Source organism: Amblyomma maculatum, chromosome 1, assembly GCF_055883805.1.
Source record: "Amblyomma maculatum isolate TAMU_Amacu chromosome 1, ASM5588380v1, whole genome shotgun sequence".
NCBI lineage: Eukaryota > Metazoa > Arthropoda > Arachnida > Ixodida > Ixodidae > Amblyomma > Amblyomma maculatum.
This window is the reverse complement of record NC_139344.1, coordinates 262,169,301-262,313,479: the sequence shown is the minus strand read 5'-3', so window position 1 is coordinate 262,313,479 and position 144,179 is coordinate 262,169,301. Positions and strand designations below refer to the sequence as shown.

Below are 144,179 nucleotides of genomic sequence, written 5' to 3'. Positions count from 1 at the left end.
CCTTCCATAATTCACACCACGCTTAATGTGACTATTGCGCCGCCTTCTCTTTATTAACGTTATCCAAGCAGCCCCGGACTAAAGTCAGCTTCCTCCTGAAGCAATAAATAACTTGATCATGCACATTTCAAGGTATTAATAAAAAAGTTTCTCTATGTACTCGAACCGCCGGTTCTTCTTTTAGTACCGGATATTAGGGGATGCTTGAAACTCAACTAATTAAGCAAACACACCAGCGATGCACGTATCAGCCCAATCACTAAAAAGCTCGCTTAAGGTCTGAGCTTACGTTCCTTCAGCCCCACTGCCTTTTCGTGCCTTGCGACGCACGTTCCTTATTAGTAAACATGACAAATACCTGCGTGAGCAAATAGCGTATACACTTTTGAAAAAGAAAATGAGTCAATACATTTTAACGCAGCGTTTTAGATTCTTTTGTTTATTTAAGACAATTGATACACGAATAAAATAAAAGAATCATGACTGGCAATAAAAGAAAGCCAGGCTACCCATACTCATATTACTGAGAACGCACTTTTGCGTTCTCTGTGGAGGCTTACGGTGTAAATTCTTTGGCTATACCACTAATCCGTAATGATAATTATGTGAACCAATTACACATCAAAGCTCAGAGCAAAAATAGTAATTCTTGCGTGTCCATGATTCCCTGATATCTTTTGAAATGGCGACCACGGTTTCCGAGTAACTGAAAAAGTGTTAGCGCGTGCTTCTCTCGGCTTCGGAACCTGCAGACGCTTTGCTATTGCCGGATACTCTCAAGAGATTAAAATCCCATCCGGCTAACAGCAATGTGTAAATATTGCAATTGAAGGTCGCGGATCGATTAGATAACCGCACGGCAAGAACGCATCGGCCGGCGTGCGCAAATATAGCGCCAATGCAAGCGCTTCATTCATTATACATATAACTTATCTGAAAAGATTGCGAGTGTGCCTACACGGGCGATGGTTCGTCTTTTTCGTAATATTTATTGTTCATTGCCCCGTGGGCCTAAAAGTGGCGAAACAGGCTCTCTACTGCCCTCATGTGCGGGTCTTTCCGAGGACGCCGAGCTATGTCGTGGAGCTGCGACACAAAGCATCATCGCCCGAATGCAGTAGCCGCAAGGAAAGCGTAACAGCTAGGACTTGTATCAAGACACCAGGCGCGCTTGTTCGTGGCGCTTGCTGTTCGCCTTGCTCATTTCAAAGCCCGCGTCTTGTCTCCGTCTGACGACATTTCCACATTCCCGTGCATGATGGTGCTGGTGGGTTCACACTTGCACAGCCTGACGTCGCCCACTCCGCCATCAGCCAGCTTGCGCCCACTGCAGGAGAAGGGCGCCAGCAGCGGCTAAGTCAGTTTTCTTGCCTAACCTTGTCTCCAATTCGTACCCTGTACATAACTGTGTCTTTGCTTTCTTTGCTGTTCACTAACACAATCCAAATTGTCACAATTTCATTTTACACCTTTCGCCCCATGATCCGGAGATGCCGGCACTATACTTGGCCCACATTGAGAGGCTCCCAAACGAATTTTCAATACCTCGCTGCGTTCTGTAAGCTGTTGCTCTATTCTCAATCTGCTGAAAATGACTTTGGTTTTGTATCAGTTTCAAAGTCTGCTGTTGTACCCTTACCTGTCGATGTCTCCAATCATGCGCTGCACTTCGTCCCCTGAATTATAAACTGGGTACGCATGCAATGACGCCTACACAGCGATACCTTTATTAGTTTTCGTCGTAAAATTCGCACACGCCATGACGCACCGCTCAGTCTGGACATGACTGTCACGCAGCGAGTAGCCAATGCCGACCTCCCCCCCCCCCCCCCCCCCTCTCTCTCTCTCTGTGCGTGTGTGTGTGTGCGCGCGCGCGTGCGTGCGTGCGTGCGTGTGTGTGTGTGTGCGAGAGAGAGAGAAGCGTGCGTTGCTGTTTAGTGTGTGTGTGTGTTTGTGTGTGTGTGTGCGCGCGCGCGCGTGCGAGAGAGAGAGAGAGAGAGAGAGAGAGAGAGAGAGAGAGAGAGAGAGAGAGAGAGAGAGAGAGAGAGAGAGAGAGAGAGAGAGAGCAGCGTGAGTTGTTGCTGCTTAGTGTGTTTGCGATGCACTTCGTCAGCTTCGCGAATGTTTACACTGTTGCGAGCCGTACATTTGCTGCACAGGTTTTGATGAGGGGGCATCTGGTCAGAGTGAGCGACGTGCGACTTTGATGACGAAAACAATGTTTTTGGTTGCTGCATTCATCTGATGAAAGCAGCTCAGTCGGCAAAGCGGTGGCTTTTGAATAGAAAGTTCAGCGGTTCGACTTCTGATGCCATTAAGATAAGCATGGAGTTTTTTGTTTGTTTTTTGCTTCCTTACCGGTAATGATCATCATCAGCCTGGCTACACTACAGGGCAAAAGCATTCTTCACATCACACCACTCAACCCGCCTGTACTATAGCTACGGCCACCGTAACTCCGCAAACTTCCCAGTTCTATTCGCCTGCCTATTTTTCCGCCGCACACTCTCTACGCTTGCCTTGCCTTGGAATCCAGACAGTTACCCTTAGCGAATATCGGTCATCCTTCTTTCACATCACATCCCGCGCGAATTTTTTTTTTTGATTTCGGCTTATTTGGCTCTTAATGTTGCACCTACTATTTTGATTTCCATAGCTTGCTGCTTCTACTCAATTCTGGTTGAACCATTTCTGTTAACCTGTTAAAATTTGCTCTACCCCATTCTTATCCTTCTAGTTATTTAATTCCCATGGTTTGATCTGCTGCATTACCTGTCCTGAGTAGACGTATTCGCTTACCGCTCCAGCTCCTCGTCGTAAACTGCTGCTCCTTTTCGAGGTTGTTGAAAATGAGTTTAACCTTCTGCCTATTAATTTTAAGGTTATCGTTGTGCCCTGCCTGTCTTGTTTATTAATCATTATTTGTAATTCGTGTCCTGAGTTGCTTAACACGGCAACGTCATCACCGAATCGCAGCTACCTAAGGTTTTCTCCATTAACTCAAAGCTGTATTTTTTCCCTAACCAGGTCTCTGAATATTTCCTGCGCTGAGTAGCAACGGACAGATTATGTCCCCCTGTTGAACACCCTTGCTAATTGGGATTTTATCGCTCTCTTTATGGAGGACTGTAGTTGCTGTGCAGCCACATCTTCCACTACTTTCACACATGGATCTGCCACACCTTCAGCACTCATGCAATGCCTCTGCATGAGTGCTGAGATTTTGACCGGGTCAAGTGCGTTCTGTGAAGGCTATAAAGAGAGGTTGTCAAGACGCTTTAGACACACACCCCAGTTAGCTGACGCCCGCTATGTGACGCTTTAACTGAACACGGATGCTCACTCTTTTGAGTAAGGCAAGGGGCATCAAAAAACGTTACATGCGCGCCTAAAAAATGCTCGCTCCGCTCACTATAGATCTGCGCTACGACGTTGCGATCGAAACGACAAACTTGCTCGCAGGTTGCCGGTAGAAAGCGCGCTCCTCGGAGAGTAATAGATTGAATGCTGCGTATTACTTGATTCAGAACGCGTAGGTGTTCTCCGAATGAATTCCAGTGCGAACGCGTACAAGAGAATTCGCGGGTGCACGGACAACTACGCGCAAGATATAGTCGCAGTTCAATCTGTGCAATCAAGCTCTTCTTACACAAAGCCGGCTTAGTCAGGATTTCTTAGATCAGACACCACTTGAGTACAGCTTTATCGAAGCAGCGTGACAAGTATGTAGACTAAGCGATTGTTTCATCATTTTCTCACAACACGCGTTGAAAGAATTTCGCCGAGAAGTTGTTTGAATTTTTACTTCTGGCGAAAACACGTTTTGCTTGGTTCCGGAAATGAAGAAGCGACCTTACCGGGGATTTTTTTTTTTTTTGTTCTGTTTATTCTTTAGAGGTTTGCATATGGAGGGATAACTCAGTGCGGTCTGTGCAGGTGGGTTGTACAGCAAGGTGGAGATTAGTACGTTATAGGGCCTAATTATTAGGCAGTTAACTAAATTGCGTTAACAACTTTTTATTCATATTAAAGAGCAATATTAAATTGTGGAATTAAAAAGCCCGTCAGCATCAAAGGTGAGTCTTCTTTCTAAATTTTTTAAAAAGTAAATGCCGCTCGAAATATCGAACGTCAAAAATAAGCATATGAAAGCTCGTTAGCTTGGATTTCACGTATTGCACAATTGTTTGTGTCGCTGCGCGTAGTATACTACATATATATCATCAAACACACAAACGGCGTCTGCATTTTATGCATAAAAACTGCATAAAAACTGCATAAAAACCAGCATGTCTTTGTCCGTCTCTGTCGTGTGACGTCGACGGCACGAAAAAATCGCAGCCTCTTGTGTAAATTATTCGGTTCTGAGATGAACACAGGTCTCTGTTGACAGTAATTGCTAAATTGTTTGAAATCTACACCTCATTGCATATTTCCTCTAAAATGCACTAGTTAACACAGTTGCTCCTGCCTTTCGTACATCAAACCTGCGTTGCTACCTGGCACAAATCGACCACCTGGTTGATGAAAAACGCTCTACAAACATAACGTCTTCGTCATTTCATAATTTGCCCTAACAGCCGAGTGTTTATGCCTGTGCAAGTTTCCAGCGCACGTACGCGCACAAAATGACAATGAAATCATTTCTGCGTTTATTTTCAATTTCGCTGACTAAGCTTCGTTCGCCACCGGTTATTTAAGAGGGAAAGTCCACACTGTAGTAGCAGCTTGTTAGTTCCAACAAATCGGCCCCTACCATTACGCCCTCACCAACCCTTTACCCCGCCGGGGTGGCGCAGTGGTTACGGTGCTCGACTACTGTTCCCAAGGACGCGGGATCGCATCCCGGCCTCGGCAGCAGCTTTTCGATGGAGGCGAAAATGTTTTGTTTTGTGAGGTTTAACGTCCCAAAACGACTCAGGCTATGAGAGACGCCGTAGTGGAGGACTCCGGAAATTTCGACCACCTGGGGTTCTTTAACGCGCACTGACATCGCACAGCATAAAGGCGCCTTGCTTTTCGCCTCCACCGAAAAGCGGCCGCCGAGGCCGGCATTCGCTCCCGCGTCCTTGGGAACTGTATTCGAGCGCCGTAACCACTGCGCCACCCCAGCGGGGTAATGGAGGCGAGAAAGCAGGGCGCCCGTGTGCTGTGCGATGTCAGTGCACGTTAAAGAACCCTGGTGGTCGAAATTTCTGGAGTCCTCCACTACGGCGTCTCTCATATCCCGAGTTGTTTTGGGACGTTAAACCCCACAAACCAAACCATACCAACCCACCAACCTTTCTGACTGCTCTTGACCGGCCGCAAAAAAAAAAAAAAAAAAAAAAAAAAAAAGCACCGATACGAGGCACACTTCGGACCCTAACAGCAATCTGATGCGCGTACAAGAAGAGAGTGACAAGTTTGGGCTTAAACTGAACATTAAAAAGACAAAGATCATGGCGTCTTGCCCTATCAAGTCCTGGAGCATCAAGGGACAAGAAGTGGAAGCTGTGACAGATTTTCTCTTCTTGGGCTCGAAGATTACCTCGGAAGGAGACTGCAGGCATGAAATTAGGAGACGCCTGCTTCTGGGAAAGAGAGCAATGGTTAGCCTTGACCGCCTAGTAAAGAGCAGAGACATTAGTCTGCCAACCAAGATCCGTATAACTCGTGCTATGGTCTTTCCAGTTGTGATGTATGGATGCGAGAGTTGGACTGTGAAAAAGGCTGACCGCCGAAGAATTGACGCGTTAGAATTGTGGTGCTGGCGAAGACTCTTGAGAGTTCCTTGGACTGCCAGAAGATCAAATCAGTCGATATTGTCGACCATAAACCCTGTATGCTCATTGGAGGGTCAAATTCTAAAGTTAAAGCTCTGCTACTTTGGTCATCTGATGAGAAGAGAGGAGTCGCTGGAGAAAGATTTGATGTTGGGAAAGGTTGAGGGTTGCCGGAGAAGGGGTAGGCAGCGAACGCGATGGTTAGATGGCATCCTCGAGGCACTGCAGATGAAGTTATGTGATGTTAGGAAGACAGTGAGAGACCGGAAAGCGTGGCGTGACATGGTCCATAGGGTCACGAAGAGTCGGACACGACTGAACGCCTGAACTGAACTGAATCTGTAAATGCACACGCTAAATAACATGCGCTTGCCAATGGGCGACTCCATTTCTATTTCTTTTTTTTTTTCTTTTTTTTTTTTTTCGTTTTATGCCGGGACGAAGAGTGTTGTAACCGCAGCGCTTCACGCTATCCAAGTGCGCGTCTTATGCAACGGAGCTCTCAAAGAAAGCTGTTGGTATCGGTGACAAAGAAGCCTGATATCTGTTACCTCACAATGGGAGCAGCAGCCCGAGTCAAAGCCATACCGAATGCACTTCGCTGCGGAGATAACGCGAGATGCTGTTGATGGAAGCATTGTGTGCACTACGAGTTACCGTGGGTCAGTCAGGAAGTGCCGATATGTCCTATTCCGTTTTTGTTCTACCGAATCGCCAAAGAAAGGGGTTGAGAGCTGCATCGACCCTTGAAGCGGATCCACGCGAACCCTCGTATTTTATCGCTGCGAGCACATGCCGTCCATGCACAGTTATCGCTGCACGCTTGAATATGCACCATGAGCAGCTCACGTGCGCACTCCATTTATTTCGAATCGTATAAACGACTACTATGTACAGGAACAGGTGCACTAGGAAGGCAGTCAGGATGCGGGCAGGTTTTCGTGCAGGTAAGTCATGGTGCCGGACTCTCCGAAGTCCTGTACCACGTTTCCGCTTCCCCTGAGCAGCCACTTGGTAGTCAGCAGTCCCTCCATGCCAACGGGCCCACGGGCGTGGATGCGGCCTGTGCTGATGCCCACCTCGGCACCTACCACGGGGAGAATGACACGCGTCAAGCACGTACGGCACACATACACACAAGTAGCATAAGAGGCAGTCTCATCTCAAACGGATCTTGAAAGTCTTTTAAACCTGCTGCAAAACTCAGTAGCTTTGGGATTGCGGGATCGAAGGCGAAATGCGAAAACATCCGTGCGCTGCTTCTGTGTACACTAAACAACTCCCCTCTAGTTTACAGGGTTCAATGTCCCAAAGCGACTGAGGATATATGAAGAACACCGTAGAGGAGGGCTCTGAATCATTTCGACTACCTGGGGTTCTTCAACGTGCACTGGCATCGCACAGCACACGTAAGCTCTATACAAAAACTCTAGAGGGGCAGCATTAATCGGAAGGAGCTCTTCAGCAGGAGAGAAGTAAATAAATAGGGAGAGACGGAGGAAGGTGCCTGGCGGCCTTCTTTGCACATATGGTTTAAAACTAACGGGAGAAATCATATGTAAAGGATTTTTTTTTTTTTGCTCCAATTTATGAAAAAAAAGAAAAACGATTCCCGCGCTCCGCTAGTATGCTCGACGCTATGTGACGTAAACAGTTCACAGTTAAAGCGTCTGTACCTATAACATATATATTAATTTTTCGTGAAACCACGATCTTTAGTACTCTTGACATCAATGACAAAGGTAGCCTTCTTAAACAGCCCTGATGAGCCGGTGCAACGGAGATTTTGTAAAGTAAATAAGCATGCATAAATATATTTCAAATCAATGTGCTTTAGATACGCTTTATAGAAGCAGCTAGTTATGTGTAGTTCAAATACACATTATAGAAGTAGCGCGAGTTTTAAATCGTAGAATAACCAACTGGGAAAAACAAGACCTTTGCCCCGAAAGTGAACGGAATGAAAATTAACAAAAAATATCAGTAAAACGAGGTTGGTCTGCTTGACAAGCGACGCGTGCAGCCTCCCAATAATATCGTCGGAACATACCGACAATTCGCTCTGTCTTGACACACGGTGCGAACCGGGGAAATCGGCGAGATTTGGCGCGTCTGCAGGCTACAGAGTTCCAGCATTTGCGTAGTGCAACCGACTTTTTATAATTTTCTTCGTATAGGGTATTAGGAAATCTGGATTCTTATTGAAAATATAGTCAATGATTTTACTAAAGCTAACAAATTTTCAAGCGGAGAATAAATAATGGTTACCTTCTTCATGAATGTATGTATGTATGTATGTATGTATGTATGTATGTATGTATGTATGTATGTATGTATGTATGTATGTATGTATGTATGTATGTATGTATGTATGTATGTATGTATGTATGTATGTATGTATGTATGTATGTATGTATGTAGTTGCATGTGCATTGCCTGTACTTTGTACCCGCTGCTGTTGCGCCCAGTGGGGCCAGGATCTCGTCAGGAGACTAATTACCTCCTTTTGTCCTGCCCCACGGGCAGTACCATGTATTGCCCACACAATCACTGAATAAAATAAAATAAAATATTCAGTCCCTATATGATTATGCATTCGAGCTCGGGGGGTCTCAGATCCCGACACTTCCCTGACTAAGCCTTGCGCGCATCTTCGGAGCATTACGTACAACTGCACATACCAGCCCGGATAAAGGACGGTAACATGTGACCGAGACGATGAATTTCTTAGTGCGGCCTCTTCCGCAACGTTCTATCCAAGACAGTAAATGGTTATGTCCGTTTATTCCACATGACGTGTAAACAGTACACGAACTGTGAAGCATACCATGCAAGCAGCTACGGTGCCCATCGCTTTATCTTGCCCTGTGTCAACGTGCCCGTTCAGCACTCTGCTTTCCAAGTGCTGTCCACAGCTGTTGAACAGTCATCTCTAAAGCGAATGCTCCTACGGCGCTTCTGCGATATAGTCACCCTTTCTGTAGACGTTTGAGACATTTTAGTGATTGGTGCAGGACGCAGAGATGAAAAACATGCTTAGTTTTCTTAAAACATTCATCAGGCATTATGCGCTGCCAACTAAGTTCGTTCTTCTAAACTGACACTGAGTTGAGCAGCTTGTCATGGTATACAATATTTGGCGCTTCCACACTCGCAGCCAGCGCTGCAAGAGACAACACAGAACTATGATATTTCCGCTGTCTGCATAGCCGGGTTCAATAAGAACTATAGTCCCAGGATTAAGGTCTTTGCCTGCTCGCAACAAACTGCAACGTCTCCAAGGACCAAAGGTAGTGAGTAACGTCCCAAACTTGTACCTAGGATATAGCTGAGATGTCGCAGACCGTAGCAGAAGGCTGCGAGATAATTTCAGCCAGCCTCAAATTTGACGTGCGGCGACATCGCACAGCCCAATGCCTTTTTTTTTTTGCATTTAATATTCATCGGCATGCGGCCACCGTAGCTGCGATGCGACCTAATGACCTTGGACTCGAGGACCGGACGCTAGAATCATGAGCAACCATGGCAGATAGGAATTTCGTGTCTTGGTTAGCTGCGCATTCATAGAGCAATTAACATTCCAGCTTGACAAGCACATGAATTCACTTAAGGTCATTTCTTTTCTTTTTACTTTTATTTGTCTAAGGCTGCTCTGATGTGATGCAGAGACAAATGAAGGCCAATGACAAGATCAGCCTGCTCTGTCCAGTGCAAAGGCATCACTTTCCTCTGAACGAGCAAAAATGCATACCACCGCTTGTAGCTCAGCCAAACTGTTGTTGCAAAACGCGAGCAAATTATGTTCGAAGCAGGAATAACCTAGAAATTCGATTTAAAAAGGTTAAAAACAAGCCTTACCGAGCCCGAATCGGTAGCCATCGGCAAAACGCGTGCTGCAGTTGTGGAACACGCAGGCGCTGTCCGCTCCCTGAAGAAACCGCTCCGCAGTGTCCTCTGAAAAACAAGCGAGCGTTGCTATGGGACTTTCTATTGAGTCATTTCAGAGTGCTTACTGTTCTCTGTCACGATGACATCTGTATGAGAACTGCCGTGGGTGTTGATGTGCTCGAGTGCCTCTTCGACCGAGTCGACCACTTCGACGGCGCACGCGGGCCCGCTGTACTCAATTCGCATGGAGTGCGCCGCCGGCGGTCCAAACGTGAGCAGCTGCGCCATCCTGGGCCCAGAGTACAGGCTGACGCCCTGCGCCTTGAGCGAGGAGCACAACTCGGAGAGGAAGCCGCCTTCCACGTGGTCATGGTGCACGAGCAAAGTCTCCATGGCGTTGCAGGCCGCCGGATAGTCGCACTTTGAGTCTACCACAATGCGCTTGGCCTTCTGCATGTCCGCTTCGCGGTCCACGTAGACGTGACAGATGCCATCGCTGTGACCCAACACAGGAATACCGCGGCTCTTGTGCTGTATTTCGCGCACCAGTTGGTTCGAACCCCTGGGTATGATTAGATCGATGTAGCCCTCGAGCTGAAGCAGTTCATCAACGTCCTCACGCGTGCTAACCAGAGCCAGAGCATCGGCAGCGCCGTACGGCTTGAGGCACTCCTGCAGCAGCTGCCAGAGACAGCGGTTTGTGTGAGCAGCCTCATGACCGCCCTTCAGTAAGAGTCCATTGGCTGTTGCTACAGCTAGCGCTGCCACCTGCGGCAGGCAGTCCGGGCGAGCCTCAAAAATGACGAGCAGCACGCCGATGGGCACTGTCACCTGGCTAAGTTCCATACCTTCGGCCACGCGGGTCTTTCGCAAGACGCGGCCAAGCACGCTTGGCGACGTGTTTGCGATGGTGCGCAGGCCGTTAGCCAGCGCAGACAGCTTGGCCGGCGTCAGTGCAAGACGCGCAAGCATGGGCGGGCTGAGCCCCTGCTCGCGGGCCGCGGCCAAGTCCCGTTTGTTGGCTTCCATGATGTCCGCCGTCCGCGTTTCCAGCACGTCAGCCATAGCCAGCACGGCGCCCGAGCGTTGCGCCGCGTCAAGGGACTCGAGTGTACGGCTCGCCTTCCGCGCATTGGCGGCTATTGACTCGAGGGAGATCATCTTGGTCCGGTGCTCGGTGAAGAAAGTGCCCACGCGCTTGCCTTGCACGATGCGTGTAATGGACATCTCTTCGAAGCCACTGCCAATGACGACGGACACACCATGCTCGAGTGCCCAGGATGCCGCCTTGATCTGCACACAGTCATCGATCTTCGATGCGTACTGGGCGAGCTGGTGCGTGTGAATGGCGGAAGCCAGTAAAAAAGACGTTACAGCACTGAAAGAAGTAGGAAGCATTGGCACTAATAACTGAACTTTTACACAAGTGAAATTTTGGTTTTTGGAGTTTAACGTCCCAAAGCGACTCGGGTTATGAGAGACACCGTAGAGGAGGGCTCAGGAAATTTCGGCTACCTGAAGTTCGTTAACGAGCACTGACATCGCACAGCACACGGGCGCCTCGCTTTTCGCCTGCATCGAAAAGCGGCCACCGCGGCCAGGGCACAAGTGGAAGTGGTATGTCTTAACGTCCCTAAGCAGCTCAACCTATCAGGCAACCGTAGTAGAGGGCTCCGGTTTAATTTGGACGACCTGAATACCTTTAACGTGCAATGACAGGCTGCGCACAGTACATGGGTACGGGTACATTTTCGTTCGCCTCCATCAAAACGTTGCCGCCGCAAACGGGTTCGAACGCGGATACTCCGGCTCAGTAACCGGGTGCTCAACCATTAATCCACCGCAGCGGTTGTTTGCACAAGTGAAGTTTTATTCAGTTGTTAGCGCTAGCCCAGTACGCATCTTTGTGTGTTGTAACGTCATTTTCACACGCTTCCACCATGAGCCTATAAGTAACACGTGCTACTTTATCGAACTGCACTGAACAAAGGCGTTCATTTATTGCTACACACGTTTCCATCAGCTTAACGCAACGTATAGAGTAACCACCTGGCATTTTCACTAAGTGAATGCTTTTTTTCCATGCGCTATGATAACGGCTTTTTTTTTTTTTTAGTTAGCTTTCTCGTGATAGAATGTAGGTCGCACCTGACGAATTTTTCATAATCTGCTAAAATTTCCATTTTCATAATGACGGACCGCATTTATTCTTCATCGCAACGAATTTACGCTTTCGGTTTACATGTATTTACAAGGTTTTTCTGGAGAAAGATTATCATTTTTTATTTTTTCTACATCGAGATTTCCCGACACACATTCTTTTTTTATGTATTCAAATATTTACTTACATCCAGACAATAACACCCTTCGGGCGAAATGCACGAGCTTGAATAAATGAAAAGCCTCAGAAATTAACGCAAAGCATTTTAGCTTATCGCTCACCTTGGACTCCATGCCTCCGAGGCCCCCCTTGGACTTGGATCCAAATTTGATGCTCCCGTTGAATGCGGGGTTGTAGGTGTGCAGGAGCTTGGCACCGTCCTGGTTCGGAGGATGCGTATATATGCCCTCCACGTCGGACATCATAAGCAAGAGGTCGGCGCCCGCTTGGACGGCCAAGTGGGCCGCAAGGCTGTCGTTGTCGGTGAGGCCCACTTCCGCGCTGTGCGCCTGTGCACACCGAAAAGCGGCGTTCACAGACCAGCTACCTCCTTTCGAAAAACAAAACTTTCTTTTTCCCCTCACCTGATCTTCCAGCTGCGGTGAGGAGACGGCATCGTTGGTGTTGATGATGGGTATAATGTTGAGCCGGATGAGCTCGAGCAGCGTCTGGCGCAGCCAGTGCCTGCTCTCCGGGTTGTAGAAGTCCGGCCGGGTGACCAGCACCTGGGCGATGTTGACTCCGTACTGGTTGAACATGGCGTCGTAGAGGGCCATCAGTCCGCTCTGGCCGACGGCGGCTGCGGCCCGCTTGTTGGGGTTGTGCGCCTCCTCGGCGGCCGGACGCGCTGTCCTCTCGCGCAGCGCCAGCGTCTCGCGCATAGACATGGACATGCGCATCTCGCGGTTCAGCCGCAGCTTCCCAAAGGCCACGGCGCCGCTCGTCACCACAAGCATCTCGCGGCCCTCGTTGTGCAGCTGCGACACCTGCTCCACGATGGAGGCGAGCCGACCCAATGCCAGGCCGCACTCGTCCTCACGTGTGAGCACCGCCGTGCCAAGCTTGACGACGACTCGTCGCGCAGCAGCCAGCTCACTGCGGTAGGCTGCCGGTTGCCGGGCGGCCCGCTGATGCGGCTCCAGGCCCGCCCGGCCGCCGTAGGACAGGCCGCGGGTGCTCACTCGCAGCCACATGATTGCTTTGCGCTCGCCCGAACACCACTGGCAGAAGCCGACTGCGGCAGTTATCAGCGCAGTATGAGAGGAGCGTGCATGTCTCTCAGTACTCGCGACTCAAACGCTTTCCCACACTCGTGTCGTCACGCAAGGTCGAGCGGTGGCAGAGAGTGCTCTTGTCGCCTTTCTCTCAACCCAAGTGCGACACCTTCACTATCTGCGGCTGCCAATTCTTCAAACGTCGCGGTGGGCGCAGACCCAAGCGTTATCCGCATTGCGCAAGCACACTCCGTAGAGGTCAAGAACTCTGAAGCAAATGTATTGTACTCGCCATTAAATTGCTGTGCCCACACTTGACTGCACGGCTCTCCGAAGCGCTGATGCAAAGCATGAAGTTCCAGGTAATCGAGAGGGCATAAACGCAAGGGGGGGAAGCGTTCTCATCTAGCAGCTTCCAAGTATGTGACACGTTTGCATAAATAATCATGCACACGACGTTGGTACACTGCAAAATTGCGATGAAAAGAAATGCGAACAATGGAGAACGTGGAAGCCTGTCTGATCCGCGTTCATCCGCTTAGCCACAGATATGCAGCTGCGGCCCACGTGGGTGAAGCGAGCGCTATGACGGAAGCAAAATCAAAGCATTTTATTCAGCGAGCTAAGAGCGCTGGCTTCACCCCACTACCGCCAGCCAAACCGCGCTGCTCAAGCCACCACTTCTGTAAAGACTGAATGTGGTGCTCTAGTATAGTCAAACGAGAAAACGAACGTAAAAGGAAACAGGAGCAAATATGTGGCTAACCAGATGAGCGCTTCAATCTGTAATGGAAATTGCTTGAGCTGACTTTTTTCCAAGCTCTCCATTGTTTGCATTTCTTTCCATTGCGATTGTACAAACATATTGCAGATTGAGGATATTTTAGAAGCACAACGGATAGCCTACGTCAATGTGGCGTTATACAGCAGCCAATCCTTGCTGACTTGCATAGTAGGTGCGAAAGAGTGTCCGCAAAACACTCTCACTGAGCTTCGACCTGGTGATGGTAGAAACATTTATTGCCAATATTACAGAGGGTGGGGGCGCAACCCCCTGCATTGAATTTGAGAGCCTTCTCCATGTATGTAAGGCCCTCTCAAAAAGCAAAAGCAAGCTCTTGGAGAGCTATCTATAGCGAGAGCACTAGTAATAATTTTGCGCTGGTCCTGATCGGAGGTACTTGCTCATTCTACAAAAAGATAATGTTTTGCGCGAAGAGCAGCACAATAGTAGGTGCTCCTAGTAATCTAGGACCATCTCTGGTGAAGGAGGATGTGAGAATGAGGGGCAGGTGAGTAGTGTGTGTAGAAAGTCACCAGGCTTGCAACAGAGCTTGCAGGAAGAAGGAAACTGGTCAGGAAAGCAGGCGTGGAGAAGAACGGAGTATGAGGCTGTGCGCGTTTGTAGCTTGCGCCAATGGGCAGCTTTGGTTATTTTGAAAGTCGGAGCAGAGGGTGCGTAAGTTCTATTTTCGCGGTAATAGTTAAGGATGTCACGATTCACGAAAGGACAGCAGACACTCCCAGGCAGAGGTGGGCAACCTCATGAGGTTTAGACCTCATGAACTTCAAAATGACCTCAACCTCACGGAGTGAGGTGATGTTGAGGTGAGGTCGGTGACAGCTCGAAATTTTTTGAGTGAGGTCACGAAATTGGACCTCAACCTCACGCTTGAGTTTGAGGTTGAGTGAGGTCGAAATTGTGAGGTCCAGGCTTTTTGCTGTTGCCGCGACTTTCTTCGAAGAGCGCCCCTTTTGACGCGGAGCTCGAGCGTACTGCCGCGGTGTACCCACCGACTCTCGGTGTTTGGTTACCCCCCGTTCGGACGACCGGATGCCGCAGCCCCTGTCCAGCTTTCGGCATACCACCGTAATGTCCGCAGCCCGAGGACGCTTCCCTCTGGTCTTCTTGGAAGGAGATATATTTTCTTTTTACTTCACGGACTCCTCTGACTTGTTTGTGCCGATGCTTGCCGCAGGCTCAAACACCCAGGAGCGCGCAAAGCACATAACTCACGTTGACCCGCGGCGCTTTTGTTGGTTGCCGCAAAGAAACAAGCAAACTAAAAAGCGAAGCAAATTGTCTTTGCGCAGACGGCGCAGGGCAGAACTGTTTGTCGTGTGCATGCCCGTTTCCAGGCGCTAACGTCACGGCTGCTGCCTTACATTCGATAAAGGACCCCGCTGCAGATTACACGGCAACTTAGAAACTTACAAAATTAACAGAAAATGGTGCAGAGAAATTGTTAGAAGACGTGATCTGACAGATAAAAAAAATGAAAACATGAACAAACCAGGGAAACCGGCACAATACCATCTGAGCATTTATCGAAGTCCTCCCTTTCTAATTGTACGTCATCGTTCTATATTGCGGTCCTGTAAATTTATATTCTTGTATTCTCCAGAACAACCTCTCTTTGGTCTTGTGCTGCTTGTTTCTTCTAACAGATTCACAGGTGGCCCCGAACAACTTCAATGGGATGAAGGTGCTGGCGTTCCTTATATAACAAATAAAGCGGTGAAACATGCAAGAAAATGAAACGAACGGAATAGCTTGTAAGACGCAGCTCGTATACGGGAAAGAAGCCTGCGCATGTTAACCATTTGCCTAGATAGACGAGAAAACAAAATTATATGGGGCTTGTATGCGGTAAAGCCCCAATAAAAAAAAAATGTTTTTTGCACCGCTAAGGCCCTTTGTTTCTCTCTCAAATTCTAGTGAAATCAAGCAATGCAGGAGGAAGGAGGAGAGTATAAGGGATTCTTAACTTCATAATATCAGGTTTCTCTTGAAATCTCTTATTCAGGCGCAGAAAAAAAAAAAGAAAAGCGTTCTCCTACATGTTTTTATGAGCTAGAAAGTATTGAGATGGTTTCTGGCTCGACATTTTGGTGTCCAGACGGAAGAATTGGTGTGGCAAACTGAGCGTGTCTCTTTTGTGCTCCCGTCAGCTCCAGACGGACAAATCAATCGGATGAAAATTTTTGTGGCCAGATGTCGGAATAATTTTTTCAGACATTTGTGTTTTTTTTAATCAATTTAGATATACGTGAATGAAGCCAATTACATGCTAGCACTGAGGAATGCAGTACTAAGTCCATGTCTCAAGCCTTCTATAGACCTTTTACAGAGAGTAGTTCCATTCTCCTTAATAGGTGGCGCCACTAGGACGGCCGTCATTGCTGGCCTTCGGAACACATCGGCGCGCACTGCGGACAGCTGCTGTGCATCTTGTGTAAGAATACCGGCTGACTTTTAAACACCGCTGCTTGGATGCAGGTGTCATCTGTATTGTAGAAGTATTCTGCGAGGAAGTAGAGCTAATGACCCTGTTGTTTATTGACGGAAGAACAGACGATGCTTTCTACATAAGGTGCACATCATGGCCTAGGCCACTGTTTTTCTCGGAGTTGTATCACGACTTCATGTTCCTTTCTGGGAGAAGAAAGCACGTGTGAATTGTAGAAAAAGGCTATACCTCACGCACCAGCTCATTTTAGCACCGGCAGCAGCCATGGGAATGCGAGAACGACCCTGACGTTTTCTGGGGAGCTGCATATATTACGCCTTTGCACTGCTACCGCGCTATTTTCGCAGGGCGTTAAGAAGTACCTTGACATGGCTATTAATGTATATGCATTTATAAGTTTTTTGATGGTGCGGAGAAGGAAAGTCAATGTGGGCATGACAGTAAGCCTTCTTACTTTAATTATAGGTACTGTTCCCAAGGATATGCGGTATTGAATTCCGGCCTCGGTGGCTGCTTTTCGATGGAGCCGAATACCCAGGCGCCCGTGTGCTGTGCAATATCAGTGCACGTTAAAGAACGCCGAGGGGTGGGAATTTCCGCATCCTCCACTCATAGCCTGAGTCGCTTTGGGACGTTAAACCCCACAAACCAAACGAAACATTAATTAGACAAGCAGTGCTGCAATACATGTTATAACTGCTGCTTTTATAAAACTAATGCACAATCAGAGGGAATAATCAGTAATCTATTCAGTTTTACAGAAAATCGTGTTTTTCAAAAAGAGCGCTAGAGGGGGAATTGATAAAAAAAAACGAGTTGACTGCTGACGGGTTTGTAGAAACGTTGCAGCTAATGCAGGCAGTTAGGAGGACGTAATAAATAAACTGCGTGGTTAAACTAAAGGTTTTTAGCCCCTACACATACTATCGACATTAACATGAAGCTTTTTTGGCTGTCTACAAGCTCGTTGCCCCCAGCGAAAGCGGGTACGCCGCACCGTGCAGCCGAGTACCAGCGCGCCGGAAGCCGTCAAACCAGAAGGCCCGAAGGCCGGCGATGGCGGAAGGGTCACATGATCAAATATGGCAGCGCCCGTGCTCTCGCGCTGTAAAGGGTGTATACTCTCTGGGAAGCGCAGTTCTCTTCTGTTTTTAGTGTGCGATATTTGTTATTACTTTCGTCAACATGGTATTTCTTTATATATATTTTCTTGTATGTCAATTAAGTTCGTACACTGCCGAAAAGAGAACAGGCTTCTTCCCTCACATTAGGCTCTTTCTTTGGCATCTTTGCAGAGGCCCATAGCACAACCCTCCTTTCCACTTACCGGCGCGGTCATTTAGTTGTTGTTTTTTTTTTCTTTTTCTTTTGCAAGTATTGGAAAGCGCGATCTAGTCTTGAAAGCGGAGCTGGCACGCATACGCCACTGCCTTTTGGTGTGCATTGGTGACAGTTCGGCATTCACTGCATGAGCAAAACCAGATGCCATGGAGACGGACGGCGAAGGGAGGAGCGCGTGCACAGCAGGGATCGCGGTCCCTCCGGGCTGCTTGCTCGCCTCCTTTCTGTTGATCCTGTCTTTATTTTACGTTTATGTGCTGTAACTATATATACGACACTAACGGGGAAACGGTTTCTCTGGATGCAAGTACGGTGCATGCGGCGAAGCAGCTTCGGAGACACCACCATGCAATTTATTAGTTCAGTCTTCAAAGGAAAACAAGTGAGTACCATAAAGAAGCTCGTCTCAGAATTGTTGGCGAAATGGCATCCAGTATTCAGTTCGGACGTACAATTATTTATATCGTGTTTTTTTTTTTTTATTTTAGATGGGTGGGATTTGGACATTTTGCTCCGGCGAAATTTGACGGGCGAGCCGATGTTCGCGACAGCAAAGTGGTTCACGTTTAACCCTCTTTCCTAGCAGTTTCGACCCTTGTAATTTCTTAATGTAAGCGTGGCGTTCGAAGAAGCAATTCCGCCAACTATTGCAATACGCCACGGGATCACAAAATTATAAATAAAGGCCCAGGAGTGGCCGGTTGGGACCTCATAAGATAAACAGCATTCCTCTTCGAAATTTTCTGAAGGTTTATTCGGCATTGGCCGAGTTTTATGATTAATTAGTGTTTTGCTGTCTTTTCCTCTTTTGTTTGTTTTGTTGGGGATTTATTCTTTACAAGTCGTTTCATGAGTGGCTATTATGGAAAATTTGTGCCCCGTTAATATGGAGGACCCGAATTATGGACAGTTTTTCTAGGTAGACGATTTTTCAATGTATTTATGTCTCGTTAATATAGAAACTCGCTCTCTGAACAATGGAGATGGGATGAATGCACACAGCCTATTCGGCCCATGTATTTTTGTCTCGTTAATATGGACATCGTTTGAAAAAAGCAGGGAAGTCCGAACGCGAGTTAAAGAAGGGTGCACAGGCCGGGAACCTATATGCGACAGCCAATACGGCCGGATACCTGAACGAGTCCTGTGGAGCGGGAAAGAACCAAAGCGGGCGTGTCGTCGTTTTAGGAGGGGAGGGGGGGGGGGGGGGGGGCGCAAGAGCGGAAAGGAAGGGAGGAGGAGGAGAAGAAAAGGAGGGTGGATGGCAGGGATCATACACAGCAAACCGAGGGTCAGCTAACTGAGAAAGACCCGAAAAGGAGGGAACCGGGAGACTTCTGGGTGCAGCGGCAGCGCCGCAATTAGAGGCCGCAGTCGGGAAAATAGCAACATGTGGTCGCAATAAATTCTGCTGAACGTGAACATAAGAGAGGCGGGTAAAAGCGTAAGAAAGAAGTAATAAGAAGAAAGACAAGCGCCAAAATTGGGGGTGGGAACTGGTTTTTTTATCCCAGAACACAAAGTGTGTTCCATGAAGCCCTTAACGCTTTTCGGTCAGGGTTAAGACACACTCACGAAGTAGAGCGACAAAAGAAAGGCGACGAGCCCGCAACCAGGACCGGGCGTCCCGTCCTGGACGCCCTTCCTTCTCATGCTCCTGGTTTTCGTCACTGTTGCGCTGCCGAACTACCACATTTTGCACCACAGCGATCCGCATGTCGGCTTCGACTTGAGTCAACGATGCGGCCTTGACAAGGTCCGAGCTCTTCGTAGTCGGCTAGCCGTCGTTCTAAACTGTACTTCAGCTTGCAGTGTTTGTTTCATAGGAACACATACAAACGGCACAGGAAAGGGCTGTTTGATAGCCCTCAGCATAGTAGCCTGCCAACTTGACTCCCTCGCTTCCTTACAGAAACAGTACAAGGCAAGAAAGAGAATCAGAAGAACGGAAAGTCAGGGAGGTTAACTGGGTAAAAACAATGCTAAGAAGCAGGAGCCTGTAACCCTCAACTTTTGGCATGACGGGAGTTAAACGCAAAAGTATGGAGCTGAACTTAGGCGCGAAGAGGGAAATCTGTGAATACAAGCGGCAAAGGCCATCTCAGTCGATCCAAGCCGTTAAAGACTGGACCCAAGTTCAACTAGGCCTCAGCCTCGCCAGGTCGACGGTATACCATCTAGGCCCGCTTGCACGAACGTGAGTATAAGTCAAGTCTTAAGACCGAGTCTAGTCTTATCCAAATCTAAAATAAGACTGGGCTTCCCGGCGACCACCGGGCGCTTTCACGAACCGATAAGACTGAACTACAGTCCAGACTTATTGAAGACTGTGGGTACTTTTGGTCCCTAGGCGAGTATTTTAGCCACCGGCAGGGAATGAGACGGTGAGCTGGCGGAAGTCGGCCCAGGACTCCGATAAATGGCTCAACGTCGGCATCGCAGCGAAAGCCACAGTCCGACAGCGCCCAGCACAGTTCGAAGAAATGAAGTCAGCCTTGTTAATGTGGTTCGGGAATGTGTACGCGAATGGTGAAGTCGTGAGCTACGAAATGCTTCAAGAGAAGGCTCGCTGCCTCGGCAACATTATGGGTGCTTCTTCTCCTCCGTCTTGATAGGTTTTACCTGTGATGACTTACGGACTTTTTGTTCAGTAAAACAGGGGGATGTTTACTCAGAAATATTATTCTACGCTCTGTCTAGGCGTTACTGACTTCAGCTACTCAATAGGACGGCTGACAAGGTTTAAGAACAGACATGACGTTTCGGGTCGACGGATTTATGGAGAAGAGGGTAGCATCGACATCTTGGCTGTATTTATATACCCAAATTAATCAAAACAGCAGCCATTTCTTAATTATATACTTTTCGTTTTTATTCATGACTCATTATTATGGATGACTCGCTTTATGGACAGTTTTGGTCGGAAACCAAAGCGTCCATACTAACGAGGCACAACTGTATTCCTATTTTTTCCTAATTTAATGTATTCTGTTGCAAAACAATGTGCAGTGTATTAAAAAAAAGCTCGGCAATCATCAATTTTTTTTTTTTTTTCGAATTAAGAAAAAGAGCAAGGATGGAAGCTTGGGTGAGTTGGTGTCGGTTTTCTTGCCTCATAGCGCTAAACAGACAGGGACACAGCGAGACACAGGGGCGGGCGATAAAAAAAAAAATAAATAAAAGCACCCGTCCCGTGTGTCTCGCTGTGTCTGTTCAGCGCTATGTGGCGAGAAAAGAAAAAGAGCATATCGTCATTGTTGCCGTCATCACTAGGGTCAACAGCATTTGTATTTTCAGTTTATAGTAAGAACTGGATTCCAAGGGAAGGAAAGCGTAGCAGGGGGCGGCAGAAAGTTAGGTGGGCGGATGAGATTAAGAAGTTCGCAGGGGTCAAGTGGATGCAGCTAGCACAGAACCGGGTTAAGTGGAGAAATATGGGAGAGGCCTTTCGCCCTGCAGTGGGTATAATCAGGCTGATGACGATGATGATGAAGAAGAACTGACTTGTTTTATTTCTAATACGAATCTTTTTCACGTGGGTCAGATGGGATAAACTATTTGTATTGCATTATGGGCCTATGCGTAGTAACGTGGTACCCATGTAGGCCTTAGATTGAAACCGACCACAAAAGGGTAGGCGAGGAGATGAGAGAGGATTGCCACTTTAGTGCAGAGTTGGACATGTAGTGTCCGGAGTTTTCCTGCTTTTATCCGGGATATTAATTGTTGTATAAAATTAGGAGTAAAATACAGCCTTCATACGACAAAATTCTGGCTAGCCTATATACCCTAGGAATGCCGAGAAATGTATATTTGCTTTAAGTTACGGTTTAATTTATGATTCTTTTTTTTTTCTTTTTTTTTTCTTTTTTTTGACGTCGAGCGGCCGACCTCAACCTCACATTTTGAGTTTGAGGTGAGGTTGAGTTCGGTCGCCAATGGTCACCTGAAAGGTGAAGTGAGGTCACCTGGGGGACCTCAACCTCAATTGATGAGGCTGAGGTTGAGTGAGGTCGCCAAATATTTTTTGCGTTTGAGGTGAGGTCGAGGTTTTTGAGGTCAAATTCCCACCTTTGCTCCCAGGCATCTGAGGAAGGCCTCTCCTCCCCAGCCTGGAAAGCGAGACCTCGGGCCAGGGAGTGAGCCTCCTCCTCATTACCGGGAAGGCCCGCATGTGCGGGTGTCCAATTAAGGGTGACGGATTGTCGGGGAATTGCCAGAACAGCAAAAGGCGGTGGGTGTTGGGGGACACTATACCATTGGAAAAATTAAGGACAGCCGTTTTAGAATCCGAGATGATTTTCGTGGCGGGCGTGGATGACATGGCTAGCATGATGGCTGCCTCCTCCTCTTCTGTTGTAGAACCGGTGAGCAAGCAGAGAGAAGTTTTGCATGATTTTAGCGCGTTAGCAATACTGCGCCAGGTTTCAGCCCGTTGCGGAGTCCCGGGAAGGGCCACGTTTGACCTTGAGCCACAGCCGAGCCGAATACGGCTTTAAGCAAGCCGTATGAACGTGCCTTAGTGGCCTATATCGGGGTAACGTGAATGCCAGGGTGCTGGCAGGCTGATTCTGACATAACCTCCCATGTGAAACGAGACTCAAGTTGGCAGCTCCTGCGAGCCCACATATAAAGCCCCGCTTTAACACCTCAAGCTACATCATGAGGTACACTACATGCTGAACCATAAGCGCAGCCGTGGAGATATTGCTGACGCAATTCAATCCGGTTTAACCAGAGATAAACCACAGCCAATGTTTCGTAACTATACTATCCATGTTAAAACTGTGCACATATAAACGAAGACAAACAGAAGAGAACAACACTGAGTTACAACTTATCTGTGTCTTCGGTTATATGTGCGCCGTTTTAACATGGATAATTACCAACTGGCCCAGCTTCCTATTTTGTTGCAACTGCTAGTACCTTACGATGGACGTTTGCACAAGTGGCCGCATCTGCTACATTGGGGTCTTCTCCGTATTGTCTGTGTAAGGCTTGCGTCCTGGCTGTTCTGCGGTTCCCGTTCTGTTCCGGGTTCATGTTTTTAAGCGGGGGGGGGGGGGGGGGGGGGGGGGCAAAACATTTTGGAGAGAATTGCAGGAGGTAATGATGTGCCTCTAGATGGGACTCCCGATATGTGCAGAGAAGAGAGCAGTGCACGACCTGATGGTGTACGCGAAAGGCGGGCAGTTTAGGCTGTTAGTGTGGCTTCAAGTCATACGTATTATGAGCCCCAAGCTTGAGTAACCGAAGTGTCGAGGCGCTGGGAGGAAGGCGTAGGGCTGTTTTTGTGCAACTGCGCGGAGTAAAGCGTTTACTCTATCGTGTTCCTTCCTGTGAGGGGTAAGGAAGAGCGTATGCGGCTCTGCTACTAACGTATGCTTGAGTGAGGCGTAGTTAATAAGCATATAATAAGTGAATAACCATAAGCCATCTGTAGACGTAGTCGTTTGGTCCGAATTTCGTATCTGCTCTGCTGTCTGTGTTTTAAATTGAAGTGAGCTAGAAGTCCGAAGTCCGCTGCGCAGGCCAGCACCGCGTCGGTCTGCAAGAATTCGAGGGATGCCAATCTCGAACTCAAGTGTCAGCATGTCGCTGCGCGCCCCCATCCGCGTTTTAAGAAATTCACTGAATTTCTACGAGGAACTCCAAGCGCTTCAGGCGCATGAGTGTACGCGAAGTAGGCTGCCAATTACAAAGTTGTCGTGCACCACAACAACACTACTAAGACAAAAACATAGGAAGAAACAGAAACCAAGAGCAGAGCGCTAGCTTCTAACTGTTTAATGAAACGGTAAGACTTGTTTCTATACATTTTTGCGCATGCGGTCATGGAGTTATTATCCATGATGCACGTGTCGCCGCATGTCTATCTGTTCTTAGCAATATCTCTCTCAGCTTTTGACAATGCGACTGAAGCGTCACTAACAACATTTCTCTGGATCTGCCTCTAAAATTGAAGTACGTTTCTATAATCTCTCTTTCGATCCTTCATCTCGTGCCCCATTATGTTTGTGCCAGCAAAGTCTGGATGACACCCATGCCTAGCGAAATGCGTAGCTACGCTCCTTTGGTGCGAAGTAAGCCTACATTTCTGAAGTATTCGCTCATTCTTTTGTTAATGCAGCTTTCGGATTTTCCGCTGTAATATTTTTCCATTCCACACATGTCTTTTTGTGTCCAGTATTGCATTTGCATTTCTTTTCTTTTTCATTTCTGTCTATCCTAGCGCACATCGCTATCAACCACTGTGGTGCTGCAAATACTATAGATCGTTTGCGCGGCGAGGAGGAAAATAGCCGCGAACCGGAGCGCGCAGAGTGATTCCTCCTCTCTGGTATGTGTGGACGCGGTGACAGCAGAGAGGGCGTCGTAGCATACTACGCAGAAAAGCACTCGCGCAGCGCAGTATTTTACAGAAAAAGCATCTTAAACAGCCGAAAAGCGTCTAAGCAGCTGAGCTGATATTAGCAGTGCGCTATCTTTCTGCTTTCTATATTACGTATGCTTTTAGATACCCTACCACTGTCCTTCTTTTCGCCCCTTTCTTTCCTTCCCCTCCTTGTCGGTTTCATTTTCGCCGGCCGCAGCTTAGCCATGGCTTAGCTACTAACATGGGCCGTGACTACCAAAATTTTTTACTGTGTTGTTCGAATTAACAAGAGATTTACAGCCGACAGCAGACTATTAACACAAGAAAAAAAGATTAACAGCGGCGGTATGCATGTTTGTCGCTGTACGTTCCAACTGTTTCAGTCGGGCGAAAACGATCAACATTCGAGTTTCAAACCCCAACCGAAAGTGTTTCGCCTTGGCAGCTTTTGGTGTGAGTTCCGACGCTGTGTTTGGAAAGAGGGGGCAGGAAAAATTAAACAAGGGAATGATTTTGTTTGCGGCAAAAATTAACGAGATGCCGTCTAGCGACAAAGAAAGAAAAATAATTCGGCGCAGTAAGAAGGGACAGGGAAAAAATTAAACGAGCGGATTATTTTCTTTCCGGCAAAAATTAACGGGATATGCCAACTAGCGACAAAATATATATATATATTTCGTCGCAGTCCCTTGAAATTTATGAATATGTGAAAGAACACGCCTGAATATCCGGCTTTAACACAACAATTCCTAATAAAATGGTTGCCGCCTTATTATTCAATGAAACAGCGCTACAATATATTTTTTTTTGTTTTGTTTTCTGAAAGAACGCATCTCGCAAGCTTTTGCAGTCGATAATGAATATGAATGTGGTCATGGGAACGACAGCCATTCCTTAATGTAAGCAGATTTTGCGACGATAAATGAGCTATAAAATAATTGTTTATCAATGCAACTTTCGCTAAAGTCATTATGGGACATTATTCAATAAGGCCATCTAGATTAACTGTCCTTTTTCTGTTTTATCTGGCCGGACGTCAGCATGCAGCATGAGACGAACGCATCCATACGGCCAGTCACAGAAATTCTAGGATAGCAGCTCCCGCCGCCGACAACAGTCATCGCCACTCGCCGCGCGCACCGGCAAACCGGTGGCTAGCTGAGTCATAAATGCTGAAAACAGGTCGCCGGATAATCCCACGATGCTCGAATGACACTTAAACGATTTGTCACCCAACAATAGTGGATCCGAAATGCGCAACAGATCCTCATATATAGAACACCAGTGGAGGTGTGAGAACTCTGTGCAGTAGCCGCTGAAGCAATAAACAGAGTATTTTCATGATCGGTTGGATCAACAAATGTGAGGCGATTAACACTGCTCCTAAAGATGTCATGAAACGGCTACATTCGCTTGCTTTCACTGCTCAAATTGTTACGGTAGCCCGTAAACCATTCGAGGATAGAAAGTAGATCAAAACTTCTCTTCTTCACTTGCTTCACCGCCTTCGATTTTCCGTGGTGTGCCACCCCCTCTGTGTGCCCCATAGCAGATACACGCTTTATAATTTAATCAGGCTGTCCTTAGCCCACCCAATCAGCTGCATAAATTCCAGTCATTTCTGACCGAATGCGTTCACTGCTGATGAAAACGTTTTTTGCTTTCCGTCAGGTACTTTCAAAACAAAAAACAATGCGAAAGCTCCGAAATGCTGATGTGCGCTACTTATCTCCTGTTCCGCGGACGCGACCGCGCATACCAGCATGGCGGTTGTTCTCAAATTAGCCGATAGGTGGCGCCACCTGCACAAAATGGCAGCGCCCATGACAATCTTTTTTGGCCAATTAGATATGATATGCATAGTAAAGGAATGGAAGAATTCTTCTGTTTCTCCTGTAATGTGGCCTCTCCTCGGCTAATCGTTTGTAGTGCTTTTTACGCAATAGCGTATAGAGCTCATTCCGCCAAGAAAGCCTCCGTCATAGCCTCCTTTATACTCTGTGCCTGTCAACGCGCCGCGCGAACAATAGAGCGGCGCCGTCGAGTAAATTTGAGCGGTCCCCTCGCTGAGGGCGCCGCTGACGTAGGGGTCGAGCCGCACGGATCGCACGGGTACGAACGTCGGCGCGTGGCGGGAGCACTGTTATTCGCTAGCGGGATAACTGTTCCTAAGCATGAGTTGTGCTTATTCAGCATATTTACTTGTACGGCCGACATCCACTAAGCATAACAAGTGATCATGATACTTGTTAGGCAATAACACCAACGCTATATGAAATTTTATGTCAGGCAGTTTCAAGAAATTGCGCATGGCTCGAAAAACTGCATTTTAAGAAGAAAGGCATCAGCATTTATTTACACATTTCACAACAGCAATTGTGCTTCAAGAGTGCCATGTAGAAGTGGTGTGATGAATAGCTGCCACAAGTAGGGAAAAAAGTTCACGGTGACTGCTGGCACTGATAGCACTTCAGAAGCCAGCTTGATTTACAGATGACTGGAACAACTGCATCGCAGTATGCCCATTGAGATCTGTAAAGAGAACAATTTTGGTATCAGCTGTTACTTTCAATGATTCAGCGCGTCGTACAAACGTTTTTTTTTTTTTTTTTAGCTAGAAAAACAAGGAAAGACAAATATACGCGTTGCATCTTTCTGTTTCGATCACTCCACAATAATCGTCACAATAGCCAAAGCTCGTGTTTTTATTTTTTCACAGAATTGCGCAGTTAGCGAAACAAAAATACTGCGCTGGAGCACATGTAACATACCACACAGACGAGCTAACCAGGGAGGAAGTTCGCATCGCAGTCCAGAAAATACAGGTGCACATTTAATATTGTTATTACCTTACTGACGCATAATAAACACACTTCTGGTGCTGTCATTATTTCTCACAGGCCTTAATGCGGTTGAGTGCGAGAAGGGAAACTAATATAGAGTTTGCAAGATTTGGTTTAACTCACTTTAAAGTAGTCATCTTCACAGTAGGTAAATCTTGTGTTTCTATTTTATCACAAATTTTCGTAATTAGCGTATATTGCAAGAAAAATGCTTCGCAGGAGCACACTAACACACTACGCAGACGAGCTAGGCAGGGAAGCAATTAGCATTGCAGTCCAGAAAGCACAGGTGTGCATCTAACATTACTATTGCAGTATTGACGCTTAATAAACACATTGGTGCTGTCACTATATTTACAAGCCTCAAAGCAGCTGAATACTACGCAGCGATCGCCGGAAGGACAAAGCAAAGCTGGCACTTACCATTTGGTGCAATGCTGTATTCCTGCAGCACCCGAAGGCAGAGAAAAGTAGAAGCATGACCTTGCACACAGTCCACGAAACAGCGAGACAGCGGCAGCGCGTGGCTATCCGGACCGCCTTGCAACACGGCGCACCCGGCACTCGCCTGGCCACGGCCGGTCTCGAGGGAGAGGGCGCGCGCTCTTTCTTACGGGCTTTACTTACGGCCTTCTTGAGCTACGCTCTCCGCCACCGCAAGGGGCGCGCCCTGCTCACTGTTCTCTCCGCGTCTGCTTCAGCGGCGGCGGGTGGCTTTTGCCTGGTTTCGTGTTGTCGCTCGCGAGTTTCGTGGTGAGTGCAGCCCCGAAATTAAAGAGCACAGAAGGTAGATGCTGCAGCGGCATGTCATCAACGTACCACACGTGAACGGATATAAAAAACACTGTCGCTCAGCAAACGTTCGATAAGCATGGCATACATTGCGGCATGGTAGCTACTTTTGTTCATTTTAATCCGAATTTTTCCCACGCCTGTACACGAATGGGAACAAAACGAAAACTGAATGAGCAGTGATCACATCGAAGCTTCTTCTAGGCTAACATGACAGCAACTCGTCTGCAGCAGCAAAACCGTCTTTCAGCGCTAGATGCGAAACCATTCAGGTAGCACCGAAGATGAAAATAATTTCATAAAAATGTAATGTAAATTGCAAAATGCTTGCATGATATAAAGTATTAGTATAACAGTCAAAGTAAACGTTGTAGGGTTGACTTTTAAGTGTTATTACAATTCATATACTTGGCAATGTGTGGTATTATAAACATTATTTTAATTTTGCAAATAAACATTGTTTTAATGAACTTTTTACATGATATTATGCTTAATATGAAAACAAAAAATGGTTGATATTCACGACACCACTTGTGCTCGAAGTGGTAAAAAAAGGCCAATAAATGATGAAGGTGATACTCGATGCAGTGACTTACAAATGAGTTCCCCTGCTATATTGAAAGTATGCAAGAAACTTCTAAAGCGTTAAAGGAGGACACTCTCACTGAAGACTCATGTCAAGCCTTATATACCGACCCATTGAGGCTCTCTTCGGGAAAGTAAGGTTAATGTGCGGAAGGGAATGACATATGCCAAATGCGAGGGCCGTAACAGCTAGCGGCACATGACTATACATGACTACATTGTCAAGACGGACGTTTCATCTGAGAGCAAAATCAAGGCACGGAAGGAAGTGATGGCATCTCCTACCATCCCATTTTCCACTGTCACATATTCCGGTTCACCTTACGTCGCTGGATATATCGTTTAGTTAATCAACTTCGGGTCTGACGCTTGCGCTATTCTTCTTGAAACTAGCGAAAGAAGCAGCCCCATGTAGTACGCTCTTCTACGAGGACAATGTTCTAGTGAACTGCATTATCCGAAACCAGAGCTTGTTGCCCTATTGGACAAACCTTTCTTTTTTTTTTTTCGAAAAAGCTGCCGTGCACCTACTACACACAAATGTTCTCGAAGTACTTAAGATCCTGATTCAGTCAGCATTTCAGAACTCAACACTAAGTTGCCAGAAAGGAATTGACAACAGCTATGTTATTAGGTCCCCATCATGGATCACTGCCTTGTCGTGGCGGAGGGGCTTGCGAAACTCGATGAAGTCGTGAGCTCTGCTGTGTAGGGCCACCCAAGATAGACAGGTCACGGCAGAGAGATCTGACAAAATGTGATTCACTGGAGAAGGTAATGGCAACCCACTCCAGTATTTCCTGCCAAGAAAACCCTATGGCCAGTCACAATACCATTATCGATATGGCGCCGGAAGATGAGCCCCCCAGGTTGGAAGGCGTCCCACATGTTACTGGGGATGAACAAAGGGCGATTCCTAGTAGCTCCAGGACGAATGAAGCGGCTGGGCTAAAGCCAAAAGGACGCTCAGTTGTGAATGTGTCGGGAAGCGACAGGAAAGTCCGATGTTGCAAGGAGATATATCACATAGCAACATGGAATGTAAGATCTATGACGCAAGGTAAACTGGATATCGTCAAGCGAGAAATGGACAGATTGAACATTGATATCTTGGGTATCAGCGAGCTCAAGTGGACCGGAATGGGAGAATTTAACTCCGGCGACCATTATGTCTTTTATTGTGGGCACGAATCCAAGAGAAGGAATGGGGTCGCTCTCATAGTAAACAGAAGAATGGGCAAAGCAGTGCTAGGGTACAACCCCAAAAACGACCGAATGATTTCACTTCGGATCCAAGGTCACCCTTTCAACATAACAGTTATCCAAGTCTATGCACCGACCACTGCTGCTGAAGAAGCTGACGTTGAGAGATTTTATGCGGACCTACAATGCCTTTTAGACCGCACCCCATCATCAGACGTCGTTTTTCTCATAGGAGACTGGAATGCTAAGGTCGGGAGTGAAGAAATCTCCGGAATTACAGGCAAGTTCGGTCTTGGTGAGCCAAATGAAGCTGGGCAGAGGCTAGTAGAGTTCTGTCAAGAAAACAACCTGACCATAGCGAATACTCATTTTCAACAGCACAAGAGGCGCCTGTACACATGGATTTCACCGGACGGTCTGTACAGGAATCAGATCGATTATATTATTTGCCGGCAGAGATGGAGAAGCGCTATACAAGCAGTAAAAACAAGGCCTGGGGCCGATTGTGGCACCGATCATCAGCTTCTTGTTGCCAAAATTAAGCTTCGATTGAGGAAAACGCAGAAAACTAGAAGGCCTTTCAGGTATGATCTGGATCAGATTCCATTAGAATATGCTGTGGAAGTGAGGAATCGATTTCAAGAATTAGATCTAGAAGACAAAGAGCCCGAAGAGATGTGGACTGATGTTCGTGATATAATACAAGAAGTTGCTACTAAGGTAGTTCCAAAGCAAAAGAAATGCAAAAAAGCAAACTGGTTATCTGAAGAGGCTTTGCAAATAGCTGAGGAAAGGAGGATGGCAAAAGGTATGGGGGAAAGAGAAAGATACAAGGTTCTCAATGCGGATTTTCAGAAAATAGCAAGGAGAGATAAGAATGCCTTCCTGAACATACAGTGTCAAGCAGTTGAGGACAACAGCCAATTAAGGAACACAAGAGCTCTGTATAAGACAATCAAAGATATCAAAGGAAGCTTCTGTGCTAAGCTGGGCGTGATAAAGGACAAACGAGGCAAGGACCTCACTGAAGCCTCAGAGATAAAGAAGAGGTGGCAGGAATACACAGAAGAACTGTACAAGAAGGACCCGGATGTGCAAACCCAACATAGGACGGTTGTGATTACTGATCTCTAGCCGGGCATCCTGAAGAATGAAGTTGAATGGGCCTTAGCCAGCCTTGCTAAGAACAAAGCTAGCGGAATTGATGGTATTCCAGCTGAGTTGCTTCAAAACCTCAACCACGACGCTGTTAACACACTACATACATTATGTCAAAAGATTTGGACAACCCTGCAGTGGCCACAGGATTGGAGGAGGTCAGTTTACATCCCCATTCCAAAGAAAGGCAGTGCCAAAGATTGTTCCAACTACCGCACGATCGCGCTTATTTCGCATGCTAGCAAGGTGATGTTAAAAATCCTGCAAGGTAGGCTGCAGCAGTATGTGGATCGGGAGCTTCCGGACGTGCAAGCTGGGTTTCGCAAGGGCAGATGAACTAGAGACCAAATTGCCAACCTTCGCTGGATTATGGAAAAAGCAAGAGAGTTCCAGAAACCCATTTACTTCTGCTTTATTGATTATGCGAAAGCGTTTGACTGCATAGATCACAGCAGATTGTGGCAAGCTCTCCAAGAGATGGGAGTTCCAATTCACCTCATCTGTCTCCTCAGGAACCTTTATGAAGGGCAAGAGGCCACAGTCAGAACTGGGCATGGCCTTACTGATTGGTTTCCGATTGAGAAAGGGGTGAGGCAAGGCTGCATACTGTCGCCCTGCCTATTTAACCTATATGCAGAGTGCATCATGAGGAAGGCCGGTCTGGACGAGTCTTCAGCTGGAGTGAAGATTGCTGGAAAACGTATCAACAACCTTAGATATGCGGATGATACCACTTTAATGGCAGAAAGTGAAGTGGAACTCAAGAGACTTCTGATGCGCGTACAAGAAGAGAGTGAGAAGTTTGGGCTTAAACTGAACATTAAAAAGACGAAGATCATGGCGTCTTGCCCTATCAAGTCCTGGAGCATCAATGGACAAGAAGTGGAAGCTGTGACAGATTTTCTGTTCTTGGGCGCCAAGATTACCTCGGAAGGAGACTGCAGCCATGAAATTAGGAGACGCCTGCTTCTGGGAAAGAGAGCAATGGTTAGCCTTGACCGCCTAGTTAAGAGCAGAGCCATTAGTCTACCAACCAAGATCCGTATAACCCGTGCTATGGTCTTTCCAGTTGTGATGTATGGATGCGAGAGTTGGACTGTGAAAAAGGCTGACCGCCGAAGAATTGACGCGTTTGAATTGTGGTGCTGGCGAAGACTCTTAAGAGTTCCTTGGACTGCCAGAAGATCAAATCAGTCGATATTGTCGACCATAAACCCTGACTGCTCATTGGAGGGTCAAATTCTAAAGTTAAAGCTCAGCTACTTTGGTCATCTGATGAGAAGAGAGGAGTCGCTGGAGAAAGATTTGATGTTGGGAAAGGTTGAGGGTCGCCGGAGAAGGGGTAGGCAGCGAACGCGATGGTTAGATGGCATTCTCGAGGCATTGCAGATGATGCTATGTGATGTTAAGAAGATAGTGAGAGACCGGAAAGCGTGGCGTGACATGGTCCATAGGGTCACGAAGAGTCGGACACGACTGAACGCCTGAACTGAATGTTATTAGGTCCGTTTCTTTGATATTTGAAACATTTCTCAGAATTCTTCTCAATTAATTATACCAGGAAAGTGACAGAGAAGACCGAAAGGCCAACTCCTTATGTGCACAAGCCGTGCAAGATTTTGAGCCTGAATTTTCTAGACGCAGGTCGCATTTTGATGAATTGATGAATATATAGCGCAATGTGTAACTTTGAAGGACAATTTTTTTTATTGTTTGCTGCTCTTTTCGATTCTGCTTAACTGTTTATGCCCATTTCATTGATTAAAAGTAGTCGCGAGACTACATATACATCTTCGGTCTTTCAACCGACTGATACGTTTTGAACGAAGCTAGAACAGCCCAGTCCACTAGACAAGTGAAATTTTTACTATATGGGTAAATTTTTGTTATTTACTCTGAATCTGAGACGCGCCATTAATTTTTGCTGGTGCCTTCTGATCTAAACGAAAACGGTAGCGGTTGACAGAATCTCCACCCAACAATTCACCGTGCACTCACGTCAGGTTGCGCTACACCTGCTTAAAACATTCAAAGGCAGATTGCATAGCCTGGTAAATTTATTTTTGTACAAAACTTAGAGGTAAAAAATGTTGAAGTGTACCCGAAGCTTCATTCGACCGTGCACGGCCGCACTGACGAAGGAGCGCGCGCGTGAGCGGATTGTTGACTGTATTTTATTCCTCGCGCGCGATAAATGTTCGATGTTGATGACGGACTTTGTATAAACCATAAGGGGCGAAATGTCAGGACCTGCCGGTTGCAACTGACGCGGGCGAAGCTAAAAGCGAGCGCGCGTTTCCCTTGCGCGTGAACGGCTGTAGGCGGAGGAGCAGTAGTGGGGCGGTGGCGACCCCACCGAGGCGCGGCGGGCGGTTGAAACAGACCCCATTGGAGAGGCCGTAAGAGAAGCGCTCTCTCCCTCGAGACCGGCCGTGGCCTGGCGAAGGTGACCCTACGTCGCTGCCGCCATCTCTCGGCAGCCAGCGGCGTAATTTGTCAACGGAGGAGGAGCGGCGGCGAAGGCCACGGAGCGCGGAGTTGACAGGCACAGAGTGTATAAAGGAGGCTATGCCTCCGTCATCTACAGCGGCCGGAAAAAATCCTGATTGGTCAACAGAGTCATGACGTCTCAGCCATATGACCTCGCGCAGGAATTATAAGCAACCCACATTCAAACAAAACGAATGGATTGGTGAAGGGTCCAGGCGAGGCCAAAATTGGCGACAAGGTTTCTCTAAACGGACGGTTTCAGAAAACAGAGGTAATTCACTAAAATAAATTTGTCGCCGCTGGGGTTCGAGCGGCAATGGCGAACACAGGCTCTCTGCATGTCAGCCGGACTCGCAACGCATAGGCAACGAAAGGTCATTGGCACAAAGCGTTTTAGAGGGGCACATAATGAACGCGTTGTGTTGCATATGACTTACTGAAGTGCATTTCGGATGTTTGGTTTGGTTTGTAGGGCTTAACGTCCCGAAGCGAGTCAGGCTATGGGAGACGTCGTAGTAGAGGGTTCGTAAACTTCTACCACCTGGGGTTCTTTAACGTGCACTGACATCGCACAGCACACGGGCGCCAGGTTTTTCGCCTCCAGCGAGAAGCAGCCGGGATTCGATCCCTCATCCTTAGGCCCCGCAGTCGAGTGTCCTAACCGCTGAGCCAGAGTGGCGGGGCAGTTTGGGATGTGAAAATTTACAGTAATAATTTTTTTTTAATTTTTGATAATTTACAGAAGAAAAATATTTACAATTTCGCAGAATGAAAAAGTGCGATTTTAAAGGCGTTATCGCTTCTACGCTTGAGGCGAAGCTTAAGGGTTCTCATAATGAAGACCACTAATTTGGAGAACACTAATGGAGAACACTCCTTCTAATTTTCTGCTGATGCAAACAGGACGTTTATGTATCCGCTTTTCTTGAGTCTTGTTCGCTTGCACAGGCAAGCTGTAATTAATCTTGTGGCGGCAAAATTTTTCTTTACGCTCTGCATCATGAAAGAAAACACCACGCTTCTTTGAACAAGTTTTGAGTAGACTGAATCGGACCTCAACAAGCCTTTTTCGCCTCTTGTTTCGTGCGACCAATCGGCGTTCCTTTCAGCTTCCTCTATTTGATTGTCTGAAAACCTTGGACCGCTGCGGAACTTCGTACTTAAATTCTTATCCTTGGAACATTTTTTGAAAAATTTAACTACTTGTCGGACGTTTACTACATTTTGCTACCAGAAATCAAAACACTTTGCAGGGAGTATTTGACGCATAGTTTCTTTGAATTAAATCGCGACAGCGACGACGCACAGATAGAAGATAGACAACCGGAAGCGCTTGTCCTATTGTCTCTCTTCTATCGGTTTGTCGTCGTTGTTGCGCTTCAATTAAAAGAAAATCATTCAAAATTATTCGCACAGCGAAAACGAGCTATAAAACCCAGTTTCTCCAGCTCACTTTCAAAATGCGATTTTCTTCAGCCATGTAAACACTAGATAACAACCGGAACAACGAAAGAACCAATAAAAAAAGCATCAGACTGGACAAACACTTTTTCGCAAAGTTTATCTTACTGCACTTTAGGTATGCACGCATACTAACAAGGTCCAGAAAATTTTCCACGCTCATTCAAGGAGGGGCTTTACTTGTCTCCACAAGCCATCAGAACCCCCCAGAACGGTCGACGTTAAAAGAACGAAGCAGATGGTGCGAATCAATTAAAACACCTTATTCTGATAGTGAGCTTGTCAAAATTAGACATATGTCAGTCATAGCATCATACTCCGAATCAGTCTGTTTCAATGGCTCGCTCCGAAGTCGCCAGTCGAAATACAATTTCCGCGACAGCAATATGTTGTGAAGACGAAATGCTTTTTTTTTTATTTACTGTTTGAAATCTTCGTCGATACACCAGCCACAGGGCGTCTACGGGCTCTGACGTGGACGCGGTTTCTTTAAGATTCAAAACGACCTTACGAAGGCAGCCAAGGTATCTGTTCCGCCCAGGTGAGTAACGCAAGTGTCGCACGTGAGAAATTCTCTCTTATCTCTAAGGCACCCAATAGGCAATAAAATCTCCTTATTTCGATGAAATGCTCAAGCGACGCTTTTTCTCTTAACCATTCGTAACGCTACAAATAAGTACAGCATTTCATAAATGCGAAAAATCCGCATAATTTAACCTATTCGTAACTTCCGCTAAAGTGCATAGTCACCCAGCATGATTGGGTCCGCCACTTGTGAAACTGCAGAGCTTCAAGTATCGCTACTGCGAGCATCAAGGGGCCATCACGGCGGCAGCAACAGAGCCCGTCGTGCTAGCACTACCAATGCATGTAGTGCACGCGCGCAAGCACACACTGCACATATACACATAGCACATAAGGAAGGATCCGATAACATATAGTATTACATTTTGGTTTGACCAATGTGATGATAGACAACGTATATTAAGGAGATCAAATAGGCCTCTTTAACAAATTTTCACATAATTTTTAAACAAAGGTTGCCGAAATTCAGTCTCTTCTTCTAAGCTATTCAGAAAATAAGACACTTGGAAATTTGAATTTTGCCTGTCCCAGTTTGTACCGATGAGCGGTATTCTTCTGTGCTTCCGCAGGGTGTACTTTTAGTCATAGAGGTAGCAGTGATGTATAATTTATTACTTTTTATGCATTGTAAAAATAACTTGTAATATTATATTTGTGTGGCTGGAAGCTGTATATGTTTGATAAATAACTTATCTGTTGGAAGGCTATACAGTTTTCCAAATACCTTTAACACCTTTTTTCGGCGCACCAGGAGTTTTTACAGTTATGAGCTGCAGTATAGTTCCCCTCACTAGTGCACAATATGACAACATGGAAAAGAAAAGAGCTTAATACAGTGTATGTTTGGCCATAAATGAATAAGTTCACTAATTCTGTACATAGCCCTCAGTTTTCCTAACTCTGCAGCTATTTTTTTTTTCTTTTCGCCATGCACTCCTCCTTCCATGCTCCCCATCTCCTCCTCTTCCTCCATAGCACGGTTCTAATTCCCCCGCTCTCGCTATTCTCTCTTTCTTTCCGCAATAACCCCCCCCCCCCCCTCTCCCAACACACACACTCTTGTGCCACGTTGCTGCCGAAAAAGTTGTAAAGTATTACTAGCACTGACTCACCACTCATGTACGAAGGGAAGACTCCATAATCACTGGAAAAATACATAGTATCAATGGCGTCCAACAACGCAGTTTCAGCCCTCAGCCGTTCGCAGGCTTCATTTATGCGAAGGGTGTGGTACACTGGCGAGGTGCATTATACAAATTTCACCGAAAAATAAAAATGAGAAGACGCTAAGCTAAACGCAAAAAAAACGCCTTAGTGTTGTTGAACCAGCGGTGAATGCCCTCACTGAGCGGGGTTCTTGCAGCCTTGAAACAGTTTATGAAGGCCCAGCGAGGATACCCCCAGAAGGAATTACTTTCTGGCGATAAATGACGAAGCTGTTGTAAAACAGCAGTAGAAGGAATCAATCTCCTGGTGCTTGTATTCCCGGTCAGAAGGGTGCCCCAAAAATGCTATCAATGAACCGCTAATTTTGAAACTTTATTCGTGAAATTTTGTCTCTAATATTGTTCCAAGCACAATCCTAGATATTTAACTGCAAAATTCTTTTCTCCTAACACCATTACTGCAGGAACACTGTAAAGAGCTCTGGAATACAGAACTTCAGAAAGGTTCTTCGATATTTTACGGCTACGTTACGTTAACATTCATGTTGCTGATTCAATATTACACGCTTAGCGATAAACCAACGTTTAGGATTTGTCATATACGCTCAGTTTTTACGTCGGCATAGCATTTCCGGCTAATGAGTAATATTACTACAACGTATACAACCATTACGCAACATTAGTATGATGTTTCTTGCTAGCTAGGTGAAAATGACATATCTACAGAATTCCGCGTATAGCACTATCAGGTTTAGAAGGAAATTTGCCTTGACTTACCGGCAATCAGATAAAAACAATATCCAAAACCTGTAACGCGACGCCGTCACTCAAGACCAAGCTGTCACCCGCGCCCACGGACAGCAGGCTGGACGATGGAAGCAAGACGGGCGGAATGTTTGCCAAGCGCCGAGGTGCGCGGTGCGAACCGAGGAGAAACGCAACCTGATATGCGCCGCGGCAGCAGCCGGCTGTCAACAGGGAAGAATGCCTCCGCAGCAGTCGGCTCGTTCGGCCCCTTGTGGCTGCTTTTATTCCGCCAGAGGACGCGCACAGATGAGCGATTTTGCGCCAATGGTAAGTTAGAAGGCGATAGACCAACAGGGTGACGACAGCGGCATGGCCTACTGGGCGAAAAATTGCCATTTTTGTCTCTTCACGTATGTGTCACGTGCTCTTACACGTTTCTCCGTCGCCTTTCCTCCCGCAATCCTGTCCGTCCCACCACGGTGCCAGCAGCCGAATGTTTTACCCACCAGGTCGGTCACACGTGCGCCAGTGATATGTAGTCTGGAGTTGTTTATGGCATTCAGAGTTGCACTTGTGTAGAGTACTGAAACAGCACGTTGCGATGTGGCGTTCGCAAATTTACCGGTATGCCCTCTGAGCATGTGACACCGCTGACTTCTATAGTATATCGCGCAATTTCAGAGCGACCACAGGATTTTCTGACTTATTTACTAAGCCTTTAATTATAAAGTTGAAAAGCAAGTGAGCTTTAGGTTTTGAAGGAATCAGTAAATTTATTACGAAGCGGTGAATTTTGGTGCGGAACTGCAAGACAGCGGTGCGCAACTTTTTTTTGGCGAGCATGCACAGCTGGCTCCCTCATAGCCGGGCCCTCTTTCAAATTACCTCGTGTATAGGCTCCGCAAAATACAGAACACTTTGTATATTTCCGGCTTTTCTAAACATTTCGTCCCTTTCCACGTTCATAAGAATAACGCTCCAAATATTTGCCATCATTTTCATTAAATAAGATAAAATCAAATAATATTTTGCATTATCTTCTGATATTTATACTTCAAATGCGTACAGCTTTAAATAGTTTAATTCAGCTTGTAATTTTGAAGAAAAAATAACACAAGTAACCAAACTAAAACGCCCATTTTTCGCACGGTATAAAGGGTAACGTCCTTAAGCTGCAAATTGGCAAACTGCCGCTGTTTACTTGCCTGATAAATTCTTTCGAAACCTGAGCATGTCACAGACCACACGAGACTACTTGTTGCTGCGGGCCCTGCATCCCTTGTGAATGACGTTACCACGTGCATCCGGAACATTTTCAGGCGCCTGCACTGGATGCAGTGACCACATCTTGCAAGGAAATGAAAAGATAAGAACGTCTCTCTTGTTTTGAAAGGTTCGACATCGTCCGACATGTTTGTCCGTATCTAGATTAGAAATTTAATTTGTTGCAGGAACAAAAAATGAGAAAAGTTCTACGCTGCTGAACCGAATGTGGAGCGAAAGCATTAGCTGCGGGTGACTGAGCGTTCTTCTTCATCTTCTTCTTTTTTCTTTTTCCTTCTCTCTTCTTTCTTTCTTTCTTCTTCCACGGTGCCACGGTAACACGGTGCCACGCCGACGACTTAAAAACCTAGCGCAGTGTAGCTTTCGCTACAAAATGCACTGTGGCTGCCGGTTTTTAATTTGTTGCTTTGATCGCTCTGCGCTTCTGCATGTTTTAGTTGCATCGTCACGTGCATTCAAAATATTAGGGAAACATGGTACAAATGTGTCCGATGAGCAGACAGCGCCACAGGCGCTGACATCCAGTATCCACGATAGACGGATGATATGAGCATGCCCTTTGCAACAAGAAGGTATTCCTCAAAATGCTCGGCAGCATAAACCAGGTTTACCAGGGGCGCCAATTGTAACCAAGCTTTTTTTTTTTTTTTTTTAATTATGGATCACTTAAGTTGCACCTACAAGGGTATTTCCTCAGTCGCGTACGTGTCACTCACTTAACCACTGATCCCTTCATTCGTTCCTCTGTTATCTCGCATATACAGTCGTAGGCCATCACAGTATGTGAAAGGCCATCCGACATAAGCATAAGGCCCCGCTTTAACCAAGTCGCGTGCACGCGCATAAGTGGCCTAGGCGTAGCGCCCCGGGTTCCAGTGGCCCCGGGTTCCGGTGGCCCCGGACACCGATGGTTCGATTCATATCTCACCCTGCCGTCTCACAGGTGCTGCCCGAGTTGGCAGCTCCCGCCAACTCTGTTCACGCAGTCTTTGTCGTCATGCACACCACTCCCGCCTGTCAGAGACTTTTTTGCTCGCAACACTGACAAGAACAGTGACAATGCCGACGCCCTACACTCAGAGATGGGCCCTTAGAGACCTTAGGCAGGTCTCAGCACCAGTGAAACAAACTCAGGACTAATGAGCGTCGCGTGGCCCATAGACTGCAATGTTTTTTCGTTCTCCATATGTTATTACTTAGTAAAGAAAAGACAAATTATTTATTTTTTTATTGGTTGCAGGAACAAAAGTGTAAATCCAGAAATTGTAGGTCGCCTTTTTGAAAAAGTCTGCAGTGACTGAAATGTTTGCGCAGATGTTTTTTTTTTTATTATTATTTTACTGGCCTTAAGCGATAACGAGTTGGTTTCACTCCTCTAGCACATTTCTGGTTATTTTAAAAGCTTGGTTACATTTAGCTGGAATATATAAGAACACTAAGAGCAGTGGCGGGTGCCACATGGATTTGGTTGAACTTCAAGCCCTTAACCTCAATCATATAAAATGAACACTTTCGTTTTTTTTTTGTTTTTTTTTTTCAAGTATATATACCTTCAAATATATTTAAGGATATAACGATTTTTACTCGTAAAACCCTTGTCGCTAGGTTCCTTTTTTGGCTTTAGCCACCAATTTTCCAACCGTTTATTACAGACATCTACAGGTGACATATAAACGTTACCTCGGTTACAGTAGTGCCATAAAAATGTTTATCTGGATGGCTGTTTCTGGCGGCACCTGGTGGTCGCAATAGAAATAATGCCGTTGATAAACTGGAAATGATGTGACAAAGCCTGGGTAGAGGAATGAGGCAACAGGGAACGCACTTTCGTCACCGTAATCTGCCGCTCTACGTCAGCGGCTTGAAAGTAGCAGACATCCGCAACAGCCAGCACCCGGGTTGTGCGAGCCGTCTCATCAAAAGCGCTGACGAAGCTGGCGCCCAACAGCCTGCTGCTCGTACACCCCCCCCCCCCCCCCCCCCCCCCCACACACACACACACACACACCTCGCTCATCTTTTTTGCTTTTTTCCTCATCGCTCCCACTCGCGATTTGCATTACACGCCACAAGAAGCAGCCATTGCATGAACCTCCATTGGCGTCTTCTTTTGGTGACATCATTTGTCGCTCTGAGTGCCTAGACCAAAGTTCCCTAACCATATTTCCGTGACTTACCCCACTGTCCGCTAAAACCGACTAATTATTGGTGGCGCGTGGCCTGCCAGGAAGCCAAAGTTTACTTTTCCTAGAAATTCTCCCTTTAGACATGTTATGTCCTTAAGGTTACCATACGTTATATTCCTGCATTCTGTGTACACAACGGCGCGAGATCTTATTACTGCAACGGTAATAATGCTGTTGAGGGTGTAATTTTAAAATAGTCAAACGTCGTATTGAGCGCCTTAATGCAACGTCCTGAGACAACCCAGATTACACACATTCGCAGGTTTCCGCCGCACCCTCTCTCGCAAGGATAGGTTTGGGAGAAAAACTTGCGGTATAGAACTTCACTCCTGCGCTACCGACTTTGGCCTTTCTAACTACGACGTAACATCAAGCGGAAAGCCCAGACTCCCATATATTACATTCCCTCATTTTAAGTCATTCTTTAGCAACGCCCCGCATCACAGAGAGCATTTTGGCGGGCTAGTTGGAGCATAATACAGGTGAAGGAACCCGCATCACAGGTTCCAATACATGAAATACGCATTCAACTGCACAACCATGCTGCGTTTGATGAACCGCACGGTTCATTCAGCCATTGGGATTTTTACAACGATCTACTTGCACTAAACCTAAGCAGTTTACCCAAGCTAAGGTTGCCAGGAAACAAGATTTCAATACAGCCATAGATGTTTGTGTATCAGGTGTGTTTACCATTTGGTGTAATGTGCTCCTCAGCAATGGTTGTTTTAACTAGTATTGAAAGGTTATCAACAAAAGCACAAATATTGAACTGACAAAAACTAGTGGTACTCTTAATTAAGCAAATTCTTAATTATCCTGCATTAGTCATGACTTGCGAATACGACTTATCACTGTAAAACATTGTGCTGGCGTGCCTATAGCGCAACCTTTTCCGAAAGAAAAAAATGTTGAGGTTCAACTAGCCTTGAACCAAGTCAGGCGCGTTAGCCATCGGCCGGCGCTGCCTTCGCTGCTGCCACTTCGACCATGGTTTGTTTCCACGCTTGGTAAGCTCCTCGGCAGCGTGCTAGTCTGGCTTCTCGTTGTTCGATGGTCTCGCCAGCCTGTCTGGCCCAGCTGCGGTCTCTGTCTTTAGCGAGAGTGGCTTCCTTTGCACCACGCTGTCTCTTTTTGTCACGCCACCTGGTGAACTCGCCCAACGCTACGCTCGCGGTATCGGCCGCACTCGCCTAGACGGCGTATGTGTATGGCGTATTAACCTAGCTAAATGAAGGAGCGGTACAGATGAAACTTGATGAAGAAGGCGATGTTCAGTGCACAGCGCGAGACTGTACCGCAGTGTCACACGAGGCGTGTTGGGACAGCTAATATTCACTCATTTAATTGGATCGCACCAGCTAGGTATGTGGTATTAGATGCCGCAGTATCCAAACCCATATCCATATTGCACGTTCGGTATTGGAAACCGTATCAGATAAGGCTAGCCAAGTTGCACTAACCTCGGGAAGGCGTTTGAATTAAGTCCGTAACGATTTCTTCTTGTTCGCGATCTTGGAGCATGCAAACATTGGTGACATTTTGCTCAAATGCATACGCTGTGCTATAAGCAGTCCTATACAATGCTAATTATTAACCAAAAGGTAACCAAACCAAAACTATTTCACTAAAAACATCTATTCACCAAGGTTGTCTATTGTCACCTTTGTTGTTTGCCCTATATCAATTGAATCCCTTTGTCTCAGCATTAACAACACAGCCATTCGTGGTTCCTCTGGCACAATGGGAAATTAAGATCTTAGCATATGCTGATGACGTCGTCTTTTATTTTATTTTTTTTTTAAATAAGAGTGGTACTCGAAGTTACATTTGACTCAACAGTTTTGCGAGTTATCAGGTGCGGCTCTTAATTTAGAAAAATGCAAATGGTTTTGATTAGCTCAGTGGGGTACAAGGCCGAGTCTTCTTGGCGGCATAGGATGAGATTGTGGCCCCCTTCACTATGTAGGGGTTCCTCTGCACCAGGCTTGCAACAGTGGAGCATATTGGAATTCACAAATACTGGCTATGAGGCGACAAACCTAGGTTTGGATGAGTCGGGAACTTTCGGTATTTGCTCACGTGAAAATCTGCAAAACTTTCTTGCTTGCAAAGCTTGCCTACGTCCTGCAGGTTCTGCATTGTGCAAGAAAGGAGGCGGACGCAGTGCATAGAATATTTGCAACTTTCGTGTGGTGATCTCAATGGAAGTTTATGCGTCGTGACACTGTTTCTTCCTATAGAGTCTGGAGGAGGAGAAGAAAAACCATTTAATTTTTTTCCTTACATTATTGAGTGGAACCCTCAACAATTATAAAAAAATCTCGCGTTTTTTTTTTTCTTTTCCAAGTTGGCAGATCACTCCTTTTTTTCTTTGTGGCTGTGCTCATTCAATGTATCGGTGTTCATTTACCTTATCTATTCGCGCCGACTGGACAGGCTCGTGAAGAACTGCGGACGCCTTCAATCTCCTCGGTGCTCGCTTCTATTTAGATTACCTCTACAGCCTCTCTAGAAGGAAGATGACCCAGGTTCTTACTGAGTCTCTGTTCCATATACAATTGTACCGGCAGCCATATTTGTGGTTTTCGGTCACTAGTGTTTTAAAGAGCGCTAATCGCATGTGCATTCAATCTGCTGTAAAACATTCTTTAAGTTGCACACATCAACGCTCCCAGTAAAGGCATGGCTTCAAGCTTATAGGAGATGTTTGTGCCATGGCCGGTGAATTACCGTCTGTGTAATACGCCAGATCATTGTTTTATCCTGTGCAGTGGTGCAGTGTTTTTCTGCGACATATTACAGCGAACGCTGGAGAAATACATTGAAATCACTCCATACACTATTCGTTTTCTACTTGTTGAGAAAAACTGGGATGCGCCTTATGATTTCTTCATGTTGATGGTATTGTTCTGTATGCGGGAAAGCAGAATGATAGACCGCCATACCTAGGCTCCATGATCATCGAAATGCTTGTGTGTGCCTCCCGGAATTCTGAGATTTGTATTGACAGGAATTGCTGGGGTGTGGCGGGCTCACTTAATGTAGCCCGGTAATTTCAGACATGAACTATTCATATTCTGTTTTTGGAACCTCTCCATGCAATAAAGAAAAACGAAACTGCGGCGACAGCGTAGTGCTCCCGTGCCTGGGCCAGGGGAACTGATCTGTTCCTTCTGGTGCGGCCGGGTTCTAAACCCAGTCGTGGCAGTGTTTGTTCACAGCTTCTTTTTTTTTTTTTTTTTTTTTTTCACGCGCTATTGCTGTGCAATGGATTCGCGCCGTTGCCATGACTACCGCCATTATTTACACACATTGCGGAGTAACGCGACCTTGACGAATGTCTCGAGATCGAGCAGAGTCGCCACCTTGCGGCTCAGCGGCGAAACCTACTCAGTGTGGATGCGTTTTCGCGTCGCGTGCCAGCCCGCAGCGATTTACGCGCGCGCATGCGGCGTCTACAGGAGTGTTTTGTTTGTTTCATGGTCCCTATGCGCTTTTGCTTACCTATATGCCTCTTGCAAAATAAATATGAACAGTCTATAACCCCACGCTTCATTAAAAAAAAATATATATTTGTCCGTATCGAGCATGTCATGCTTGGATAAGGACATCATCCATCGCGGTCTTCGGCGCTTGAGATCCTTTGACATGCAATGTCTCAAACGAAGTGGTACTGTCGTTACCGCCGTGTCAAAGCAAAACAGGTCGTTGCCGTCAATAAAAGTTTATGCAAACGCTCAGAAATCGCATATTCCCGTTTCTGTTTGGAATACCGCAGCTACTAAAACATATGCCACCGCAGACTGCTTCATATAGCAGAATAGTTTGAACAGACCACTCTATGCCTACTATGCCGTCTGTATGCACGATAGAGTTGTGTGAGTACTTTTCGTTTTTTTTTTTTTTTTTTCTTTTAAACCTCTGTCGCGGTGTCTTAATGGTAAGGGCGCTCGACTGCTGATTTCGAGAACGGGGGATTCAATCACAACCGTTTCAAAAGGCGTTCCCCTGCTGTGGGATTTGACTGCACAATAAACAATCCCACGTGGTAAATGTGGTGTTAATAATGAAAAAAAAAAAAGCTACACCAAAACCAGCCTCTGCAATCATCCGTCATAGCCGATGCCACTTTCATGCGTTAAACCCGGGCCAATATGCATTTCTTTTCTTTTTTTTTTTTTTTTTGTTGTTGTTGTTGAAGGCTTCTGTGCATCCGTAAAAGTTTTAGTGAGCACATTTTGCTTTGGAGAAATGCTCGAATGTTTGGGAAACATATTCCCTGCACCTAATTGTTACCCTAAATATTATATAATACACCTAGATCAATGTACTTTACTGGTAGCCTATTAAAATCGTTATAATCCCTTTTCGTCCAAGTGCTGTCTTCCGACAAAACTCGTCATTTCTGACAAGGGGAGTAAAACAGCTTCATGCGGGCTTAAATATAAGTGTTTAGTTCGAGAATAAATATATTTTTATAGTCGCATGATAAGATGACCTCCATTTCTTTCGGGATAGTTTTATATCCGGCATCTGTTTTGGAAGCAACCCTAATAATTTACTTCGCATAAGATTTAGTCACTGCGAAATAATTATAGATAAAGAAATTTTCAGCCTGTAAAATAGCTTCCCAGAACATGACAGTGCCCATGCGCAGTTTATAACGATGTCTTCGCAGCGAGTAATTCGTAGCTTGCACTTTAACGTTACTGAAAATTAATCGCTGATCATTGTAAATTCTGTCAAGTGTGTAAAAGTTCTCTCACACGGTGAAATTTATTCGCATTGCAAAACAAAATAATTACACTACTAATTTACCGTTATATATTAACATCACACACATAAGAAATCCCCTATACTTTCCTCGGTTTCAGGAAATCCTTTACAGTTAGTGGCGCATGCATTAATAAACTATTACATTCTATGACAGTGGCCGCAAAAAGCATCTTGGCAAATTCAATCCACTCAGCGCTGTACACGTGAACAATCAGCTTTCCTGTGCGACGAGGGTTCCTGTATAGTGTCGGCGTGATCTCATTTTTGGGGAATACTTGTGCGTGGTTGTCTGGGCCAGAGTTGATGTGCACTCAGTCGAAAGCAACTCGCCATGCAGTACGCTGCCAATGCTACATTTAACCTGCTTAATCCTCGAGTCGAGTACAATATAATGAACCAGGCTTTCTCGATTCAATCTAAATTACTGCAGGTCAGAGCACGAACCTTGTATCTGCGTGGGCTTGACACTAAATTCGTCGGTCTCACTCGCATAAGACACGCGCAAACTGTTTAAAAGTCGATAAGAAAAATAAAGCTGTCATTAGGCAGGCCCAAGCATTAGGCGCGTGAGCGCGGTACAGCGCAAGAAAGGTGCAAAGTAAATCTAAAAGACTGGTGGTTGCGTGCTTTGTTTTCCTAAAATCCGCTCTTCTTCTGCTGCATTGGCGAAATACTTGGATTTCGTTTCTGCAATATTGCAGAAATACTGCAGAAGACACGTTTTCATCGCCAACAAACCCGCCGCAAACTCGGAAGCAGACCTACGCAGCGTGCGTTTCAACATATACCTTGGCGTTTCTGCGAGCGCCGCCGGCTGCCGATCCACACTACCGGAATGACGGTGGCGCCACCTCTAGGTCGATCTCGCGGCGAATAGCTAACGCCCTAAAACAAGGGACCTCGCACTGGAGTTTTGAGTAGGGTGGCGCCGCCTCGTGACGACCAAGAAAAACCTGACTGGGTAGTACAACCGCGGCTCTGCCTATGCTGCAGCGCGTATCTCGCAGGTTTTCTATGCCGATTCGTGCTTCTTTCTGCCCCTTCGGGAGCGTGAAAAGGGTCGTCATGTATCATGGGCATAATTGTGAACCAGCAGTATAGCCTAACATTAAAAAAAAAAAAAAAGAAAGGCGCTGCGGCTGCCTTCCGTCGAAATGTTCAAAGGATGCGGCATTGATCCGTTCCGAAACATCGTCACCGCTGCTATTTCCGCTTGCGTGGTAGGGTGCCACGGTCAAGTTAACAATTTCGTTGTTCCAACTCTACTTCTCTCTTTCAAGCTGCACGAAACGGGGCTGCGGTGGGATTTATTTTTTCTGATTACCGTTCAACATCTTCGGTCTCTAACATGCTGAGTCAGCTTAAGCTTGAACCCCTTAAAGTACGCCGTCAGGTTTCTAGGCTGAAATTCTTTCACATGTTGTATAACAACAAGTCTGGTTTGTCACGTGATGTCTATATTTTTGCTGCACCCCAGAGATCTAGTAGACTGAACCACTCCAAAGTAGTAAGCCCATATTTCGCCAGGACCAAACTTTACCAGAATTCATACTTTCCCCTCACAACACATCAGTGGAACTGTTTGCCTCAGTTTATTGTTGAATGCACCAATGAAAATATGTTTGCTGAACTGTTATTGCAGAACATGTAACCCCTCTCCTGCTTGGGCAGCGCTGCTGTCTGCAGTATTTGGAAATAAATAAATAAATAAATTGGTACAGACGGTCAGGTGCATGTATGCACATGGTTAGAGAAACGCCGTTCGCTCTAAGCTGGTCGCTCCGCCGGCTCAGAGCTGAAATATATGGAGTACAGCCAGCTGTGTACGCGTGTTTATTTGCGATCACGAGAGAAATCGTCCGGTATGCTACTATTTTTGGCAGCTGTGTAAGTAAGAACTCTTATATCATCTTCCCATGAGAGGTCGGAGTGGCAGCTCCTGCCAAACGTAACGTCAGGCAACCACGTCCAGTCAGTCGCGGGAGGGTATTTTTGCCGGTCGTGAACGCTCAATCACGTGACACAAAAGTGACGTAGAGCTACTACGTCACTTCTGCGTGTCCTGTCGACGTTTTCTTTTTTTTTTTTTTTTCTTTTTTTAATTCTACTGGGGCAGCGAGAAAAGCGCTTGGCTGTCGGAGCGCGGCTTCGAGCTGGCGGAGGGAGAGCATCTAGCCGTCCGCACGCTTGGAGCTGCCCTTGGTAAAGCAGTATGCACGCTTGCTTCCTTTTTTTCTTTTTCGCTAGCTGTGAGGTATGGGCTGGTTTGGCTTGAGAGGCAGCGGAGGGAGTGCTGAAGATTTGCTGTCGTTTACCTGGCTCAATCAGCCGCTTTTGCACCTTAAAAGTTACGCCTCAATTATGTACATACAATTATATATATATATATATATATATATATATATATATATATATATATATAATGTAGTGACGTATCCGTAAGCTAAGTTACATCTTGTATAATTTTACAGCTTAATTCCAAACATCAACGTTTACGCGCCGCAAGATGCTGTAAAGGTATTTGCTTTTTGCCACTAAAAAGCTGCATGTGTGTGGGCGCGCGTGTGTGCAAATAACTGATGCGCAGGTACTCAATATATTTGAGGCCCCGCATAAGGTCAGTACTCTTGCACGTTTTCATTGTAGTGAGGAAGCAATCACAATCCCTGCAGCGCGCTGCGAAGAAGCAGACTCGCGACTCGGAAGTCCCTGCGTCGCTTCGAATACCAGCTCTAACCCCGCCAGACCACCAGAAGAAAGAGAACGAAAGCAAAAGACTGCGAACGCACAAAATCTGCGCTCACTCATTCCCCCGGGGGAGGAAAATTCTGTTTACTGCTTGGAGCCATGGGGGAGGGGAGAAGACTGTGTTGGAGGAGGAGCCATGGCGTGGACAAAACTAAAGCCCCTCAACAAAACTGCCGCGAGCGCTTCCTCTTACAAGAAAAAAAAAAAAGAAAAAAAAAAGACTCCGCGAGATACGCGTACGTGACGTGTAGGTTACGTCACCCATGTGTCACGTGATTGCACATCGTCGATCTGCAAAAACATTCTCCCGTCAGTCGCAGCCATGTATTCTAGAGCACTATAGCCATGTCAGCTGTCAGCGCCATGCTCGTCACTTTTCCCTGACAACTCCAATGCCGACAACGACGCCGGATTTTCTTTAACGTTATCGTGGTAGTCAACCGTCATCATCAACTGTCTGGCTGCCGCACGTTCGACGGACTGAAAAATGATACACATGGGAAAAACTAAAGGTTTACTTTGAACTACGGACGTCCCTTCTCTCCCCTTTTGTCTGTGGGATACTCTACTGTGGAATGGTGCAATGCTCCGTCTGCATTGGCCTAACACTACCTGGCCTCTATACTAACACCGTGCATCACGCGTCGTGCGCTTTCCGGAAGAATGGGTTAGCGACGCACTTGCGAGACTGCAGGAAGTGGCACCTCTTTCTTACTTTAAAACGGTCAGCGTGCTTCACTCGGCCCGACAAGGTAAGGCGAGCATCACAAGTCTGACATGGTCAACCGGCGGTGTCATATTTTTTCATTTCATTAGAAATTTAAAGGCACCAAAACAACACGCGCACACACAAGAAAAGAAGAACGGGACCAGAGCGCCACTGATTTATTGTGCAGAAAAACGTACATATATATCACTGCCGGCGCATGCGCAAGAACACATTCAGCATAATTTAGTATAAGACAAGCTATGTTCAAGAAAAGCTTTCTCTGTATTATACAGATTGATCGACGTGTCACTGACGTACAAATTGCCTTTCCGATATAAAACGCTTCAATTAGCTCTCTGGTCATCGTATTGCCACTCCCTGTCAGAATCCGCACATCAGAAAAACATGGTTCACAAGTGCCTGAAGGGTAGGATCTGATATGCTTCAGAATACTGGGGCCATCTTGCTCTACGTTACGTTCATGTTCCCGTATTCACTCATTAACACATCGCCCGGTTTATCCGATGTAGGAGCAACCGCAAGAGAAGGGGGACTTCATACACAACCTCCTAGGCACATTTTATGAATTGTCGCCCATGCGTCGTACCACAGCCTCTTTCCTTTTCTTTTTCCTTCCTTTTCGCTATTCGAGGGCAAAGGCTTCCGAGCTTCAGGGGAGCCGAAAAGATGAGTGGCACCTTATGCCTAGTCGCAACTTTCTTCAGGTTGTGGGCAACCTTGTGCACATACGGCACGGCCACCGGTCTCGCCTCTTCTCGAGGGACCTCATGTCTTACTCCCTTTGCCTTCTTCTTCAACTTCTGTAGGAGGCTCTCGGCGACCTGTGCCACGACCGAACCAGGGAACCCGGCTGAAGCCAGCCTAGCCAATTGTTTTTCAAAACCTAACTTCCGTCGAAGTAAGTGCTCTTTTCCGCCCGGTGCTACCTTCCTGGGACATGTGAAACGAATAAGCAAGATTTTGAGATCTGAGCTGTGGCGCCAAATTCGCCTCCTTGACGACCTTCTACGCACTGCTTGTTTCGCGCAACATCCCCCTTGGCTTGCTGGAAAGAATATGCGGTCTGTCAAGGCCTTCTAGATGACCGAACAACTCTGGTTGTGCAGGCTGAACAGTCTCCTCAAAGAAACGAGAAAGGACAAGAAGAAAGGTGGGAGTGAAGTGGTGACTTTAGGGGACATTGTTTTGCCTGAGAAAGCGACTTCCGTTCTTCATAAAGGACTCAAGTTTGGCATTGAGCCAAAAGTACCCCCGTATGATCTGGTTGCTGTAAACCGTGGAATAGCTTGAAAGCTGATTCAGTGCAGCAAGAAAAATGCCTTCTGGTGGTAGTTGACTGCCTTCTCAAATATGGCTACCCAAAACCTACTCGACGCATGGAAAAGTTCAGAGGATTCATTGTGTCATTCTTTTGCAAGAATTCTTTAACTCTCCTTCAAACAGATAAGGAGGGTGGTTTCGTCGTTATGTCGGATGATTACTTTTCGATAAAGCAGCCGAAGTGATTAAGAATTTTTCACCCATTCCTGTTAAATCTACTAAAGTTAAAAACCGTGCAGTATCTATGTGCGAGCACCTGGGCTTGTCCAACACCACCTAGACTTGTCCAGCCATGTCAAAGAAATTAAGAAAACGAAAAATAATGTGCTGAAAGTGTTCGAACTCGAACGAAAGTGTTCGAGTGCTCCGAACTCGCAACGTTCTACCGAGTAATGGATACCGCACTGGCTGGCTTAAAGTGGCATATTTGTCTGGTGTACTTAGACGACGTCGTTGTCTTTTCTTCGACCTTTGAAGACCATCTGAAAAGGCTTCGCACTGTGCTCGACGCAGTCAAATAGTCAGGGCTAACACTGAAAGCAGAGAAGTTCCACTTCGCTTACGGGAGCTGTTGTTCCTGGGCCACATCGTAAGCAAGGACGGTGTTCGACAAAACTGCTGCGATGGCGCAGTTTCCCCGGCCAGGTGATAAAAAAGCTGTGCGCCGATTCCTCGGACTGCTCGCGTATTACCGGCGATTTCTTCGCGCCTCGCCGAACCTTTGACGCTGCTTACAAAGGCAGACGTGCCATTCGAGTGGGAAGCACGTGCCGTAAGCAGAAGCCTTCGAGGAACCGCTTACAGGCGTCGCTTACAGTCCCCACCTGTCATTGGTTATTTTGATGAAAACGCGGGGACTGAAATTCACAGACAAGCAGCGTGGATCTAGGAGCCGTCTTTGTTGAGAGAAATGCCGGTTAGAAAACGTTATCGCTTACGCTAGCAGGTCCCTCTCAAAAGCTAAAACCAATTACTCGACGACTGAGAAGGAACGCCTCGCGATCATCTGGGCTACGTTGAAGGTCGGCCATTCAAGGTAGTAAGCGATCATCATGCGCTCTGCTTGCTCGCCGATTTGAAAGGTTCCTCCGGCCGACTTGTACGATGGAGCTTACGCCTGCAAGAATTCGACATCACGGTGGTGTACAAGTCTGGTCGTAGGCATTCTGACGCAGACAGCTTGTCACGGGCCCCTATTGACGCGCCTCCGAAGGGAGACGACGACGACGTCTTTTTGGGACCGGTATGCGCCAGCAGTTTCGCTCAACAGCAGCGCTCCGACCTTGAGTTGAAAGATCTAGCGGACTACTTATAAGGAAAGATCTCCTCCCCTCCTTCTGTGTTCAGGTGTCAGTTGTCGTCCTTCGCGCTGCGCAACGACGTCATCGGGACCTTCGCGCCCAACCGGACAACATACCTCTTGTCGTACCTAAGGAACTTCGAAAAGAAATTTGGCAGGCTTTCCACGTTGAGCCGACAGCAGGACACCTCGGAATGGCACGCACGTTGCATCGGATCCAAGAGAGATATTACTGGCCGCGGTTACCTGCCGACGTTGCCCATTACGTGAAAAAAACGTGCCGTGAGTGCCAGCTACGCAAGACGCCCTCGATCAGACCAGCTGGACTACTGAACCCCCATACCGCCCCCGACCGAACCCTTTCAACAAACTGGAATGGATCTGCTCGGCCCCTTTCCAGCTTCATCTATGGATAACAATTGTGGATCATCGTGGTCATTGGCTACCTTACCCGCTACGCCGATGCGAAAGCCCTGTCTAATGGCAGTTTTTTGTTGAATAAATTGTCTTGCGACACAAAAGTGCTCATCACGGTCAGGAGAACTGCATTTACCGCAGAGCTGACGCAAGCCATCTTAACCCACAGTCATACAAGCCACCGGCGTACAACAGCGTACCATCCCCAGACCAACGGACTTACGGAGTGCCTCAATAAAACGATCGCAGATACGATCGCTGTGTACATACGTCGACGCCGAACACAAAACCTGGGACGCCATCCTGCCGTACATAATCTTCGCGTATAACACAGCCGTCCAAAAGATGAACCAGAGCGACCACGTTCAAGCTTGTGTACGACGGTGAGCCCACAACGGCGCTCGACGCAATGCTGACGCACGTAACCGACGAGGAGAACCTGGACGTCGCCGCCTACCTTCAGCGTGCAAAAGGAAGCCCGACGGCTTGCCCGGCTGCGCATAAAGACCAGCAACACTCTGACGCCCAACGATACAACTTGCGACGACGCGACACAGAGTACAGGCCGGGTGACCAGGTGTGGGTTTGGACGCCGATACGCCACCGCGTACTGAGTGAAAGGCTCTTGCGGCGGTACTTCGGATCATACAGTCCCTCGACGCATCGGACAGCTTGACTACGAGGTCACCCCGACGGCACGACCACAACCCAACTATCCCAACGGCGCCGGGCACAATCAGAAGTCGTCCATGTTGCGCGCCTTGTTTTAATACCTAGAATTTTGTTTACCTTTCTGCGTTTATTTTGTAAGCATCGGGTCAATGCCTTTCCAAGGGGGAAGTAATACAGCAAACCATTCAAATCTTTATTTTTGTCGACAGCCGCTGGCATGCGGCCTTATCACTCTCATTCTGGCACAATTCTGTATTTTTTTTTTTGTTCATGCTCGTTGTCGTGCAACGCAGCTTTATCAATTCCTTTGCAGCGAAAGATGCGCCGAGATGTGTCTCGAAGATTCCAACCACTCCCGTATGTTCCTGCAATGTTCTAGATTGCGCTAGTCACTGTTTGCGGCGACAGGCATTCGTAATTCGACGACCAGAGAGTACGTTTGCTGCTATCGCCGCCGCCGAGCTGTTCAGTTATTTTAAGGGCGCAATTGTCAGCCCCAATAAAAGGTTAATTTCAGTGCTTCTACGCCTGTGTTCTTTTATGATCACGGAATTGTCACAGCCAGGTGACAATATCGGACGTGTTCAGTTGGTGGCAGTGAAATTGCGAATTTGTAGGCCTCCGTCTCGTCCCACGTTAGGGGCTTGACCAAGGAATCACAGCTGGCGCCCGGTTGTGAAAATCACGGGCTAGCTGATGAACCAGCTCATTTCCCATGATCCCTGCATGACCAGGGACCTACCGTATGGTGACTAATGATGAAGCCAAGGTGTGCAGGACATGGTAGTTCTGGTTTCAGGTCGGAAGGAATTAGCGCAGGAGCAAGCGAATAGCCGTCATGAGGTCAGTAGAAATGATGTACGAAGAAATGCGAGGAAGCTCAAAGGACATGGTAACTAATATCTTGAATAGCGATCAGGTGCAGGACTGCTGTATGGGCCGGTTGTATGAAAGGGGCTGCCTGCAAAGGTGACGATTATAAAGCCGCCGAACCTGCGTCTGTGATGGTGACGTCGGTGTATGTGCTACGGTCTGCGTGGAACACTTGTGGTCGGGTGCCTATTAATACCAGGGGCTATATGACGATGAGAAGCAGCGAAGCGCATTCTAGCGCAAAGCAGTGATGATCCTTCAATGGGTAAATTGATAGAAGACATGTTTGCTTTCTCTAGAAGCCAGCGACCCTGCAGTGCCGGACTGTCTGAACCAGCTGCCGGTACCTGCGGAGGGCGAGTAATATGGACAAGAGAAGAAACAGACCCGTGTCGTGGAGCCTCTTGTTTGAAGTGTGAACAGGGATGATTTATTATAAAGGCTAGAGCACTGCATGTGCTCGGGCCAGCCCAATAGTCCGAGTCCTGCCCGGGTCGGGCCGGATAGCTTTTCGCCGGGCCTGTGCCGAGCTTAAAATTATGGGCCGAAGTCGGGCTTGAGCCCGTACACAGAGGGTCGATGTTAGAGTAAGATAGATGAAATAACGTCCTGCTATGCGCTGCAAAAAAATGCTACGGTTTGTCGACTCATTACTCCGCACCTATGGCTCATTGGTTAATGCGCCCACGCGACTACCGTGCCGCGGTACCAGAGTTCGATCTTCGCCGCGTTTTGATTGCAGCTCAGCGTATAATCCAGAGCCCCCTCATTTCTCATAACCTGATTCGTCTAGGGACGTATGCAAGCCATTTCGCTTTTCGTCTCTACTGAAGACCGGCAAGTTCGGCCATTATCTTTATATTAAAAAAAAAGTGATTTCATTAGCTGCGATGACGCGTTAATAATTATATACCATGAGCCGTAAAATATTACTTAAAATGTCTAGGGAACGCAAAGTTTATTATGCGTGTATTAACCCTCTTCATTACGATCCTAGAAGTTCCGAGCCCCTCTCTCCGCATCTGTGATGTCACTGTTCAAAAAGCCGACCTGGCGAATGACCCTCACTCGCACTTTGCATAAAAAAAAAAAAAAAAAATCTGCCGTTACAGCGATTCGAGCTTCTTTGTCGGCCAGTTTTTGTCCGTGAGTAGCAGTGTACATGCTCACAGCGATCAATTTAGCTCATGCGTTAACTGAGAACGGGCAGAGCTTCACCTCGATGTTTATCGGCCGGGGCGTGCTTCAGGCCCGTGAAGTGTTCTCTGTGCAATTTGATGCAGTGAGTTCAAAACACGGAACATAAAATTTCGCCGTGCTAGGTTGTATACGGAAAACGCTTGTTTTTCGTGCAATCCGGCTTACCGTTTAACATGCCGACCATATGAGTAATGGAGAGATAGGTATGAACTGATGCCGAATCCGCATTGAATTGGTGAAGTTTGCCCGTAAAAGAACTATTACCCAAGCAGCCATCCTATTTTTTGCCACCCCTCTCCTTTCCCTCCCACCTTCCTTTACGGCGTGGTACCTGTGTCCGCGGAGCATTGTGACAGATACTGCGCCCTAGCTATCCTATAAATCAATATATTTTTAACTCTTGCTCTCGAAAGCGTGACACCTCTGCCGACAACGATGAGGCATTACTTTCACTTTAAAATATTCGTGCTAAAAAAAAAAAACAAAAAAAAAAACATTACTAGCTGCCGATTTGGGGACATCGGACTCTCATACGGGTATACAGGGAATCGCAGAGAGCTTTCAAATTTTTTTCGTTCCTTAATTTTATTACTAGTTACTGAACTCTCGAAAAACAACTGGCTGCAATACTAACACCAGTGTGACATCTACACAGCTTTACTTTGTACCTCTTTTCCAGTGCGCATGGAAAAGAAAAAAAAAAAAAAAGTCAGACGCAAACGATAGCTTGGCGCGAAATTTCACTAAGCTGCTTTTCAAGACGATTTACTATACTTCATTCCTTACGCCACTAATCTAAAAGTTCACGCTCGGCCTCTTTTTTTCAAGCACGCCATTTCGATGTCTTAAACAAAATAATAAAAAGTAAAGGTCTAGGCCAAGCAGTACTTAACAGCCGTCAGCTTAGTTCGATAAGGTATCGGGCACTATTCTTCCTTGAAAGCCTGTTTACGTCTAGCTGGGACACCCTGCATATGATAAACAGTATGTGGAACCTGACTTACGTCAATGGCACTAGACTGAACAAACCAACATTTGTTTCCAGCAAGACCCCCCACAAGACCACTCAAAGCAGGCCAAGCCATTTATTAAAGTCAGATGAATTTGAAATTTATGTCTCCATGGCCACACTCTCCTCGGTGTGCTTTCCCTTGCCCTTGTCCTTGAGCTGGCGGCCCCGTGCGCGCCGCTCGAGGATCTTCTTGCGGTCCTTGTCCATCTTAAGCTTAACGATTACCACCTTGCTGGGATGGATGCCCACGTAGACGGATGCACCATTGGCCTTCTCCCGCTGAATCCGCTCAATGTAGATAACATACTTCTTGCGGTACACCTGCACGACCTTGCCCACCTGCTGGCTCTTGTGATGGCCACGCACCACCTGCACACAATACCATTCAAATTGAATGTCTGGTTAATCAAGAAAAAAAAAAAAAGGGGGGGGGGGGGGGGGGGGGATATTTGCACAGTCGCACTCTGTCAGGGGCAGTGCGGAGTAGCGACCCTGTGACCCTGCAGTGCCTGGCGCTGGTGCCTACATAAGTAAACAGGCTAAATCCCCAGTTAAGCGTGCAAGTTAAAGTGCACTTCGCAGCCCCAAAGGCACTTCACGCAACGCAGTGCTAACCGGGAAAGAGGAGTGCCCTCGCATTAGCACTCTGTACAAAACTAGCAACTGAAAAACATTTGAAAATAGAAATTGGAACCTCCATGGCTTAAGTTCAGAGAACTGCTTTTTAAAGTAGTAAAACACAAGAAATGCTTAAAATGTGACACCAGGCCATGATACGGAGACCCCACATCAGTAAACACCATGAACAACTGCCCCCTAACTGAAAATGATCGCCGCACCATGCTTAATTTGGAAGTTGTGTACACGGTTATATCAAGTTCTTGTTATGTGATATTTTGCCCGTCGGTATTAAAAAACAATTCCTCAAATATGTACAAAACACGTAAAATCAACTTTTATGCATATCTTAACACATAATACATTTTTGGCGAAGGAATTTCTGCCGGCGAGGCTACGCACTCGGCCCTCAGTCTATTTTGCGAATGCACTCCGACCTGAGTGCACATTTTGGCAAGTGCACTTATGTTACGTTGTTTAGCAGCAGCCGAGTGCACCAAAAGTGCACTTTTTTTTTGCGCGCTTGACAGGGGTATAAGAAACTCAATGGCTAGCATGTTTGGCACAATTTGACACCCACGAGAGCTTGCACCGTTGCAGGTCCTTGCTTTTGGCAACGACTGACACCTAATGTAGATAGATGCACTTTAAGTGCACATACTATACCTGCGCTCAAGCTATTTGGTTTACTCTGCAAAACACCAAATACACACTCCAGGCAAGCCCGCTCACGGCTGCACATTTATGCAAGTGCCAACTGTCTAAGGGAAAAGAGCCTGCGAGAATGGTTTCAAAATGTGCTGGCTTGTGCTTACTGCACATATGCCACCAGTTCTCTTCGCCTCTTGTGGCAAGCCCATGCAATCATGTTTCCCTCAACTGTGTACCATACTGCGCAAGCAGTATGAAAAGGGGCACATTAAGAAGGACCATGTGGCAAAGTGTATCAAAAGGCTCCCAATTTAAAAAAAAAAAAAAATAAAACTCAAGGTAAAAACTTTGTACTTGAGTGTTTTGGCATCTCAATGCCACGATGAGAATTCCTGGTCAATTTCCCACAATACGCAAATTAGAACTATAGGGGGAAAAACAATTGTCGGACAACACTGCTTACATAACTACCGTTTAGGCGTTACAATTCTCGCAGGTATCGTATTTAATGTAGGTAGTAGTATTTTAGTAGGCACTATTATACAATATGCTCTTGAGGCAAGGCCAAACCAGAAACAAACAAGCATGCCTCCTGACAAGGCCAGCACCATGGATTACACATTGCGACACCGGCGGCCAAATAGGCAAATTCACAATGTGCTTCCAAAACAGATACAATATTATTACAACAGAAGATATAAACTATATAATCATCCTCAGCCTGACTATACCCACTGCAGGGTGAAGGCCTCTCCCATATTCCTCCAATTAACATGGTCCTGTGCTAGCTGCATCCACTTGACCCCTCTAAACTTCTTAACCTCATCTGCCCACCCTTCTGCCGCCCTCTGCTACGTTTTCCTTCCCTTGGAATCCAGTTTGTTACCCTAAGCAACCATCTCTTCTCACTACATGTCCTGCCCATGCCCATTTTTCTTGATTTCCACTAGAATGCCAGCGACGAGTTATTTCTCTGTGTTACTTAACAAGGCAGTGTCATCAGCAAATCTCAGATTACTGAGGTACTCTCCATCTACCCATACCCCCAACTGCTCCCATTCCAAGTCTCTGAATACTTCCTCTAAGCAAGCTGTGAATAATACTGGGGAGATCGTGTCTCCTTACCTAACACCGTTCTTTATAGAAATTTTGTTACTTTGTTTATGCAGAACTATGGTTGCTGTGCCCCCTCTATATATATCTTCCAGCACTTTCACGTACGGCTCGTCTACACCCTGATTTCGCAATGCCTGCATGACCGTTGAGGTTTCTACTGAGTCAAATGCTTCTTCGTAATCAATGAATGCTATGTACAAGGGCTGGTTATATTCCGAGCATTTTTCTACCACCTGGATAATGGTATAGATATGATCGATAGTAAAGTATCCTTTCCAAAAACCTGCTTGATCTTTTGCTTGATTGCAGTCTGAGGTTTCCCGATTCTATAAGCAATTACTTCGGTAAATACCTTATACGTAACAGACAGTAAGCTGATTGGTCTATAATGTTTTGTCCTTAGCGGCCCCTTAGCAAATGCTCTGCACAATATGCACATAATATTAGGGTAAAAGATTCCACAGCCTGAAAGCCATTTTTACCAGAACCTCAGTTAGAAAACATTGAACTGGAAGTACACGACATTGGTTGAACCTTTGGCATGGCTCGCCTCCACTTTGGCTAGCATGCATATGCTATATGCAACGAAGATTTACAACCCATGACAGGAGGTGTTGTCCCAATTCTGATATGAAATATATAATATATATAGGTTAACAATGTGTAGAATTCAAGTAGGTGGTGGTCTCAGTCCTGGATGTGTCTGGATGCATTAAAAGATGCACCGTAGATGCTCAGTTTGCAGTGCGAGTCATAGTGCTGCTTCATGACGTCACTTATTCCTCTTGCTGTGCAGCTAGCTAGAAAATGAGATTCCTTTAGCCGCATCTCAGGCACTAATGCCGCCGGCTTTTCGAATAATGGGGAGAATGCAATTGCATTCAAATTACACCACTAATGGCAAAAATAAAGGAAAACTCGTACCTGAAGAGGAAATGAAGCCTTACAAGCAATGCAGAAGGAAAAGTAGCCAACGAGGATCCTGTCGATCTACTGACGGACAGCGAAAGCATTTAGGCTTGTACACATGCCCAATACGGAGTTTGACACAAAAAGCCGAGGGTATGCACTTTGCTAGTAATGTGCTCAATGGGTTAAGTTCAGTGCATTAATGGCGTGCTCACCGTCGAATTAAATTTTAAAATAGACCAGAAGGAAGAATGTAATCTGCATTTGGTTCGTTTTTGCTTGTAGCATGTGTGCATATGTCGACTGAATTAGACTCAGATCTGCACATTCAGCCTACTCAGTGGGAACAGAGATTAACTTGGTCTATCAACAAGAAACACTCCAAGTCATTCTGTGTGTCAAAGATTGAAATGGTGGCAAATTAATCTACAGACTACCAATCGTACAGTCGCCATCAAACCAATGAACACTAATGAACTATAAGAATAAACTTGTGCTTTACACACATACCGGAACACATTTGTACTTTTAATTGCTTAGCTAAATGAAACTCTAGCTATGTATATCCTGGCCCAGCTGAGATAAGCCACTGCCAAATTTTGCGAGAGATTTTGGCTCTGGTGACGCATACATGAGGGAAGAAATTTCTGCATGTTACGCCTCTGCATTTCCGAAATGGAGTGCAATATCGATTGAGTGCCCAGGTGACATGAATTCCACCAAAGAATTAAAAAAAAAATACAACACTAGTTTTTGTTAATTTCAATTCTTAAGAAATTCAGACAAATACCACATTTGCCTAACTGTAAGTTGCCCCTCCCCCCCACCCAAATGCATGGTGCTTTTGACAATGAAAATTTATTGCCTTGCTGCACTATTCATCTCCTCAAATCATGTATTTTGGTGATATACACTGCAAGCTTGGCCTCCAGCTTTGGATAGCACACAAACTGCATCCCTTGAAAGCCTCTTCACTTGGCATCCCAGTTGAATATTTTCTCTCACTGCCATCGCCATTCCCGCACCCGTTTAGAACCTTTAAATTTGCGGCCCACAGTGCAATTGTTGCTTCGGCATAAATGAAATGATAGCCGTCTCCTTGAACGCTGCGCAGAACAAGCGCCGAATGCTTTTTTTCCCTGGAGTGCTTATGAAGAAGCATGTGGCCGGTCGTAAAGTCAAAAGTGCAAACACGTGATAAGACGAGACTGACGAGCAAAAAGCGGGCGTTGCCGCGATTCGAAAAGCGGCTCTTCCGTAAACTATCAACACTCTTGCAGGTGCAGTTTGTGATGCGCAGTAAGTTGAAAAAGAAAAATTCTCCCAGAGAAGCCCGCACAGTAACTGAAACAAATGTTGCACTTAAAGCGGTAGAGCAAACAGATTCCCTGTATCCTCCCCAATGTAGTTTTTATTTTGCTCTTATTAACGGTGACATGCTTTGGTTTCGATTGCAAGTCTACTTCCCACGTCAGATTTCAGAATTAAAAAAAAAAAAAACGGGGTCAACTTACAATTGCCTAAATATGGTATCTCATGCTCACCTGTAAAATCTGATCCCAGCATTGCAGCAATCACTTCAAATGATTTAGCCTTGAGCTCACATACTGATGACATACCCCTATCCACTATGCACAAGAAACTGCCTCTTGTCGAAAATCAAAGTAGCTCACTTAACTAAAAACAACAGCGGCATGCTTGACTAGAAAACTAGTAATATAGCCGTAACCACGCTCAGCTCGGCGAGGAGCCCAGCTGGCACCAGTAAAACCAAAGGCAGGACCGAAGCTACAGACACGAAAAATTAATAGGCCAAGAAAGAGACCTTTTGGAAAGCTGCACTTATCAAGAGCATACACTAATTTGAGCACAAGAATGAGATGGGGATTAGAAACAGAAGTGCTTCTCCATGGTTGCAATGATCAAGCTGCTGGTGCTAACAACAGCCTGCCTGCCCACCTGCATCTACTTGCAAGATCCCCCCACCTCCGAAGCAGACAACACCAAGTAAAGGAAATAATTTACAAAAGATGCTTGCAGTCATAAAAAAAAAAAAAAAAAATCAATCATTGTAAAGTGCACAACCCATGTGCTGCCGTCGGGAGTTTTGCCCGGCCAGTGAACAGGCTAAAGAACATTTATCTCTACGTATTTGTTGCCGAACTCTGTCATACTAAGGCAACACAGAAGCAACAAGTCTTTCTCTGCTGGAGGAAAACACATTGCTTTGGTAACATGTTGATGGCTCAATGGCAAAGGTGTGTTACAGTTGTGCTTCTGCACTGCAACTCTTCATTTAGGGTAGCAGTCACGTACAATGAAAGCTCAATTTGAACTGCTCTACATGGTTTGGTCAAGCTCTATGAAGTATCTGTTTAAAAAAGCTTTACTTAGAATGCGACCTACAACACACTGCAAATATTTGAACTACATGCCACTGCACTTCCCCACAGGAACACCTCAGCAATACAGCGACCTATCACAAAGCTGCGTCATCTCCAAAATGGGCACAGAGGGTAGAATAAAGCTGTGGAGGAATGGGTGAACCCAAATTGGTGCCGTGACTCACAGCGAGAGGAGGCAGTGAAAGCAGGGAGTGCAAAAGCTGCTTTCCTGTTTTGTGCGACCTCCGAGACTTGCAAATAAAAGCCCATTTATTAAACCTCACCAAGTCGGAAATACAAATAATTTAACTGTCAGCGTAGTCTAGGCAAATGCCCATTTAAGGCTACGGCGTCGGGCAGACTCTACAGGTCTTGCACCAATTAATAAGGCAGGCCATGTTCAGGCATGATCACCATGATAAGGAATCAAAATAGCCGTGCTGCAAGTTAACCGCGGACGTGCACGTTACGGAGAGTGACAGAAAACGGAGGACCGCTTTGTTTTGATTTCGCTTTTACGAGCTTTGCGCCAGCCCACAGCGGCCATCAGCCAATACAGCCCCTTTGCGCTGTGTTTCGAATGCTGACTAGTGGCACCGCGAATTTTCCTCAAATTTTCATTTTATCCCTGTGGTTCTTCCACTGAGCCACGTGTGTGTGCTCAAGTGCCATTCACCCGTCATATAGTGAAGCAGTTTCATAGGCAATACAGACTACTTGCGAGGGGACACTGCTTTACTGTGTTGCACCATGAAGGTTGTCCAGAAGGCTCCTGTCCTAAATGGTAAATCATCTATAGTTATGGGTAAAGTAATCACTATCGCAGTGGTCTATGACTGTTGCTCAGACTTTCACAAAGCAAATTTACTTTGAGAAAAGTGGTCCTTGCCAGTTACTTGGGGGTCATACAATAATTCAAATTTTGGATAATTTATTTTCCATCTAATTAATGAACTTGTACTGTAGGTAGACAAGGGAATTTGCCAAGATGGAGTGCCTTAAGTGGATACAACCTGGCTGATGGCAGAAACCAGTTTTCTGAGTGGACAGATGACACCCACACTTTTCAATGGCCAGGCTTTTCCAATTGCACTCAAAATTTGAAGGAAAAGAACTGGCTGAATGCCCTGCCTCCTCACAGCCAGTTTGCTTTCAAACATCTACAGCTTCTACCTACAGACAGCTTTACAGAAAAGTGCTTAAAATGCATATTTAAAGAGCTCTGCACCAAAGTACTTGCTGAATGATGGCCTCAATTCATTTGACCTGAAATTACTGCCTAGCAACGAAAATTTTCAGGGTTACAAGACTAAAAATAAGGTACAAGAAGTGGCCACCAGAGGGTCACCTATTCAGTCCACAATGCTATTTCAAGGACAACGCTTGGTTGTAGTCTGAAGCCAAAGGACTAAAGTTACAAGATTCAGGAGTATGCTGGTGAAAGCTGACTGCGACAAGTAAAACAAAGAAGCCGACACACAAGTTTATCAGTTCATTTTTAAGAAATGTCTAGCAAATCCAATTTTCAATATTCTCATTATTTCTTCCCCTCTGCCAAAGTGTGGTCAACACTTGATCTAGATTAATAGACCTACTCTCATTGCAAATCCTCCCCTAATTACTTACAGCAGGATAACTTAATCAAACATGAGGCTTCCAAGGTGTTGCTCTCCATTAATGTTTATCCTTAGCTATCCTCAATACAAACTCACGAATACATCTCGAAAACAGTCATGTCGATAATGAGCTTGTCCCATGGCAGACACTCTCAAGACTGGCACTGCTTTACTTCTGTGGGAAGCTATGATCATTGGGCAGTCCCTACAGGCATTTTCTAGCCTTTTTGCATTCTCCATGCCCTGGTTACTCAATGCCTGTATGACTGATAACATTCAACAGGTACAACTCGAGCACAATTGGTTACACCTAGAGGCTCAAGGCAATATTTAAACAAATGAGCTGTCTAGGATTACTGCCAATACCTGCTACTGATTTTCAAACAACTCCTAGGCAAGAGTGATCATTGGCTAGCAGCATCAGATTGCCTGTTTCAAAATTTTTGCTCTCACTTATTCCACAATAAACTGATGATGCAGTGAAAGTTGTGGCTGAAGACAGTGAAAAAAAAAAAAATTGACTTCACGATATACAGAACCAAACTGGCTGACAATCTGTCTCAACTAAGACAAAAAGCCGAACCCCAGACTTCCGACAAGTTTCAGCTCAGTAGAGAAACGCATATCCCCACTTCCCATGTCATTGAGACTTGTATTGTTCCCTATTTCTTGTATCTAATGCCTCTGGTGACAGTGCACTGCCACCAAGAGCAACAAGCCTTACAAGAAAAAAAGCTCTCAGTGGCCTGATTTAGCTTCGCATTGAAGCAACCCTGAGAAGCACCTTCATCAAAACAATCACAAAACTTCTTGAAGCCTCACTACCACAATTACAACATGGCAGCTCACAAACAAAGATCACAGGTTGCTGTACTTGGGCATCAGCGTCAGTGCTGTCTGGGTGAATCGAAAACTCCACCATCAAAAGAAATCACACAACCACTTGCAGGCAAACCCAAACCTTAAGGACTTCACACTTATGCACACAATGTCCACTAATCTCGCAATCAGTCGAGAGTGATTCCAGACAACCACAAATGCAGCAGTACATCCATTCACTATAGTAAGTGCAACTATGATGCCTGCTAACAATAATGGCTTGGTTTAACGTACAATAACGTTGCACAACTAATGACAACAAAAGCTGAACGACCATGCTGTGGATGTATTTGCTACTCCTGCCTTGGTTCAATGCACCTCTTGCAAGAGACTGCATGAAAATAACCACGTATTTAAGGAAACCTGAAAAATTATAGCCCTGTTACAGCACCTTGAAACAGATAAATGCAAGAGAACTAGGTGGTCAAAACCTTCTCTGCACGAGGTCAAACTGGGCATTTCAGCACACTTAGTTCCAGCATTGCTGTTGGTGTATGCTAACACCACATGCACCACTACCTTGTGTGTACCACAAGTAGTTAGATCATAACGAACGCCAACTGGTGAACCAAGTAGCCAACTACCCGAGGCCAGACTGCGAACTACTTGGTCCACCGATTTCCACACTACGCCCGGCACGTGTCAATGAACGAAAGAGCATCGGCTTAAGTCGAAAGTCAGTCACAACGGTCATGCTACAGTACCTAGCGAAGCATTTAATACAGCTAAAATGGAAGAGGAAATGTGGTTCGTGGGCGGCAGCCACACGCAGTGCATTAACGACTAACGATGGATCATAACGATGTAATCCGCAGAAACGAGATTCCTCCGTCCAGCGTACTGCCGCCCACCTTGCGTTCAAGGTTTCTTTCTTCGTCCAAATAATAAGGCTTTTGAAAAGACCAAACGTATGCAATCGCGTAAAAAGTGACCTAAAGACAAGGAGGTACTCGTGCCGAGGTTGCGCTCACACACCACAGCAGTTATGCACGTGAAGTTGACCGCACGTGGGAACACGTAAAAACCAGCTATTTGCCCAAAGTTACCTGAACTTCGTCGTCTTTTCTGATGGGCATGCTGCGAACATTATACTTCTGCCGAAGGTCCTTTGACAGCGGTGAGCTCATGATCTTTCGTCGAATGTGCGATGGAGCATTGAAGTGCCTTTTCCTGTTCTTCCTCCGCGAAGAGGACACCAAACGGTTGAGCTTAGCCATGTGGTTCTTTTAAGGCCTGTAAAGCAAAGTACATATACAACACCAGATCGTTATTAATCATTATTGTTACACAGATTGTTACACGTCGAGGCCATAGTGACCGTATAGTGACAAGCGAAGATGTAACTAAAATAAGACCACGTAGAGACATGCAACAAATGTGTGCACAGTAAAGTTAATGCAATGACTTGGCACACACAAAATGCGCTATTGCAGAAAGAAATGCGCACTGATCAGCCAAGAAAATCACAACCCGGCGATGATACACACCACAACACAGGGCCGGCCTAAAATAAGCAATGAAAATGTATTTGGAGAGTAATTCGAACAAATCACAGAGAAGATGTTAATACAAGACTCTCAAAGATGCAAACGAGGCTAAAGGTCTAAAAACTTGCCAGGGATTTTAAGGATTCATCGAGATTTTAGGAGTAGCAGCATGAACGTACTTACAAACGCCTTTCGCCAACCGGAAAGAGAGATGTGAGCGCAATCTCGTACCAGGGCTTTCAACAATTTTAAAGCGCCGTATTATTGTCACATAGCAACGTATGTTAAATAATGCATTAATATTTAAAACAATTTTTAAAAGCAATGAGCATAATTTCAGGTTTTAACTAAGCTTTAATTTTGTTTATGTCATTTTAGCGAAGACTCTGGGTTCTAGGGCACAAGCTCACTTCCGCTCTGTGACATACCTGGGCGATTGGTCTCGGAACTTTTTATTGTGAGTAGGCTGCTGTAGCAATCCGTGAATTGCCTGGCGTATACAATGTATGTTGTGTCCGTGTGCGACCAGGCTAGGTTGTCTATTGCTTTGCCTTCTTTCTAAATAGGTACGAAATGTTATTAAAGACTGATGTCGCCAGTAGCAACAGTAAAACTGAAAGTGGAAACTGTCCGAGTTTCCTTCATGCGAGCTTCCAACCTGCGTTTCTTTTTCCAGAGGAGACCTAGAGAAGGCGGCAGAATGGTGAAATTATTTCACATAGCCGTGCTCTACAAGCATCCAACGAAAAGCGTCATATTAAAATGCGCGAACGAAGTGTCGTCCTTTGGTTACTTCCAGCGATCGAGGTACGTATGCGCCGGCCTGATAAAACCTCATGTGTCAAAATTGAGCACTGACGTTTTTCGGTGTTTCGGAACAGAAGTAATCCATTTACTTTTGCTGACTGAACCTAACAGTTTGCCTTCATTTGTTACAGCGTTGAGGAATTCCTCAAGTTTTCCAGTCAGATCTTGGTATCACGAAGCTGTGCAGCTACTCGGTCTTCGGTGCAGCAAAACGGTAGGCGTGACAGCCCATGGCTGGATGATAGTTTTATCGGTATTCCTTCTTTTGCGCAGAATATATGTGCCACGTCTACGTTCGCAGCGACTGTTTAGCCGGTGTTGTTGTCTCTGACCACGAATACCCAAACCGGGTCGCGCACACTTTGATCAACAAGGTAATCGCCAGTTTTTTTGTGTGCTCGCCACAACTCACGCTTTCGCTTTGTTTGCCCTCTAGGTGCTGGAGGACTTTGCCTCTAAAGTTCCATCGCATACATGGTCGTCGCTAGTTGAGAGGTAAAGCCATTTGCCGCGTTTTCGTTCTCGTGCCTAATGTGTTGCGATTCTCCTTTAGTACATGCCAGTTTCAAGGACTGGAAGCATATCTGGCGAAGTACCAGGTAAAGCGTGCAAATGTTCTGAAGCTTCAGCTTTTTGTTATCGTAGTACTTGCCAGCACCGTGCCTCACGTTCAGGTTTACTTTTCTCTTTAGGAGCCCAAAGAAGCAGATGCAATGACCAAGATCCAAACTGACCTCGATGAAACTAAAATAATCTTGGTATGTATGTATACACGCTTGTGTCATGTTGTGATGTACAGTAACTGTGAGCGTGCAATAATTTACTTATGCAGCACAAAACCATTGAAGCTGTCCTGGAGCGTGGTGAGAAACTAGATGACCTTGTGGCGAAATCGGAAGACCTAAGCATGCAGTCAAAGACCTTTTACAAGACAGTGAGTGCATGGTTTTGTACTACAAAAATCTTGCATTCATAATCAGTTATGCTTGCACTTCCCAAAACTAGCCTTCATTGTAGCACCATGTGCATGCTAGCCATTTGCTGCTTATCTTCTTGTATTAATGGTCTGAAGTTATTCGCATTTTTCAGGAGTAGAGGCACCAAATTTTATTTTTCTGTTCTGGCTTTGAATGATGTTCCTGCAAATAATAATCATCATCATCATCAGCCCGATTATGCCCACTGCAGGGCGAAGGCCTCTCCCATATTTCTCCACTTAACCCGGTTCTGTGCTAGCTGCATCCACTTGACCCCTGCGAACTTCTTAATCTCATCCGCCCACCTAACTTTCTGCCGCCCCCTGCTACGCTTTCCTTCCCTTGGAATCCAGTTTGTTACCCTCAGCGACCATCGGTTATCCTCTCTTCGCACTACATGTCCTGCCCATGTCCATTTCTGAAATGGACATGGGCAAATAATATATAATTCAATTTTTCTCTCGTGTTTTGTTGGTTAAGGTTTCAACTGTCAAATGACGGCTGTGATGTCACAAGTTTAAGCCATGTGATGCATGCTAAACCTGCAATATGCTCGCTGGTTTACCATTTAAACTCGCACTCTTGCACTGCTTGCCTAAAATTTGGTCTCTTGAAAAGTGAAGCGCTTTGCCGTGGTGGTTATTGTGCTCGACTGCTCAACCCAATCAAATCCCAGCCGTGGTGGCTGCTTTCGGGGGAGGCGAAAAGCAAGGTGCCCATGTCCTATGCGATGTCAGTGCACGCTGAAGAGCTGCAGGTGGTTGAAATTTCTGGAGTGTCTCCACTACGGCATCTTTCATAGCCTAAGCCGCTTTGGGACATTAAACCATACAAACCAGACTGAAAAATGAAGCAGCGATATCGCACTTTTTTTCTCCAGACTTGCGTGACCTGAACTTGTCTGTGACATCACAACTGTTGTTTGGCTGTCCAAATTAAAACTGCATGCGAAAATAATTTGATTATTTGCTTAATTGCCTTAGGTGGATTGCAAGGCCAAGCGAGGCACACCCAAAAAAGTGTGCATCCAAAAATTTGGTGCCTCTACACCTTTCAGTTAGTACCGGCATTCATTGCACATTTTAATTTTTATACATCAAGAATATCTTTCTCTGCATTTTTCTGCTTCGTGTTTTAAATTTTATTTGTATCGGTACTGCTTCCTGAAAGCAGTGTGGTTTAATCTGGTAAATGAAATCGGTGGTTACACGTAAAGTTCGCACATATGTAAGAGTGCTTTAGGGGCTGTGTTTTGGGCCTTCTGGTACAACTTCATCAACTCTTGGGAGCTTCCATTGGAGAAAGCAAAGCAAGAGCTTGGACAGAAAGGCATAACTGTCTGTTGCACTAACTTCCCACTCCCATGTTTAGACCAATTATTAGTCTTTGCAATTGTAGTGTGCTGAGCCAGACATATTATTTGGAAAGCCTTTATGCCTAGGTGATGCATGCATACACAGCACACCATGGTTTTTGGTTCAAGTTGAAAAGCAGTGAAAAATCACACCCACTAGAAAGAACAAACATTGACAGCTGCCATATGTCTCTTCTGTGGTGGATGTGGCTTTCTTGCACTGGTTTTCAACATAAACTGGTATGAACTTTCTCTGTTATGACCCAGTACGATAGTTTGCAGAACTTTCGACTTGCTTTATTACTAGCAAGGCACCTTAAATTGTATTCAGTATCCGTAAACATCCAATTTTGCATGCAAGAAGTTGTTCAGTGTTGCGGCAGACAGTGAGCAAGCCATTGTAATGAATGAAAAGGCTGCCTTACTGCACCATTGAGGCAGTGTTTCCTGTGTAAATTTTACTCTTGGATTTTAATCGGTAGCTGCAAGTACATTGCAGATATTTTAGCATATCTGCAAGGAATGCATTGGGCATGACCACCTTGGAAAATGGCTGCTGCTGTAGATTTAAAGGCTCATAGGAAGAGCTACAGTAGAAACTTGATGAAATTGTTACAGTTAATACAAATTTTAGGATGATGCTCATTCATAAAATTCCTTACCTGGAGTGCACAGTGTACAACAGGAAAAATTGAGGTGTTCTGAGCACACTCCTGCACCACTACAAACTGCACAAATGCGTGATTTGGGACTGCATGCTCGAGCACTACACACACTGCTCACATGTCACTGGTCGCATAGTGAGCACAGGCAGAAGTGGTGCAGGGTCCGCACATCACTGATGTCTCCTCTCGCACGGTACACACAGCAGAAGTGACAGGTGGGGGGTGGTCATAGTAAATCCTGTCAGCTGCAAACAGATCTATGTAAATACATGTCCTGTGCTTCTGCGTACAGATTTTATTTGGTCTGGGTGATATGAAATTTTTTACGGCCACGTGAGATTTGTATCATAATCGTTGTGTAATAAAACTCTGCATGCACTGTTTTGCAAACCTGATGGTGTATTTATGGCATATAGGTATTTGTTACAATTGCATTGCTCAAAGTGGAAATTATTTGGGATGTACTAAGTAAAAGCCGATTGCCTTGGCTCGGCTACCTGCTGTGCGACTTGCTGTCAAGTGATTTTGCATGGTATACTGCAAGGCCAATTAATGTAAAAGCTATAGTAGGCACTTTTCATATTTTTTTAGTACTGGAGTGTGCAATAGAGACCTTCAATATTGAGCACAAAGAGCAAATGCTTGCTTAACGAATGCTCACCAAAGTTGCTTTTGCCAGCCCTGATAAAGGTTGTTCTACTGACCACTCGTCTGCCCAGCAGTCATATTCTATTCTAGTCTATCCTACTAATGGATGGCTGAGTGCGATCATCGCCTGTGAATTTTTTTTGTCAACCTCATGACACAGCTTTCATACTCTCATTTCCTTTTCTTTTGTGCCCCATTGCAGTGGCCTAGTGGTTAGGGCAACTTGAGTGCTGTGCCCGAGAATGTGGGTGCAATTCCGATCAGCACAGCTAATTTTTGTTGAAGGCAAAACACCAATGCACCCGTGTACTGCGAAGTGTTCGCACATAATTGCTCCAACTTGCATTTTATGAAAGTTACATAACCAACTCACCCAAACAATCAGCGCCGTGTGTATCTTTTTCTTCTGCTTCGTTCTGTGTCTTCGCGCTGCTTTATCCAAAAAATTGCATTTAATATTTGGCTAACAGCACTTCTAAGACTTTGAACTAATGAACAGCTCAAAAGATGGTTACGAGTCTGCATATGTATGTCTTCTCCCACTGCCTTAAGTTGTAATAACAATAGCAGCAGATTTGCACTTTGGCAAGCATTGCTGTTATGTGCAAGTGTTCCTGGGAGCTATTTCAGTCATTTTACAAGGTTTGCAGATAATCATCAGACTCATTTTGTCATGAATCTATTCAAATGTAGTAAATTAATGGAAACTACTACTACAGTTAGGCACTCTTTTTGAGCTAGTTAGATGTGTGAGGACAAAAGCCAGGTATAAGTACCATATGTAGCCCTCTTTAGTGCTTTGTCATGGCTGTGCATAAAATAGCTGGCGATAAGTGGCAACAGTTGGGTCCATTGGAAGGGCAGACTAGAACAGTGTGCAAAGTGTCAGGATGAATCAATTTTCCGTTGAGAGTGCAACGCTATCCTTGTCAGTATTACAGCGCAGTGCTGTCATTCATCCCGAATGTAGCCTACTATCATGGAATGCATCACTATCATCATTAGTGCAGATTGGCCTGTTTTAATGTGGTACCATCGCATGCAGTTGGCACAAAAAGGCTAATGGTAGACAGAAGCGCACTGATAGACCATTATATGTGGTGGAAATGTGCTTGTGAAAAGACTTCACAGCATTTATTTTTAGTTTACAATATATGGAAGACTTTCTAAAGGACGCAGTTTAAGGAGGAGGCTATCTACATTACAGCACCTCACTTCTAGCACTGCACCTGGATTGGCTGTTGTGGAAGCTGTACTTGCTTCTGGTTATCGCGTCTACAAGCACTACGCTACAATTGGCTGAACTAGCTACTCTCAGACACCCATTCCAACTTGCATCCTCGTCTTGAGGGTAACGGTAACACTAAGTAAATAAATGACATCAAAAATACCAAGAGCAGCAAGGCAGATCCTTGCTTCTTTCCTGTTGCTTGAAGTGTATTTGAATGAATGTGAAGGGCCTTATTGTAATACTGTCCACGAATCAGAAGCTTCTCTTAAAGTGAATACTTGCAAGCTGTCCGGACACATTTTGGATGGAGCAGTTGACACAAGCACAGCGCTTTACCGCACTGCAGGCAAGCACATGGGACAACCACATTTACGCCCTTGTTCAAAAGTGTAGATGTCAGAGTTTAAGACATTCAAACCTGGTTAAAAAATGTGCACAGCAGTGTCCGATGTCAGTGAAAGCCGAGAAGCGTGTTTGAAAATTATACAGTGCTCAAGCAAGGCTGGCGATGTCACAGGAACACTTCTTATAAATGCAAGGATAAGGGCAAAACCTTCCGTTTGCAAGAGGTGTAAACAGTAGCAGGTCATTGGCATTTTCATTGCTGCTGAGGTGCATGCTCATTTCTGTACATTGTTGAAGGGCAGTACAGTAAAACCTCATTAATAAGATTCTGCTTAATACGTTTTTGGGCATAATGCTTTTTTTGTGTGTGTGATGGCGACATAGAAAGTAATCCAATTTGATTTAGATATAACGACCTTGAAAAAGTACGAAAAGGTAGCATGATTTCGAATTTCACTCTAAGAGTCAGTGAAAAATTAACTGTGGTTTAGCTTGTGGTTAAACCTGGAGTTATGCGAGAGCAGTCTGCATGACTATGCTTAGGTTTGGCTTGAAAGTAAAGGCATGGCTTTTGCACATAGTAGTTTACTGTATGATTTCAGCTTTATTTATGCCATAGGGGAATCACTTCACGTATGAGCACTCCTTGCCTTTCGTCGTTGACTATTCTCATTCGGGTGTAGAAGACTTTTAGTGGTATGACATCATCTCTACGTTGAACTCTGGGGCTTGCCACCATCACGACGTTAAACGAACTTTCTGTCCTAGCAACTTGCTGTTGTCGTTCGCCTCTACCAAGTACCGAGTTATATGTCTTCTTCTTTCTTCGCTCTTTAGACAGGCACGGTGAAATGGCGAGACTGTGGCCAATGTAGCTCTCGCTACTAAAGTTCTAGCAAGAGGTGGTGGTAGCCGCAGTAACCGTAACTGGTAAAGTAGTGGCCGAAGTTTCATATTCACTCAGTCAGGTAACCCCCCCCCCCCCCCCCCCCTTTTTTTTTTTTTTTTTTTTTTTTTTTGTTCTTGGCAGTGTACCAAGATGCTGCGTGATAACATTTGCTTGTGTTCATCTTCTGACAACATCTCCTATAGGGGTGATATAGAAAAGCTTTTAGACGTAGAAACAAAGTGTCCAGCACATACTGACAGATTATTCCAAAGTGATGCAATAAACGTATGTTCTGTGCCGAGCAAGTTTGGTCCACAGCCTTTTGGAGCCTGTTTTGGATATCTTTTCATTTTCAATGAAAATTTTTAGATCCCACTGTAGTATTCATGTCGTGTTATATAGCACTAGTGTCTCATGCACCTAGTTTATTTTTCAGGCTCGCAGGACCAATCAGTGCTGCACCATTCTCTGAAGCAAGCTGGAGCTTGTTGATCTGTATGTGTAGATATATACATGTTTTGTCAAGGCTGTTGTGGCTCTTGCTGGACGCCAAGCGCTACTCATTGTGCCACGTGGCCTTGTGTGGAGGGGCCATTGCAAGATAGTTGTTGTAACTAAGTGGATAAATAAACACGCAACAAGGGCCAGCCAGTGCATTCCCAAAGCTGTACAGGCAATAGATGCGTATTTATTTTGTGTTTGTACACTTCTGTACAGCACAAAACTTAACAATAGGCTCCTTTACATGGGCCTGACAGAAGCGGGTCAAGTGTCGGGCTAAGCGAAACCATCCTGACACTAGCAGGTCAAGTCAAATGCAGATGCAAAGCTTAAAAATGAGGCCATGTCAGTGCATGAGCTCTCTCCAAATTCAGTGGTGCACTGCCAATTAAAGTGAATGCTCTGCACATAGCAATTGCTACGATCCTAAGTCACTGCTGGCTTCAGCAATGGAGGTGCATTTGAAACAATGAAGACAGAGAAACAGTGCGTGCTATGCAGGAGAGCCATAGACCAGGGTAAGACATTTTAAACAAACAGGCTCAAAGCTTTGATTGGGTATTGGAGATAGTTTGCAGAATACTACAGTGATGCATGTGCCTGAAAGCAGCAAAAATACAAATCAAAGCTCTCTCTCGCTCCTCTTCGGAAAGCCAGCTTCCTCGTTCTTTATGCTGGCCCTTCCAGCCACAGGGATGATGTACAACCGCAGACTGCATCCATCGGTCAGCCAAAAATCTGACCGACAGGTGAAGGGTGGGCGTGGACAACTAAAGACTGAGATACATGTGAGCGAAAAAGTGAGCGACGCAACAGGGCGGCATGGCAAAAGCAATTGTGGTTTGCTCCATCGCCTACTGGGAAAGATACATGCACGCGACAGCGCGAACCGAGCGAAACGGCGATGCTATAACGACGCTCTATGTAGACTGTGTTGCTGGCATAGTGGCTTAGTACACCGCAAAATTATTGGCAAATGCAGCAACAGTCAAACGATTGCAAGAATTGAAGTTATGTTGCGACAACATGGGGCAAAGTAAAATGGATTTACAATAAACTGTATCACATTTGTGTTAACTTGCACTGTATGAGTAGTCACATGACCTCGTTTTCTTTTTCGGTTGCGATTAAACATTCTTTGAATCCTTGGCCATTCACCATTGTTCGTACAAAGCGAAAAAATTACGCTTTAATGCACAATCTCAATAAAACACTGCAAAAGAAAGGTGTGCGAAACGAGCGGCAGTGACGTACGCTTCGCATTCGTGCTATTGGCTAATCGTGCATGCACTTCCGGGCGAACGAGCGAAATTATTTATTTCGGCAGTACTGAGCGATGAGCCACGAGACACGCGCATTTCTTCGCGCGATGCGTGCTGTCGTCGCATTCGCATGAGTTTTCGCGTATGTGTAGCTCAGCTTTGTGTCAGCCGCTCACTGCGCACTTTTCCGCTGCACCTTTCGTTTATGTACAAGCGTACTACTACACAAAACGAAGTCTTGTAGTTTCTTTTCCTAGTCTATGTACGCTTCAGTGTTCTGTGTGCTGTGCCATTCATACACTCACATAATCACGAACAGATGTACAGAAACACACACAGCCCCTCCTTGTCCACGCTTCACTCACCCACTGAACTGAGGGAGACTGATGGGAGGGGTAGGGGTACTCCCTTCTTTACTTCCAAAAAAAAGTCTCCTGGGGTTCCCCAATGTGCTTGAGAATGCAAAAATAGAGGTTCAGTGCGGATGAACCGAATATCAAGCAGTTGTGACAAGGCTGGTTTCAGTGTTTACATTTCGTTTACTCTGTAACAGTTGTGAACAGAGCCTTGTGATCACTGTAGTAAACTGCTGCGGTTTCTATGTTTATTAGTGTAATTTTAAATTGGTCTAGGAGAAAGTAATGGCATAGTATCTGTCACACTTCTGAATGCACACTTAATCATGCCATAAAGGAAGGAAGTATAGAAAGAAGAAAGCTGCCATAGTGGCGGGCTCCGGAAATTGACGGAAGCTCGCTAAATTTAGCGGCCACTGTCTACACAGTGTGTCTGGCTCGCCAAATCTGGCGCCCGCTCGTGCCACTCCTATTCGACTTGCCACCAACCTAAGAACCACATTCGTATAAAGGCTCCCTGGTTCAAACGCTGATTATGTGATGTCAGTGCAGATTAAAGATCCCCAGGTGGTTGAAATTATTCCCGAGCCCTCCACTATGGCAGCTCTATGCCCCTTCTTTCAGTCTCTCCTTTCTCCCTTCCCTTATGGCGCAGTTAAGGCGTCCACCAGCAAGTGTCACAGATACTGCGCCTTTTCTTTCCATCACATTAACTGCGTTCTCCCTAGACTACCCTCTCCACGACAGCTGGCACGCGGCACTGTGTACACGCCTAGCAACACCTATAGTTTAGGGTCAAATTGCGGCGTAACACGGCTTTGACGAATGTGAGCAGTAGAACTAACGCTCTGAAAATAAAAACCATGTGATGTACTCCACCAGACACCACTCCTTCTACCAAACACTGAAGAGGAAGGGGAATTAGGCTTTTGACAAAAAGGAGTGAAAATCATATCAGAGGGAATGAAAGGAGAGAAACACTGCAAAATCGGTTGATTGTGGTGACTGTAACTGTACTCTTTTCAATAGTTTGCGGTCTTGCGTTCTGTGGGCGAAGCGTCACAGTCAACAGGGAAGGAAATGTTTAACCGGAGAGTGGGTAGTGGCTCTTTAAGACAGCATTTGTTTTGCCTGCACCTAGTTGGAATGGTATTGGCTGCCCTAGCTCAAATTAAAACGAGTGCTGCTATAGCAACACATTCTGGAGTGAAAAACAGCCCAGAAATTCAGCCTGATCTTGAAGTCTTCGAAAATCTTCCCACAGTAATCTGAAAGCCAGAGCCTTGAAGATGAAATAAAATTCGGCAGATAAGGGTGGTTGTTCATAAGAGAGTAGCAAAATGCTTTTATGTACATTGCTCTGAAAGGAGTGTTGCATGTCTTGTTTACATTTAACTAGCCGGAAATACAAATAAAGTTTTGTGTAATGTTTACCAATATATGAACGAGCATTTATCGTTTGTAAGCAAAAATTGATGAACTAGACAAGCTATGCTCAATACCTTTGCACTTTTAGAGCGCAGCTCTTTGGCGCCCGTTCGTGCATCTTGCGGCGTCACCTTCTGTGTTGACCCTCGTAACCAGGTTCTGCACTGTGCATGCGCGCCGCCGTGGAGGGCTAACCAAGTGGAACAGGAAAGCGTTTACTGGCATAGCATGCTTCCAGCATAAAAGTGGATTCTGCCTAGAATGCCGGTGAACTTTGGTGCGTTAAACGGAGCACTGGTTGTGTTCGATGCAGCGCTCGGTAGCCCGCACTGCCCAAGCCAAAACGCATAGACGCCGCTGTTCGCCACTGCGAACCGCCTGCCTATATAAGTAGTTTATTTTCTGCCAGTTCTTTCTAAGGCATGAGTGAGGCAACCGGTGGAAGTCTTTCGTCTGCCACTGCATGCACAGTTACTCTACCTAGTGCCACCGCTGCCTTTCCTGTTGTTATGCTGGCCACATATGCGTTATGATCAAGGACTGTTAGTGGAGTGTTTTTTGAAAAAGGAATATATGTGAAAAATAATAAGTGTAATTGCACATACATGTCTTGCTCGAATTCTTTGCCTCAATCTATTGAAAAGCTGATGAGCTGCACTCAAATTTCGCATTAGGAATAGCGTAATCATTGGCAAATCTTTATTTGTATTTCGTATGATAGCATAAAAGATCACTAGTCTTTCTGATCTTTACTTGCTTGAAACATGGAACAATGTTTGGCCTGTCGCAGTAACAAAACTGGCCGCTACGAGAGGCACCGCAAATAAATTGGACGCAGCAACTTGGCATCTCGCCAACTGCCCCTTTGGCAGGGCTTTTGTATACAAAAGGCTGCTCTGCTAGAATTTCCATTTACGGAGTTTCTCCCAAACGCACACCCCTAGAAAAGCCGAGCGCCAGGCCGGGGGACGCTTGTACCCATTTTTACCGGTGGGTGTCCGGCGGTGGGTTTCGAACTAACCACCTCCCGCAGCCGAGACGGGCGCTCTAACCACTTTTAACGTTTAAAAAGTGAACATTGGAGCACAATTACTACAGTTTTTCACATGGTTTGGACTCATCATACAGTGCGCCCTCCCCCAAATTGACATGGCACCGTGGCATGGTTAATCTAAATGGCATATCAATTCGACCCTCCCATCAACCACTTCGTTACACTGAAGCTTTATGACCAAATGAGTTTTAAGAACCATGACTGCCTTAATCAGCACTTCTCTAATGCATACTATGACAATGCCAATTACAACAGATGATCGGGCTTGGTATGATGGGGACCAGAAAAGTGGTAGTAATGACGCAAATAGCTTAAAGTGACGTACAGCATGCTTGTTGGTTAGCACCTCTACTGAGCTTCACTAGACTAAATATCGCTGTCCATGTCTGCATTGATTCTCACAGCAAAATATGAAAACATGAACTTCACAAAAGTTTTCTGCTGTGTCAGTGTAGCATATCATATAACGAGGATGGCACCATGCACTTTTCGACTGGCTGCAACTTCCCCCAGCATCAGTATGAAAACCAACTTTTGCTTTCACCTACTGCTACTAAAATTCCCCACCTGTCAGCATTCACATAGCAGGCCACGTATGCGTTTAGATCAAGGACTGCTAAGAGTGTTTCTTAAGACGGAATATGTTGTAAGCGGTTTGCCCTTTCACTGTGGCGAACGCCAAGCGCATGTCTCACGCGTTCCCTCCTCCTTTCACCCTCGCCTGGTCACACTATATAAGCTGGTTGAGGTACGAATAAACTCTTCTCGATCCTGAGCGTCCGTTTGTGTTCATTTCAGCATAGCATGCGCTATGCGCATTCCAGCTATGTAACAGTGGCGACGAGAATGGGATCTGAACCCATGTGGGCATTTTTAAGGAAAGAGAAATGTTGTAAGCATTCTGCCTTTTCACTGTTACGAACGCCAAGTTTCACGCGTTCCCCCCCTACCCTCGTCCGGTCACGCTGTATAAGCTGGCTGAGGTACAAATAAACGCTTTTCGATCCCGAGCGTTCGTTTGTGTTAATTTAAACATGGCACGCGCAATGTGCGTTCCAGCGATGTAACAGCGGTGGCGAGGATAGGATCTGAACCCACGCGGGCATTTTTAAGGAAAGAGAAATGTTGTAAGCATTCTGCCCTTTCACTGTGGCAAACGCCAAGTGCATGTTTCACGCGATCCTTAATTGTCGGCAATTTGTCTCACACAATGGCATAAAGGATCACTGGTCTTTCTGATCTTGACCTGCTTGAAACACGGAACAAAAATAAAAGGGTATCCTAGATGTCTCGTAAGAGGAGAATGGCGAAAGCCTACCCTTCCTATCCTATAATTTGCTCCCATTGTTAGCCTCTTGTCGGCATTTGTTGCAGTGCTACATATAATTATAATTGGTTTACAGGAAAGGAAAGGCGCAGTATCTATCAAACTTTCTCCGGCAAGTGTGGGTTTGGACGGTACACATATCGCGCCTGTCGCGTGGCGTTCCTTGGTACGCGTTCAAGTGTGGCATTGCAGATGGCAGGGACGCATCCAGCCTCGGCCAATCAGAACGCTGCAAAAGCAGGACACACTTTGTCCACGACAGCATGAGCCATTAAAGGCTTTCACCTGTTGCATGAACATCACAAAACTTTAAATTTTCTGCTGTATCAGTGTAGCATATTATATAACAAGGATGGCACCATGCACTTTTTGACTGGCTGCCATCTTTGGTAGAAGCTTCCCAAGTGCTAGGAAACGCTAAGCGATTATGTCAAGGACAAAGCTCACTTCCCCACCTGCTGCTAACTAAAATCCCACACCTGTCGGCATTCACATAGCCCAACAAGCAAATTTCAGCCTGAAAGTACACTTGACCCGCTTCTGTCAAGCTGTCGGGATGTTTTTTTTTTTTCCATGACATCCCATCTCCAACACTGGTCCTAACAGCCCATAGGACTGCATATGGCAGTTATAGAACGTTCATCTTCACATTCATGGTCCATTCCACTCACAACACTGGCTGGTGGAAGCACACCTGTCCATTCAGACAGCCAGAAGCAAGCAAAAAATGGGTTGGTGAGAACTTTGTGCTCACAACGTAATTGGAGTGGCTCACATTGGTCAGCACAGGGACCAGCGGCCGGGGAGGCAATGTGGGCACACAGTCACTGAGTTCCCGAAAGTCCGCGTCAAAAGCTAATAGGCGCACTCCACGTTCCAGTGGCGAGCAAACTAGCCGACCGTCGGTGCTGAAGCATAGCTCCTTAATCCAGCCCCTGCCACGGTTCGGTTCCTGGGTGTAATAAAGAAGCCGCGGCTGTGCGGCCTTGCACCGGACGTCCTTGGATGTGCTGGGCCTGCCCAATGGCTGCAGGCCCATGAAAGGTGGTTCGCCAGGGCGCAGCCCCACAGCATCCTGCACAGCACCTTCAGTCACCACTGGTCCATGAGGGCCACCCAACGACACATGGAAAACACGAGACTCTGAAAGCTCGGTGGGTTCCTCGTGGATGAAGACCGACGGTGTCCACAGGCGCTCCCAGGGATCGCGCCAGTGGGATGCAGCCGCTGGCTGCTGCTGCTGGCGTTCCCACGCGGGCAGGCCTCCAATGAGCAGCTCATCTTCGAGCTCAGAATCGGTGTCAGGCCAGTCTTGCTCCTCACACGAGCTACTGCCAGCAGCACTGTGGCTGGTGCTGCTGTTGCCCTCTGTTGTTGGCGGTTCTTGGATGTCATGCACACAAGTCCACTGTGCGGGGAAGAAATACAGTAGGCTTTCATGAGGATGAGGGCGAGTGTAATGAGACAGCCAAATTCTGTTTAAAAAGTCAACAAAAATACATATTTTTTCTTTTTTTACTATTAAAGCATGCACAAGCAGTATTAAAGCAGGTTTAGGAAAAGGTAAAGTGTGGGGAAACATTGAGTGAGTGAAGCGAGCAACAGCAGATTTTTTAGTGTGGCAAAGTGTAGAGTCCAAACAATTCAATTCTGGAACAGTCCCAAAAAAGTGCAGTGAAAACATTTTAACTTTTGTTACTTAAATTGTTATGCACATTACAGTTTTGCAACTATATTGCATTACAGCTTTGACAGCATGCTTTCTGTTGTGCCAATTTTTTTGTATTTTTGCACAACAGGTTGGCACAACAGAAAGCATGCTGTCAAAAGTTGTCAAACCAGAAGCAGTTGTGGCCCAAGTAACAGGTGCAAAATTTTCGTTTAACAACGTGACTGTCAAATGTCTACATGCATAAAAAAACTTGCCGACGATTACGTTACTTCCTAATGCAAAATATGAGCGCAGCTCATTAGCTAGACTGAGGCAATGATATCGATCAAGATGTATGTACAATTACAGACAACTTGTTTATTTTTCACACACATTCCTTCAAGAAACACTCCACTAATAGTCCTTGACTGTCATGAAGGAAGCCTGCCACCACATGCAGCGGCGAACGGTGGTGGCAGGAGCACGCGCAGCAATCTGAGAACACGTGCAGTCGCAGCCATGGAGGAAGGGGGAAGGAGCGCGTGCTGCCCCGGCTGCGGAGCTGGTTACGAGGGATAATGGCGATGACAACCCGAAACGCCGGAACAGGTGCCAAGAGCTGCGCTCTAATAAGCTAAGCAATCTGCCATGCCATAGGGTTCCTGATGCTCCCATGGGCCCTTCTGCCTCAAAGGATGCACTGAGAACAGTGCAAACATTAAATATAGCAAGCGCTCATGAAAAAATGATTCTGAATGCATTCGACAGCAGCTGAGTTTTAAACACGGATGTTTTAACCACGGTTTGGTTTGGTTTGGGGGGTTTTACGTCCCAAAGCAACTCGGGCTATGAGACACACCGTAGTGGAGGGCCTCAGAAATTTCGAGCACCTGGGGTTCTTTAATGTGCACTGACATTGCACAGCACACGGGCACCTTGTTTCTCGCCTCCATGGAGAGAATGCACCAGCACAAAATTTTCACCACAGAATGCCACTTTTGAGTTTTATGTGGTCGCATGTGCCAGTTTTAGAATCCCATATTTATAATTGGAAATTTATAGCCAATTACATTATAAACATAAGGCAAGATTTTTTTCATTCCTGCCATAATATTATGATACAATTTGGTCATTTTGATCAGTATCTTTATAAAATGTGCATGGGACCCACAGCCAACTTTTAAATCCTGTTATAGGCTTCTCTTTGATAATTATTAACAGCTGACATTTCAATTATGAGTTTCAGATTTTTCTTGTAAAATTACAATGTGTCAACCAGGAGGATGTGCTCACAATCCTCATACTTCCAAAAGTATGGCTGCCAAGTTTGAGGAGCACAATGTGCTGACCTGCCTGTCACATGCAGGCTGGAGGACTATCTATTCGCAAAGACCAGTTCAATTCTGCTCTCCGTGTTTGCATTTTTCTCTGTTGCTGTCTGCAGCATTGCCTTTCTTTACACAATCCACTGTAGAGACACAAGTCACTTAGCAGCTTTGCCCCTCTGGAATGCCAGTGTAAACGCAAAAAAATTACATGAGCAGCTGATAATGATCAAAAATGAAAAAGAAACAACAGATGCACCAGGTATATTCCCTTTAGGATGAACTTGAAGGGGGCATGAAAATTTGTCTCATCATAAGTGCCCCCAAAAATGATGTGGGCATATTAGGTGTGCCCATATATATGTCGCATCAAAAGAATGAATAAAATGACTGTTCAGAGAAAGGTTTAGTTTAACGTCCCAAAGCGACTCAGGCTATGAAAGATGCCGTAGTGGAGGGCTCGGAAAATTTCGACCACCTGGGGTTCTTTTAACGTGCACTGACATCGGACAGCACACGGGCGCCTAGCTTTTTTGCCGCCATTGAAAAGCGGCTGCCATGCCACGGCTAGGATTCGAGTTCACATCCTTGGGCACAGTACTCGAGCGCCCTAACAACTGCACCACCACGGCAGGGCTTTTCAGAGAAAGGATAGTTTCAAACAGAGCATTTGTTTCACTGTGCATGAAGTAAGCAGAAGACAGGGCATAAAACAAGCTCACGTCATACTGTTTGAAAACAGCACTGGACTAGTTTTCTTTGTTCACGTTGTTTTTCTTTCTTTCCCATGGCAATCACTAGTTGTTTTCCGATTTCTGATTTCCCTACAGCTCTTTGAGCAGCCCTAAAGTGCCCAGTGGGTAGCCGTGCTTCTCTACCTTATCTCGCTTCTCACACAGCTTGGCTCTTGCCAACTTTGCAAGCAGGTGCACCGTGTGCCTTTTAGTCTGCCACAGGCAACACATGGTATGTAACATGCAATGCTGAAATGTGTCTGCACAGAGACAATGGAAAGTGCACTGCTGCACAGCTATTTTTGCAACTGGAAAAAAAGACCCCCCCCCCCCCCCCTTCCTTCCTTAAAGAAAAACAGCATGTTCCTGCAAGACAGTTTCACCACACTTTTGTGCAAAATTGACAAAAGCCATCTTGTAGAGATAAGCTTTCTTGCATGGAGGCGTTTCCGACTTTTTTTCAACAGTGCTGCATCGGCATCCCATGAGTGTCAGTGCATGAGGGCACCATCGTTTGTGGTCGTTGCAAAAGTTTTTCTGAACCAAACCAAATGCTAAACAGTAACATAACATATTTTTTTTATATTCAGTTCAATGGGGAACCAACCAAACGGTCTCACACAGTGCATGTTATCTGAGGATTCATCTTAACCAAGTTTGCATAAATGGAAGTTTACTGTAATCATTATTAAAGGAGTACACACACTAAACATTTTATGCATTTTTTTCCCCTTTGAAATAGTTCGCAAGACAACAGTGTACACAAGTCATGGCATGAAATTCATCCAAGCCAGCTAAATAATTCTAACAATTTTTTTTTTGTACTTTCGATCTCGCGCAACAATCGTTATGACAGCACAGACAAGTTGAGGTTGCAGGAGTCGTATAGAAATTGTGATAGTAATTGCCTGTTAATTTTCAATTCCAACTCTTGCACAGGCTTGCATAAGACTTGGCAAAAAGAAAAAAAAAAATCCGACCATACTGCAGTTTTTGTATGCCTTACATGACCTGAAATCGCCTGTGCCATCACAACTGCCATTTAACATTGAAGTTTAAAATCGGAAATGAAATCAAATGAGCAAAAATAAACTTCAATTATGAACTAGTACTTACTGCACTTTTGCGCAATGCACATGGCTGTCCATGCTTTCTAATGCGTTGAGCAAAAACAGAATGCAGAGCAAAAGTTTTGTGTCTTTACTCCTTTAATAAACTGCTAAACAATTTAATTCTGTTTCACACTGCCAGCTTAAAATCACCGATTTCTGTTTTATTACTGCAAAGAGCATTTCAAGGAATGTGGTACAAGGTACACTCGACATAAGCAGCATAAACTTAAAAACGCTTGCTGGTTCAATTGTCTGCACAAAAAAAGAAGATTAGGTCCTATGATATCACAAGCGTCCATGAATGGGAGTAAAGGGAAGTGCTTCAATTCAGCATTTCTGGAATGCTAATTGCTTTGTTTTGAAACTAAACATGCTCCACAGCATTGGATCAATTCAAGGGAGTAATTGGTTCGAGAAATATGCTCAGGTAATTAAATATTTTATAACAAAGCGGAACAGCACTCTGGCTTAGATTTTGACACTGGCATGAATGCCGAGGAACAGCACTCTGGCTTAGATTTTGATGCTGGCATGAATGCCGAAATACCCGTCTGGATGAACGCAATGATGTTTTTTACGTGTGTGTGTATGAATGCAAACAGATTTGCCAGGGCAAGTGGCAGTTATTAATGCTGTCAAGATCCTTCGAAGTTATGAAGTAACACCAGATCAAACTCAATAATGTGTTGACTGGCTGAACTAGTGACTGCAAAAGACAGCTTCACTCATTATTTGCCTGGAATCATGAAAAGCAAGCTTGAAATTTTTTTTTCCTTCATCAAACATAGAGTGACATAGACAGCCCTGCATGCAGTGATGTCACGCAAGCAAGGCCGCCCGCAGAGAGCTCCTTGACTGATGCCATGGAATGGGAAATTTATCTGTGCTGCAACAAAACAGGGCCCCACTGCAAAACTTGGCACAAAGGGCCAGAAAGACATGGAGGAAATACCATGACAGCTTCAGTAAAATCCTATGAGACAGAAAAAACATTGGAGTTGCCGTTAAAGCTGATTCCTAATTTCAGTTCTCATCAGTTTCACATCATTATCACATCAGTTTCTTCGCATCACATACTTCAATGCAACTCTGTTAACAAGATACTAAACGATTTAGGTGGCAGGTGCAGCACAGAAGCTCCAAATCCTGGGAAGTAAGAGACTGGTAGAGGCCATGAAAGCTGAATTTTCAAGAATCCTGACCTGCAACTGTGCAATATCACAGCATGCTAGAGACTAGGAAGTGGGATCGAAGACTGCTGATAAATGTGTTCAATATGTAGAATGAACGCCCAAAGCATTACTCCCTGGAACGGAGCCAGTGATTTATTACTCAGTTTTAAAAACTGTGTTCTTTAAATTTGTGGGTCAATTTGTAAGTGCATAGTGGCAGTTTCTGGAACTATTTTCAAACAAGGTACGTATCACGGCTATGGTGACGTCATGGCGAGCAAGAAGCTACAAGAAGGTGCCGCTCGCTGCTGCGAAGACGGCCACGGCGTCATGAGCACACTTCCAGTAGCTATAAGCAATATCTGCATTGCTGCACGAGCCCCTCAGGCATACGCGAGCGAGGCCAAAGCCTTTGAGCACATGGTTCCGATTTACCACTGCCACATCTTTCTGTCAGTGACAGTCGCAATTTGAGCTCCAGGTCCATTTCAGACAATGCAGATAACAAGGAAGAGAAAGGCCATAAGCGATAAATGTAAGGGAGGGAAGAAAACTTATGCTTAAGAAAACGGGCACCACAACCAGAAGTCTGCGAAGCAAACATCAACTGATGACACAGTAGTCATGGGTGGGGCTTAGTCGCCTAGCTCTTTTTTTTTTTTCTGGTACTTTTGAGAGTACGGACTGAGGGGGGACAGGAGGACACCGTTTTTAAATGCTAACAAATATCTCTGGTGCTAATGGAACTAGCTATAAAATTCTTGTGGTGCAGTGATGAGTGATGGAATACCTATCATGCATCTTCTTTACGTAAAACTCAGTAAATGCCATTTCCTGGTCAGGTGGTCGAAACTGATCTTGAACCTTCCAGCACAGTGTCTTTTAGAACTCATGTGCAACTTTGGGACATCAAAAATTACATACCATGCCATCTTGCCCTGCTCAGAAATCTTCCTGTTAGATGCACACTGGTTGCAAATGCAACCGCTGGTCAATGCCTATTCATGGCTTCAAGTACACTAGCCACTATGGGCAAAGGGAGGCAGAACTTGTTCCTCCACTGCAAGTCCCGACAAAGAACACACCATTCTCCAAAAGAACCCACCTCTGACTTTTCATTCCTGCTTGTGTTGCGAGACAGCACACACCAGCCATGTGGATGCACTTGAAGGGATGAGATGATCTCTGCATCATTGTCATTAGGAAAGTCACAGATGAGTTCAACCCTGTTGCGGCGTGTAGTGAAGTGGTGCCCGCTGCAGTCCCCTATGTGGTAAGCTACTTTCTCAGAGGTCCGCCAACGGTACATCTTTGGGAGCTGCAGACCAAAGGAAAGTAGGAAGAACCACAATAAACAATGTGCCAGGAAACAGTCACACTACGCACTCAAGCACAGCTTTGCAACAGCGTTACTGCTTTCAAGAATCGCTCAAGTTTTGCTATATGTATACTGAAATCTTGTTTATACGATTAAGCTTCGTTCACAAGATCCCTCCCAAGACAGGATTCCAAAATCATTTCATACACATGAAAGCAAAACAAGCTGCCAACTGATACGGTTAATTCACTAATGAAGTTTTCTCGCAGCGCCAACAACTTCCCCAATATAATGAGGTTCTACTTTATTTCAGCAAAAGATGTGATGTCCATGCCAATCCCTCTGAAAATATAGAGTATCTACAAAATACCTGAACAGTAATAATCTCCAAAAAGACAAACATGCACCAATAAAACTTAAAAACAAAAAGCAGTTGTAATCAACTTCAGTTGTTTCCAATAACCAATTCTGAAGATAAAGAAATCCTCCAATTGGGCCTTAACTCTATAACTGCATGGTGTCCAGACTGGTTAATAAATTTTAACTCTTAAAAATGTGAGGTAATGCATGTGTCGCATACTAATTCTCAGGTTTCATCTTGTCACCTACAGAATTCCCAGATGAATCAGGTAACAGCCTACAAATATTTGGGTATCTTTACCTTCTCTAACCGATCATGGGAATCGTATGTCAACTACATAACTAACAATGCTAATCGCTCGTTGGGCTATCTGAAACATAACTTTCTAAACATTTCTTCATGCCTTAAACTTCAACTTTACGAAACATTTATCCCTCCAAAACTTTAATATGCAGCCTCTGTATGGGATCCCGGCCTTGATTTTCTAATAACCTCAGTCGAAGCCATTCAGAATCAATCTGTTTGTTACATACCCAGCAATTACCATCGTACCACCAGCACAACTAACATGAAAAACACCTTACGCCTCCCTGCTCTCTCACTGAGACGTCAGATACAACGGCTATGTCTGCTACATGAAATATGCCATCATAGCACACTTCACGGTCATTTGCTTCAGCGCCCCTCATACATATCAGCTCATGTGAACCATCATCATAAAATTGGATCCTCAACATGTCGAACAAATGCTTTTTACAGTTCATTCCTCCCACATTCAATTAATGGTTGGAACCACCTTCCTGTGGCACTAGTATCTATAACCGATATTAAACTGTCAAAAAATGCTCTTACTGCACATTATGGTGCGCCCAGTTGATTCATTTTACACTGTTCATTATTTTCGATTTGTGCCCTTATACATTTTCCTGTGCTTTTCTCGTATTAATCAAATTCTCCCCTCTGTAACACCTAACCCAGGCCCTGAGGGTGTCGCAAATAAATAAATAAATTAATTCATGTCCCTATCTGTTCAATCTGCTTCCTCCTTTTTTTTCTTTCTGCTACTGCTGATGTGTACTTGTCTCCTGTACTCAGCTTAGGCTGGTCCAAGTCCTCTGCCCATCTAACAACAAACATTTTGTTTGCATGGAGAAGTAATGAACATTTCATTTCATTTTGTTATCTTAAAGAGTATAACATAAGGGGTGGAACAAGTATTTCAAAGAGCAAGTGTTAACGCAATGAAAAGTGATTTGTTAGTGATTTGTTACACTTTCGGTAAAAGTAAGTGAGCATTTAATGGCAGTGACGTCATTGGTCACGTCGTCCCAGTCCTCAGCAGCATGGGAAAAGATCACGAGGCAAAGGTGATGGTGCAGATGCACAGATAGGAAAGCTTAAATGGATGACGCGTGTAATGTGGTATTCAGGACAACAGGGCAATGTAGGGTGCGCATCTGAGTGAACAGTGAAAAATATTATGAAGTAGTAAGTAGGGGTGTGCAATATTCTATATTCAAATATGAACCTAATAAGTTTGTTATTCGATTTATATTTGTATTCGAAAAACTGCATTGAAATTTTCAAATTCTCAAAAATTACCGAATGCACAGAAAATGTTCGAATTCACCACTGTTTAACTGCACTGCTCGCTTCACCGCAATGCCTGGCCTCATGGCTGCACAGTGAAGCATCCTCAAAATGCAACGAAGGCCATTTTGTGAAGAGGGCCTTCCCGACAGTGTGCGCAAAAAGAAGCGCTCGACGAAACCGGGAAAAAACATCGTTCTCACTCAATTTTTGACCTAAATACAGACAACCATCATGCAGGTGTTCATCAGATAAAATTACTGTGATGCAAATGGTTTTCAGCAGTTTTCTTCAGGCCGGTTCGATAATTCGAGTTTTCAGTTAAATCAGACATTTTTTCTAGCCCCTTGAAGGCCGAATTAACGAGTTTACTGTATTCAGCAGTGATAAGACAGCTCCACCCAGGTGGTCGAAATTTCCGGAGTCCTCCACTACGGCGTCTCTCATAGCCTTAGTCGCTTTGGGACGTTAAACTCCACAAACCAACCAACAAACCAGTTTCATGCAGGCCCATCCTGTACAATAAACCAGTATACGGAATCCTGCATAAAATTTATACTGAACTTTTTAGAAGGATATACACTTCTGTGCAATTCTAGTTTAATTTCATTTGCAAATACAATGAGAGTTCTGAAATAAACAAGATGTACAAAGTTTGATAATTTTAATTTTCCTTTTTTTCTTCACCGATCAGATATTCGAGGGGATTTTTTTCCCTATATTCATATTTGATTCGTATTAGAAAATTTCAATATTCATGCACCCCTAGAAATAAGCAAACACTGGCAGTGAAACGATGAAGTGAGGAATGAAAAAATTAGATTCTGCTTTCAACAATTTCACACGGATGCCGCTCCATTTTGAAGTGATTCATGTGCACTGAAAGGTAGCCGTGATGTGGATTCCAGATGGGTGATGTATATTCTAGGTTTGATCTGACTAAAGATTTGCAGGCCAATACTTTCGCATTTTGAAGGGCATGGCGGAGATGACAACGTAAAAATCCAAGCGTTTGTTAGCAGAGTAAATTATACTGTCAATATGAGTAGCCCGGGTTACACATGGTGACACCCAGATACTTATACAGTTGAACCTCGCTATAACGGACACGGATATAGTGAATTATCGGATAAAATAAACTAAAATTGGTTGGTCTATGGTTGATTTCTATGGGAGTTTTTTCTGTAAAACGAAACAAAAATTTCGAAATTTGACGCTAGATTGTTTATAACGAAGCAGTTCTTTTCATTAAAACGGAAAAAAAAATGTGTAAAGGAGCCGGAAAAAAAATCAAGAAATGCAATTTTTCAATCAATCGAATCTCCCGCCGCAGAAATGTGTTTAAATCGCCCGTGCATTCGTGCCCTACTTCATTTATCAGGGGCAATAAAAACTACCACCAACGGCTTATGGCCTCTGAGATCACACCCCCACCCGCGGTGATCTCGAAGGTCATGAACGGCCATGGCCGGGCTTGAGTGGCACCGCCGAAGTGTGTTCAAATCACCTGCGCATTAGCGTGCCTCGATCTCTAGCAGCGGCGACAAAAACTAGCAAAAACTAGGATTGCCCAAGTGAAATTAAAATTGTGTCAGATCCCTTCCTTCTCCATTGTCAGCTGCCAGTGGAGTCTGGTTATGCCGACCAATATTAAAAAAAATTGAAGTCTCCAAAAATACTGGTATGTGAATCAGGTATGTGAATAATAAGTTGACTTGGTACAATACTCAGCTGACAACACATCATGACTGACATGTGGTGGCCAACAACAAACACCGTGCAAAACAGTATATGGTGCAGCATGAATGTTAAGCCATAACATTTCTAGGCCAGATGGATTGTGAAATAAAGAACATAATTTCTGGCTGACTGCAAAAAGTACAGCGCCTCCCTGTGCATCTGTGTGGTCTTCCCGAAAAATCTCTAAGTTGGGTGGTCAGTCAGTATTGCCGCGAACCATTCAAATCTTCATTTGTTCTTTCTCGACAGCCGCCAGCATGCAGCCTTATCGCAGTGATTCCAGTGCATGAATTGATTCTGCATTCTTTGTTCGTTCATACTCATTATCAAGAGACGCAGCCTTATCATTTTCTTTGTCGCGCAAGATGCGCCGAGATGTATCCCGAAGATTCCAGCCACTCAAGTGTTTCTACAATGTTCCAGGTTATGCTAGTCACAGTTTGCGGCTTTATCTAGCTGTTTCTTCGCTGCCTTTACATTCAGCGTTGACGGGTGCAACGGGCATTCGTAGATCGATGACCGCCAAGCATGGTTGTTGCTATCGCCGCCATCGACTGCTTAGTTCTTTTGCGGGTGTAAGTCAGCCCAATAAAGTGTGAAGTTCAAGCCTCCTCATTTGTTGCCAATGGCATTGTCACCACTATGTGACAGTATGTCACTATTTGTGATATCGTTCAGCAAAGTTTCTGTTAATATCAGTAGGTTGCTGCCGGATGACCAAACATGATTACAAATAAATTCGAGCTTGGAAAGGAAATTGCAAATGTTAGCGTAGCTAGCGGAGAAAGAGGGGCTAGACAAATAAGCATTGTTGGCACAATTTTTCCATACGTCATGACGAGATGAATGCTAATCTGATTGTGTAGAAGGTGTAGCTACTACTTTTACTGTTTTCGAGTATCCATTAAAGATAGTGTTTGGGGCTGACATGCGAAGTCTTTTAGCACAAAGCATATACCAGAAAGTTTTCTTTGGGAAACGCAACTAATTGTTTTGGAGCATTCCTGACCATAAAGGCAAAGTCTCGTGTCTTTAAATTAACGTTCATTTGAAAGAATGGTCTTTTTGATTTTATATGACTTGAACTTTACAGTTATGGGATGAGTGTGGATAAATATGTAATGCTCAAAGCAATGAGTGCGTACTATTATCGGGGTCAATTTAACTGTCAAGTTCACATTTTCAATGCAAATATGAATGATTTCCTCAGAGTCAGCAAAGTTTTGGGGTGGATTAGAAACAAGAATGCCATGAAATATTAGGTTGTTTTGATGTGAGAAATTTTGGCATCATCGATTTGGGCTTCCAGAAAGCCATTCTGGCAGGCCATTTCAGCATTTTTTGATTTCAGATTCCAACTCCCTGCATAATAAAAAATTTGTGCATAATAAAAAAGAATAGATTAGCAATCTGTGTGGAAGCATAGCCACTGAGAAGAATGATGATAGTTGGACCACTCTTGTATCCTCGGCTGATGATAGCTGTAGCAACGGGGCTATCAAGGTTAGCTCGAGGAACCAATTTTCAGGAAGGGGTGGTGCTGGACATGATGTGCTGTGCTGATTTCAGCTGGATTCCAGGGCAGGATGCAGCCGTCACTGCAGTGAAGTGCCGTAGGCAATGCTGAGGCGGTAGAGAGGGTCACCAGAGCCAGGAATAATGCACTGGCACAGATTATAAACACCAGAATCATGAAAGTGAACGAACTAGTAGTGTGCATGGAAGCACAGTTGCCGAACCGAGCTGCATGCAGTGGAAACAATAAATATTCATTTTTTGCAGTAAAAACAAAGCCAGATGGGTTGTTGGCAGAAAGTGAACTCCCAACTTGGTCACCATATTCATTGACAAAAAATGTCTGGATGCTTCAGCAAAACCCGTCACAGCAACCGTAGAGTTCATGGCAGAAAGAAAACTTGCCATGTAAAAACCCTAAAGATAACTATTGGTTCTGTTGTGAGTCAGTTAATGCTGATCTAAAAATTGCAGCAATGTCTAAGTTTCTTCATTACTAGGTCTACTGATACAAAATAGTAGGAAATGTAAGGACTCTTTCAGGAAGTGTGATGAAGCACCAATTCCAGTGGAGCAGAGTTCGGGTGCATACCTTAAACCCACGTAGATCATGTGCCAGTGTATGCAAGTCTAGGTCATGAATTACGACCAAGTAGCCTCCTGTGGTACAGATGACCATTTTCTGGTTGTCTGGAGTTAGTCGCATCCTCATTAATCCATTTGTATAGAAGATTCTTTGGAACTCAGTCCCATTCTCTGAAAATCTGAACAATACAAAACCATTAGAAAATGCACACTGCAGTTATACTGGCTGACAGAAAAACCTGGTAGTCAAGTAATGGCAAATGAAGCATGGTAACAAGTCTGAAATGCCATTAACAAACCTGGCAGAGAAACAAGATCACAGGCTGACCTGCATGAATGTACCCATTAGCACACTCTCCATGAGTGATTTTCATGTTCACATCCTGTCATGCTATTTAAAAAACAAGGGCTAAGTTGCAAAGCTTGAATGACTGGACTAGAGCCATGCCCTTAGAATGTGTCGAAGAAATATTGAACCGCTGCCTAAAAAATTATTGCCTATACTCAAGGACAACTTTCCGTGGCCAATATGCATCAGATTACGCCACACCAAAATATAGTCCCTCCAGAATTTTCACAGATCTTGCTTTGGAATATTACACCATTACACAATTATTGACATTATTTGATTAGATTAAGATTATACTACAACACTATCCAGTACAACATGAGTACAACAGGCCGTGCGCAGCCCGGCAGCCATCCAGCAAAGCGCAGGCAGGCCACGTCTCCCCGCCAGTTTCGGTACACTTTTGCAATTGCACTTGATTTGACGATATACATCTTGTAAGCTATCGATTCATTACAGATTGGCGGCCACATTGGCTTCAGTGGTGCAAAGGAACACATTTCTGCCTCACTGGCTGCTTGAAAATCAACATCAAGACAGAAGTGAAACTGCAACTGTTACTGAGGCCAGATATCTCTGATCCACTTGGCACCAAAATACTGCAAGGAAAGCTGTGCCCCTTGCAGCCTTGGCTGTATAGCCATAGAAAGCTTCCCTTGAATATAGCTCCTCCCCCCTCACCAGCCATATAAGCATCTCTGCCTGCGCACAGCCATATTACTCGCTGGACTGCTTCTTGCACCTGGCCCCACCAATCCAAAAGGCCTGAGGCCGAGAGTGAATTAGTAAACAACAGTGAGACACCCAGTGAACACATGGTAGCGCCAGTTACAAAAGGCAGTCCAGCGAGCAGTATGGGAACTCGCAGGCTAGAAATGTCTGTACATGTGTGTGTATACCAGGTATGTAAGAGAGCCTGCCACTAAATTTTAAAAATAGGCTTTTTGACATATGAAGGCTACTTCTGCGGCACAGTTGTACCAGTTTTGGTGCGCATCAGAAAACAGCTGAATGATGTCAATTAATTGCTAATAATTCACTTTCTAGCTATTACAGTTATACATATAGTTGCAATCGTAGATTTGTAGTCAGCCATTTGTAATAGCCATATCAGTTCTTGAAATTTAGAAAACATGATAAATTTCGGCAACCTAGCACTGAAACACCCACATTTTTCAACCAACCTGTCACTCCATGGCCCAACCTCCACTTCACTTTCTCTGTTCAGCATGGGCTGCGGTGGTCACCACTGCTTGCTCCAGCCCATGCTGGACAGAAAATGCCACGTCACACACATTCGAAAGAATGCAATATGTGGTGTGCCCCCCCCCCCCCCCTTTTTCCACCCAGCCAACAAGGTCAAGTGACTTGTTAGCATTTCACGATCGTCTGTAGAGACGCTTCTTAAGAAGCCTTGTGTGCGCTGGTTGCTGAAAAACAGAATTAATGGCTGTCTGCCATTTAGCTCTTATCCACACACCCAGCGTCATGGTCTTTAAAACAGAACACATGGTGGGCATCACTGTTGATGAAAATGTGGAAATATGTGGCCCAACAACCAAGCCTTCAACTAATAAAAAAAGAAAAATATCAAAATAACTACACAATACTGAAGAAAGTGCTTGCCTCACAAGAAATAAAAAGAGGCTCAGGGGAAAATGTTCTAGCAACCAATAAAACATACACAATGCACCTTCCTTGTTTTACCTGACAGCTGTTAAACATACAGCTGAGCTAAGGAAAATTCCCACCTTTATTTTTGACCCAATTTTTTTATAGCCAGAAATGTGAGTGAGAGCAAGCTCTGAAAAAATCAGGACTTCAAGCCCGTCATTTGGCTTCAAGAGACAAGATGCTCTGGCTCTATTAATGGGAAGAAAAAACATGTAAAAGGCAAAATAATGTTCAGGAAGGTTTTGGCATTCGATAATAGTGATAGACCAAAGTTGCAGTTTCTTCCTTCCATTTTAGCCTACCTTGTGTCCTTAAAAGGCTGCATAAGTGATTACATGGCCAGTCACACAGAGTCAAGCGCTAAGCCTGCATCTGTGGCTAGTAGGTAAGAAATAATACCTATTACAGTAAATATAAAAAAGGAACAACCAGTCTTATTTGATAAGCAGTTTTACCAGTGGTTACTAAATTTAGCTACAAAGACACACTAAGAAACTGCATCGTAATAGAAAGCTACCAACCTAAATTAAAAACTGCAATCCTAGCTGTCTCCCAACGACGACCTGAGGTATTTCCTTAGTTCCCCACACAAATGTGCATTTGGAGAGAAAAGGTTTAACAATACAACAGGTTTAGCTTACACAAATAAATAATCACACCCCCCATTGAGAGAAATATCTGCGCTTCCAGTTGGCAATTCTTGTTAACCTAGTATTCTGAATGGCAGCAATGAAGTTCCATAGCGAATAGTCAGGAGACAACATAAACTCACTTATTGATGTCCCAGGTATGTATGCTTCCATCAAAGCCCGAAGTCACTAGCAGCCCCTCAGCTGATGCATACTCGATGTTTTTGACCCAGTTGGAGTGGCCAACAAGAGAACGTATCTTCCGCTTCAAGTTTCGAACATCCCACAATGCCACTGTTGTGTCATCCGAGCATGTGGCAAATGTTCGAGAGTCAAGAAACCTGCGAAAGCTTTTGCTTTGAGAGACTTGCCTTTTCTATACATTTGAAGGTCACAATAATGAAAATGCACAAGGATGGCAAAACTTTGCTATATTGCTAAAATGGGACACTACATGTAGCTCAGAGGTACCAACTACTGGAAAAGTATGCAGGCCAAAGCACCTGCAAGGAAGTGAGGCAAAGATCTCAGGTAGCAGTGATCATAATGATCAACTTCAGATCAGAGCAAACAAATTAATGCAGCCATTTTGGCATATCACCTGCACAACACTACTCTTACACCAGACCGCGCTTGGAGAGCAAGGTAGGCGCAAAATTTTTATCCAGAAGACTGTTATCCAACTGCAATTATACACACATATTGAGAGGCATAAACATATTAAGAATTTCTGGCTTCATAACAGATCAGGTATAGCATTACCCCTGCATGGCAAGATACAGAGATGATAAAAAGAGATGTGAATAATGCCGTGTCTGCTTGTTTTGCTGTTCAGATTTCATCTTGCCGCACTTGTACCTGGGTGGCAACAAATAGCACTAGAGCCATCCATGATAAAATAATGAATGACTGTAGCGTTTTTCTGCTACCACCAAGTTACAAGCACTACAGTAAGAAATTCAAAAAGTGCAGCACGCATGCGCCGCACTGTTTGCATTTCTTTCTATCGCAATAGTACTGTCTTTTAACTATTCAGAGAGGTCAAATGAAATGTACCTAATAAAAGTTGACTGGGCAACTAAAACTATTACATCTTGAGAATTTAATTCTTGTGGGTTTGTGTGATAACCTGGTTCAATTTCAATTGTGTACGTAGGTTGAACTGTTTGAGATCAGAAGTGCTGGTAGCAAAAGCTGCACGTTTTTCTAATCCAATCACCACCATCTGACCTAGGGAATCTGTGCTATGGGCACCATCATGGCACCCAAGACATCACGTGCAACACACTTACATGCAGAAGCCATGGCGAATTGCGCTAAAAACACAGCACGTGTCCTTCTTGTTTGCTGTGTTTTTAGCGCAATTCGCCATGGCTTCTGCAGACATTCACCAACTAGCTCGACAACAGCTCTTGCTAAACCATTTACATGCAATAAGTCCAAAAAAAAAAAAAGAATACATTTAAGGCTTTTCCTCTTTTGCTCAGGTATCAAGACAACTCATGAACAACTATACTCCAGAAGGCTGCATTATTGTTGCACGAATGGTGAAGCCAATCTGCTATTAAGAAGCAAAATGAAACAAATTTTATAGACAAGCGTCAGCCCGTGACGTCAGTGGCGATGCGACGGCGCTGGTGACAGCAGTGATTTTCGTGGTGTAGGCAAAAGCACGCGCCGTCTGCATTGGATGCGCGGCGCTTGCAGTGTTTTCGGGCATAATTCCCAATATTTCTGCAAACTATGGTGCGGTTGATTGCGCCACGAGGCACAAAAAACGAAATGGCACTTGTTTCAACGTGTTCCTTGCGGTCGGATAAAGATGAGAGCGAAGGGCAGCGGCGTTGAGCGCGACAAGTAAACTCTTCAGTGACGGATTGTCTTCGCGGCTAACGTGCGTTGCAGTTCTGCACTGAAACTAGGTCAGTTAGTTTGCAACCCTTAATTATCGTTATAGTTTTTCGGCGGCACGACGAATAGCGCAAGAACAAACGCTTGCAGCTCGTGCCCGTTTTGTTGTATATACTATCAAGTAATAAGAATTGCTTAGACGCAATATTCCTTGTGCGTATTATCACACAGGGAGGTTGCACTGTGAGTTCCATCCACCTGCAGTACTGCCCGTGCATACGTTCACACAGAAAAGGACACAAAAACTGTTGCGAAGTTAACTGCAATTGCAATTACCTTGAGCAGTCACTTAAGCGCGATATTGCCGAAATTACAGGCCCAGACTTGTGAAGCTAGCTTTTCTCTCTCTCTTTTTCTTTTTTTTTTTTTTACTTTCGCGAGTTTCAACGAGTGACTGTTGTTCTAGAAAGCGAGTAAACATCGTTAAGATCCGGGCAGCCACGCAGCGTTATTTCTCATATTCTTAAATTTTCTTTTTAAAGGTCATCAAGGTCCTGACGAATGAATTAAATGTACAATCCAGCTCTGATCGAGCAGGATATTTAAGTATATATGATACATGGAGTTTAATGTCCCAAAGTGGAATGGGCTATAAAAATGAAAATAAAATGACCCGCATTTGAACAAAAATTTCTAAGTATATTTAAAAAAGGTCAGCAGATCGCGCAAATTTCGCTCCAAGCGATCGTGAAGACCGTTGCATCTGCACTCATGCGCGTCTCCTATAGAGCAAAGAGAACAAAATGAGAGCATTTTTACGGGCCTTCATGTGTATATTAACCTGTGATGACCTTGGCTACGTCTGTAAGATGACACGGACATCAAAAACGTCCTCTTTTATCCAGCAGGCTAAAACAAGTTCGCAGCGCACTCGGCGAATCTGTTACAAAGAACTAAAAGATTGAGTTCTTATTAAATATAAAATTCTATGACTTAGTTGCTGGTACAGTGAGCTAGAAATGTGATTTCTAGTTCACTATAGCTGCCGGTAATATTGTTCTTTAGAGTGAAAAAGTTTGAAGTAGCTGCAGAAAGCCAGTCGAGAGTCGTCATATGAAAAACACATTTAAAGTCATTAATATCGCTGTCCTCCTTGCATGCGCTAGAAATAGAACTGGCAATTGAACAGTGTTGACTATTAGTCTTTCTTATGCATTGCGCTTTCCCGTTTTTATTTAACCTAATCACTCACTGCAACTAGTCGTCTACGTACCGTAGCCGCGCGCGCGTTGTTGAGGCCACGGAGAAGGAAGCCAATGCAGCGCCCTTCACCATGTAATTGCAGCAGTAATCGGCTGATAGCGGGCTGAACTACTCTCCAGGTATAAGCTTAACTATTTCTACGCAGAAGCGAAGTTCAGAATATTCGTACGCGCGAACTGGTTTCGAAGGCTGCGTCGCTTGGCGCAGTGTAGGCACGTTGTGTTTTTGCCTACACCTCATGTCGCTGCCAATCGCAACGCCACCTTTGTTTACAAACATGGCGCTTGTCTATAAACATTTTTATGGTGAGCAAGAATGTTAAAACCTGAAAATTTCCCTCCTGTGAAATTTTCATAACTGGGTTTAAATGTACATGCGATACCTACCTAGCATAGTTGACACAGTCACTGTGTGCCTGCCCAACTTCTCTGATGAGCTTGTGGTTGAGCGGATCAAATATTAAAATGCTTTTTCCTTCTGTAGCTGCAACCAATATTGAACTGAAAATAGAAAAAAGTATGGAGTCAAGCAGGAAAATTTTCAGCGCATAGCAAGTAAAAACACTTACACTAAAGACCACACTCGACTGCTTGTTGCGAAGTGCAAACTATGGGCAGTGCACAACAGTGCGCAAACTGCTCAAGGTATGTACAGTACCTGTTAATCCTGTGAGTCATACACAGATCTAGGCGAATGCATTTCTTATGCTTGTGCATACAAATTTTGCCCATTTTAAACGACACTAATTTCAGAAAAAAATATTTTTTTACGACCCCACAAGTTATAATCATCAGGGCTTCATTGCTGCAACATGAATTGGTGAATTGTTCAGCATTATTAAGAGGATGGAATTCAATGCAATTACACTTTATAAAAGGCACCAACATCCAGCCATAATGGCAGCATAGCCAGAAACTTCTATGGGGATGTGATGCCAATGAGAAAATTGATAAGCAATCTTAAAACGCGATGAGAGAAATTTGTGTCAGCAGGGCGTCAACTGTATCACCTGTCCTTGCGCTTCATGTTTTCTACACATTGCTTTCAATTGGGTTGCTTGCATCACTTTACGCTTTACTTGCTTGCACTGCAGAGCTCTGACAGTTTGCTCTTCTTGCTGCTCTGTTACCTTAGTAGGATGAGCATACTAGGCTAAGCATGCTATCATGTTTCACTAGTTGTGGGACCGAGAGCATCTGCCACACACACAAGCTCAAGCAGAACCGAGCATATCATAGAATAGCATTGAGACTATGAATGATGTTACCCGAATCATCACACATATGAAGTGCATGCGCTTGAGGCAAAAAGGTACCATCACTAGACAGAGCAATGTAAGCTCTCCTGAGAAATATGCCGTAGTAGAAGGCTTTAGATAACTTAGACCACAAAAGCACCTAATAAAGACCTTCACACCCCACGACAGACATCTGAAGCTCAAAAGATAAGGCAGAACTTGTGGCTCATTTGGGCTCTTAGCTGAAGTACTGAACAGGCTCACAGCACAAACAAGACTACGTTGGCCACAGCATAGGTGAATAATAATAATAATAATTGGTTCACAGGAAAGGAAGGGCACAGTATCTGTCACACTTGTTCTGTGGACACCTGAACGAACGTAAATTACCCACACATATTTCAGATATACAGCTAATATACTAAGGCAGCGGCCAGGATAGCCTGCAGTGAAAATGTAATTAGTGATGTCTTCTTTATACGAGCCACTTAGTACAAAACGAAGTGATGTAGTTTAAATCAGACTGTACATTTAAGTAACCACTGCTAGAAATGAGAGTGCTACATTGCAAAGAGCAGAAAATTGTGTGTACAAAAAAATTTGATTTGGCAACCAATAAAAGTTAAGTAAGAAAAGGCAAAGCATCAATACCATATCTAGCAGCACATCAGAAAACAGAAACAATCACTTATTAACATTTATTATCACTATTAGTTCATTATCTATTAGTAATGCAGAACTGCTGCAATACAGAATATGTGTATATACTGTTCACTCAGCTGAGTATCAATAAAATCAAAAACAAATAAAATAAGTAAAAAATGAAGTCAGTGTCACAGTGGGTGTCCACAGTACCAATCCTAATTGCAGACTGTCGACGGCAATGCAAGAACAGCAGAAACATCACCAATTAAGAGATGTAAATTATGGAAATAACCAGTACCAGAAATAGTGGTAATTTTAACAAGTGCACGGCTACTGCTCTTCCATGCCCATTTCAGTATAACAATTAAAACTCTCAGCTGTAGTGCTGAATCTTAATATACAGTATACAGTACTTAACGTCTTGAAGCAGCAACAGCTATAAGGAACGGTGGAATGGAGAGTTGTGGATCATTTTGACCATAGTTCTTTAACATACACTGACATTACGCAGCACATGGGCGCCTTGAGTTTCATTTCTCCCTCATTGAAACTTGGCTGTCATGGCCAGGATTGAAGCCATACACTTGGCCTCGGCAGTGGAGTGCCTAACCACCAAGCCACCACAAAAGCTTGAAATGATGAGGGTAGCATAGAAAGCAGTAGAAAATGAAATGACAAGTACATTTTCTAAGATAAAAAAAAAAGACCCAGGAAATTGGAAAACAAACACATATACGTCCGAGCTCAAACTATAAGGCAGAACTGGACTTGAGCCAGATACGTAATTTTTTACTCTGCTTTCATGAGTGCAACGTTGCTCCGAAATGCTGGGCAGGGTTCATCACAACATGGTGAATTGATTGCATGTGCTTGCATAGTAACAAATCAAAACAATCACTAACTTGGCTACGACACCCTGGCACAAGAAATGCTTTAATGTGCAAGCATTAAGTAGGTATGTCGACAGCTTAGTGTCACCAGAATTGTCATCATGATTATGTTTGAACAAAACGAGTTATAAGAAAACGAATGGTTGCATTAGATAGAGGACAAAGAAATCTCACTGGGGAAATAATTTGGTGCAAGTGGGTTAATTAGGTAATTAATTAATGTCACAATAGCCGGGAGGTATAATGACGATGTCCAAATGGCGTTGTGTGGTACTCGACTTCCACTGCTGTAGGCTTAACTTCTGGTGGCGGGAAATTTGAAATGTTTGAACGTGAACAAGCAGGGCGATTTGCATGCATTAATGGTGAGAATGGTTAGAAAGTGTGTAAAGAGAGGTAATCAACCAATTGCAATCTGAAAAATTCCGAGAGCACTGCAAAATCTGCAGTGCAGAAATGTGAAAGCCTGAGCGTTGCTTCTGCACATGGTAGTACATCGCGCGGCCTTTGTCGAACACAACTAGCGTTGTTGAATGCATCAGAGTTCACGGGCATTCTATAATTGGTTTACAGGATAGGAACGGTGCAGTATCTGTCACTCGCGGAATACCACTGACACATCTTGTGGACAACACAGCACCGCTCAGGTTTAAGCATTTCTCCAGTACAGATTCTGCAGTGTTCTCGGAAATGTTTGATGTCAATGCTGTAGAACCTCGCAAAAAAAAAAAAAAAGGGGTTGTTGCGACACTCACAGTATATTTGCCAGTGGCAAGCAGACTTCAGAACAGCAGCACCATAAAGCAACGAAAACTGCTGAAAACTGAATGTTGCATTTAAAGCAACTGTCAGGTGTAATAACAATAAGATGATAGGTAATACAAAGAAATCATAAAGTGAAGCAATACTAAATGACACACTGAAAGGCAAACTATTAAAAGACATCAAAAAGAGATCATAGACTCATTTGAAGTCATCAATAATACGAGGTCTGGATATGAAACAAGCACGCTTGCATCAGCCGACCTGGAACTTTCATGCAAATGCACAAATTTTTTCCCGCCTGCTAATAGCATCAGTCGCTAGGACGCAGCGTTTGAGTGAGGTAGTGCGCAGTGCTCTCGTCAGTTTTTTTATTGCACGGAAAATGACAGAGCGACTAGAGCAGTGCTACTGCATCAAATTTTGCCAGAAATTGGGCAAAAGCCAAGTGGAAACTTTTCGGAGCCAAAGCTGCTCACAGTGGAGCAAAAGCAACTTTGTGTTGAAATCTTACAGGACATGCTGGATTCCACAAACAGTGACCCCAACTTCATGAACACCATAATTACTGGTGACGAGTCTTGGGTGTACGGGTACAACCCGGAAACCAAATCCCAGTCGTCACACTGGAAGCATTTCACGTCACCAAGACCAAAGAAGGCCCACCAAGTGCACAGCAATGCCAAAGTGATGCCAACTGCTTTCTTTGACTCCGGTGGTGTGGTACACCACGAGTATGCACCACAGGGCTAAACAATCACCAAAAAGTACTACAAGGATGTCCTCCGTCACCTACGTGGCACAAGAGACCGGAGCTGTGGTCAACAGGAAATTGGCGCATCCATCACGACAATGCTTCTGCACATTCCTCGCACTTCAGTCAGACTTTTTTGGCGACAAATCAGACTCCTGTAGTTCAACAGGCTCCTTACACTCCTGATATGGCCCCCTGCGACTTCTGGCTGACAAGAATCAAGAGGCCATTGAAAGAAGCGCGATTTCAGACAAGAGAGGACATTATGGCTGCAATGACAGCTGAGCTAAACTCCATTCCGGCCTTCTCAGAATGCTTCCAACAATGACAGCACAGCTGGGAGAAGTGTGTGGAGTCCCAAGGAGACTACTTTGAGGGTGATTAGGTTTCCAAAGCTTCAATTATGCCAGCTTTTTTTTCTTCGGCCAAAGGTCGGATACTTTTCTAACAGACCTCGTAAGTTTCAACAACCCCCTTACTTTCTCAATAAACAAAAAATCTTCCGAGATCACTGCAGTATCTCCACTGGAGAAATACGTAGGCCTGAGCGTTGCTGTGTTGTCAGAGAGATGTGTCAGCAGGATTCATTGAGCGACAGATACTGGGCCTTTCAGTAAACCACCTAAGTGGCTCTAATTACCTAATTAACCCACACCAACCACTTCACTTGCAAACCTTTCCTTGATGCACTATCTGATTGATTGATTGATTGAATGTCCTTTATTTCTTGGGAAGGCTCATGGCCATGGATGGGGGTAAAGGGAAGTAGACAGAATCTTCATCATTCTTTTACTAGATCCTCTACAGCAACTAAAAGCTACTGGGCCTTTCCTTTCCTGTAAACCACTTAATTTGCTCTAATTACCTATTTAACCCTCATCAACCATTTTGCCATTTGCACAACTTTCCTTGCCGCTCTATGCAATGGTACTATTCTTTTTACGATATACCAACTAGTTCTTCCGCGAGTGACAGGTACTGGGCCTGTCCTTTTCTGTAAACCCCTTAATTGGCTCTAATTGATTACCTACTTAACCCACATCAACCACTTTGTCACTTGCACACCTTTTTTTGATGCTCTATCCAATGGCACCATTCTTTTTCTAATATAACAACTAGTTCCTCTTCCGCAAGTAACAGGTATTGGGCCTTTCCTTTTCCATAAACAACTTAATTGGCTCTAATTAACTGCCCTGCTGCAGTGGTGCAGTGGTAAGACGCCAGACTACTGTGCCGGAGTTCTTGGGTTCCACCCCAACCGAGGACGGCTGCATTTCGATGAAGGCAAACGAACTAGCGTCCGTGTGCGCTGTGGGATGTCAGTGGACCACTGGACGTTAAGAACCCCAGTGGTCGAAATTACACCCGAGACCTCCACTACGGCCCCACTTTCTTTCTTTCCGCTTTCACTTCCACATTCTTCCCTTAAGGCACGGTTCAGGTGTCCACAGAACAAGTGTGACAGATACTGTGCCTTTCCATTCCTGTGAACCAATTAATATTATCTCACATTAACCACTTTGTCACTTGCCCTCCTTTCCTTGATGCTCTATCCAATGGTACCATTCTTTTCCCAATACACCAAGTAGTTCTTTTTCCTCAAGTGACAGATACTGGGCCTTTCCTTTCCTGTAAACCACTTGACTTTAATTGATTACCTAATTAACCCACATCAACCAATTTGTCACTTGCACAACCTTCCTTGAAGCTCTATCTGATGGTACTATTCTTTTCCTGATTCTGATGCACCAACTAGTTCTTCTGCGAGTGACAAATACTGGGCCTTTCCTTTACTGTAAATCACTTAATTGGCTCTAATTACCTAATTAACCCACAACAACCACTTTGTCATTTGCACACCTTTCCTTGATGCTCTATTTGATAGAACCATTCTTTTTCCAATATACCAACTAGTTCCTCTTCTACAAGTAACAGATACTGGGCCTTTCCTTTCCAGTATATCACTTAATTGGCTTTAATTATTACCTAATGTATCCACATCCAACCACTTTGCCACTTGCACACCTTTTCTTGATGCTCTATCAGATGGTACCATTCTTTTTCCAATATTCCAACTAATCCTATCTGCGAGTGACAGATACTGGGCATTTCCTTTTGTGTACACCAATTAATTGGCTCTAATTAATTACCTAATGAACCCACATCAACCATTTTGTCATTTGCACAAGCTTCCTTGAAGCTCTATCCGATGGTCCCATTCTTTTTCCGATATACCAACTAGTTCCTCTTCATTAAGTGACAAAAACTGGGCCTTTCCTTTTCTGTAAACCAATTAACTGGCTATAATTACCTAATTAACCCACATCAACCATTTTGTCATTTGCACAACCTCAACCTTCCTTGAATCTCTATCCGATGGTGCCATTTTTTTTTCGATATACCAACTATTTCCACTTCCGAGTGACAGATACTGGACCTTTTCTTTTATGTAAACAAATTGGCTCTAATTATTTACCTAATAAACCCACATTAACCATTTTGTCATTTGCACAATCTTCCTTGAAGCTCTATCCAATGGTACTATTTCTTTTCCAATACACCAACTAGTTCCTCTTCCACAAGTGACATATACTGGGCCTTTCATTTTTTGTAAACAAATAATTGTGTCTAATTATTTACCTAATTAACCCACATCAACCATTTTGTCATGTACACAACCTTTTTTGAAGCTCTATCTGATGGTACTATTCTTTTTCTGATGCACCAACTAGTTCCTCTTCCGCAAGTTACAAATACTGGGCCTTTCCTTTCTGTAAACCAATTGGCTATAATTAATTACCTAATGAACCCACATCAACCACTTTGTCATTTGCACAATCTTCCTTGAAGCTCTATTTGATGGTGCCATTCTTTTTCTGATATATCAACTAGTTACTCTTCCCCAAGTGACAAATACTGGGCCTTTCCTTTTCTGAATACCAATTGGCTCTAATTAATTACCTTATTAACCCACATCAACCATTTCGTCATATGCACAACCTTCCTTGAAGCTCTATCAAACGGTACTATTCTTTTTCTGATATACCAACTAGTTCCTCTTCTGCAAGTGACAAATACTGGGCCTTTCCTTTTCTGTAAACCAATTGGCTCTAATTACCCAATAAATCCACATCAACCATTTTGTCATTTGCACAACCTTCCCTGACGCTCTATCCGATGGTACTATTCTTTTTCTGATATACCAACTAATTCCTCGTTTACAGCTCCGACAAGGTCATGCCCATGTGAAGCCTTTCTACATTGCCATACAGTGCTTTCGCATTAATAAACAACATGTAAACCATTTCATTGTGTCTGCCATTACTGATGAAGCTGTGATGATGTCATATCGTCATATTATCATATCACAAATTAGGCAACTCTGACAGTCATAGGTGTAAACTTGTGTAGTGCACAAACACAGGCAGCCATTCCAAGCTATGTTTGCAAAAGGCGCACGTGTAAAGCATACAAAAAGTCAGATACCCTTCAGGTGCGAAAGACAAGTTGAAAATGCCTCCATGACTTGAATGGTCAAAATCGGGTTTTTCTGATGGGAGTAATGCACGGTAGAGCTTCTGGTACATATAATCATTGGCACCAATGTAAGAGTGCAGTCCCAAATGCTGATGATCTACTTTTCTTCCCCAAAAGTCCAGTCTTTTTGCAGCCATACTTGATCAGTTTTCTTATTCTGGAAACGGCCAGAAAACACATATTAGTAGTGAACCATTTCTTTTTTTTGCAACACAGAGCACAATTACAGCCATTTATATTTATAGCATGCCAGCAGTCGCTTTCTTGGCCACTGTCACAGCTACAATATAAAAAACCTACCTTAATTTGCCTGATCATTAAAAATGTGGCTGAACAGACAATGATACACAGAAGAAAGACATGCACACACACACACACAAGAATGATTCTGCACTGACAACTAATTATTTATACCTGTGCACCTTCTTCTCTCTTCACTTCACCTAACTACACCTTGCTCTTCCTTCACCTTCTTCCTGCACTGTCCTCTTCAGCTGCGTTTTTCACCTGTGCAGACCAACTAGCTCAACAACCTGACGTACCAATTTGCCTCACTAGACAAGGATCCCCACTTGCTACTGCCTTGTGAAAGCTATGCAGTGATAAACTGATACGAGTTTTTGACAAGAGGTTAAAAAAAAAAAGGTGTTTTTTTAATAAATATTTTTAAATTTTGTTTTAATTAGAATAGCTTTGTTTTTTTGTTTTAGGCAGGCAGACGAGTGGCGAGCATGCTGTTGCAGTTATATAAGACAGAAAAACATGTAAACAGTCATACTCAAACCCTCTAAGCAAAAAATTGGGAGGATGCTTAAGCTTTATATTAAGAGTAGACACAATAGCTTCAACAACACTTTTTAGCTTCATGATTTCTTTAAATATTTTCTTTAAGTTGCTTGTGCAATAGCCTTAACACCACTTTTCGTGATTTCTTTATATATTTGTTCGAGAAAGAAAGGCACAGTATGTCTCACTTCTCGACGGGGACCTTCACTTACAAACAGCATGGAACTGGAGATACATGTCGTTTCGAATCCCTACCGCAAACTAACCTCGAAATTGATTAACAGGGGGAGGTTAAATGCGAAGCAAAATGCTGACAACCTCCTAAATGCTGCAAGGGCGTATTGTCTCACTTTTTGGTGGACACCTACACATACAATTAATGGCATACAATTGAGGCACAATTGAGGGTTAATTGGAGAAATATGGGAGAGGCCTTTGCCCCGCAGTGGGTATAGTCAGGCTGATGATGATGATGATGATAAATTGAGGCAGATATGTCATCAGTTCGAATCCTTATCACAAACTAACCTTGATGTTGACTAGCAGATGGTGGCTAAATGGGAAGTGAAATGATATGACACAAACTGTTTGCTGCACAAAAAATGGTTGCATCATAATTTTGGTCCAAGATCACGTGTATACACTGGCATGTTTGGTACTGCTACAACTTTTCAGCACAATGAGCCCAGTATGCTCTCGTGTAAAAGATTGCGTGATGAACATCAATACGCACAGGTCGCTACAAAACATTGACAAACAGTTGCGCAACAGCTGTGGCCACTGCAGTAAAATAATTGATCGTCAGATGCGTTCCGGAGAAATTCGCTTGAAGGAAAATATCATAAAAAAATACGGCTTTAGAGTTATTTTTCGTATTTCCGTAGTGAAGCATCGAATCCTTCCCCCGTATCTCCGCAAACTAACTGAACGTGACACAGCACTTCAAAAAGAATTACAACGAACAAAACGTAAACAAACCACAAGACTGCGATGTCGACTCTTGCTTTTGCAGTTGTACAAAATATAGCTGCCGGGAAAAAACATGAAGAATGGCTGAATATCACTTCTGCACAAGCCAAGTGGCGCCAACGTTCCTGACAAGGCAAGAGCTGCAGAAAAATCGTCAGCAGCAAACCACGTAGAAACACAGCGCTTGAAAGGTGCAGGACGGAGCGAGAGTGGGTGCTATGAAATTAAATTCCCTCCGCAGCTCAGGTATACCCAGCCCGCCTCCGAAAGCCAACGGCAACTTCAACGGCGCAAAAATCATGCATACCAATACACCATCAGAGGCTCGAGTTTCCGTAGAACGCAAGCGAACGTCAGATTCGAACCCATGAATGCCTCCACGAGGCCTCGGCTGACCTCAACCGAAACTCGGCATGATAAAGAAATGTCCCTGGTGCTTATGGTGTCTTTGTCGCTGATAACTGATGAATGAAATGGGACTTGCTGTACGGTGCTAGTCGTCTGATCACGACGACGTCGGGCAGACGCTACAAGCTGCATCAGGTTGCTCTGTACACAAAACCGATAAACACGCAAAAGATCGATCGACAGCCGTTACCTCTGTTTCCCAACTCACTCGTGCAGATTGCTGTTAGCGAAAGAAGCCTGTGTGCTCATTTCAAGCAAACAGGCCGATGAAATACTCGTGCGACACATTGGTCGGTGGACTACAATTCCGCTCGGCACGTTCCCGCATCAGCGCAATACACCCGACCGACGGTGCGGTGCGGGAGCCTCCTGGCGTCAGATAGAAGGCGCAGCGGCTGCTGAGGGGGACGCGATGGGAAAGAGAAGGAAGCAAAAGAGCTCGTGGTGGCTCGTGACACGTGTGCGTAAAACGTCAACATAATTTCACGTAGGTGAGCTTTGGTTTGCGCCCGAAGTAATGTGGTATGGGTCATCCTCAAAGAGACGGTGATCTCTTCCGAAAAGTTGAAAAAAAAAATAAAAAAATAAAGAAGAAGAAGGAAATTCAGTGCGGGGACGACGACGCGCGATCAATGCGCGGACAGCAGGGCGTGCGACCGGCTGTCGCATGCGACCAGAGAGCTGCGCAGCGCGACCGACGTTCACACTTGCAAATGCGACCTGCGGGTCGCTTTCCACATCTTGTCTACCCTGACTGTTCACCACATAGAGAAAAGCTAACCTACGTTCGCGTCAGCTGAGCCGCTGGTTAGGGCCCGTTCACATTTGCGACTGTCGCAGGCCGTTCGACCACTGCTCGATTTTCTAGCTTTGTGACTGTTGGTAACAAACCGTTGAACCAATCAGCGGCTCATCTGAAGTGAACGTAATTTAGCTTTTCTCTATGTGGTGAACAGTCAAGATAGACAAGATGTGGAAAGCGACCCGCAGGTCGCATTTTCAAGTGTGAACATCGGTCGCGCTGCGCGGCTCTCTCTGGTCGCACGCATGCCCTTCGCGACTCGCAAGTTTGGGTTTGCGACCAGCAGTCTCAAATCTTGGCAATCGAGCAATGGTCGAACGGCCTACAGGTCTATTCACACTTGCGAGGACGCGCGACCGGCAGTCGCATGCGACCAGAGAGCAGCCCAGCGCAACCGACGTACTTTTATTTATTTATTTATTTATTTATTTATTTATTTATTTATTTATTTATTTATTTTACAAGTACTGCCAGCCTTGTTATCAGGCCTTTGGCAGGAGTGGGCAGTTCAGGTGAACAAGAAGAAGGAAATGCGACCATTTGTGACAGTCGCTTATGGTCGCGGGACCTCGGGACCGCGGGACAGCGAATGGACTCTGCGCGCATCATGAGAACATTTGCTTATTCCCTTTATTAAGTTGATGCAAATGAAAGAAGTAACTGGCACGTTTGTATATGAGCTACTCCTGCACGTGCGCACGTCGTGATACCGCGCGTTGCACAATTACCGGCGCACTGTGTAATTATTCTCAAGCCGCGGAATCCTCGCAGTTAAAATTTCGCACAGAAATTGCATTTTGTCGTTAGTATTCTTTAATACCAAAATTGTTTGGGATACTTGCCTGATTCGATCATAAGAAGTCGTATGTTCTCGATGGCACCAGCATCGCCACTGCCGCATACGATGGGAACATCCGACTTCTGATCGAATCAGGCAAGTATCCCAAACAAATTTGGTATTAAAAAATACTAACGACAAAATGCAATTTCTGTGCGAAATTTGAGCTGCGAGGATTGCTCGGTTTAGCAGGGAGAAGCAGCGCCGGTAATTGTGCAACGCGCTATATATATGGTACGTGATTTGCCGAGTCCTAAACCCCGATCGATTTTTTGCTATACCAGCGGATCAAAACAACCGCGATAAACTACGCGGAACCATGGCAGCCTTGCAGAGCGATGACAGGTTCAGTTTAGTTCGCGTACGAGCTATGCCAGCTATTGCCCTTTTCTAGCCGTACATGGATTTGCAGATTTGTTAAATATATGTATCGTTATCGATCGCAAAATGTCACAGCCATGTGCGCCACGGAAGGCGGCGAAAAGTTAAACAAAATCCCAAAGAGCTTCGTCTCCACATTGATAATCTTTCGTTTGCATCCACAGGCTCATCGAGCACTCATTTGTATGCACGCGGTTACCATTCGCAATCTGAATACTTTCTTTTTTTACCTTTTTTTTTTTTTTTTGCTGTCGCCGCGTTGTTGTGAAGACTGCGTGTTCTAGCACATATATCATAACAGAGGAGTGCGCAACGCTCGTGTGACCTGCACAAATTAGCCTCTTGATCTGCGAAAGTAGCGACATTCTTCCGCGCCACGAACTGCGGCGTGCTTTTCTTTTCCTGCCCGTGGCGCACCGCTGCTGGTCGTGGCGGAGCGAATGGGTGCTTTGGTCCTTTTGTTGCCTTTTGTTGTTGTCATTAAAGATATAATTCAACATCTCGACATGTATTTGAAATTACAGGCTGAAATCAACAGAAGTGGTTTAAAAGTGCCGCCAAACATACCTCCTTTCCCCCTCCTCTTTATACAGGAGGGGTGGCTACACAGTATGTTTTTTTTTTTTTTCTTCAAACGATTTGCATGTAAAATTGTTATAATTGTTGTTCTGAAATGTATAGGTCAGTTTCTCCTTTTGAGCTCTTCATTTTTCCGGCAGACGACCTTTGAAGTGCTTCAAACACTTCCACCGGGTTTCCCGCGCTTTTTTAGCGAGCGTTCCATGACGCGCTCATAATACTGTTGTACACATAAGCGCTGCGGCGATACGTCGCTCCCCCTAATACAGAACACTGCGCACGCCTATGGTTGTACACATATATCCACTGTGCCCTATCTTTGCAAGTTCGGGCTTATTCTACCTATTTCTGCTAGCCGATGACGTGGATAATGCAGTTCGCTACCACAATGATGGAAATAAGACAAGGAAGAAAATCCTTGAAGCGCTCTGCAGAACGCTGTGAGTGTCCTGCTAAACCGGATGGACAATGCTCACGAAGCCCAAGGATACCTCTGGGCCTCGGTAAAATAAAAATAAACAATGAAATCCCAGGAAAGCAAGCAGTAAGGTTTTTCTTTTTTTTTTTTTATTAAATGAGCAATATTAATGCGAAGAAAATGCCCCAGATGCGTTCAAGTGTCATCAAAAGGGAAAAACAATTCTAATGAAATCTGAAAAAAAAAAAAAAGAAAAAAGCTGTTTTAGTGCTATTAGGAGCATTTTCTCATCAACCGACATAAGTAACAAAATGAAACTCTCAGAACACTTAAATGTCTGCCTGCTGCATCTACTGAGCTAGAGAAAGCAGGATGTGACCAAAAGTTGTTTTTTAATGTATATCTATATCATTGAAGAAGTTGTAATTTATTTATTTATTTAAACATACTGCTAGCTTCGTATTTGAGGACGTTGCAGGAAAGGGGCACAATATACATTGAAACAAAAAAAAAAGTTAAAATAGGCGCGGACATAGGTACACAAAATCAACCAAAGCGATACATATGCACTATGTTACCATTATTCAAGCGCTAAAGGAATAGGTGGTATGGTTGAACATGCAGCAAAAAGAAAAAAGAAAATATATATAGTGACAGCAACCACTGACAACTATCAAGAGTAACAAACAATCGAGGAAAAAAAAAAAAAAGACAAGAGACAGATAAGTGAATCAGATGTGAATCAGGGGCTCTATTCTCGACAATTCGCCATTTTGTTCTGTGACGTACGCGTGACGTGTGCAGTAGGACAGTGCCAGGTTACGTAAGCACACAATCGGGTTACGCATACTGAAGAAAAAGAGAAATAAAGTGAAAGAAAAAAAGCGCGCTGTCGTCTGCTACTATATATTGGCGCCAAGTATGAAAAACGACGGTGCTCCTATAGGAACCGATAATCTGCGGTGCATTCCGTGATTCAGAAGCCTCGGGTTGCAGTGAGGCTAGTGAAGTATGTTGTGGCGTTGCGGTATTAGTGTGTCATGACATACTTGCGGTCGAACATTCGGCATCAGCTACGCACGGAAAGGCTGCGCGAGTTTCAGCTGAAGAGCAATAACGGCAATGGAATATTCGCAGTGGGTTGGTGCAAAATGGGAGCGGAAAGTAGTATTGCTGTTCATAAGCGCCGATGACCTCTCGCGTTCACTTATCAACGGCTGTTAAATGCAGGAACTAAAACGTTTAATAACTTGGTCGTAAACAGAAGTTATCGATAGATTTCCAAAGTAGCTCCAGCACTGACGAAGAGGCGCCGGCGCAGCCGGTAATTTCCATCTCTGAGAACAACGCTCGCAGTCTCAAAGTATCAATCACTGTTAGGTACTGGCTGTGCTACCCACATTTTTTTAAAAGCCGCGTTATGACCAGCTACCGGCCGTCAGGTCACCAAGTCGGCTTAAGTTTCTAACATATTGTGTCGGCTTGAGTTGTGTAGAGCGCGGAAAGTAGCGCAGAGAGAGAGAGAGAGAATCTTTCACACACATACACACAAAGTGGAAGGCATACGCTTAAGCCTTACGCCTAGTCGGTTATAGTGGTTCACCGCGCTAACACATAGAACGACAATAAACACAATACCACGGAGCGCGCTCCGTGGTGTTGTGTTTATTGTCGTTCTATGTGTTAGCGCAGTGAACCACTATGAACAACCAACTAGGCCCAATTCTCGACATTTTAGTCGGTTAAATTTTCATGTGCTGGCGTGCGAAAAGCAAAAGATGTCCGCGAAAGAGAACGAAACAGAAGAATAGAATAGCAGGAAGGTAAATTAGGCGATTCTCAGGCTACCGTGCACCTGCAGAGGGGATAAACGGACAATAAGGAAAGAAAGCGAAATATGACTGAGGAAATCATGGTATGAAGCTAGGGCGGCGCCGCGCGCGCGTATTCCTTACTGTCGAAACGGTAAAATGCAAATCAATAAAGGGAGGTTATTTTCAGACTGTATTAAAAAAAAGCAATCAACACAAAATGTCACTCAACTTCATCATATGATTACAGCGTACCATCATAACGTGCTCCGGAGTACTTATTTTTTTTTCTAAAAAATAAGCAGATGAGCCCGCATGCATGTTAAAATAAAACTATGTGGCAAACAAACATGTGCCATGTACATGGAACATAAATTCCTTTATTAAAATAGAAGCTGTGAGTATTTTTGCTTGCTTTGCCCATCGTGAAAAGGCTGTTCAATTCATTAACATTGCAGTGAGTGCATAGTGCAAGGCAAAAAAGGCAGTGTTTAGGGCCGACGTTTAAGAAAGTCTTTGATGATCCCTCGCTGCCTGTCGCGCGGAGTTCCTGCACAGTCATTGAACCATATGACCCCTCAGGTGGTACTTACGAACCGATCAGACAGATAATTAGAAAGCAATCGCGGTGCTCTCTGAAATTCGATCATGATGGTTTGGTGGGCGCTGTTTAACATAGAGACAAAGAGAAGAAAACACGGGACTGGCGCCTTTATTTCTCTTCTTTGTCTCTGTTAAAGAGCGCCCACGAAACCATCATGAACAACCTATAACTCGCCCAACTTCCCCTACTGTTGGTCTCTGAAATGCCTCGTCTCGCGGAGATCAACCGCTTGATTTAGGGATATAGTTCACTATAGTTAGGGGGCCGCAATGTTGCTCTTGGCAACGACGGCGCGGATCAATGGTTTCTCTATGAGAGCAAAGCATTTGCATTGGGAGGGTAGCCAGGGGTAGCTACGACCCTCGCACGCGGCTGTAAATCTGCGTCTTCATTATTAATGCTTTAAAAGATGACGCAGCTGAGAAGTTTCCTTATGACGTCGTTGCAATGTTTTCTGCAATTACAACAATGTGTCAGCTTACTTCACCACCCACCAAACTCTCTACCAAACTGCGGTGAGCTAACAGCCGCCTATACTGCACGTCGAATTCGCCATGTTTTTTTCGCGACCTCAAGTAGTTCAAAATGCGGCGCCCAACTTTTATAATTTACAGCAATGGCAGAACATTATTTGCGTAATGAAACGTAATTTTGACGTCATCATTAAATGTTTATGCATGATGTATTTCCTGCCACACAACGTTAGCCAATCAGATTTCAGGAATCGGCTCTTGACAGTGAGCGGTTCATTTCAGCCCATTCGTAATACAAGCGTAAGTGCTACCCTTTCTATCGTATATACCTCTGTTTTCCCTCCACAGTTACTTATATATATACCCTCCATGCATCATAAATACCGCTGCTAAAAATCTGGTTTTACACTCACGTCATTTTTACGTCACCGCAAAAAGCCGTTTCGACACACCGAAATTTCGCACCACAAATTTGAGACCCGTGACTTTTCTGAGAACCAATTAGAGAACAAAAATGGCGCCGAATGGCGGCCATGTGTGTCGAGAATAGGGCCCCAGGCAAGAAGGAAGGAATTTTCCTTCCTCCATGGTCCCAGGATATCGTTGCAACAAAATTGTACAGAACACTACATGGCTCTGTTTGATAAAGTGGCGATGAAACTTTCGAGCGATATACAGTTGGCTGTCACCAGGCAAACTGTTCCAGTCACGGATTGCTTGTGGGAAAAACGAGTACCTGAATACGGCGTTGTGAAATCTATATTCAGTTAAGTGTTTACTGTATTTTGTTCTTGTACTGCGTGTAAATGGCGGTATAAGTACTTACTGGTGTCAATTTTCATGCTGCCATTAAGGAGAAGAAAAAGGAACTTAAGACGGAGTAGTCTGATACGATTTTGAATAGTCGGAAGATCAGCTTGTTCTAATAATACTGTAGGGGAGTCATGGCGGCGGTACTTGTTAAAAATAAATCTAGCTGCTTTTCTTTGTACGCTTTCCACTTTTTATACGTACTGTTTACGGAAGGGGAACCAACATACTATTCCATATTCGAGTATAGGCAACCTGCAATGGCCAGGCGGCGCTAGCGGAACGCAGCGTTCAGCGCCGGCGCCGAGTAATCTGAGGCGCCCGGCGCGTTCGGGTTGCATTGGCGTTGTACGGCGGGAAGCATCTCGGCTCTCATTTTCTACGGTTTTAAGGCAATTGAATGTCTTCAGAGCTACTTCCGAACATCAATACTGGCGAAAGGACGCCACCTGTTCGAGGAGAATGGTGATTTTTAGAACGTGAACGGTGTCGATGTCACCGCGAAGTGCGCGCCGCTCGCGACGGAACAAACGCGCGCACAATGTTGAATTTCGCGTGAGTAAACGGAGTTTTTTTTTTATTATTTCTTTTATAACGATAGTTATTTAAGAAATAATTCAATGAATGGGAAATGTTGGCTGATGTAAACGGAGCTTTTCACTTACCTATTACGTTCACACCTCATACCCAAACACTGAAAGTGCAGAGAGAACCTGAGAAGAGATTGATCGCCGTTTCTTTTCTTTTTTTTTTGTTATTTTGTTCATGGTGCCCCTTTCGACAGTCCCGCGGTGGCTACAGGAAGGCAGGTGCGGTTCCCGCTACGGATGTCGTGGCGATTGCAAGCACTGTGCGGTTGTAGTGTGCGTCATCAACGAAAACTGGCATGCATTTTATATCTCCATACCTCAAGCTTGGGGAAAGCCGGCGGGAAATGCTGGCACTCAACGACAAAGCTTCCGTAAATGATGCCGTTAGAGCTAGGATTTTTTTTTACTGTTGCTACTAATGATGGAACGGTCTATCGTCTGGGACAAGAAACTCTTGACCAGCTTGAGCAGTCGGTGCAAGAAATGTTTGGCGCGGAACGATATAACGAAGTTCCATGATCCGCGTACACGTTACTCTTTCGAAGCTGCGAAAGAGTAAGGACGTGTTTTCGCGGAGCTCCCGCTGCTCGAGCTAGCTTGGCTCGCGCTCGTGTTCGATCGGCCTACAGCCTAACTCCGGGCTGCGAGGCATAATTTTTCAGCACAGGTCCGGTCCATTCCTGCCTGCGGAACTACTCGGGTCCTCCTGCTGCGGTCGCGGTTGCGGGTCTGCGGACCCGCGGGCGGGATTTTTGCCCGCTTTTTGCGGAATAGGACTTTGTACCTGTGCTGGGACGGTGGCCTTCTATCGGCCACCCATACGCCGCGGACACCTGCCGATCAACCGTCAGCCCGGTAGGTTTTCAACCTCCATCGCGCGGCGCGGGTGCTCAGACCTCGCCCGGGACCTACGCGGGTCGGCTCCGTCCCTTCGCCCGTTTTTCGCGGGCTCGGGACTTGCCTGGCCTCGCTGGGCCTAGCGAGGCTTAGGCCTCGAAGCAGCCCTGCCTTTGTGGTGGCCGGGTAGGCGGTCCCCCGCGACCGCACCCATGCCTACCACGAGGTCGTCGCGACCCGCGTCGCCCTCCGGGGCGCCAATTCAATCTGCGGCCGCGGCATCGAGGCCTGGCGATGTGCCGAGCGGGAGCCGGGCGATTACCTCTGGCGCGAGCGCCACCGGGACGCATCCGCGAGTACCACCGGGACGCATCCGACCGCTGTTCGCCCGCGACCGCGGCCCGAACGCCGCTGTCGCCGTTTTCGGATGGCGGCGACGCGGCAATTGCGGCTCTCCAAGAGCCTCAACTGCGGTCCGCCGGAGACTCCCCGCCGCGGGCTTCCACCGCAGCGGACCAACCTCCCGGGCCGCCCGCTGAGACCGGGGCTTCCCCGGTCGCCGAACCGGGGACTTCACATTCCAGCGACGCCGCTATCGCGGCAACTCCAGATGCGGGGTCCGATCTGGCGGAACCCTCAGTCCCCGCGGACCTTGGCGATGCCCAACACGACGGCCCGCTTGCTGGGCCCGGTGCTTCCCCGACCGGAGGATCGCGGACGTCGGACTCCGGTGCGGATGTGCCTGGGCTCGTGGCAGCGGGCGAGACAAACGGCACGGAGGGCTCGCCTCCTGCGAAGGGTCCCTCCGGCCACACGGACTCGTTCGAGCCCCTCCCGCGGCTCGATCGAATAAAGGCAATTCAGGAGCGCCTCATAAATTACATGAGCGCTCCCGAAAATAAGGTCGGAGTGCAGGCCCGGAAGTGCATAACACAGATGTTCGCGGACGTCGTCATCGCCTGTGCGGACTATCACGCGCTGGCGTCCGACGCCCGGGGCCGCTGCGAGGTCCTCCGCAGCATGTTGGCGACGGAGCGACGAGAAAGTGCAGAGTTGCGCGAGAGGCGGAGGCGGAGGTACGAGGGCGGAGGTACGACTGCGAGCCTTCGTACAGCCGGCGGTTCCGGCGACGCCGGCAGCCCAACCGACGTTCGCCCAGATCGTGGGAACGTCGCCGCGGTCAGCGCACACAACACCAACGGCGCCGACATCAACTTAGCGAACGGGCAAGTGGCCGGCCACTTGGCCTTTATTACAGCGACGTCGCCGGAGGCGACAACACCAACACAAGTAGTCCAAACGATTAAGTCCAACATCAATCCTGACGACGCGGGCATCGGCCCGGTAACTATACGAACTAATCAAACCGGCGTTACGATTGTAGCGAAAGACCGCCAGACAATAGAAAATCTGCGCACGGCAATTAGAAATAACACGGTAACAAACAATGCCATGACCATACGCATCCCTGAAAAACGGCGACCCCACGTTCGAATCTGGGGAGTAGATCGACGTCGCGGACGACAATCTAATTAGTAACATAATATCCAAAAATTCGGACTTGCAACTCGACCCTGCCGCATGCGTGCGCCGCTACACGTTTCGGACGAGGGACGGAACCAAGACACACATCGTTTCGGTGCCGCCCGATGCGTTCCGCAAAATATTAGAGAAGGGACGAATTAATATCGGGTGGTCTTCGGCGCAGGTGGCCGAGGACCTCCACGTCCCTATGTGTACCTTCTGCGCGCAGTACGGCCACTCGCGGAGGAATTGTCGTTCCGCATCGGACGATTCACGTGCGTGCTGCACAAAGTGTGCCGGCAATCACACGGCGGCAGCGTGCACTGTGGCCGCTTCGGACGCTGCGGTCGCTTGTGCGGTCTGCCGCCGTGCAGGCAGACAGTGCCAACCACACAGAACTGGGGACAAGTCCTGTCCCATACTGTTAGAACGAGTGGCACGCATGCGGCAGAGAACCGATTATGCAGAAACTTAAGACACGTGGTTTGAACGAGGGCGAGAGGGAGGCCGAGTTTCTTCACTTTCTCTCTTTTCATTGCCGTTACCGCAACTTGCAACGGCAAACGAACATTACCTTTCTTTTACTCAGTCCCCGCTTCACAGACGAGAGCTGTTTAACAACACCAATTTCATATCTTTCCTACAAATTCAAACACACTTTCCTTTTGGCTCTGGGCAAAGGAGTGCCCTCCGACATCTATCTATCTTACTTTCTGTTCTCAAAAACAAACACAGCTCTCCCCGAAAACCTACATTACACTCGGCCTTCCCTCTCGTCCCCCAAACCACTTAACCACGCACAAGGATGGCGCCTTGACAAAAAATTGCAAATATCAATATTATCATTCTCTAAATTCCTTCCCACTAATGGATACTCGGATCGTCACCCGGATCATGTCGTTTCCCCTCGTTTTCTATCGCCTCTTTTACAATTGGCATTTTTCAATCAATCAATAATTACCACCCTATTCAAATTCTTATTCGGCTTCAAAATTTTAAAATGAGTTCACAAATCTCTTTGTCAATTATTCAGGTCAATTTAGACCACTGTAAAAACGCTACACCTATATTAATAGACAGATTAAAAGAGGCCGACATAGATTTCGCATTAATTTCAGATCCATACACGAGGGGAAACGACATACCGGGGATTCCATCAGATTGGTTAGTATTCAAGGCGCCATCCAACCCAAGAACAGCAATTATTGTAAACACAACACGCTACGACATATTTCCATTGTTCACCTCACCAAACGTTACATCAGTCAAATGCTCACAAGCAACGGCATCATTTACACTTACATCAGCTTTTGCTCCACCACACAACCCTATGACTCCTACACTCGACATTATACAACATACACTCACCTCAACGGAGGGGATTCCGGCGGTATTGGCGGGCGACTTTAACGCCAAGCATACACTGTAAAAAAAATTTCGCCGATTTACGTAGAAACATGGAGGTAATTTATTGCCGAGCTGTTTCCGTATTTCATATAACGGACGTTCCTAATATAACGTAAAACCGTAAAACGGACTCTGTTAATTGGTTACAGAATCTCTGTTCCCTGATTACAGCATAATGTTTATTTCTGCATTATAAGGTTTCCGTTTTCTAAATACAGCATTGAGTTCATTTCTGCTTTACAGAATTTCTGTTTTCTCAATACAGCATCAAGTCCAAATTTCCATTATAGGGTTTCTGTTTTCTGAATACAGCATTGAGTTTATTTCTGCTTTACAGAATTTCTGTTTTCTGAATACAGCATCAAGTCCATTTTTGCATTATAGGATTTCTGTTTTCTGAATGCAGCATTTACCCAAGCATCCTTGGCCGACCATTCACGTGTGGCCGACGTTCGGAAAATGGTCGGCAGCCTACTTAGTCGGCTAGTAAACCACGGCAAGCGGTCGGCCCGGAGGTAGCCGCCAGCCATTTCGGCAAGTAGTTCGCAGCGGCCTTTGGCCCGACTTTTTGGGCGGACTAAATGCCGGGCACGGCGCCAGGTTAATGGCAAGAGTGCGGCAATGCGTTGGCCCGACTGTTGAGGCGGTACATTGAAAAAAAAGTTATGAAGAGTACGACTGCTACTTTTTTTTAAATTTGCCTGTTACTTGGCTTTGGATTTTCGCGATGTTATGTAATTTGCGCTTAGTATGGAACAAAATGATACATGCTATTCAGTGTAAATGTTTTGTTACATTAATTAATGCTATTGTTTGTTTAACTTGTCGCTCACATTTTTAGTGAACCTTATAGCTGTTAGTAAAATTATTTACCGAGTTCTGATAAACAGCAAGACACAAGGTGACCGCGATTTCATGTGTAGATCATGTCATTATACTGTTTGCTTATTACGAAGCGCAGCTGTAGGTGCTGTAACATCAGTTATATTTTGGCGCACAAGCTCCCGTACACCCCATTTAGCCCGTATCACTCACTGAAATGCGTCCGCTATATGGCAGGGCACTTGAGTAGACGCAACTTCTCATTGTAAGGGAGGAGAAGGCTATAGTGTAAAATAAAAGAAGCGGACAGAAGAGAAAAAGCACACGGGGGCAGAAATTATGCGTAGGGCACTGGCAAGCCTTGGCCGCGGCGAACGCTCCGGCAGGCAAGCAAAGAGACAAATTCTAAAAACACTACTTTGCAGCAGAAGAGAAATGCGTACACGGAGGGAGACCCGGACGAAACAAAACCGACCTCACGCTCGGACGTTTCGAAGGAAGGGCGGAAAAGAGGGGAGAAATGGTGGGAAGGGCGGGGCAACTGTGTCACCCCCGCAGCTCGAAAGTTGGTGGCGAGCGTTCCTGACTGGGCGAGAGAAGAGATGTATACACGCCGACTTTGAAGAGAGCATGCAGTTTTGTGGTATTTGTATACTATTTTTGAAGGAGCTCTTTTCGAACAAAGTTGTCTTACGATCAAATACATGAAGAAAAAAAAAACGAAGGAAAATGATTATTGTCCAGGTTATTAATCGCATACATTTTTTTCTCAAAACAGTCTGGTAAAGCTAAGAGCCGCGAGAAAACGGGCCAGCGTCCTTGTCATTTGGTTTTGTTTCTTTGCGTGTGGCCCATTCATCCTCTTTTACGACCTGCCGGGGTGGGACGGGAGGCTCTTTTCATTTTTTTTTTTCGGAAGTCGGAGGGGCGCATTTTCGCAGCGAGCGGTCCGATTCTACACCGGAAACTACCCCCCTCTCCTCCCCCGCTTCTTGTCAACAGTTCTTGGAAGACTCAGCAGCTTGTGCTCGTGGGTGCGTGCGCGCTTTCAAGTTCATTGCAGAAGTGTAGAGCGCGACCAAGAGACGATCTCGAGCGCGCGAGGACGCTGTACGTGCGAACGAAATGTTGGAAATGTAAGCGCGTTTTCCAAAGTTGCGCGTTATTAGTTAAAATTACAAGACAGTAAACTTTGTTACCTTCAATAACTAGGCGCTGGACAACCAGACCTCTTTTTTATTCGCATTTAGTAGCTGTGACTGTAGTAGCCATCCTGAAGTAACGCGCTCCTCCGGCGCGTTTGGACACAAAAAATCAGATGCTCCGCTTTTTCTGTTTTTTTTTTGTTCCTTTTTTTCTTTTTGCTCAAAGAATGGGAGTGTGGTTTCATAGGAACGAAACAGTTGATTTTTATTTATTTTATTAGTATTTCGCTTTTGTTTTACAGATTGTTTGAATTATGGCTTCTATATTTTCTTGCTTGTTACTGTCCACTCCTGGTCCGCGAGAGACATATTTTCTCAACGCATCCTGCATATCAATATGAGTTTGAGACCCCTATGTTAGACAGAGTGATTGAAAGTTAAGAATATTTATTGAGAGCTACACGAGGTACGCGCAATAAAAGAAGCTAATTGAAAAGAATTCTTTCTTTAAGCAGCTGCCGCAATTTCTGGTTTTTGTTGTGGCTTGCAGACTAATAATATGGAGAACTTTTAGTTTTAAGGCGTGAACATGTATCGGAAGTGATTAAAGCGAATTATCTGTCGTACGTACTAAGCCGAGAAATCGCTTGTAGAATAGCCCTGCATATGGAAGGAATGCTGCATAAGTCCAGAAACTTAAGACTTCTGCTTGAAAAGTACCGGGATAAGAGAGTAGAAACGATCATGACGTCATAGGCGTGAACTTCAACCATTTACATAGCAGGGAACCAAAGAAATCTTATTGATAAACATGGAAATAGCAAAGCACACTGGGACAATAAATAATGTTTCAGTAAAACAGCAAACAGTACCGAACATATAAGGTAGCGGCAAGAAATATATAATGCAGTGAGTTTCTGGTCACACGTTGTATATCAATAATGCGCAGCTGCAACAGGACTCCCTCGGGAGCTCTGACCCCCTAACAAATTTCCAGACAGTCGATTGCTCGATCATTTGTGCTCACACATATACGCGTGAGTCGCAGGCTTGCGTCTTTCAAGACAAGAACCGAGTTCAAATCACTTCGATGTACAATAAGTGACCTTCCTGAGGTGGATGTGCCGCGTCAACAACCTCCGGATAAAGCTTTGCTCTCCAAGAACTAACAGCTGGCTATATCTAGGTGAGACGCACTAGCATGGGGAACAGTAGACAACGGGGTCACCGAAAGAATACGATCGACTGCGTTCCTATTCTGCCAAATGATCAATCCCCCGGACTTCACTACACGTTGTTCGAACGCTTCGCGCGGCCTTCCACTGTGCGACGAAAAAGCTCACGGCGCTAGGCAGCGGAATGTCCAAGCTGCGACGCAGTCCTTAAGGACACGTGTGTGAGACTCGACCTGACCAAAGTTGATACTGTGCGGATCAATATGCCAGCTGTAAAGCCTGTCTTAATTTGGTGGGGATCGAATACGCCACACTCAGCGCGCCAACGAAAGTCTCTTAGAGCATGCGGGAGATTGGGTGCAACAGGCGTCTCTTACTTCGCATACATTTGCACATATGTATAGGGGCGCAGAATAGCAGAGCGCTTCGCAGAGATTAGATACTGCTATGGCTATCCATGCTCCGTCTACAAACATCTCCTCTAACTATGCGAACACGTGCGCCTGCTTCCCCTGACCATGCACTACAAGCATTTGCCTTCTACTTCCAAGCCAGTATAAAAGTTAAGGCCGCCCAACTTAACCTATGTGATCCACTAACTCGGATACCCAATAGCGCACAACAAAGGGCATAATGAATACAAGGCGGAACCCAGATAGGCGCCACCACCTAGCTATAGTGAAAATATAATCAAAGTAGATTGACTTTGCAAGAGGAATCCACAAGAAAACACGTGCTAAGCCATGCAGGGTCTTATCATTGGGAGGCTGGATCAATAAACAATCAAGGAACACAGATGTGGGAAAGTTGGCACCTGTGTGCACTAGGCTTTATCAGAAGTTTCGCGCATACGTTAATTAGCTATAACTTTAGGATGAACAAGATGTCCGAGATTATTGAGTTAATAGTTTATCCCGACATCGGCACGAAACCGTGTATGACGCATGCACGTACGCACGCACGCACGTCTGCAGTCGCACAGAGTAAATTGTTCCACGACCTTACACAGTGGTACGATGGAATAGTTAATAATATTTGAAAGAAGGAAATAAAAATTAGTGGGACGCTCAAGCTTCCCCTTAACATTCGATGGGATACAACGCCTTCTCATTCTTCTCTCTATCTCTCTATTTCGGTGGACAACCGCAGTTAATTGTAAATTGGTTACAGGAAAGTAAAGGCGCAGCATCTGTCACAGATCCCGGTGGGAACCTGGACCGCATCTCCATATTTACTACCACATTCCGAATATTTCAGACAAAACCCGACGATACTCAAGCGAAAACCGGGTTAGCGAGGTGGCTTTTGGACCAAATGAGCTGTAGCGCTTTGCATATATACATATATGCTGCACTCTCGATAGACGAAACTCGAGTATATTGCCGACATGAGGATAACTGGAACAGCTTGGGACAAATATTTGCCCGCCTCAGTTAAAACACGGGGATTAGGAAAGCTTTATTCCTTATATATCAATATGCCGAGGCCGACTGTCTTTATCCAGAACACAAATGTGGTCCTGATAGTTTTCAAATAAAAATGAAAGGCACGCAAAAAGCCGATCGCCCGGACGATTCGCCTGTCGAACGTATACTTCCTGCGAACACAAGCATTGTGCAAGAAGTAACCTTTGGTTCTTTTGAGAAAATTCAAAGGGATTGCGTTTTGAGAATCCCGCGCAACATGACGAGGATCGATCGGCTCCTGCACCAGTGGCGGTCTACATTGTTAAATTCTTCAACGTCAGCCTCACACGCAGAAATATGGTATGAAATGCCAGAATATATATAAAGTTCCTCGAATCCGCCGCGTATTCACTGCTGCTATAATTTATCATTAAATAACATTGTGCATATCAAAGTAAAGTCTCCTGCAATACAGCAGGTTTCCCTTCTACGTTCCATGAGGCAGTCGGCTTAGCAGGAGAAAAGTGGAAAATTCGTATCATTGAAACAGCTATTTTTATGCAACATTGAGTTATACCGCGTGCATGATATATATTGACACTATATCATTTGAGCCTGCTGATAGAATTATACATTGCGCAACAGAAGGTGAAATTAACTGTTATTTATACATATTTTGAAATAAAGCTTTAACCGCGCGCTAATTGAGCCGCGGCGGGTATGGTACACTCTGTAGTTGATCGCGAGTTGTCATGAACTTATGCTTGAATTTGTGAACTGGTAGGCGCTGATTGTCTGTTTGAAGCATACTTAGTATTAAGTGCCTAAGATTTGCGCGGTAACTGCTATGAACCTACGAATGTAATTGTCCATTTTTTTTTATGGTTAAATGGTAACCTCTGAATTTAAACAACCTCATCATAAAGTTAACCTATAACATAACCCTAAGCAAACCCACGGTAAACCGAAGAGATCACGTGCCTTTAAGGTTTATATGTTAACCGTCAATTACTTTTGCCAGTGCCCTCGAAACCTATCAATCCTAAACGCCCTTAAATTCGTTTCGCAGCCTCCATGAGTTTACATTTCGTACGGGGTCAAGAAAAGAGGCGGTGAGCTTTTATGAGCTTTCATCCGGATCCGGTGCACTTTGCCCTGCGACCTTCTACTGATTTTCATGCATCCCTAAAACAAATGGACAAAATATATTTTTGTCAGAAACTTGCAGCAGTTACTATGTGGTTCAATCGGTATTTACCAGCTTGAGCTCGAGGTCACGGGCTTTAGTCGAGCTGCAGAAGCCGCATTATGATGGAAACCAAACGCGAAAACGGAAATGTGGGTTGCGGTTAATATGACAGCCCGAGGGACTCTAAATAACCCACGTACTGCTTTGGGAAGTATAAATCCGCATGGACTATGTAATCTCTGCAAAAGCACTCATAATATACAGTGTTCTGCAACTTAACCGTCTCGGAAAAGACGGTTCCGATAAAGTTGCTGAACACTATATACGTAGCCAGGTCTTGCTATTTTGGCTAAATGAAGCTGCAGGTGTTCTACTGCCCCACACTTGGTTTATGTGGAAGATATTCGGTTAAAAGAACATTACATACATTCACTCCAAGCCATATTTTTTTCATGCAAAGAACTACAGCCGCTGGTATCAAGACGGGGGCTCTACAGAAGCCGTAGAAAAAGGAAAAGAAAAGAAAAGAAACTACCTCGACGCTTCTTGAACGACGAGGGAGGGGGGGGGGGGCGTGAAAAAGAAAGAAAACTGCTTCTCGCTGCGCGGGACCCGCTGCCCCCTATCGGTCCATCTCTTCTCCCTGCGGCAAAGCGGAAAGAACCATGGGGAGGCGAAAGGCATCGAGGCACCCTACCGCGGGGGGCGACAGGAATGCCGAAGCAGAGAGAAATAGCGGCGAAAAAAAAAGAATTGCATGCACCGCACACAGAGAGATTCTCCCTGCTTTTGTAGCTTCTCTCTCCCCCCCCTCCTCCCTTCTTGAGGTCACGTGGCCAAAAGGCGGGAAAAAACATCCCGCGCGAGCTAAGATGCGCGGCGCTACTCAATCGACGGCCAGCTCCGGGAGTCCGTGTGGGCGCGCGGGATGCCTACTGCCTAATTTTATCGTCCGCTTTTATTTCGCGCAAATTCAATCTGTCTCAACCTCCTGCAGCAGTCAGCGTTTGAAAAGAACAGCTGATGATTGCAGCCGCTCTGTACAGATTCTTCGTGCCGAAGTTCACCAAAACATGCGTAAGTACATGATCTTTCGGTCTTGATCAGAGGAGCTTTTTGCTAGATTCGATATTATACTGAACATAATAATGTATTGTTTTGGAGCATATGTTCGTCTTGTTATATACTCCTTGCATCTTTCTTCATATATATATAATTGGTGTGGGCGCTGATCGCGCAGGAAGACTTGCTGAGCCGTTTGGAAACAAGGCTGCGGCTGGCTGCGGTGGCAGAATTGGCTCATTTTGCTGCAGTCTGGGTCCTTGGGTATCTCCTGTCCCAAAATGCTCGCCTTTTAATATGGAGGGACACTCACTATACCGACCAGGTAAGTCCAATTAGCACATATTTCGTTCGATACGACAATATACTGCAACTGTCTCTGGAGCGCGTATATATATGCGCATCTTATTACTACGTACATTTTTTTTTTTTTTTTTTATAATCGATGTGTGCGCATTTCGCTCTGATTGCGCAGGAAGACGTGCTGAGCCGACTTGGAAACGATGCTGCGGCGGTGGAATTAGCTTTTTTCGCTGCAGTCCGAGGTCCGATCTCCTCTGCCCCAAAACGCCCGTCTTTTACTTCTTCACATCGAAGTGCATGCACTGACGTGTATACCGACCAGGTAAGTCAAATTATCGCTGATTTTCTTCTATACGATAATGTACTGCAACTAATTATGTATTGTTTTGAGACTTATGCGCATCTTGTTACTGTAAATGCATATTTTGTAATTGGTGTGCGCGCCTTGCGCTGATCGTGCAGGGAGGCGATATCAGCTGATCTGGAAACTGGCTTCGACAGTGGAAGCTCGTTTCGCCGAAGCCTGAGGTCCTTGGTCTCCTCTTCACTAAAACGCTGGCCTTTCACTTCTTTATGGCGGTGCACTTGCCGGACAGGCATTAGCGCTGATTTTGTTCGGGAAATTCGATTATCCGACTCACATCGATTGGACGCATGCAACCCAGTTAAATGTCAAATGCTATCACTGATATAAATATTGCAGCACCCCTCGCCATAGGAGCGATCAGAAGCTGTACAAGCATCATCGCTACTGCCAAGCAAGCTCGTGCCAGGACTGAGTACAAGATTTATGCCGTGTTTATTATTATTATTATTATTATTATTATTATTATTATTATTATTATTATTATTATTATTATTTGCTGCTGTAATGATGTCTATACGTGAAAATTGATGATTGAGTGATGCGGTATGCTGGCAAGGTAAGTGAGCCAGTGCGTTCATTTTGTGGATTTTGGAATTATATATGTGATGCACACAGATCTGAGCCGTTTCACATTGATTTTTCTCTGTGCGCTTGCTTTCTGGGCAAGCTGTTGTATTTTCATCGTGCGGATTATTTCCTGGTGCTTACATGCTCATGAGGTGTTCAGCTAACTTGTTTCAAGCTTTAAAAATTTAGAACGGGTTCTATAAGCTTCTAAGAGTTGGGCTGTCTAAATAGCCGTCTTGGCGGATGAGACAATTTTTAAAATAATGCTCGGTTGTTAAATAACGAAAATAAATCAGATGACTTATCGTTAAATATCCGGTCGCTTTTGCTGTAAAAGTTCCATCTAGGTTCAGAAAATTAAGCTGTATTCTACGGAATAAACTTATTGTAGGTTTCATGTAAATATCGCGGAAACTGTTTGTTCTGCCGCGTTGGAATCCCTCATACGCGCTCTATGACAAGCGCGGACACTTGGTTTTGCTAGAATTATTAAATTGCAGCATTAGCATGCAAGAACGCGCTTCGGGAGGATAAGGTTTGAGTGCGCTACGGTTGCAAATTGCTGGTGGAGTCATGATGTTGCAAATTGCAACATCATGACTCCACCAGCAAAACGAAGTGATCGCGCCTTTCTCGCGGATTCACGGATCCTGATTACCTATTGCGGCTTTGCGCTAATGCGTTTTCAGTAGGGTCGCATGAAGTCAAACGCATAAAATATATTGATGTGGTAGTGCAGTTGGTGGCAGTGAGCAGACATTATTTTTTCTACCTTTTCACCCTATATTTGCCTGCAATGTAAAAGTCTAGGCGAAAAGGAAATATTTAATTAAAACACTTTTCTTCATACAGCTGACCAAGATGGAACCTGCCGCAGATCCGACCAGTCGCAGACATCAAGTGATCGACAGGCTGCCAAAAGAAGGAGACCAAGCCTCAAGCCCATCTTCCATATGTGGCACACGCGCAGTCATATATATATCCACGCTTATTAAAAAGCAAATCGCGAGCTTTTTCTGAACGCTGTTGACAAATAAATTTTTCCCCAAATACTGCAGCTTTTGTTTCTTCATGGCATCAGAAAAGCTACTGCTTTTCTTGATGCATTTGTATGTGCTACCCCGTTATATATGCATGGGCCACGATATATTAAATGCATGGCATGATACCTGCACGAGGGGCGATGCCGGCCACTAACCGGCGTCGGGAAGCAACCGGCCGACGTACGGTCTTTCGTCAGCAAAATGCTAGGGCAGACGAGCGGCCGACCATTCAGTAACGCTGGCAGACGGCAGGCCCACGTGCGGCAGGTGGTCGATCACGTCGGGCCAAAAGGTCGGGCCATTTTACCATTTTATTCGCCCCCTCGAACTGAGAAAAAAAAAACATAAAAAAATTGAGGGGGAGCCTGGACCAGCAAAAGCTTTGCCAGGCTTAAACCAATTAAAAATAAATAAAAACGAGCAGCAGCTCGAGATAAAAAAAAAAAAACTTTTTAAAAGCGATAGAAGGTATTAAAAAAAAAAAAAAAAAGACGAAGTCCATGTCGAAAGGTGGTCCACGCTGGTTTAAGAAGAATAAAAGGAAAACCCCAGAAGGTAGCATCCAGGTCGGGCCGTAGTCGATTGCCGAAAATCGGCCGACGTTAGGTCAGTGTCAATCCCCGACGCCGGCCCTTATTCGGGTGCCGAAGGTCGGCCGGCCACTTTTTGGTCGGCGAGAAAGGTCGGCCCTACCTTTTGCCACACACTTTTTTTTGCTTGGGTAGTTCATTTCTGCTTTACAGAATTTATGCCTTCTGAATACAGCATCAAGTCCATTTCTGCATGACCGAATTTTCCTTTTTTTAATTACGTTAAGCAACCTGTTACACAGACTTTCTTTTGCAATTATGAAGCTGTGTGCTTTCTTGGTCACGCGCACAATCAACAAAAAATGAAATCTGTTCTTTTACCGACAGTACAGCATCGGCTGGTAAAGTTTGTACCAGCCGATGGGATATGATTGTTGATTTCTTTTTAGGAAGAATGTTGGTGTTCTTTCAGCATGCAGTTGAAGTGAGAGTAGCGTCGGTGACCACATGTGAATTTTGCGATTTATCTAGTGAAGAAACATGCACGCATGCAAATTTTGTAGGACTTTGTATGCAAATATATTTAACACCCATTCAATGGAACACGTACATACGGTTTATTTCCCTTCATACATTAAACTGCCTTCGGGGCATGCATCCTCTTTTGTAATCTGCCGTTCTGTCTGAGATCCTCTGAAAAGCACAAAAAAAAATAGTTTGTCAGAACCGTTAGATTCTAGGCACTGGAAAAAGATGGAGAATTGGTTTGGTTTGGTTTGTGGAGTTTAACGTCCCAAAGCGACTCAGGCTACGAGAGCCGCTGTAGTGGGGGACTCCGGAAATTTAGACCACCTGAGGTTCTTTAACGTGCACTGACATAGCACAACACACGGGCGCCTTACTTTTCACCTTAAACGAAAAGACGCAAAATGTTGTTTTCAGCACTTCTAAGGCAGTGATAAAATTAACACCTGAGTTTCTAGAATTTGACACAAGAAATAAAATAAATTATGAAAAATGTATGAACCAAACTGCAGCGGAGGTGACCCCGCCGGGGTGATGCAGTGGTAAGACGCCCGACTACTGTGCCGGAGTACCCGGGTTCGAAACTAACATGCAAAGAAGGGATGTCAGACATATAAAAACCTTTTACTGATAATTTGCACGCTTAGATAGGGTAAAGGACTTAAGTTTAAACTTAAAAAAAAATTGAGTGCCTATCAGTGATCTTAAATGTACCACTGTACAAGGGCAAAATTATTGCAGAAGTCAGAACCATTTTTGGTAGGTCAGCTGTTTGTTTTTCCATGAGCAAACTTTCGACAAATGGGACGCTGGCATTTGAATGTTACCCCTGGACGTTCATTTTTCTCTGCATTCAATATTGGGAACCAAGTGGCACATGTTTCGAGTGTATTACTACATGCTAAATCTGCCATGCCTTTTACTTTCTCTATGTAAAAAAGGTAAAATATTTGTTGAAAGTCATGCACGAGATGAAATGGGAAAACAGTTTAAGTAATACGGAAACGCAGAATTTTCAGTTATTACACTGTTTCCAGGATCATGGTTAAAGACAGACACACACACACACACACACACACACACACACACACACACACACACACACACACACACACACACACACACACACACACACACACACACATATATATATATATATATATATATATATATATATATATATATTTATATATATATATATATATATATATATATATATATATATATATATATATATATATATATATATATATATATATATATTTAAATGAGGAGGCATCAGTTGTTTTTAACGTAGCAAGAATTCATCAAAAAAGATCAAGAGAGCCATGAAGGCATGCAGTCAAGAACAACCATGAGAAAATTGACATACATGCTTAGTGTATCAGATGGAACGAAGCTTCTGCGCCAACTTCATAACTGTCGAATGGACGCTGGTGAGTGACTTCCTTCCGCCTCGCCACTTGCTCCCTGACAAGGGACAGATGAAAAATATTTGCCTGTAAAACAGAAATGACTTGTTTTAGTTATGTTTGTTTTACCAAAGAATACATTGTAACATGCTTGTTATGTTTGTTGCTTAGTATTTCATAAACCATATGAGACACTGAATAGTTGGCTAAGTAGTTCTGCTAGAATATTCAAAGGCGAACAAACGTTTTCAGTGCAACTATTTAACATTCATGCAATTCTAGAACACTGATGTGTATCGCTGATTGCTTACTACTATTCCAAAAACTTCGGCTGCAGAAAAAGGTGAAATAGTGGCTAAACAACCTGTAAAAATTCTTTTAGTTATTTATATATCTCTGGATATAAGTAAATAAAATCGTAATGTACAGTGGCATAGATTCACGTATTCTGCAATACCCCCAACAAAAGGGAATTGCAAACGCGCACAAAGTCAGAGGTGTATATTTTGTTGGAGCTACGAGAGGATGCACACTAATAGAGCTTAAATTATGTGCAAAAATATTTCGTAGATTTTTCTTACAGTAAGGAACAGATCTGGCCATCACATCGGTGCATGTCAGTAACGTGTCTATTAAAAAGCCCTTGGGCTAGGTGTTTAGAAGGCTCTTGACGAAAGTGACAAGGGCACGTTGTGCGGCCTAGTCCCGCGAGGCAAGCAAAATGAGCCATGGTGGGGTTCCAGGCAAAGAATAAGTGGAAGACTAGAAGTCTGTATGGCGTTGTGTGAGGCAATGTTCTATATCTGCTTATATATGTGAACCAATCAGGTTGAAAGTCATTTTCATCATAAGTGTCCTTCAGTTGCAGCATCATTCTGCTAAAATGAAGTCTAGGTGGAACAACAGGTTCAGCGTTGCGATCCAACATGCGTGTCTTCCTCAAGCTATGAAGTCCAATAAGGAAAAACGTGTCATATGGTTCGTAATCAGATTGTGTAACAGCAAGATACCGCACACTGCACGAATTTAGAACAAAGTCTTTCTTTAGAGTTCTTTGCAGCACATCCATACACGAGGGGAAAAAAGAATTGCGTCTTTGCAATGAATGAAACAGTGCTCAGTTGTTTCAGGCACATCACACAGACGGCAGTTTACAGAAGATACAAAAATATTTTTTCTATGGAGCCATCTGTTAACAGGTAGAGCTTCGGTGTGTAATTTAAAGAAAAATGTTTTCGTGCAAGGAGAAATCTGCATTTTGCGCACCCTCTTTAACACATCATGACCCTTAAAACCAAATTATGAAGAACGATACAATGGTGGCGGAAAAAGCATTGCTATCAAATCCTTGTATAGTATCTTGCGCGAAACAGAATTTAAGTACTCACTCGAGAATCATACTGTCAAAAACCTCACCGAATAATAAACTTCCTGCATAAATCCTTGTAACTGAGGGCGGTCAGTAAAATCTGAAGAAACCACTAAGTCGGGAAGCAGATTCATGAAATTAACATATAGGAATGCTCTAATAATCTGATGTGAACAATCACGAAAAAAGAAGAAACGGGCAGCTAACTGCCTTACATACAGATGCATTAAGCCGAGCCCCCCAGCACGAACAGGTCTGAATAGGTTATCACGTCGAATCGGTTCAAAATTGGATGATCAAATAAACATCGCAAATGTTCGGTGAAAACGCTGGATGTAATGCCTAGCACAGTGGAGGACCTGAAGCTCATTATAAAGTTTTGTCGCCAAAAACATATGTTGCAGGCCTGGGGACAAATATATTAGCATAATGCTGGACGACTGGAACGCGCTCTTTCCAGTAATTTGCACTTGACTTAAATGCATGCAGTGGAACGCCTAGAGACCATTCAACTCCTGCATATAGGGGTGGTGTTGAGCCCCACGAACCAAACCAAAGGCCGGAACGCTTGGAGTGATTCATTTGAGCACCAGAAACAATGCCAAATTGTTCTATGCTGGATATAACTTTTTTTTTTTTTTAAGTCGATATTTATTGCCTCAGGGCATCAGTAGGTTATGAGATGAGGGATGAATAAATGATTAAATGAATGGAAGAAGGTTGGCTGATTTTATGAAGTCCAGAAGTGAGCGATGATGAGGTCCCTGCGTCCAAGTGACGTATGAGGCAGGATTGGTTGCTGAAAGGCCAGCTATTCTCAGGTGCCGGATTCGTGTTGGCTTGAGTGCTGGGCAGTCCCACAGCAAGTGGTGGATGTCGGCCTCGACATCTTCGTTGTTACAGATCGGGCATCCTGGGCGAGGATATAAGTGTTGGAAGTATGACCACGTCCTAGTTACTGCTGGTGTAAGGGCAACACCGACCCGGATCCTCCTAAGCGCAACCTCCTCTGCACGGGTGAGACCGCGGGGAAGGGATATCGCACACGGAGGGATAAGTGCACGTGTGCGGCGCCGGAGGTGCTCCTTTCTTGACAAAAGGAGGGTAGCGTCGTCGACTTCGAGAAGCCGTGGGATTGATGTGTCTTGGTTCACGAGGCGGGTTGCAAAATCAGCTTGACTTTGGGAAGGCAGCAGATCCCGTGGGACCCACTCAATGCGTATTGACTGTGGGATGCGCGCCGCAAGCTGGTGGATGTCCTGGCAAATTTTAGGGCAGCGGCTGACACGTCGGAGCAGACGTACTGCTTGAAGTGCGTCAGTGCGGATGACAATGTGGGCTGTAGGGAGCATGGTTATAGAAGTCACGGAGCAGAGTGCCTCTTGAACTGCCACAAGCTCAACGCAGAAAGATGTAAGTGGTTCCGAAAGCTGAAACGTAGTTGTCTGATTCAGGCTAGGTCTCCGTGGACAGTGGATTGCCGTTTTGGCTTCACAGCCTTGCAGGCTTCCATCTACGTACACTACTATGGAATCTTGAGGCAGGTTAGTATCTTGCTCTTCAAATGTCTGGCGTAGCAACGATGCAGAGTTGGCAGACGTCGGTCTGCGGATGTCAGTTGGCTTGTTGTCTCCTAACTGTATAAATTTCCAGGGAGGGAGAACTGGCGCAGGTGGCTGAAGAATAATGTGTGACGTTGCATACGCCCTCAGTGCTTGCGTGGAATGTGACAAAGTGGCTTTGAGTCTGCGAGCATCTCGGCGCTGCTGCACCAGTTCATCGATGGTGTTGAGCTGCGCATTCTCCTGTAACGCTACGACCGGTGTGATTCGTGGAAGGCATGTTATGGTCCTCATAGCTTCTCGATTTACGGCTTCAAGGCGATCCCATTGTGCCCTTGTAAGATGCTGGAACTGGGCCTGATAAACAATACGGGGCTGCAGAACCGCCCTCACTAACTGGCGTGCAACAGACGAGCCAGCGCCACCCGTTTTAGGTGCAATTCTTCTTATTAAACTTATAGTTTCAAGTGCTTGCTTTTTTGCCTGAGAGAGCCAAGCAGTCGCTGATCCTGATTGGTGAATTGTTAAGCCCAGAATTTTCAGGCTCGAACTTTCTTGTATTGGGGTGCCTGATAGGGACATATACTATGGTGAGGCTTCCCAAAAAAAAACATAAAATATTTTGCCTCTGCCCGTGCCACTAGGTATAACGGGCTTAAACCAATAGTAAGAAAAATGAATAGGGATTGCTCCAATAAAAGAATTTATAAAAAAAAAAAAAAAAAAAAAAATATCTACTATCCAGCCCAGCCGCCGCCACGGGAACGGGCAAGTCATAGCGGATTTATTTGATTAAATGTTTCAGTGCAGTTACATGGGTTTTACATGATTTTTGCTGGTAACATTTGTAATTACTAGATTAGATGCTTCAGTGAAATTGTATGGCTATTTACATGCTTCTTGCTGCTAACAATTGATATTTACTGTAGTCTTCGAGGTCTTCTCCGGATCGTCGTGGAGCCAAGGTTTCGTTATGTGGAGATGTCAGGTGGGGCCAGGCTTGCGTTGCCTGGATGTTTCTTACGATGATGTTTGATGGATGGGTGGGACACTGTAAAATCTTAAAAAAGATTAGATCAGAGGCCCCCCACCCTTACTATTGTTCCTAGGTGTTTTCCCCTCCCCCGCCCTCGTCAAAAGACCCCCACCCATTTTGTAGTATGGAGGAAACTTTTGTTGCAGTAGTTATGGCGAGGGGGGATGAGGGAAGGCCCCTTGGTTGGGTTTCCTGTTGGATATGATGAAGGTGTGGGGAGGTGGGGAATAGAGTTGGGGGGCAATATGAGGGAAGGAGGAGGGGAAGGAAAGAGAGAGAGAGAGAGAAAAAAAAAAAAAAAGGAAAATAGTATAATTGAAAGTGTGTTTGAAAATACTGAAAAAAAAAAAAAAAAAAGGATATATATATATATATATACATATATACATGCAAACATATAGATGTAAATATACTTACATAGTTGTACACAATATACCTAGAGAGATTTATAATTGCTAAGTTGTTTTTGAAAGGGGCGGTTGATTTGGAATTTTTTTTCCCTTTTTCCCCCCTCCCCCCTCCCCCTCCCCTCCCTTTATGTGAGTATGGCATTTACAGTTTAGGTAGTCAGTTACATTAATAGTCCCCCAGGGTTGTGAAAGTCAATGCCATCCCCCACTCTCCCGTCCCCCCCTTATGTTTTCGTTTGCTTTCCCCTCTCTCTCTCCCCCCCCCATCCTTCCTTTGAATTAGTTGGGAGGATATTTTGTCACGTGAAGTGAGTCAAGTGTGGAAGTTGACCTCAGCCTCAATGACCCGTTGGTATTGTTGCCAATTGTGCTTCCCCCTCCCCCTGTTATATTTCCATTTTGAGGTGAGTGATTTGATGGACCCCCAGCCTTGATGTTCTGGTTGGTTTGAATTGAAGTTCTCGTAGGTCCCGGGCGTGGTTACGAGCCTCCGCCCGGGAGCCGCTTCAGTGAGCGACTGACCACCCTCGTCTTACCGGATGTTGCTTGTGCGAGCTCACCCGTCTGCTATCCTGTAGTGGGATAGCCAGTGTACAGAGTACAGTGAAATGGCCATTGCCCTTGCCGAGCCTGATGTTGTATTAAAGGCCGGCAGATAGCAGCACTGCGCAGCAGAATGGGTTAGCCCCTGCCACTCGCGCTAATTGTAGGCGCTAAGTGAGTGCGCAGCACAGATGTCAGTGACTCTGTGCCACTTGCGGGGCCCATCAAGGGTAACCCGCTCTGGTGGTTGGGTGTTGGATGAGGCATAATGCCTGATTATGTTGGGCCGGGGCCTCATTGAGTGCATGACTGGCCTTAGCCTTGTCGTGCCTTATGGTTTTGTTGGGCCTGGGGGTGATTTTTCTCTCCCAACTAGGGGAGGTTCCTTTTTCTTTTTCCCTCCCTTCCCCTCTTCTTCGTTTACCCTTCAGGAGAAGGGGGAGGGGGAATTGCGTGAGTTGTTTTCTTTTTTTTTTCTCTCCCCCCCTCCTCCCCCCTCCCCCCCTCCTCTCCCTCCCTTCCTCCCCTTTTCCCTTCCCCACTCCTTTTCCCTTTTCGCTTCCATTTTTCCCCCCTTTTTTTTTTCCTCTTCTTTTTCCTTCCTTTCCCTTTGTTTTTTGTTAGATGGAGAGGGCCGGGGAGAGAGAGTAATTGTAATACGGAGAAAAAAAAAAGTGATATATATAAATATCTACAGAAAACTGTATATATAGGAACGAAAAAAAAAAAAAAAAAAAAAAAAACGAGTTCTTTTCCATACCTCCCTATACCAAGGACGGCAGAAAAGGAAGAGTAAAGCAAGAGGAAGAAAAGTGAGTATGGGGGAGGACAGAGAAGGGGGAAGAAAAAAAAAAAAAGAAAAAAAAAATAAAGGATTATCTATATAGATAGATGTATATAAATAGAAAGGGGTAAGGATGGAGATGAGATGATTCTTGAGTAGATCTGGAATTACTGGCTTCTGGGCCCCATTCGGCGCTAATTGGTCAGGATTGGGATGATTCGGTTTGACTTTGGGTAGTGAATTTGCTAATTGGTTTCGTCCTCCTGTGGTGAGTTTATGTCTGTGGAATTTCTTGATTAATTTTTTCCATTATTTGTTCCAATGCTGTGTAAGTTTCTTTGTGTTTTAGAATTTCTGGTTTGTGTTGAAGTGGGTTTGGGTATTTATGTATGATTGGTTGTCTTTCTGTTGCTGTGATGGGGCAGTCTAGGAGGTAGTGGTCTATGCTGTTTGAAGGTGCCCCACATTTACAGTTGTTGTTGTTGGTGATTTTGAATCGTTGTAGGTAATGTGGTAAGCGTCCGTGTTCTGTGAGTGCTTGGGTGGTGTAGTAGTTGGTGGGGAAGTGTGGTGGGATGTGTTTTGGATTTTTGATCCAGTTGTATGTGCTTGTGTGTCTGCCTGTTGTGTGCCAGTGAGTTACCCATTTTTTGTGCATTTGTGTACGGAGGATTGTTTTAACATATTGCTTTGTGATTGGGGTGTGGAGTTGTGTGCCTTGTTTGGTTGCCTCTTTTGCTGCTTCATCTGCTATTTCGTTGCCAATTATTCCGGTGTGTGCTTTGACGTAGTGTAATGTGATATTGTGTTTTTGAGATGATTGCTGGAGTGTTGATTTGATGTTGTGGATGAGTGGGTTGGTGTTGGTTGGATTTTTGAGGCCTTTGAGTGTTGATAAGCTGTCTGTGAGGATGGCTATTGTTATGTAATGGGTGTTGTTTGCATAGTGTATTGCTTGTATGATGGCGTTGGCTTCGGCTTCAAAGTTAGAAGAGTAATTTGGTAGCTTGAATTGTTTCGTTTCTATTAGTTGGTGTTTAGAATTTAGAATTGCTATTGCTGATCCGGTTCCGTTTTCAGACTGTGAGCCGTCGGTGTATATGTAAAGATCGGCGGAAGTTGGAATTTGTGTGGTGTAGTTGATTGTGGTTAATTTTGCAGGATGTGTGAGCCAGATGTCTGCTTTGTGGGCTATGTTGTCAGAGGTGATGAGGAGATCTTCATGTTGGTATGGCTTGTTGTTGTGTAGAATGCTGTAGAGTGTGTTCTCCCGTTCGATGGTCAGGTGTATGGGGGGTATGTTTGAGAGGATTGGGAGGGCCGAATTTGGTACTGTTCTGAATGCTTTAGTTATTTTGGTGAGTGGAATTCTTTGAATTGTTTGTAGTTTCCTGAGAATGGTTGAGCTAGGTGTGTACCAAATTGGCGCGGAGTAAATTATTAGTCTTTCTGTGGCGCGGATGTAGATGTCTCGGAGGTGTGATGATGTCATGCCCCATGTGTGTCCTGTGAATCTAGCGATGTTTGTAGTGATAGTGGAGACTTTTTGTTGGATGTCGTTAAGGTGTGGTAGAAATGAGAGTTTGGAGTCGAATGTAACGCCTAGTATTTTAAGAGTTGTTTTGTGTGTTAGTGTTTGTCCATCGAATTTAATTTTTGGTGGTCTGGTTTGGTATTTATTGCCAATTATTAGGAATTTGCTTTTGTGAGGGCTGAACTGGATCTGTTTTGTTTCTGCCCAGCATTGAATAATGTCTAAAACGTGTGCAGCTCGTTGTTCCAGTACTGTTCTTGAATGTCCGTGTATTGCGATTGTTATGTCCCTGATAGGGACAGACGAATTGGATTTGAGGCAAGTTTACGGCGTCCCCAGCGGTTGGCGACTGACGTGTATGAAGTTTTACACACAGAAAGTTGAAGGCCAATGAAGGATGCGTAATCAGAGGTTACGTCTAATGCTGACTGAAGGGCGGCCTCTTGAGTGAGAAGATCATGGTGAGTGCTCCATACCGTGATATCATCTGCGTACTGCAAAAACTTGATTTCAGGGATATCATGTAAGCGCCACGCCAATGGGATGAAAGTAATATTGAATAACGTCGGAGACAATACTGATCCCTGGGGCACGCCACGTAGTGAAACGAATGAACCAACAGTGTCACTGCTGAGGCGTATTGCAAATTTTCGTCCGTCCAAAAATGATGCGACAAAAGTGCGTACTCTCGGAGGGAGATGGAGCATGTCAATGGCATTCAGGATGGCAGCATGACTGATGTTGTCATATGCCTTTTCAACATCCATTGCTAATATGGTACGTACATCGCGGCTGCGGGTAGATGACAGAACTGCGGCCAAGACAGCCAACCCGTCCTCTGTACCTATGTATGGACGAAATCCAATTTGAGCAGGGTGATAAAAACCGTGCTGTTCAAGCCACCAAGAAAGTCGTGTGGCTAGCATTTTCTCTGCGAGCTTGCAAAGCGTTGATGTTAAGGAGATTGGTCGCAAGTTGGAGAGGTCCGTTGGAGGCTTCCCAGGTTTGGGAATAGGGATCACGACAGCGGTTTTCCAGCTCTCGGGTACGACACCATCAAGCCACACTTTGTTTATGGTGTCTAATAGTTGAGGAAGTGCAGCAGTACTGAGGTTCTTGTAAACCTCATACTGAATTTTGTCCAGGCCGGGCGCTGTTTTCCGTTTCGCATCGTCAATTGCAGCCAGCAGCTCGCACATCGAAAAGGGGCTCGCAATTCCATCTGCGTCGGCAGCAGATGGTAATTTCCATGCGTCTGCAGGGATACCTGCCAAATTAAGGTTTACAGCTGAAGGAGGCAGTATATCGTATTTTGGGAAAAATTTTCGAGCAGCTTCTTTGGCGAAATCACCCGGCGACAGATTAGCCGCAAAGCATGCTGTTGCTGCTGCGTCAGTAGAACGACGACCATGTTCCATTGCACGAAACGTTCGCCATAGTGAGGCATTCGATGATTTATCAGAAAATTGTTCACACCATGCATGCCACTGGCGTCGCGATAGATCGCGTTCATATCTCCGAGCCTTCGCGGTAAGATAATTCAGTCGTGTACGTGCCTGCCCCGAAGTAGGGTCTCGTGTAGCAGCCAGCTCAGCTTGACGGCGGGCTGCCCACAAGTTAAGCAGGCCGAGATCTGGTGCCGGTCGACCTACATCAATCCAGGTAGTAGTCGTAGCGCTGTTTAGTGCTCTCTGTATACGGTCAACAAGGAGTGACGGCGAATCTGAAGACATACTGTCGAGACATGAGCGAAAGCTGTCCCAGTTTATTACAGAACATTTGCGGCGTAAAGGGCGGAGGCGGGAGGGATGGAGACCGATGAGGATAGGGTGGTGATCACTTCCCCAGCAGTCAGGCTCCATGTGCCATGAGGGAGTTCCTGCGCCCAACCACCACGTCAAGTCTGGAGCATAGGCAGCACTATGTATGTGACGCACAGGCCGTGTTGCTGTCCCAGGGTGATTAAGCAGAACAAACAGGGCATCAGTGAAGGCGTCCCGCACACGCATACCACGAGGGCTTGCAGTCGGATACCCCCAATCTGGGTGAGGGGCGTTAAAGTCGCCTCCGACTAAAATTGGACACCCGGGGTATTGCCGACGAACACTTAATAACCAGCCAAGATTAATACGGGAAGAGGCGCCTCCGGCTTTTCTATGCTTGGTTTGTCAGTGCAGAGAAACGCAAGATCATCCGAATATGTAAGACTTTAACCTCATTTCCAAGGAGAGGGAAGCCGTGGATACTAGTTATGTAAAACACACTGACAAAGTGGCTCCAAGTAAAGAGCAAAAAGCAGCGGAGACATCGGACAGCCTTGCTTCACAGAAGAGTTGATTGGTACGGGGCTTGATAGGTGGCCATTTACAATTAGGCGAGTCAAACAATTTCTATAGCAAAGTTGCACCCCCTTCAGTACTACAGAACTAACGTTCGCTCGTTCCAGAAGAGAAAACAGGAAAGAATGACGAACTCGATCAAATGCTTTTGCGAGGTCGACCTGAAGTAAAGCAACCTGATCATGAGAGCAGGAGCACGATTCGAGGACTGTGCGCGCAATATGTATATTACTTTGTATGGCACGGCCCCTCAAGCCGCACGTCTGGTGAGGGCCAATGAGTACCGACATTGCGAACTGTAGGCGATTTGATAAAATTTTGGCGAAAATCTTGTAATCCATATTTTCCAGTGTGATTGGTCTATAGCCTTCCACTGAGCGTAGTTTTTCCTTTTTTTTTTGGCTTGTTTGCGAAAATATACCGGTTTCGTTTTCTGATCATTGCATGGTAGTAGCCCGGTGGCGATGACAATTCAAAGTTTAGGCCGCAGTGGGAACTTTGGAAGTTAAACTCATCTCTGGTAAATGACCAAGAATTTATCATTCGTGTGCGCTCACAGCTCCAATCATGTTTTTCCAGAAATCTACCATTGTTCGCCGCTTGGGAAATGTTTAAGCAGGAAGTACGTGCGATAGCAATTGAACTTGGCTCAATTAAATCTTTCTACAGGAAAGATCAGGATGAGGCACTTAACAAAAACTTGTGTAACCTGTATGAGCTAGAATGTGAATCCCCTGAATTCATACGGACGAAATTGCTAGTGTCAAAAGTGAGTTACAAAGGCATGATGCGGAACGATACAGGGGTGCCTTAATTCGATCTCGTGTCAAGCGTGCTTTGCACTGCGAACGGTCGACGCGGCAAGCTTTGTTTGATGAACGTCATCACGCGACTGCAAAGCTGATTCCGGGATTAATGCGTAATGGCACATTGATTACGAGTACGAATGAGGTTACGTCCGCATTCGTGGATTATTACTCGACGTTGTTTAGCGCCACTCCTCCTGTAAGAAATTCTGACATTATCTCGCGTTTCACATCCCTGGTGACCCCTTTATCAGAAGATGATTGTTCTGTAATTAGTAGCTCTTTCACGCAGCAAGAGGTAGAAGTGGCAATTGATCAATTACCTCTCTCAAAAACGCCTGGTCCTGATGGCATTTCCTCTGAATTTTACAAAGCCTTTAAAACTGTTCTTGCTCCTATCCTGCTAGATGTCTTCGTGATGAGTTTTGATCTAGAAGCCCTTCCCGAAACTTTTACAAAATGCCACACAGTCCTAATTCCAAAGAGTACTGATGAAGAAAAAAAAAATTGACCACGCCAGCTAGATGGTTTGAGATGGACAAAGGCGCGTCTATTGATTGCGGTGTTGTCTCAGAAATGTCTATCAGTGTGTTGTGTTACCTTGCTAACAAGTTTCCTTATATCTTCTTTGCATGTGTTATTGTATGTAGTTGTATCCCCCCTACAATAATGCCTCATGGGCGCTGTAGGTACTTAAAAAAAGTATATTGTGGCGTATAATAATAATTATGAGCATGTAAATTACAGAACACGCAGTTAAGCGAGTGGCAAATTACTTTTCCGCTGTACTTCCTCTTCGCTTGGCGTGCACGTAGCGCCATCGTGTGTGGCGCACGGAATAAGATAGACAGGGCATGGCCTCCGAGATCTTCATCGCGCCGGCTCGGATCGGCAACGCTGTTGCCGACGAACTACGACTGCAACTTGAGGCTCGCGCGTTTCGGCAAGGTGGCTGGCAGCGCTTCTACGTCCCAGAATCACATTTCAAAACAAGTAATTACCAAACAGTCATGCTTTGGAGAAGTTAACGAGTGTTATCATGTGAACTACGTCAAATTTGTGTGACAAGCAAATGAGTAGACGGCGCGAACGGGGCGCGATAACGCTATCGCGCTCCGTTGTTAAAGGCGAAGCTTGAGCGTCCTCCAAATTTTTTCAATCATCTGTGCCAGTGACCTCGAACCGACTCACCCGAGCAACTTTTTGCTTTCCTCAACGAGTTTCGTTCTTCGTTTGACGTTCAGACTACTCCCTTCCCGCACGGCCAATAATGTCCGTCGGACGTCCGGTTAAAGTCCGCACGTCCGAAGCCGGTGCGGGACGTCCGCCGGAAGAACGAAACACATCCGAAAACGGACATCCGTATTCGGATGTCCGTAGGATTTACGAAGGATCATCTTTCTCGGATCAACATTCAAGCAATTATTTCAGAAAAATAGTCTCTCGATACAGACCTCAACAGAACATGTGCTCATCAGTTCATGTGTGGGCACTCATTAGTGGAACGTTGAAGTAGGATGGACAGTTGGGCGAGTTGGTAAAATTGCAGTGGGTGGAACAGCGTGAAAAGACGAAACAAGAGACGCACGACAGACGAGCGCTCGTCTGTTGTGCGTCTCTTCTTGTGTTTCGTCTTTTCGCGCTATTCCACCCACTATGCATCAGTGGAACGGGCTACCAAGGGAATTCCGACCTGAGCGCACTCACTATAACATCAATGTAGCAGTAAAAAAGCAATAGTCCCTGCCAGTCGTTGCAATTCATATCAAGTTATCAATGGTCGCGTTTTCTTGCGAAAAGCTATCCATTTAAGAAGCTGTCAGAGCAGTTCTGCGGTGTTCAGCAGTGCGCTGGCCTTTTCGCATCGCTCCTTGGACGAGCTCACAGCGCTCTGATCCTAATTACTATATTCATGATGTCACTAACCGCAAAGGAACGTCCTCAGTTCATGAACTTCAATCGCACATGCATTGAGCCAGCGCTTCAAACGCGCTATAACTATGGTATATTAAATATATTATCGAAATTTTATCCGTCATGTTTGTTTACATATCATAGATGGCTTCGGCTTGTCTTGACTCAAAGTGTATAAATAATATTAATAAACTGCTGTTAAAAATTGTTTTACTATAAAATGATGCATATTGTTTATTGTGACACATTAAAATTTATTTCAAAGTTTTTATTTCGGCATATTGTGGTAACAAGCTACATATACGTTACTGGCGGCTCAGCCAAAGTCTCGGCTAAGCCAGCCTAAGCCTACGCCAGCCATAGCTGCTAGCCGTTCAGCACAAGTGGCGGTGTTCTCATCGTAGCTTCGCTCGCATCTAGCCGTGTCGTGGTAAGTAAAAATCTTTTAATGTACCCATCAGGGTTATTTAAGTGCTCTTCAATCTGTCTAGTAATTAAGAGCGCGAATTTTGGCTTTGGGAGTGGTTCATTTGGTACGAGTGTTCCAACGGTCAACAAGGACCGCAAAATGCTTCTGTCGGTTAACCCGCTCGCTTATTCACGCTGAAATTCGACACACGTATAGCACACAACCGTCTGTCTTTTTTAATACCAGTTTAGATTATGTACTTGCCTGATTCGACCACAAATCATTCGAAATCCTTCTGCAGTATCGTTGCCGCGGCGACCCATAAGCAGCCAAACCTCGGTATCTGGGTCGCCGACCGCCGATGCTGCAGACACATGTTTCAGCTTGATTCTAATCGTATCAGGCAAGTAAATTGCCGAAACTGATATTAAAAACGATACAGTTATATACTATCTGGCAAATAACAGCCGAATAAGCGAGCGGATTAACCGACAGAAAGATGTTACGATTCGCGTTTAGCGTTACAAGTTGCAAGTTAGAACGCAGGTCTGGTTAAAATCGCATACTTTCCCGCTGTTTACTTCCAGAGGCACTGATTTTATCTTTTTCGATAGTAGTAGTAGTAATCTCATCCCATGATTGTCATTCGCTGTGCAAATGTTTTGCGCGACCAAACAATTTCGAGTTCTCAGTGTGGTATTTTGAACTGTTTTTTTTTTCTCTAGTTGCAGTGAGGAGCCTACACCCGGACTCAAGGAGCACCTCTGAGGCTGTCGCGAAATCGTGGCCGAGGCATTCATCGGAACGGTCAGCGCGACCCGCAAGAGCACATCTGACTAAGCACGTTCTTCTTGATGTATGTACATATCGTGAAATAAAACTTTCATTTCACTTACGACTAGTTCTTTTAATAAAAACAGTGGCCTGCCACCGTTTTACGAACAAATGCATGTAAAAACCACGCGGATTTGCTAGGTATGCATGCTACCATGAAACGTCCGTGAATAGTCCGTATGTCCGCGCTCGGACGTCCGCTGGATTAAACTACATGTTCTGCGGTCTTGCATCGGATGGTCCGCAGGACGTCCGAGAGATGACTTCGGAATAAAAACAGGAGGTCCGAAGCGGGCGTACCGACGGTCGGATGTCAAATGCCATGTGGGTTGGGCTGTGCGACTGCGGTTGTACATCACATCGACCCCGGAAGTCATGCCCCTCTTCGCCAGCGCCCTACCGTGTGTCGCCTACGGAGCGCCGTGTCATTGCTGAGCAGGCCGACATGCTACAACGCGGTGTAATTCAGCCCTTTTCTAGTCCGTGGTCTTCTCCCGTGGTACTTGTGAAAAAGGATGGCTCCATAAGATCTTGCGTTGACTACCGCAGTCTTACAAAATTACCTGTAAAGACGTATAATCACTACCCCGCATTGACGATACCATTAAGGAGCCGAGTTCTTTTCGTCCCTGGACCTGCGCTCTGGCTATTGGCAAGTCCCTATGGCTGAATCGGACCGACCAAAGACAGGCTTTGTTACCCTGATGGACTATGTGAGTTCACCGTGATGCCGTTTGGTCTTTGCAACGCTCCTGCTACGTTTGAACGAATGATGGACAACATTTCTACGCGGCCTCAAGTGGAACACTTGTCTCTTATTTGGATGACATCATCGTTTTCTCTCCCTATTTTCCGACGCACCTCATGCGCTTGCACCAAGTACTGAGCTGTCTCACGGGCGCCGGTCTCCAACTTAACCTCAAGAAATGTCGTTTTGGCGCCTACAAGCTGACGGTACTGGGCCATGTCGTGTCCAAAGACGGCGACCTGCCCGATCCGTACAAACTATGTGCGGTAACTGAATTCCCGAAAACGACTTCTGTTAAAAAGCTGCGCAGCTTCGTCGGCCTGTGCTCATATTTTCGCAGTTTTGTTCGCAATTTCACCGCCA

At 45.1% G+C, this 144,179-nt stretch overlaps 4 protein-coding genes across 9 annotated transcripts; 1 reads left to right on the top strand and 3 right to left on the bottom strand.

Annotated features, from left to right (window-relative positions):
* Positions 1 to 6,583: 6,583 nt before the first annotated feature.
* On the bottom strand, positions 6,584 to 13,326 carry P5CS (Delta[1]-pyrroline-5-carboxylate synthase). Its single transcript, XM_084587021.1, has 5 exons — positions 12,399 to 13,326; positions 12,096 to 12,323; positions 9,779 to 10,946; positions 9,624 to 9,719; positions 6,584 to 6,852 (listed from the first exon to the last, which is right to left on the bottom strand). The coding sequence occupies exons 1-5, from the start codon at positions 13,005 to 13,007 to the stop codon at positions 6,686 to 6,688; spliced, it is 2,268 nt and encodes a 755-aa protein (XP_084443147.1). The 5' UTR covers positions 13,008 to 13,326; the 3' UTR covers positions 6,584 to 6,685.
* A 42,280-nt stretch (positions 13,327 to 55,606) lies between these two features.
* On the bottom strand, positions 55,607 to 65,525 carry RpL26 (ribosomal protein L26). Of its 4 annotated transcripts, none has more exons than XM_084591075.1 (3): positions 65,391 to 65,525; positions 64,767 to 64,953; positions 55,607 to 55,916 (listed from the first exon to the last, which is right to left on the bottom strand). In XM_084591075.1, exons 2-3 carry the CDS (start codon positions 64,935 to 64,937, stop codon positions 55,647 to 55,649), a joined length of 441 nt encoding a protein of 146 aa, XP_084447201.1. In that variant the 5' UTR covers positions 64,938 to 64,953; positions 65,391 to 65,525; the 3' UTR covers positions 55,607 to 55,646. The 4 variants fall into 4 exon arrangements, with proteins under 4 accessions (XP_084447201.1, XP_084447202.1, XP_084447203.1 ...); XM_084591076.1 differs by having other exon boundaries at positions 65,387 to 65,428; XM_084591077.1 differs by lacking the exon at positions 65,391 to 65,525 and adding an exon at positions 65,336 to 65,354.
* Positions 65,526 to 65,591: 66 nt separating this feature from the next.
* Positions 65,592 to 72,798, top strand: Ykt6 (YKT6 v-SNARE homolog). 2 transcript variants are annotated; one of them, XM_084591074.1, is made up of 9 exons: positions 65,592 to 65,664; positions 65,884 to 66,014; positions 66,146 to 66,228; positions 66,288 to 66,388; positions 66,451 to 66,509; positions 66,568 to 66,613; positions 66,707 to 66,772; positions 66,847 to 66,948; positions 72,560 to 72,798. In XM_084591074.1, the coding sequence occupies exons 2-9, from the start codon at positions 65,908 to 65,910 to the stop codon at positions 72,593 to 72,595; spliced, it is 600 nt and encodes a 199-aa protein (XP_084447200.1). In that variant the 5' UTR covers positions 65,592 to 65,664; positions 65,884 to 65,907; the 3' UTR covers positions 72,596 to 72,798. The 2 variants fall into 2 exon arrangements, with proteins under 2 accessions (XP_084447200.1, XP_084447199.1); XM_084591073.1 differs by having other exon boundaries at positions 65,636 to 65,773; positions 72,560 to 72,797.
* On the bottom strand, positions 72,776 to 107,300 carry LOC146206402 (DDB1- and CUL4-associated factor 10). Of its 2 annotated transcripts, none has more exons than XM_084591072.1 (7): positions 107,117 to 107,300; positions 104,695 to 104,902; positions 97,307 to 97,420; positions 93,950 to 94,147; positions 91,162 to 91,333; positions 85,151 to 85,363; positions 72,776 to 79,459 (listed from the first exon to the last, which is right to left on the bottom strand). In XM_084591072.1, exons 2-7 carry the CDS (start codon positions 104,880 to 104,882, stop codon positions 78,719 to 78,721), a joined length of 1,626 nt encoding a protein of 541 aa, XP_084447198.1. In that variant the 5' UTR covers positions 104,883 to 104,902; positions 107,117 to 107,300; the 3' UTR covers positions 72,776 to 78,718. The 2 variants fall into 2 exon arrangements, with proteins under 2 accessions (XP_084447198.1, XP_084447197.1); XM_084591071.1 differs by having other exon boundaries at positions 107,099 to 107,299.
* Positions 107,301 to 144,179: the final 36,879 nt, after the last annotated feature.

Coding starts and splice junctions, on each gene's coding strand:
- LOC146206402 (XM_084591072.1), bottom strand. CDS start 104,882: ATGGCTGCAAAAAGACTGGACTTTTGGGGAAGAAAAGTAGATCATCAG. Junction 97,421..104,694: donor TTGTCTTTCGCACCTGAAGG/GTATCTGACTTT, acceptor TTCTATTTTCAG/TTCAATATTGGTTGCAGCTA. Junction 91,334..93,949: donor CATACCTGGGACATCAATAA/GTGAGTTTATGT, acceptor TGTATTGTTCAG/ATTTTCAGAGAATGGGACTG.
- P5CS (XM_084587021.1), bottom strand. CDS start 13,007: ATGTGGCTGCGAGTGAGCACCCGCGGCCTGTCCTACGGCGGCCGGGCG. Junction 12,324..12,398: donor CACCGCAGCTGGAAGATCAG/GTGAGGGGAAAA, acceptor CGGTGTGCACAG/GCGCACAGCGCGGAAGTGGG. Junction 10,947..12,095: donor TCGGAGGCATGGAGTCCAAG/GTGAGCGATAAG, acceptor GACTGTGTGCAG/ATCAAGGCGGCATCCTGGGC.
- Ykt6 (XM_084591074.1), top strand. CDS start 65,908: ATGGTGAAATTATTTCACATAGCCGTGCTCTACAAGCATCCAACGAAA. Junction 66,389..66,450: donor CGCACACTTTGATCAACAAG/GTAATCGCCAGT, acceptor TTTGCCCTCTAG/GTGCTGGAGGACTTTGCCTC. Junction 66,773..66,846: donor ATGAAACTAAAATAATCTTG/GTATGTATGTAT, acceptor TTACTTATGCAG/CACAAAACCATTGAAGCTGT.
- RpL26 (XM_084591075.1), bottom strand. CDS start 64,937: ATGGCTAAGCTCAACCGTTTGGTGTCCTCTTCGCGGAGGAAGAACAGG. Junction 55,917..64,766: donor GAAAAGACGACGAAGTTCAG/GTAACTTTGGGC, acceptor TATTGTGTGCAG/GTGGTGCGTGGCCATCACAA.